The sequence below is a fragment of the Schistocerca piceifrons genome, chromosome X, assembly GCF_021461385.2.
Source record: "Schistocerca piceifrons isolate TAMUIC-IGC-003096 chromosome X, iqSchPice1.1, whole genome shotgun sequence".
Lineage (NCBI taxonomy): Eukaryota > Metazoa > Arthropoda > Insecta > Orthoptera > Acrididae > Schistocerca > Schistocerca piceifrons.
The window spans coordinates 720,097,621-720,241,799 of NC_060149.1; the positions used below are offsets into that span (position 1 = coordinate 720,097,621).

Here is a 144,179-nt window from a genome sequence, read left to right on the forward strand (position 1 = left end):
GATAGTGCAACCATATCAGCAGCGTGTTGGCGAATCATTCGTCTTCATGGACGACAATTCGCGCCCCCATCGTGCATATCTTGTGAATAACTTCCTTCAGGATAACGACATCGCTCGACTAGAGTGGCCAGCATGTTCTCCAGACATGAACCCTATTGAACATGCCTGGGATAGATTGAAAAGCGCTGTTTATGGAAGACGTGACCCACCAACCACTCTGAGGGATCTACGTCGAATCGCCGTTGAGGAGTAGGACAATCTGGACCAACAGTGCCTTGATGAACTTGTGGATTGTATACCACGACAAATACAAGCATGCATCATTGCAAGAGGACGTGCTACTGGGTATTAGAGGTACCGGTGTGTACAGGAATGTGGACCACCAGCTCTGAAGGTCTCTCTGTATGGTGGTACAACATGCAATGTGTAGTTTTCGTGAGCAATAAAAAGGGCGGAAATTATGTTTATGTTGATCTCGATTCAAGTTCTCTGTACAGGTGCCGGAAATCTCGGAACTGAAGTGCTCCAAAACTTTTTTTAGTATGTGTAGATAGTCGTTTTCCCCTTGTTCTATTTGCGAGTGGAACATGAAAGGAAATGACTAGCAGTGGTACAGGTTACCCTCTGCCATGCGTCGTGCAGTAGCCCCCCGCCTCCCCCACCCTCTAACATCCCTAGCTGAGTAGTCTACGCGTCTGACTGCCATGCAGCGGGCCCGCTTTCGATTCCCGGCTGGGTCGTGAATTTTCCCCACTTAGGGACTGGGTCTTGTACTGTCCTCATCATCATCGATATACAAGTCGCCCAATGTGGTGTCAACTGAAAAGACTTGTAACACCACGGGTGGAATCTCGCCTGTTAGTACTATATGATCATTTCATTTCATTAGAAGTGCTTCAAATTATGTCATTTTGTTCCCAATCCTTCGGCAGTTCATTTTATTTTGAAAGTCTTATCTGTGAGAGTCACTTCTTTGGATCTTACACCTAATACTTCGTGGTCTTCTGTATCACTGGTGGTCTCCTGCAGCTCTTGCACTGTGTGAAGAGTCGCCTAATAAACATGTTTTGAAAAATGCCCACCTCACATACAGTAAACTACCTGTTGGCAGCATTTTATATGTAGTGCGTCCTTGATTATTTAGTGAGACCCTACAGTTCTCAAGAGAAGACTAATTATAGCCGTGACAGAGGAATCGTAGCAGACATTCTTCCCGCGCTGCGCACAAGAATATAACGGGAAGAAAGTCCTAATATCTGGAATACTGGTAAGTACAATATGTCTTGTATTTCACAGTGTCTTGCAGAAAATGTATGAATAGTAGAGTAAAGGACGATCCACACGCTACGATTTGATATTTGCACAGATAAATCATAGGGTGTGAACCGGCCTTAAATGTCTAGTATTCCGACCAATGAATGTCTTTATTTTTGTTACGTTGGCGATTGTCTGATTTGTTTTCTACCTCCTTGGCGTAGATGTTGTAAACAAAGTACATCGCTGCCGAGTGGGAGGTTTCGTGTTGATGATATGTGTAGAGTTGTTTATTTTGATTTTGCAGTATGGCTGGATTGGTTTGAAATAATACATGAAACGTCATAACAATATTATTCGTGATTGCTGTTCCACTACTACTAACTATTATCTGCATTTTATCGTAGTACTATGTATAGAATCCGCGTTCTTGTTTTTTAGAAACTAGAAGAACATATTTTTTTGTTGTGGTACAACGCCATGTAGACAGCAGGTGATTATAGTCGGGTTTTGTAATGCAGATATAACGTACAACAACTTACTATGACAAGCAGTGCAGCTTGTGTTAGAGAATGGCTAGACCCATCGTTTGTGTGGGAAACTGTTGATTGATTTGAACTTTGAACAGACGGCACCAAGTATACTTGTCACACACAAGGAAGTGAACAACCCAAGCAAGTTTACGTCAGAAATGGCAACACGCATCGAAGATGAAGATTACTGGAATGATAGTGAAACCAGTGCCAGGGCAAAAGCTTTTAACTTCGAAGATGAAGATGTAAGTTAGCAGTACGTTCTGACAAGAAATCCAACTCTTTACATTAAAGCGAAAACATTTATTGTGGTTTTGATTTAGAATTTATCATGTAACCAAAGCAGATATATATTACTGTTACTACATATAAACCAAGTGCTGACACTGCATTCTAGCCAAATGAAAATTTCTTTGTACAGTTCTTTACCTAATTAACACAAGGCTGATGTTTCAGACTGTTATTTATTGTTTCAGACAGTTTGTCGGTGCTGTATTGTACATTTGTGATAATGAGAACATAGTATTTGTTGGTTAGTCCGTGAGGTACCTTGAAATACAATATCAAAATGTGCTACTAACATTGAGGTACAAAATTATTTCAGTAGATAAATGAGTTTAAACACGTGTTAGTGACTTGTAATGAGAGTCCTCCAGAAGCCAATTGCATGTGTCATTTTACCATATGAAGAACATAATTGCTGCTCATTATGCAATAGTAGGGCTTGGAGGACTAGTGGCAAGGACCGTACCTGGAAGCCAAGAGGTCACAGGATGAAATCCTGGTGTAACCACAGAATTTTTGAGTCTGACTTTAATCTAGCCTTTACCTGTATACGATGTGAGATGTTACCAGGAACAAAATGTGTTTCAGATTCCACATTAAACTGCATATCCCCTGTTCCCCATTTTGATAATTGTGGTACATTAGGACACACACATGTAACCAAAGTGGCAGCCAACTGAAAGACTTGCACTTGGCCATTGAGTTAATTGAAATAATAAGAATTATGCAATTGGATAACCGTGACCCCAGTGAGCTGTGGTATGTGTTACAACATTGCACTCACTATGATTATGGCAATTTTGCAGAGGGTAAACAGTAACATTTAAATCTGATCTCTTAGTTTTAGTAGCTACTTGGCATAAAGGTGATAGGGAAACCTCTGACATGCCCACCTTAGATGTGCAAAACAAAATACGTATGCATATAAGCAATCTGAGACACACATTAGAAGTAACAAATAATTTTTTTCATTAATGTTTTTGGTACCAATGCCCATAGCGCATAACATAGTACATTCTACTATATTCTTCATATCATCTTCGTGTAGTATTTTAGACATATTACTGTATTTTTGCCATGGAAAGCATCTTACAGATGCCATAAAGTACCATCTGGTTGTATTCTATTAGTAAGCATAACATCAGAATTGTTTTTTTCAGATGTGTGTCTTCTAATATTATTTTAGAATCACGATATTAAAATGTAAACTGATCACTGGAAGTTAATTCACATATCTGTTCATCCTAGTAATGCCATGGTGTCATGGCATGGCAGGATGATGTTTTCTATATAACAAAATGCTAAGTAAAATTAGCCTGTGTATTAAATGATCTGTGCTGAGAGACTCATTATGTATGATCTGCCAGAGTGGAAGTTTTTTTGATTGGTATCGATAGCTGCAGTTGAGCTATATAGGTCAAGGGAAATGCCAGAGTCCACTTTTTGGGGTTGTGGATGTTTGTGGTATTGGTAGCTGTGTTTGAGCTCTGTAGATTAAGGAAAATGTCCAATTCCTGTGGTTTTGTTGGCGTAGCAGAATGCTGCAATCTAAATTTTTTATGGTATTTATTTTTGTGACAGAGTGGTGTTTTTGTATTGTTGTATATTTAATTTGGGTCGACAGAAGCGTCCGATCCCACGCGTCGGCTTTGACCCGTGACGTAAGGGTGTTGTCGTGTGTGACGTCATGACGGCGCAGAGTTTGGTTTGAGTGTGGCTGTCTCCAGTTCTGTTTTATCCTATTTTATTTACTTTTCTGATCTGTTCATTCTATCTCGTGAGATTTTTTTTTAAATTTAAAAACACTTATTACTTATTTTAATTATCTGTTTCCTCCAATTTCTGTTTTAGTTTATTATATTTATCTTTCTGATATGTTCGTTCTATCCCGTGAGATTTTTTTTTTTTTAAAGACAAAAAACACTAATCAGCTACTGAAGCATCTTTATCTTCTATGGGTTGCAGGGGTTACGACCCCTGGGGAGGTGGGTGGGTATTCATGCATGGCTTTCTTCACTTACACGTTGTAGCTACGCAAGGCGTCTAAATGTGTTTATATTTAGTTTGCCCCCCACCCAAAACACCCCATTTCCCACGCTTGTCCCGTTAGTGTCATTAGGCTTCTTGTGGAAAGTGTGTGTGTGTGTTTTTGTTTCCGCCATATTTGTGACGTCATGGGTCAAAGCAGCCGGGCGGGATCGGACGCTTCCGTATTTCCTTTAATTTGTACCTGCCCTAAACCCCCAATTTTCTGCAGATGTCCCAATAGTTCCATTTCATTTTTGGAGTGAGATGTTACTGTGTCATTTTTATTTTTGTTTGCATTTGTTGACGTGTATGTAGTGGTACCATTGACATTTTGTATATGCTGGAAGTAGCCATTGCTGCCATATTGATGACATCATGGGTCAAAGCAGACAGATGGAATCGGACACTTCTGTAAGCCCACAGTGTGGAACTGTATAACACACCTACCAGAAGTCAAATTAGATGGTATGAATTTGGGGATGCCTACCTTACTGCTTAATGAATATTGTGAATGAACAGAGTGAGCCAAGTTTCACAAGACTGCTGTTCACAGAATCCATGTTGATTCCTACAGAGGAGCTTTGTGGTCTTGGCTGCTTAAGATGTGAGAATGAAATATGTTTCATATTTGTATAATAGACTGATGTTACTGGTATCGACACACAACTGTCCATGTCTGTCCAATGGCCCTTCTTGAAACTGGTAATGACCTGCACCTTTTTCCTGTCGCTTGAAATAAATCATTCATACAGCAACCTACAATAAATTGTAGTGAGAAGGAAAGCAAGTTCTTACACATAATATGTATGGAATAGCTAGGGTGTTTGACTGTTATGGGTACAAATGAAAGGCGCAAGTGAGGGACAATGACACAAGAAAATAGTCCTAATAAATGGAGGTCTGGAACCCAGTGGTTTCCTCATCACAGTGTATGCATAAGTGTAGTCATGGCATTTTTCAACATGTTAATCCCTAGGGCTATATTTATTTCGAAACACTGCAAGTGAGGTGTAAATTACAAAGTGGTAAACTGCCCTCATTCGTGTGTATCATCATTTAGGATACCGAAGTGTTGGTATATAGTATTTTGACAACAAATAAATCAGGCATGGCCCACCAATACCATGGTCTCCCAGGTCTCCAAACTTAATCCATTGGATTTATTTTTTATTTATTTTTTTATAAATGGGGATATTTAAAAGCTTTCATGTATTCCAGCCCTGTTTATAATGTCAGTGAATTCTGGGAACACATCATGGATGTTTGTCACTGCATTCGGAACACACCTGGGATTTTTGAACACGTACTGGCATTGATGGAGGGACACACTGAAGCCTGCCTTCACATGAATAATGACCATGTGGAACACTTGTTGAAATGTGTTTGTCCTCAAGTGCAGTTCTGTGGTTTGGATTTTAGGGGACTGTGCTATAATGTGTTCATGTACTCAGTTGTAATGTATCAAGGAAAGCACTGTTTTTCAGATCTGTGTTTATTGGCTTGTTTCTTTGTTTTCTAGTCATCCTTTCATTTGTACCTATAATGGTCAAACAACCTGTACATGTATGCCATCAGGTCGACTGTTCTTTCCTGTATTGAATGATTTTGTGGTCACTTATCTCATCTGTCATTTGGTGTTCATGTGCTGATTGAAAAGAGAAACCATGTTATAATCTTATGCAGTGAAACAATTTCAGTAGACAGAATTCAGAATTTTTATCTATCTGTGAAGCTCTGCTTAAGTACCAAAATGATCACTGAGTGACTGAATGGATGACTTTGATCCAATTAGTAAGCTCATATAAGACCAAAACATCTTAGGGTTTTACATCAGATTGTTAAACATGTTGCTTTCATATTCATTGAAATAACAAGATGAAAAATTTCTGCCAGCCTGCTGGGATTTAAATCACTTGTGAAGTAAGCACATTATGAATGGTTTAGTCGTCTTAAATTTTGTTGTTTCATGTTCTGCATGATTCTGTGATGCCATAGAGAATACTTTGTTTGTGAATTGGAAAACGCTTTATCTGTGAACAAAAAACAAATTTTAAACCATGTTACTGGATTCTTCCGTCACTGCTTATTAGAACTATTTGATATTTATCAGTGATAAAACATGAACTTTGGATTTGTACAACACTGATAAACTTTTAAAGCTTCCAGACATTTGTAGATAGTTACCAAAGGTGGTGTGAATCATGGTAGCTTAACAGCTTCATTACTTGCTGACATATACCAATATTTTTCTATTTCATTTACTGCAGAGATACCAGCATTTACTGTTTAAGCTGTGTAGTGGTCTCCAGGTTGAAAACTAGTTTAATGCAGCTCCCCATGATTTTTCATACATTAGAGCTGCATGTCCTCAGAAAATATAATGGTTGCAGGTTCCTCTTGCTTTCAACTGTTCAGTACAAATGTTACAAGGCCATGTCAACTGGCTAATTTTATAAGACCACACCAGTCAGACATGCTGACAGTTATCCCAAAAATTACACTATGTTGGTTATTCTTCCCACTTCATGTTTTACAATAGTGAGACATTAAAATTCCTTCTTACTCTTTCTTCTCATTAGAACCAATGATAAATGTATGTCTTGGAACTACACTGAGATAACGAAAGTCATGGGATAGTGATCTGCACATGTACAGATGGCTGTAGTATCATGTACACAAGGAAGTTCATCAGTGGTGCTATCATGTGTACTCAGATGATTCATGTGAAAAGGTATCTGACATGATTATGGCTGCATGACAGAAATTAGTAGACTTTGAATGTGGAATGGTAGTTGGAGGAAGGTACATGGGACATTCCATTCTGGATATTATTAGGGATTCAATATTCTGAGATCCACATTGTCAAGAGTGTGCCAAGAATACCAAATTTCAGGCAGTAACTCTCATCATGGACAACACAGTGACTGACAGCCTTCACTTAATGACCAAGAGCAGCAACATTTTCACAGACTTGTCAGTGCTAGCAGACAAGCAACATTGCATGAAATAACCACAGAAATTAGTGTGGAACCTAAGACAAACCTATCCATTAGGACAGCACGATGAAATTTGGTGTTAATGGGGTATGGCGGCATACAACGGATGCGAGTGTCTTTCCTAACAGCACGACACTGCATACAGTGCCTCTCTTGGGCTCGTGACCATATCAGTTGGACCCTAGGTGGCTGAAAAACCATGATCAGGTCAAATGAGTCTCAATTTCAGTTGGTGAGAGCTGATGGTAGGGTTCAAGTGTGACACAGGCCCCACAAAGTCATGGACTCACATTATCAATAAAGCTCTGTGCAAGTTGGTGGTGACTCCATAATGGTGTGAGCTGTGTTGTCATGAAATGGATTGACTCCTCTGGTCAACTGAACCGATCATTCACTGGAAATGGTAATGTTGAGCTACTTGGAGACAATTTGGACTGATTGGTGGGGTTCATGTTCCCAAACAATGATGGAATTTTTATGGGTGACAATGCACCATATCTCCGGGCCACAGTTGTTTGCAATTAGTTTGAAGAATGTACTGGACAGTTGAAGCGAATGATTTGGCCACCTAAATCATCTAACATGAATCCCATCGAACAGTTATGGGACATAATTGAGAGGTCAGTACATGCACAAAATCCTGCACTGGCAACACTTCAGCAATTATGGATGGCTATAGAGGCAGCTTTGCATAATATTTCTGCAAGGGACTTCCAATTACTTGTCGAGTCTATGTCATGTTAAGTTTTTGCACTATGCTGGGCAAAAGGATGTCTGATATGATGTCAGGAGGTATCCCAGGACTTTTATCATCTAAGTGTATAATAATAAAATTTACAAAGAGTCAAGTTATTGAAAGCAGCTGTATTTATCAGAATTCATCAACATTTTGCAAAGAGGGGAAAATATGTTTTACAGCATGGTACATTATTTGTTCTCTATTATTGTTTGTTTGAAGTTGTAAGTAGCCTATGATGGCAAGCTACTGTATTCGTATCCACAAGTCGCACTTCCCCAACTGAACTGCCTTTCCCAAGAGCAGGTCATGAAAGTTAAGACAATGTACTGAGTGTTCCCAACACTTGCCTAAGTACTATACAATAGATTGAATAAATTATAGCTCACACACAGTACCCACTCCTGCTGACAAATGCTTTATCATATATGCATCTGTTCCAAATTTTTCAAGCAACTGAAAAGAAATAGTACCCTATGGAACAGCAGAGTGTCCTTGGTATTGTAACTTTGTGTGTAATTAGGAAACGGCAGAGGAAGCTGTGCAGTAATATTTCAGACTAGTAATTAGGTGGAGATGAGGTTAACACCCTTGTTTGGACATTTGCCCAAAATCTTCCCTGTTGATTACCACACAGTTTTTTTGTATAAGACACAAAAAATTATTTTTGTTGAGCATCCAGCTCCATCTGGAATGGCCTTGCCCATGAACGCAGTGTAAATCTGGTGGTAAACAAGCGAAACTTGTAAACATTCAACATCACGCTTTACGATATCCCTGTAATTAATCAGGAATAATTTTCAAAAGTGTATAACATAGATTTTGCTTGCCATTTTGAATGACATCCATGTTGCAACAATTCCGCTGATGTAGTTCACAGAGTCTCTTATTTGTCTTTGTTTTTGTCAGATGACAAAGAAAATTCCTCACTGTATTTTCATTTTGAGAAATAGAAGTTTATTTTCATACAGAGTCATTGTATTACAGGAATCTTGCAGCAAGGAGGCTGTCATCACTTGTGGAGCTGAGTCAAACAAATGCAGTTCCTCCAGTAAACTTTCTTTAAAGAGGATGAGAAATGCTCCTTGACCTTAGAAAATTGTGCCACATATCTTTTATTTACATAGAATGATACAGTGTGACAATTATTGAACTATATGAAATAAAATCATTATAACTTCTGAACGGTTTGCATTAGAATGTTCAAACAGCACTTTGAGTGATAGGAATTAGTATGGCTTGGTTTAGCGATGAAGCCCACTTTCATTTGGATGGGTTCGTCAGTAAGCAAAATTTGCACATTTATGGGACTGAGAATCCACATTTAGTGATCGAGAAGTCTCTTCACCTTTGACGAGTGACTGTGTGGTGGGCAATGTCCAGTCATGGAATAATCAATGCGATATTCCTTGATGAAACAGTGACTACTGAATGGTACGTGAAGGTTTTGGAAGACAATTTCATCCCCATTATCCAGTGTGACACTGAATTCGACAAGATGTGGTTCATGCAAGACGGAGCTCAACACCATTGAATCAGGAGAGTGTTTGATGTCCTGGAGGAGCTCTTTGGGTACTGCATTCTGGCTCTGGGGTACCAAGAGGATACTGGCATGGGCCTCAATTGCCTGCCTTATTTCCCGGATCCGAACACATGTGACTCCTTTTTATGGGTCTGTATTAAAGACAAGGTGTACAGCAGTAACCCCAAAACCATTGCTGAGCTGAAAACAGCAATTCAGGAGGTCATTGATGGTATAGCCATTGTGACACTTCAGCAGGTCATGCAGAATTTCGCTATTTGTGTGCACCACATCATTGCCAATGATGGCAGGCATATCGAACATGTCATAACCTAAAACTGAATATCTGTAGTGACACTTACATGTTGAATAAAGAGAGTGCACACCTTAGTTTGTAACTAATTATGTTTTTTCCCCATATAATTCAATAATTGTCACCCTGTATATGCTATCTATCTGGAATAGGGAAAATTTCTGCAGACTCAGACTAATCTCAGTTTGTTGGGTAAATTTCACAAGGAACTGATGAAAAGTAGGGACATTCTAGAAAGTGAATGATCCCAGGACAATGCATCCTCAGTTGCCTTGGTCAGGGTTGTAATTCATGATAGGAACTCCTATTTCATCCACTACATTCTTCAAATTTCCGCTTTTGCAACTACACTCTCTTTGTATACTGAAAGAAAATTCATGTTCAGAGAAGAGATCTTAGGAAAAAAGCCCAACAAGCGAAAAGGAAATGTCATTGAGAAATAATTCAACATTAGTTACGTGTTTTCCTTTATTTGAAAGTCACTAACTCCTCAGTTGCCTCTATTATGTACCGTTCAATCTTTCCATACTCCATAAAGATAGTTATTATTGCATTAACTCTGTATGCTTATTAAAGTAATTTTGGGACTGATTGTCAAGTATTCCTTGTTAATATTATTTCAGTCTAGCAGCCAACTTTGTGGTGTATCCAGAAGTGGAACTGCAAGGTTATCACAGCAGGTTCGAGCTGAAATTGGACAAGATGGCAGTTGTTTTGATGCTGACTCCATTTCAGGTATTTTCATAATTTTTTATAGCAGTTTTTGTATAATCACTAATTGCTACTCATTAAGAGGAATTGTGTTATTGATAATGTTTAAGAAATTGATTGTGGGATTCTGATTCGATTTTCTGAAGTAAACGAGTAAGTAACACTTTTGTATATATCCAGTAATTAAACAGACTGGTAAGTTCTGAGGAAAAACATGGAAATAATTGTTTCATATGTCGCAATGCCACATAGCGGTCATATGTTTCCCTGAAGCATGGTGTACTCAGCAGAAAAATATGTTTGTTAGTTGATTCATTTCATGAAATTATTCACTTATAAATAAACCCTGTATTCAGTCACAAACTTTTGGTATAAAGTTGTCTGACATTTATCACACTTCAACCACTGCTGTAATGGATGAATTGCTATGTAAAACATAGTCATGTAAACACTTGCTAAGAACTAACTCAATGTAGTTTCAAATCTGTGCTTGTACAGAAGCTTTAAGTAATATGTGATATCACAATCTTTATTAGTAACTCAATGCTCATAAAGTGAAAAACAAAATTAATTTAAATAGCTTGATTAGTAATGGATTGCAAACTATTAATCTTTTATGGCCCAAGACAAATGGTTTCCCTCTCAGCCACAGTTGCTGTCCTATATGTGCGAAAAGTAACAATGTTTTACTGTTATGCCAATTCAGTCAATGACCAAGTCATTGCTGCTAATACAGAAGAACATTGCTTGACTAGGAAACAGTGGCAACTGTCACCACAAGCGTATTTTATTTTCCAATAGTTATAATGTTTACATAGGTGTTAAGTTAATCCACACACAGTTCAAGCAATATAACATAGTATACAGGGTGTTACAAAAAGGTACGGCCACACTTTCAGGAAACATTCCTCACACACAAATAAAGAACAGATGTTATGTGGACATGTGTCCGGAAATGCTTAATTTCCATGTTAGAACTTATTTTAGTTTCGTCGGTATGTACTGTACTTCCTCGATGCACCGCCAGTTGGCCCAATTGAAGGAAGGGATGTTGCAATTGTGCAATCACGTCATCAACACAGATTTTCTGTGAATGTTTGGGCAGGCATTGTTGGTGATGTCTTGATTGGGCCCCATTTTCTTCCACCTACGCTCAATGGAGCAAGTTATCATGATTTCATACGGGTACTCTACCTGTGCTACTAGAACATGTGCCTTTACAAGTACGACACAACATGTGGTTCATGCACGATGGTGCTCCTGCACATTTCAGTCGAAGTGTTCGTACGCTTCTCAACAACAGATTCGGTGACCGATGGATTGGTAGAGGCGGACCAATTCCATGGCCTCCACGCTCTCATGACCTCAACCCTCTCGACTTTCATTTATGGGGGCATTTGAAAGCTCTTGTCTACGCAACCCCGGTACCAAATGTAGAGACTCTCCGTGCTCGTATTGTGGACGGCTGTAATACAATACGCCATTCTCCAGGGCTGCATCAGCGCATTAGGGATTCCTTGCAACAGAGGGTGGATGCATGTATCCTCACTAACGGAGGACATTTTGAACATTTCCTGTAACAAAGTGTTTGAAGTCACGCTGTTACATTCTGTTGCTGTGTGTTTCCATTCCATGATTAATGTGATTTGAAGAGAAGTAATAAAATGAGCTCTAACATGGAAAGTAAGCGTTTCCGGACACGTGCCCACCTAACTTATTTTCTTTCTTTGTGTGTGAGGAATGTTTCCTGAAAGTTTGGCCGTACCTTTTTGTAACACCCTGTATATATAAATTTGGGTTGTTAGGAGAAACTACATGACATTTAAAAAATGAAAGAGGTCTTGTTTACTATGAGCCCATATTACAAAGCTAGTGATGAGGAGTCTGAACTGGGGTTAGAACAAATGCACCTTGAAAAAAATTAGCATTGGTGGCGACAGTGCTTATGCTTAACTATATTTATCAGTCTTTTTATTTTTATGGGGATAGGGGTACGCGGCAGGAAGGGGGTTGAACTAGTAAGGAAAATATGACAACAAAGAGCCATTGTACTTGGATATGTGTTGTACAGAGAGGTAGCATAAGTGAGAAGTGTGCTTTCTTATTGTCTAGAACAGGTATGACTGTTTAACATTGCATGAGGTGGTTAATGTTTTTAGTCTGTTACGAGAGACTAAATTTTACACTGGACATGTTTTAGTGCCGTAACTGATATTTACATAGGACAAGAATAGAGGTTAGTTACAGACGAATTTAGGCTTACGTATTTTAGGATGTAGGTAAAACGTAGAGCTGGACAAATCTTAAGATAAATCTATCGGTAATATAGGATATAAAGACTATTTTAGCTCCATTTTTCATTTCCATCTTCTCCATTCATATTTTATATTCAGGGTGTATACGACCCGAGACAACCGGGAGATCCGGGAAAAACCCGGGATTTTTTTTCATCCGAGAGAAAACTGGGGAAAACCCTGGGATTTTTTATAATTCCGAGAATTTTTTGTTTTGTTTTAGTTTTCAGTTAAATTTTTGTAATTTTGATTGTTAAGAAGCAATACTCTAACAAAGGATATTACTGTATCTCGCTACTGCAGAGTAATATTGCAGCAATAAAACACGAACGAGAGGGAAAAAAAACGAAAATAAAACTTAAGTTGCAAAGGAAATGCGCCATATACAACAACAAAACACAGTGCTCATACAAGCGTCTGCCAACAGCAAAATGTGTCAAAGGCTTTAGGAAAACTGTGCAATGCTTCATAACAATAAATTGTCTCCGATGAGCGTGACTGCGCATGCGCAGTTGAGTCGCGCTTGTGTAGTACTTTCTCCCGCCTCTGGCTACAGAACTAAGGCCGGTATTACACTATCAAATTTCTTTGTCAAAGATCTGATCAAAGATGTGATCCAATATTCCGTCCAATATATTTGACAAAGATCTTTGAAGTAGCGCTACGAGGGGTATTACACTGTCATCAAATTTTTCATCAAAGTTCAAGATGGCTGACAACAACTTGTTATTAACAGCAGCAGTTCTACGTACTCCAATTGCATTGTGTGCACATGCGGAAAAGAAGTGGGGGGAAAAAATGGAACCATACATACGAGGTTGACAGTCTTAAAAGTCCTGGGATTACAACTTGATAATAAATTCAGTTGGGAGGAGCACACCACAGAACTGCAGAAACGCCTTAACAAATCTGTATTTGCAATTCGAGTGTTAGCAGACATAGGCAACATAAAAATGAAAAAGCTTGCATACTTTCATTCCATAATGTCATATGGGATAATATTTTGGGGTAAATCTTGAAGTCAAACAAAAGTTTTCAAGGTCCAAAAGCGTGTAATACGTATTATTTGTGGAGTAAATTCACGGACCTCCTGCAGAAACCTCTTCAAAGAACTGGGTACTTCAGATTCTTGCATTGGTACTGGGGGAAAATAAGAAAGAAAATGAAACTGTTGGCGGGCCAGAAGTACAGTGAGACTGTCGTTTGGACGTACGAGATTTGCAGGTTAGCTTTTTTTGTTTTGTATTTCATGCCTAGATACTTCCGTAGAGTTATTGTTGCATGTGGATCATTATATGTAATGATTATTACAATACATGCAACGATATGTTTGTACAGTTATCTAGGCATGAGAAACAAACAAACAAAAAACTATAACTCTCGTAGGCCCAAATGACAGAGTCTCACTATACTTCCGGCTCGCAGGTTAACTACTGCCTCTCAGTATATTTACTTCTTAATAAAATTTGTCGTAAATAATATATCTCTTTTTCCAACAAACAACTCAGTTCATACATACAATACCAGGAACAAAAATGATCTGCACACGGACTTAAAAACACTTACTTTAGTTCAAAAAGGGGTCCACTACTCAGGAACACTCATCTTCAATAATTTGCCAGGAACATAAAAAATTTAGTTAGAAATAAAGACCAGCTTAAAAGGAGCCTGAAAGACTTACTACTGGCCAACTCCTTCCACTCCATTGGCGAAATTTTTAATAGAAACAAATAATGTATTGCATTTATTCATACTATTAGTATTTTTATTTCAGCTTAAAAAAAATCGACATGTTCCACATCCATGAGGATCTCCTCAGCACGGATCTATGGAACGAAAAACTAATCTAATCTGGGTGAAGCCGTGGGTTTTACGACGACACGATAAAAGCATTCAACAAAACTTGTTACGTGAGCTTACAGTGGAAGACGTCAAGTCGTACATCAATTACTTAAGAATGGATGAGCATACATTCCTGTATGTGCTCAATGAAGTGTATCCTCATATCACAAAGTACAATTTTCACTTAAGAACTGCTATATCTTCAGAAGACAGGCTCACTATAACACTCCGATTCCTTGCTACAGGAGAGGGTTATGTTATGTTATGTTATGTTAGGTTAGGTTAGGTTAGGTTAGGTTAGGTCAGGTCAGGTCTCCAATCTTCTTAATGTATTTTTGTATTCAGGGTGCCTCACGTTGTAAAGCGCCTCATAAGCTTCAGACATCTCTATTAATTCTGTAGTTGTCGGCACACATCAATTGTATTTACCGGCAATGGTTATAAAAACACTACAGACGACAGAACGCTGCAGCGATGCTAGCGCTCCGCGTGGTAACATATCGCATTGCAGTGAACAGAAGACAAGCGATTTCTTTGATCAAATATACGGCCTCGGCCTAGATTTGATCAAATATTGGACGACATTTGTCAAAGATCCCTATTACACTATCAAATATCTTTGACAAAGATATTGGACAAAGATATTGGACAAAGAAATTTGATAGTGTAATACCGGCCTAACAGAAGTGTGGCTGTTAGCTGTATAAGCAGTAGCAGCAAGCAGCAAGATACAACCTGGAAAAATTTTACTGGCACACGAGCTGCGAGATTCAATGAGGGCAAACCGGGGTATCTGCCCCGGGCGGCAAGAATTCATATTCTTGAGGGAAAAGCCTTGTTTCACAAAGGACCTAGTATCCAGCGCACATTGGTCTATCATATGATTTTGAAACGCATCCCTGTTGGTTTTTGAACATTTGTGAACATATTCTACGTTTGCTTCTGAATGGATCATAAGTTGATTTTTAAATTCGTGCATGTCTCTGCCAGGGGAATCCCCATTGCATCTTGAATTAAACTTTCCTGCAGACAGAAGCGGTAGGGCTATACGAGCAGAGCGGAATACAGCCAATCGGGTGAATGTCAATTGCTGTTTGTTATGTGATTGGGTTTGCGAATGATCAGCGTTGTTATCATTACCATCGAAATCAATAGATTCAGACTACGGTAGCGGAAATAAATTACTAACAGGTAAGAAAGATTACTATTATCTTCTCGATGTGCCCAAGGAAATGAAATTTTGATAGAAAATTTTGGCCAGACCGCAACACTAGTAACGGCCAATAGTACAGGCCCTGGTCGCATCCGCCTAAGTTCTGTTCTAGGAGTAGCGCGGAAAATGTGTTGTACGAACACGTAATAACGCCTAACTGGAGAATAAATGCAGGATAACTGAGCAATTGATTGTGGCAGGGCTAGTGAAATTAAGCGGATAATAAGTTTTGACACTGGCAGGAATAGTTACAGAATTAGTGATGGGGCCATTCCGTGCCAAGTGGTCTAATATCGAGAAATGTTTCCACATGACCATCATGGATTTTGATGAAATTTTGTATGAAGATTCACACATGTTCTCAATGAACACTGGTAAAGCTTCAGTTTCAGAAATTCAATACTTGCAGAGATATAGTCACTTGTTTGAAACCATAGCACAGCTTCCAATAGTGCATCCTTGAATTTTCAGCAACTTTGAGATGAGATATCTCTGTAAGTATTAGCATGAAAGAAACAAAACTTGGCCATCTTATACAACTTTTAGAGCTCTTTAAAGTAAAATATTAAGAAAAGGATTTCTGAGCAATTTTCATATATATAATTTGAAGCAAAGTTGGGCGAAAAAATAGCTGTTAAAAAAAATGCGAACTTTAGTTTTTTGTATCTCCAAAAGGTAATTGTGGGATGTACATGAAACTTTGCACACCATAACTCACCAACACAAGGTCTTATAATATAAAATTTCATTCTCCTATTGCTTTTCATTATTTCACAAATCTAGGGTGAAGTTGACGATTTTTCAAAAAGTGCTAAAAATGGGTCATTTTTGTCAAATTTTTCAAAAAGTGTTTTCTCCAAACTCTTCTAAACTATGATCATTAGAAAGATCATATTCTAAACCATCTAGAAAAGTGGATTTGGTTTTGCAATACAAGCATATAAGGCCCTAAAAAGTAGCATCATCAAAGAGGCGCATTGGAAGTTTGAACACATTTTTCTGGCACTCAGATTATACCTGAAACTTTTTATTATGCCTAATAAATGTTTATTAGTGCCTTGAATAATTGAAATAAAAAGATCTTTTAAATAGGCAATGAGACCATCAGAAAAACTTGAAAACTATGGGAAGTAGCCCTTCTGCTTTTATCGTAAGTGTTCATCTCCATAAAACTCTTCTCATTTGCAAAAAAAAGAAAAAGAGAGAGAGAGATATCATAAAGAATTCAATGAATAATAGCTTAATATTTTTTGTACTTCTCAAAATTGTAAATATTTACAAGTGTAAAATATGAAGACCTAATTTTTTGGATTCAATTGTATAAAACATTTTTCCAAAAAAGAATCGGTTTGCTTGAATCATTTTGTATTTAATCACACTCAAATGTAGCCTACTACCTTGGTAAATATGTAACCACTAGTTTCACAGAGAAAATTAACAATATTCACTGTTTATAGAAAATATAATGGCAACAATTACTTTAACAATCACATTGTTTCATTATTGTGAGCCTTGTTTGAACAATCAATATTTCAGTGGTGTGTTTGCAGCATAGTGAGTGGGTTCTCTTAACTGAGTGTGGCTTGTTAAGTGATTCGTAAGACCATCAAATTTTGTAATCTAATTTACAAAAAATTGTTTTGATTGTGTCTTTTATAGCATATATCTCTTATTAGATTTTTTCATTGGTGTTATACATTGTGTATAATTTCATTCAGTAGCAATTTGTCTGAAATTTAAGCAGATTATAATTTGCACTTAGAGGCCAAATACATTATTTAGTTACTGATTGAAGATGGATGCAGACGGGAACAGCATACCATCCTACTCAATTGGACAACGAAATAGTGGAACAAAGTGTCATGTCAATTTCTTTGCCAAAAAAGCTGCTTTAAAATGGTTTGCGGATTTTAGTGATGAGGAAAAAGAGTTGTTGGTCCGACGTTCTGAAGCAAAGCTGGACAATACCTCTCACGTTTGCCTACACCATGAAGCCCTGTTATTGACACAATATGAGAGGTTACCAAAAAAAAAAAAAAAAAATAAGGCTTCTGATATGTTGAAGAAGCAGCTTGTTAATGACATAAAGCCAGGTCAGAAAATTTGTCCGGCTTGCAGGACTACCTTGGACGAAGCTTTAGCACCTTCATCATCACATTCTGATGAGGACTTTACACCAAAAGAAGAATTAAATAATAGCTTATTGTCTATCAGTATTTCATCCCTGAAGAGAACAGTAAGCTACAGAGATAAGCCCCAGTATGTGAAGAAGAAAATTCAAAAGGCTCAAAATGTGATTAAAAACAGAATTGTAAATGCAATGGGAGTAAACCGACAAATTGAAGATGCTAGTGAAATTAAGGAATGTGGAAACTGTGCCGACTATGCACATTTGCTGACTGAACTGAAAGCCAAGATGCAGAAGGCAATTCATAAAGAACAGATGCAAATTTTAACCTTGGCACCTGTAAGTTGGACAGTCAGACAAACAGTAGCTCAGTTCGGCGTGTCCGAAAGAATGGTGAAGAATGCTCGGAAGCTTAAGGCAGAGAAGGGCATTCTGGCACTTCCCAAAAATAGGCAAAGCAGGAATTCACCAGCAGAAGTTGCTAGTAGAGTGCGAAATTTTTTTGAAGTTGATGAGTGTAGTAGGGTGTGTCCTGGAAAAAGAGGATCACCTTGTGATGGGATTGGAGGTACAACAAAGCGGTTAGCAGCAAGAGCAAGCTTGCAACGGCCACTTAATGGACAAATTCTTACTCACCTAGATCTGTTTCACTTCTGCTCTGAAAACAATAATGGAATTAAATTTGTTTTCGTAAGTAAAGATGAAATTGAAGAAAATATTGTGTCACAAGAACAGAGGTTTAAACTTGGACAAACTGTAGCAGGCACTAGAGAAAATCATCACTTTCTACCTATTGATGAAACAACAATTCAGGTCAGCAGAGTTTCAAATGATTGTTCATCTTTTCTAGCTAAAATGGGTCACAGTAATGAAGGAGGCATATTAATGCCTGCTCTCCAACCAGGACAATGTGTTGCATGCATCTGTGAAAACGTGTGGTGGACTGGGAATATCTGTGAGACCTCCACAGAGCAAAGGGATGCATTAATAAACTTTATGCACCCACATGGTCCAGCAAATTCATTTTATTGGCCACCAAGAAGTGTCAAGTGCTGGGTTCCGGAACACCACATTATTGCAGTTATTCCAGCTCCATCAGTAAATTCGTCTGGCCGGCAATACACCATTCCTCTTGATATTCATCAGAAAATTAGAGAGAGTGGGGGAGGTGACAATTAAGAAATAACATTGTTTCTATTTTTATTCTTTTGCTATTCGGACTGAAACTAGATCCTATTCATCAGGACTTCTTATTTCACTTATCCCAGACATTAATAAACATGTATAAGGCAAAATAAAAGATTTCAGGTATAAATTGAGTGCCAGAAAAATATGTTCAAACTTGCAGTGTGCCTCTTTGATGATGCTACTTTTTAGGGCCTTATATGCTTGCATTTCAAAACCAAATCCAATTTTCTAGATACTTTAGAATATGCTCTTTCTAATGATCATAGTTTAGAAGAGTTTGGAGAAAACACTTTTTTGAAAAATTTGACCAAAAATACCCATTTTTAGCACTTTTTGAAAAATCGTCAACCTTACCCAAGATTTGTGAAGTAATGGAAAGCAATAGGAGAATGAAATTTTATATTCTAAGACCTTGTGTTGGTGAGTTATGGTATGCAAAGTTTCATGTACATCCCACAATTACCTTTTGGAGATATAAAAAACTGAAGTTTGCATTTTTTTTTAAACAGCTATTTTTTTTCGCCCAACTTTGCTTCAAATTATATATATGAAAATTCCTCAGAAATCCTTTTCTTAATATTTTACTTTAAAGAGCTCTAAAAGTTGTATAAGATGGCCAAGTTTTGTTTGTTTCATGTCAATACTTACAGAGATATCTCATCTCAAAGTTGCTGAAAATTCAAGGATGCACTATAGAAAGCTGTGCTATGGTCTTAAACAAGTGACTGTATCTCCGAAAGTATTGAATTTCTGAAACTGAAACTTTACCAGTGTTCATTGAGAACCTGTGTGGATGTTCATACAAAATTTCATCAAAATCCATGAGGGTCATGTGGGAGCCTCTAGACCACTTGGCATGGAATGACCCGATGACAAGATTGATCGTTAGAACTAGGAAGGAGAAGAAACGGGGATATCACACAAATTACGGAAGAATATGACGATTCCAAATTTATATAAAAATTTTGTACTACTGCTTTCCAATCTCATGCTTGAGAAGCAGGAGCATACGAATGAAATGCGAAACTATTTCCTAACATAAAGCTTTTTGCTTGTAGTAGGCCTAATAGGCATTTGATATTGGTACTTAGTGAATTGTACTCTGTCGTGTTAAAAAATGTGACCATTTGTGCTAAAACATTCTGTTTATTTAGTGTGTGCCACAATTGCTGCAGTATTAGACGGGCCTATTTTGTTTTATGTAGCAGGCAGTGACAAAATACACACAGTCATATAGAGAAACCACATCAGTCTTGGGTACTGTTTGTATTAACAGCTTTTTCAGTATTAGACAGCGACATTTCGTTTTTTCATGTGGCAAAGTGTTTGATGAAGTTTGATGAGGTAATAGATCCTTTCGCAGAAAAGACACCATGTAAAGTTGTAGCAAGGTTAGAGAGAAAAAAATGCTAGGACTTCAGGATTGAAGAAATAAAGACGGACTGGATGTCAAACTGGCCGACTGGGAGCAGGAGAGAAACCACAGGATATTTTAATTTCCACTGTCCTGAATACAGTTTGATGTCATCCATTACAAAATATTATACGTTTGAATTCCACAGAGCAAAATGACATGCAATAGAAGAATGCTGTGTGAAGAGGCGTGGCACTGCACTTTGGCGCACATAAGACCAAATAACATGTCTTACATTTCCTCGAACACATTTTTTATATATCAGAGTCTTCAGAAAGGTGTGCACTACAGACTGAGCATATTTTTGAAAAGTCAATTTTTTTTTAAGTTTTTGGCATTCTACCTCAAACGCTCGAGGGAGTAAGGGGTGGGGGTCGGGGAACCACTATCTAGTATTGCCGCGGTTCGGAAATATCGTTGATCCGGTGCTGATGCAGAGAGCAGTCTGTGTTGTAGTGAGGAGGTGGATAGTCTCTATGTGACTCGTGTTTACATTTAGTGATTTTGCTGTTTCCTCTTCATTTATTGCTCTCATGTCAAATGAAAACAAAACGGATTTCTGTGGCCGGGAGCTGTCAAGTGTATTAAAATACATTCACATAATTACGGAAGGCTAAAATTGTTATTAGTTTCAGATTTTATTTCTACCTTTCTGACAGTGAAGCATTATTCGCCTTACAGAACAATGAAGTTATTTTTGTTGGTGTGCTAAAGAAATTTGGCTTTTATTAATCTTTTCCGCTGAGGCAGTCAATTTATTTGAAACAAAGTGTTTAATTCCACACTACTGCATTTCAAAGTGCATCTTTTCATCTTCTAGCACGTATGTCATTATGCCATAATAAAGAACCAAACTTGAGATAATACAGTACTGGTTCTGCAAGAAAATTTACATACGAATGTGCACTGTAAGCCAAATTATGCATTTTATTATGGTTCACAAAATTCCAATGCTCTTTGAGTACCCCTGATGTCTTGTTTCTTTTATAATGTAAGATCTTGTAATGTTTTACATGTACAGGTCGCAGGAAAATATTGCGAATGGTTGTTTGAAAAGCGTTACTTTCAAAGTAAATTTTCTTTTGTGCAAACTGAACTATGTGTGTGAATGTACAATTAATTTCTTAAATCACAGAGTGTTTGCCTCTCATTTAAAAATCAACTCTTTGAGGATGACCATTTAGAAAAATTTCAAGCGAAGATGATCAGACATTTATGTCATTATTAAAAATTTTACTGTCACATTTGTGTGATACATCTTAAAGTGTAACACGCGCAAAAAAGATCAATATTATACACTCCTGGAAATGGAAAAAAGAACACATTGACACCGGTGTGTCAGACCCACCATACTTGCTCCGGACACTGCGAGAGGGCTGTGCAAGCAATGATCACACGCACGGCACAGCGGACACACCAGGAACCGCGGTGTTGGCCGTCGAATGGTGCTAGCTGCGCAGCATTTGTGCACCGCCGCCGTCAGTGTCAGCCAGTTTGCCGTGGCATACGGAGCTCCATCGCAGTCTTTAACACTGGTAGCATGCCGCGACAGCGTGGACGTGAACCGTATGTGCAGTTGCCGGACTTTGAGCGAGGGCGTATTGTGGGCATGCGGGAGGCCGGGTGGACGTACCGCCGAATTGCTCAACACGTGGGGCGTGAGGTCTCCACAGTACATCGATGTTGTCGCCAGTGGTCGGCGGAAGGTGCACGTGCCCGTCGACCTGGGACCGGACCGCAGCGACGCACGGATGCACGCCAAGACCGTAGGATCCTACGCAGTGCCGTAGGGGACCGCACCGCCACTTCCCAGCAAATTAGGGACACTGTTGCTCCTGGGGTATCGGCGAGGACCATTCGCAAGCGTCTCCATGAAGCTGGGCTACGGTCCCGCACACCGTTAGGCCGTCTTCCGCTCACGCCCCAACATCGTGCAGCCCGCCTCCAGTGGTGTCGCGACAGGCGTGAATGGAGGGACGAATGGAGACGTGTCGTCTTCAGCGATGAGAGTCGCTTCTGCCTTGGTGCCAATGATGGTCGTATGCGTGTTTGGCGCCGTGCAGGTGAGCGCCACAATCAGGACTGCATACGACCGAGGCACACAGGGCCAACACCCGGCATCATGGTGTGGGGAGCGATCTCCTACACTGGCCGTACACCACTGGTGATCGTCGAGGGGACACTGAATAGTGCACGGTACATCCAAACCGTCATCGAACCCATCGTTCTACCATTCCTAGACCGGCAAGTGAACTTGCTGTTCCAACAGGACAATGCATGTCCGCATGTATCCCGTGCCACCCAACGTGCTCTAGAAGGTGTACGTCAACTACCCTGGCCAGCAAGATCTCCGGATCTGTCCCCCATTGAGCATGTTTGGGACTGGATGAAGCGTCGTCTCACGCGGTCTGCACGTCCAGCACGAACGCTGGTCCAACTGAGGCGCCAGGTGCAAATGGCATGGCAAGCCGTTCCACAGGACTACATCCAGCATCTCTACGATCGTCTCCATGGGAGAATAGCAGCCTGCATTGCTGCGAAAGGTGGATATACACTGTACTAGTGCCGACATTGTGCATGCTCTGTTGCCTGTGTCTATGTGCCTGTGGTTCTGTCAGTGTGATCATGTGATGTATCTGACCCCAGGAATGTGTCAATAAAGTTTCCCCTTCCTGGGACAATGAATTCACGGTGTTCTTATTTCAATTTCCAGGAGTGTATGTGAAAGCTTAGCTTCTCTCACAGCTTATTAATCTTTAAGACCAGTATTATATGCGAAAGCTTTTCTTTTCTTTTAGCATCACTATTTATATTAATTTAAACCATTAACTTTTCCAATTTGTGTATACGCGCTACTTAACAGTGATATTGCTATTGGCTGACTACATCACGGGTCCTATGCTCTGAATATCCACTGTCATTGGTTGGCGAGATCACGTGACATGAGCTGTAAGTAGCTTACAAAAGTGCATTGCAATCTCGATTTCAATGCTTTGGAAAGTAAAATGTCGTGTTTGGTGGAATTCAGATTTATACTTTCGTAATATGAAAATATGCAGTGTACATGTTGTTGTACATCAAAGATATTCCCAATGTTTTTTTAACTGAGTTTGGTTTTCTAAAAGACCGGGAAATTCTACGCCGGTGTATAAAACCATAACTATTCAATGTTCAAAGGACTGATAAGTTTTAATGTTCCGAGGAAAAGTATACTGTCACTTAACACGGAAGAAGTATATTTTCACACGGGAGAAAATGTATTTTTAACCGGGAAAATCTGGGACTTTCTTTTCTTGTCCGCGTGTGCACCCTGATATTGCAGCTGTCCCCTTCCGATGTTTATGTTTAAAGTCAGCTTTTTCTTGTTAAAAGGGCCACATAACAAATTTGAATGTAACTTGATATGTCATAATTTCAACACGCTTGAAGTTTTCACTCTGTTGGAGATGTATTGTTGTTGTGGTCTTCAGTCTGAAGACAGTTTTGATACTACTCTCCATGCTACTCTGTCTTGTGCACACCTTTTGATCTCCCAGTAACTACTGCAACTTACATCCTTCTGAATCGACTCACTGAATTCATCTCTTGGTCTCCCTCTACAATTTTTAGCCTCCACTCTTCCCTCCAACACTAAATTGGTGATCCCTTGATTTCTCAGACTGTGTCCTATCAACTGACACCTTCTTCTAGTCAGGTTGTGCTACAAATTTCTTTTCTCCCCAATTCTGTTCAGTAGCTACTCATTAGTTGTGTGATCCACCCATCTAATCTGTGGCATTCTTCCATCAGAAGCTTCTGTTCTCTTCTTGTCTAAACTGTCTATTGTCTGTGTTTCACTTCCATACATGGCTACACTCCATCCAAATACTATCAGAAAAGACTTCCTAACACTTAAATCTATATTCACTGATTACACTTCTTCAGAAATGCTCTTCTTGCCATTGCCAGTTTACATTTTTTATGTTTTCTGCTTCAGCCATACTTAGTTATTTTGCTGCCCAAGTAATAAAGCTCATCTACTACTTTAAGTGTCTCATTTCCCAATCTAATTATTTCAACATCATCTAATTTAATTCGACTACATTCCATTATCCTTGTTTTGCTTTTGTTGATGTTCATCTTATATATTCCTTTCAACATATTTTCCATTCTGTTCAACTGCTCTTCCATGTTCTTTGCTGTGTCTTACAAAATTGCAGTATCTTCACCAAACCTCAAAGTTTTTGTTTCTTCTCCCTGAACTTTATGTTGAGGATAGGTTACAACACTGTCCCACACCCGTCTCAACCATTGCTTTTGTCTCATGCCGCTGACTCTTCTAACTGCCTTCTGGTTTCTGTACAAGTTGTAAATAGCCTTTCACTTTCTGTATTTTACCCCAACTACCTTCAGAATTGCAAAGAAAGTATTCCAGTCAACATTGTCGAAAACTTTCTCTGAGTACACAACTGCTAGAAAAGTAGGTTTGCCTTCCTAGGGTTAGTGTTGCCCTACATTTCTGCAGAATCCAAACTGATCTTCCCACAAGTTGGCTTCTATTAGTTTTCCCATTCTTTTGCAAATAATTTGTGTTAGCATTTTGCAACCATGACTTATGAAACTGATAGTTTGGTAATATTCACACCTGTCAGCACCTGCTATGATTTCTTTTGAACTGTAATTATTACATTCTTCTTGAAGTTTTGTGGTATTTCACGCCTGCCTCTTACATCTTGCACACCAGATGGAAGAGTTTTCTCATGGCTAACTCTCCCAAGGCTATCAGCAGTTCTGATGGAATGTTGTGTACTCTGGGGCCTTGTTTCAACTAACATCTTCCAGTGCTTTGTCAAATTCACCATGCAGTAACATATCTCCCATCACATGTTCATCTGCATCCTCTTCCATTTCTGCAATATTGCCTTCAAGTTCACCTCCCTCCATATACTCCATCCATCTTTCATCTTTCCAGTCTTTGTTAGGACTGGTTTTCCATCTGAGCTCTTGATATTCATATAGCTGCATCTCTTTTCTCTGAAGACCTTTTTAATTTTCCTGTAGGTGGTATCTATCTTTCTCCTTGTGAAATATGCTTCTAAACCATTACATTTGTCCTCTAGCCATTGTGGTTTAGCCATTTTGCACTTACCGCCAGTCTCATTTTTTAGAAATTTGTAATCCCTTTCACCTGCTTCATTTGCTGTATTTTTATATTTTCTCCTTTCATTAGTTAAATTCAATATGTCCCATGTTATCCAAGGATTTCTGCTAGGCTTTGCCGTTTTACCTATTTGACCCCCTGCTGCCTTCACTATTTAATCTCTCCAAGCTGTATTCCTTTCCCCTGTTCCAGTCAATCATTGCCTAATGCTCTCTCTGAAACTCTCAACAACCCCTAGTTCTTTCAATGTATCCAGGTTCCATGTCCTTAATTTCCTACCTTTTTGCTATTTTTCTTAGTTTAGGGCAGTTCATAACCAATAAATTGTGTCCAGAGGCCACATTTACCCCTGGAAATGTCTTACAGTGTAAAATCTGGTTCCAAAATCTCTGTCTTACCATTATACAGGGTGATTCATGAAGATATGCAAATATTTTAATGTTATTCTACAAGTAAAACTAAAGACAAAAGTTCATATAGACATAGGTCCACAAATATTTAGTTATGGACTTACGGCTAATAAAAGATTTTGCCTGAAATTAAGCAACTTCGCTAATATAAAGCCATCGCAAAACTGTACGAGCTTAAAGTAAAGCACGATTTCCATTTATTTTATTGTTATTGATCTGGTGAATCTAACAAAACATGTCCCAAACATGTATCTGCAGTAGTTTTCCAGAACATCCAGAGAAGCAAAGAAGTAATTTCATAAAATTTTTGATTTATTAACTACTTGGCCCAGTTTGTTTTTTAAATTCCACACAATTGCACAAAGTTCTCAACAGAGGTTGTAGAGAATTTTAATGTTGGAAAAATGATGGTAATAATGTTAACTGAAATTGTATGAATGTGTCAGATAATCTGCTTTTATTAATACCATTGCATACGTGAATTCATGTTAAACCAGAAAAAACAAAGCTCAGTGTTAAGGAAGTTGTATAGTGTACATACAATTTCACAATACATTCACAATAAAAGTTTCACAGGGTTGTTCTTAATTTTGTCTATTGCATTCATAATGCGAGCAAGTAATGCCTCACGTGTATTGACTTTGTTCTCATAAATGGTGTTAAGTTGGGCAATCTGGGTGGCCACAGACATGTAGCACCATGACCAATCCATTTCTGGGGAAAATGTTCGTTTAAATGAGCAGCAATGGCATTGGTTGAATGTGGAGGTGTGCTGTCATGTTGAAAATACATTTGCAATCAAGTAGCAAGTGGACATCTTTGAGCAAGCGAGGCATTTCTTCCTTAAGGAATTGTAAGTATGTCTCACTAGTTAGACGTCCAGGGGAAGTGAATGGTCCAGTAAAGTGTGTGTTGATTATACCACATCACACATTTATGCTAAATCGCTGCTGGAAATTGTGTTGTGGATTTACTTCAGACCGCCGACCAGTGTGGCCACGCGGTTAAAGGCGCTTCAGTTTTGAACCGCGCGACCGCTACGGTCGCAGGTTCGAATCCTGCCTCGGGCATGGATGTGTGTGATGTCCTTAGGTTAGTTAGGTTTAAGTAGTTCTAAGTTCTAGGCGACTGATGACCTCAGATGTTATGTCCCATAGTGCTCAGAGCCCATTTACTTCAGACCGTTCATGCTCATTATGTAAACTGTTTATACCATCTCAAGTAAACTGTGCCTCATCAGTAAATAAAATGTGTTTGTGTAACTGTGGATTAGTATTTAACCAGTTGCACAACTCCAAGTGAAGGACAGGATCTCCCAGATGTAAATGATGCACTTTTTGTTTATTGTACTTCAGTGTACGCCATATCTTAGATTGTGAAATGCCTAATCATTGAGAGGTATGTCATGTACATGGTACCCGGGCTATGTTGAACAGCATCTATAATATCCTCATCATCGTCTTCACTTATCAAGTGCTCATACTGATTTTGAACGCTAGGTAGAGAACCTGTCTCCCATAACACTCAAAATACTTCACTAATGGTTCCTGCATTCGGAATCCTCTGAGTTGGATAATGTACACGACATTCGTTAACTGCAGCTATAGCATTACCATCACATTTGCCATAAATAAACACCATATCGGCATATTCGTCTGTTGTAAATTTGAAAGGCATATCTATTTCATAAATAATCTACAAACTACAACAGTTACTATGTGGTTTCATTTAAATACACTGTTTTTATTATGTCCTTTCAACTCATTTCAAGGTGAGGAAATGGCAGAAACAACTCAGTAATGGTTGCCAACAATGACATAAAAGTTTCTACATTCTTAATGGATAGTAAACAAATTTACTTGTATTATAATCTTTGCTTCTCTGGATGTTCAGGAAAACTATTGCAGATTCACGTCTGGGACATGTTTTATTTGATTCACCAGACCAATAATAACAAAATAAATGGAAATCATGCTTTACTTTAACCTCATACAGTTTTGCGATGGCTTCACATTAGCGAAGTTGCTAAATTTCGGGCAAAATCTTTTATTAACCGTAACTCCGTAACTAAACATTTGTGGACCTATGTTTATATGAACTTTTTTCCCTTTAGTTTTACTTGTAGAATAACATATTAAAATATTTGCATATCTTCATGAATCACCCTGTGTAATCAATCTCAAACCCCCTAGTGTCTCCTGATCTCTTTCTCATATACAACCTTCTGTCAAAATTCTTAAACCAAGTGTTAGCAATGATTAAATTATGCTCTGTGCAAAATTCTACCAGGCAGCTTCCCCAGTCCATATTCACCTACTATGTTTCCGTCTTGTCTTTTTCCCACTGTCAAATTCCAGTCCCCCACCACAATTAAATTTTCATCTCTCTTAACTATCTGAATAATTTCTTTCATATCATCATACATTGCTTCAATCTCATTATCATCTGCGGAGCTAGTTGACATATAAATGTGTACTGCTGGGGTAGGTGTTGGCTTCATGTGTATCTTGGCTACAATAATGCATTCACTATGCTGTTCATAGTAGCTTATCTGCATTCCTATTTTCTGATTCATTATTAAATGTACTCCTGCATTACCCGTATTTGATTTTGTGTTTATAACCCTGTATTCACCTGACCAAAAGCCCTGTTCATCCTGCCACTGGACTTCAGTAATGCGCACTATATTTAATTTCAATCTAATCATTTCCCTTTTTAAATTTTATAACCTACCTTCATGATTAAGGGATATAACACTCCACTCTCCGATTCTTAGAATGCCAATTTTATATCCCCTGCTGACGTCCTACTGAGTACTTCCCACCCAGAGGTTTGAATGGGGGACTGTTTTATTTGTGGAATATTTTACTAAACAGGATGTCATAATCGTTTATGCATACAGTAGAGCTGCCTGCCGTAGGGAAAATTTATGGCTGTAGTTTCCCATTGCTTTCAGCTGTTCACAGTGCCAGCACAGCAATGCCATTTTGGTTGATGTTACAAGACCAGTTCAGTCAATCATCCAGACTGTTGCCCTGGCAACTACTAAAAAGGCTGCTGTCCCTCTTCAGAAACCACACATTTGTCTGCCTTCTCAGCAGATACCCCTTCATTGTGGTTGCACTTGCATTATCACTGAGGCATGCAGCCCATCCCACCACCCATGGTTCTTGGGGAGGGGGGGGGGTTGAGATATTACTGTATTAATAATTCACATGTATGGACCACTATACTCAATAAATTTCTCTGAATTATCTACAGAGCCTATGTCTCTCCCTCCCTCCCCCTCCCCCCCCCCCCCACCCCCCACACACACTTAAATGTAGTTACTTTTAGTGTTTCTTAATGATATAATATAATACCCAAAAGAATTTCAATCAAATTGCCACTGCCAGTGGAAGCTTATGTTCTTATATAATCCCACTTGACTGCTACAGAAGTGTATCTTCCATATATCATATTCTTTACTATATATATAAATCATCATTTGACAGGAAAATACTGTTGACATTTATTTATTTAATTTTGACCTGGCTTTATCAAATGATGATGATGAATATGGTAGGCTGCCAGAATATCTGTGGAATGTGGCCATTAAGAGCATCCTCTGTAACCAGATTTTATTCCTTTAGCACCAGTTTTCTCATTATTATATTCATATGCTAATATAGTGTTTTGAAAGGTGGTTTCATATTATGTATGCTGCTTCCTATTTATGTTAAGTGTTTTTTCACAATTGCATCAATTCCTCTGCTCTCAAGGGTAGCTTCCAAAAATTAATTTCACATGTGGCTTGTTGTTAATTATTGTTGTTATATATTCTGCCATATTTTTCTGTACTGTGATGTTTTCCTCTAACATAGAGCTACAGATATTCCAGGATAAAAATAAATATCATTTGGAGAGTTTCTTTGTAGATCTACTCTTTCATGATGTCCCACGTGCTCAAAATTATTTACGGGCTTTGTTGATTTACATACTTGTTGTTGAGAATGTTACCACTCAAAATGCATTTCTCATTTCTGCTTGTAGCCTTTTACAAGCTTTATATTTATTTGTTCATTTATTTTCTAAGGAATGCTGTCAAAAATATCTGCAGTGGATCCCAAGAAATCTCAGGCAGCACCACTCCTGTCATTAATATCAGAACAGTCTCTGAATTGCAGTAAGTAAAAAAAACTGTCAAGCTTTATCTTTTCTGCTGTGTATGTGTGTTATTATCATTGGTTTTATATGACACACAAAAAAATTTACATAGAACACAAGCTCAGGTATGACAGGGATGGCAATACAGTTCATTATCTCATGTGAACATGAACCTTTACACTGTACAGAATTAACTTTATGGTTACATAAAAATGGTTTTGTTTTTTGATTTCTCAGAAAATATGCATTTGCTGTCCCGTCATGATGATGGTAGATTATATCAGTATAATATTCACAATATCATGAATCACTGCTCACTATGTAAAAGCAGTTCATTTTTCAAAGACTAGTCATGGTCATTGCTAATTAAAATATGGTAACACATATTAACAGTATTTAGAGTTACCTTACAAAATGCACTGGCCTTACTTATTTATTAAGAAAAACTGTGAAATCAACAACACTAATATATCACTGGAACTACACACTGAAACTGGTAACAATACTTATAATTACTTTATATAATGTGGACACCAGAAATTAAACTTGCTTTCAGGATAAACCAGAAAAACTCCTTTTGACGTACCTTTACTACAGTAAGAATCAGATTTCACATGGAGTTGCACAGCCACTTTGCTCCCATTTAAAAACTTGTGAATAGTAGTCCACATGTAGGCATTGGGGAAGGTGGGAGAGCTATGTCACAGAGGAGCACGATGGGTGCCAGGCCATAAGAGGCAGGTAGGGTGAATAGGAGAGTGCAGTGACAGGCATTAAGCTCAGTGCTGCATGCATACTCCTGGAGGAAGGGGAAAAGTAATGAGGAGGCAACAGCAAGAACTGGGCACAGCCGTCCTGCCAGCACAAGGATGGACCCTACTGCTCTGAAATGCAAAACACTGCATCCATCTTTCATCAATGCACTGGGTACTCTTAGCTTACTAATGGAAAGGTACCTTGGCTGTCGCAATTCCACACTGCAGTCCTATTGCAACTTGGCTGTATGGAAAACTTTTCCCAACTTATCCCACCCAAGGCATGAAAACTATTTGAGACTAATAGAAATAGAACTAGTTGTGAAGTAGACGAGAGCTTGCTAATATAGGGAATAAAAGCACACTATTAGAGGGGCTTTGTAGAACATGGTTTGAAGGGAGTGACCATCTGTTCATCTTGCCACAATTTTTGGGGAAAGCAAAAACATCATGGATTTGTTTCCAGCTCCCATGGCTCACTTCGAGCTGAGTGAGGACTTCACATAGGATGATATGGAGAATGTAATTCAAGGGTTATAGGTGGTAGTGGGGATGTTAATGTCTCCAGTTCCATATTCAGAGGTAATATTTGTGATGGCTGAATTAGCGAGCGGCCTTAGGGTATTTTGTGTCATATTCACAAATCGTCCAAGAATCAGATGGAAAGGAAAAGCTGAGTTATAGAAAACATGGTTCATGAAGTGAGCATTGGTATTTGGAGATGGTTTCACTAAGATACACAGTTTGGAGCACACAGATTTCAGTAAGAACAATTAGAGGGAAGTCACCTCTATCCCTTGACCACAGTGCATACAAGTGTTAAGAGTGTAATGCATACTGATGTGGCACCAGGAGTGGGGGCTTCTAACTTCTTTTAATGCCTTGCGAGTTACTGTGTTTGGCTCACAGTGGATCAGTGGAAAATACAAGTGGTGGCGGTACCAAATTATCATGATAGGGCTTTTGCCTGTTGAAATGCACAGTCACCATGTTGTCTTCTAATTGTAGGTCTGCATTCACAGGTGATACAAGCAACAATATCTGAATCATTCTGTTGCATCTTTCTCCAAATAGCTTTAAGTCTCCTGGCATACCCTCTAACTGTGCCTGAGTCTATACCTGCTGACAGCTTTTCTAATTCGAAAGGGGATCTTATATTTTGTCTACACTGTACTTCAAAATGAGGGTGTCCAGTCGATTCATGAATGCAAATGTTACAGGCAAACACAATGTACACTAAGTACTTCTCCCAGTCATTATTAATGTGCTAAGAAAGCATCTTTTTGATTGTTTTGGGAACACACTCTAGCCTGTAGCAATTTACAGACTTGTACGAATAGTGAAGACATAAAGCCCCTCCCATGGTCAGTAAGTATTGTGTCAGTGCTTCTGAAAGGTAGAACCACTCGGGTGGTGGGCTGGGGGTTTTCTTCACTCGGGGACTGGGTGTTTGTGTTGTCGTCATCACTTCATCATGATTCAGGAAATTAGCAACACCAGACTGTGAAAAGATTGGGAATTTGTATGGGAGCTAATAATTGCTTTGTTGAGCACCCCACAAACCGTAATCATCACCACCACCACATGGGTAATGAAAGTTTTTTCAACAGTTTCTACTTTCATATTAGCAATTACAACTGGAACTAGATAACATGAAAACTATTGATAATTGACAAAATGTATTTATCTTCTTGTGTTATTTGTAGAAACAGTCAAAGAATGTCTAAAAACATCTCAGAAGGTCTGGAGGCCTCAGGTAGAGTTACCAGTCAGATTCTATGTCTAGTCTGTTGTTCTCTCATGCACAAGGAACACAAGCACAAATGTTACCTGCAGTATCACGTGGTCAGCTCTTCCACCAACAATTCATTGTAGCTAATGCATTTGTGGCCCACTTTCCACTACGACAAGCTTGAATGCTGTCATGACACTGTGTGATAATGTGGTGTTGGAGCATTTTTAGCATCACTAACCAATTCTATCGTGGGATTTTACTGTTTACACTCACATCATCTGACATGAATTCTGGAAGAGCAGCAAATTGTAGACATTCTGCATTTGATTCCTGGAATGCCTGCAATTCAGAAATAAGTAACTCATCTGCTTGTAACACACAAACTTTTCAGCTTAGCGCATTGACATTGTGGTGTATTTTTCCAGGCTTGTGGTAGACCTCATAATTGTATTTGGTCACCTTTTAAACCCACCCTGTCAGTTGACTATTTGCGTCATTTAAATTTTAAAATGTGTACCGTAAAGGTAGTGCATGAAGTAACGCTGTGTGCCCGACCGAGACTCGAACTTGGGACCTTTGCCTTTCGCGGGCAAGTGCTCTACCAACTGAGCTACCGAAGCACGACTCACGCCCAGTACTCACAGCTTTACTTCTGCCAGTAACTCGTCTCCAACCTTCCAAACTTTACAGAAGCTCTCCTGCGAACCTTGCAGAACTAGCACTCCTGAAAGAAAGGATATAGCGGAGACATGGCTTAGCCACAGCCTGGGGATTGTTTCCAGAATGAGATTTTCACTCTGCAGCGGAGTGTGCGCTGATATGAAACTTCCTGGCAGATTAAAACTGTGTGCCCGACCGAGACTCGAACTCGGGACCTTTGCCTTTCGCGGGCAAGTGCTCTACCAACTGAGCTACCGAAGCACGACTCACGCCCGGTACTCACAGCTTTACTTCTGCCAGTATCTCGTCTCCAACCTTCCAAACTTTACAGAAGCTCTCCTGCGAACCTTGCAGAACTAGCACTCCTGAAAGAAAGGATATAGCGGAGACATGGCTTAGCCACAGCCTGGGGATTGTTTCCAGAATGAGATTTTCACTCTGCAGCAGAGTGTGCGCTGATATGAAACTTCCTGGCAGATTAAAACTGTGTGCCCAACCGAGACTCGAACTCGGGACCTTTGCCTTTCGCGGGCAAGTGCTTCTGTAAAGTTTGGAAGGTTGGAGACGAGATACTGGCAGAAGTAAAGCTGTGAGTACCGGGCGTGAGTCGTGCTTCGGTAGCTCAGTTGGTAGAGCACTTGCCCGCGAAAGGCAAAGGTCCCGAGTTCGAGTCTCGGTCAGGCACACAGTTTTAATCTGCCAGGAAGTTTCATATCAGCGCACACTCCGCTGCAGAGTGAAAATCTCATTCTGGAGTGCATGAAGTAGTTTGTGATTTCTGCTTTGTTGAGTTGATGGGATGCACAACCAATGGGTGTCTCCCATTTTGTGCCTAACTTAAAACACAACCAGCATTACAAGATAGAATAAATGGCTTTTCAAACTCTGGATAAATTATTTGGGGGAATTTTGCCAGAACATCTTTAATTTATTTCATCGTTATTTCACATTGTGCTGTCCAGTTTAAAAGTAACCCTTTTCTAAGTAATTTTGTTAAAGGTTTCATGACAGTCACATAATCTTTTATGAATCTGTGGTAATAATTAGTGAGACAAAGAAATAAGTGCAGTTTTTCACATTTTTTGGTGCTGGTAAATTGTCAGCAGCCTCTGTGAGACACGGATTTGGTTTTATCCTAGCAGAACTTGGTATATGGCCCAAGTATTGCATCTAAGACTCCACAGAAGGACACTTTTCGAACTTTAAGCTTAAGTTGGCACCTCGTAAATGTGATCATAAACTTCTTAGCCATTCAGCATTTTCCTTTATCACCTGCAAAAAGACAATGACATCATCAAGATATACAAACACATGGTGGCTTTTAGTCCATGTGGTAATAAATCTGCAAACCAATGAAAATTGGTGATGCATTTCCCAAACCAGAGGGCATTCTAAGAAACTTGTGTAGTTCAGAAGGCATGACAAAGGCCGTCGTAGGCACAGTTGGAATATGATGATAGCCTGACTTTATACTTAGGTTGGTAGAATATTTAGTTTCCTAACTGGTTTAGTGTTTCATCAGTATGATGCAGTAGATGTGTCACTACTCACATATGGATACAAACGTGGTAAGTTTTCTTGCCGTCTATGGCGTTTTTGGGCATGATAATGATAGGTGATGCCAAAGGGCTGGAGGAAAGTTAAATTAATTGTAGCATCTAACTGCTGTTGGATACTTCCTTCATAACCAATTGTAAAACATAGGGAATGTGTTAAAGCTTTTGAGCTATTGGTCATGCATTCTCTTTAGAGATTTTGTGCTGTGTTAAATCAGTTGTTAGTATATATTGTCTTTCCTTAAATAGCCACGCAAGTTACTTTAGTACTGGATAAACAGGTTTATGCCTGATTCTGATGCATGAATTTTTCTTTTAAGTGGATTCTAAAGAGCAGTATGATTGTACATGCCTACCAACTTTTGACTCTTTGCAGGACTCTTTCTGCATCACTTCTAAGTTTCCAGGAACTTGGAGACAGTTCAGTGTAAACTCTTTCTTGTACACTGTCCACTACTGTTCCACATGGAACTATAACATCTTGTATTTCGAAATTATCCGAACAAACTGGTATGCACATTTTGCCATTCACGTTTATGTGAATCTGGAACAGTTCTAGTATTCCATTCTGGTTAAGCAGACAAACCAGGAAATTAGTTTCATTAGATGCTCAGATTCTGATTGCCATTCTCTAACTCCTCCATTTCACCACATGTAGCTTCAGGTGTGCTGGCTTTCAACACTAAGATACATAGTTTCATGTAGTCTCATGGGATAGGCCTTTTTCTGTAACATACTTGTGTGTTTGTAGTGGTATCACCACCAAATTGGTACACTTCCAAACCAAAGGGGACAGTTTGTGACTGCATCAGTGACGCTCTGAAAGTGGTACAGGAAATCGTACCACAGAGTGACATAAAAAACCTGCCATTTTTCTGAGCACATCCTTATCAGAATCATATTTATATTTACTTCAACCAATCTCTTATTTTGACACAACAGGCACCCAGAGGATTGATGGTATCTGTTCCCAGTACACTGATGGGACAGCAGGGTTAACTTCAATGCCTGCTTATTGCGAGGAGGTAAAAGTAGTAAGTATGTATTCCCACTGAAATCTAAATTGATCTGCCTCTAATGTTGCTTTCTACAGTCACGTTTACCACCTCTGTTAACCCACTAAACCGACTGACTTTAATGGGTGTCTGCTGCAGTGACAACATTGGCCCCATCCCATTTCCCTGACCAGAACTTCCATTACCTATAAAATCTCAAAATCTACCTTGGCTTTGGTCTGGCCTGTTTTGTGATTGGTTGGAGTCAGCACTTACATGGTCAATCTTTCTATAGTAGGTTCAACGTGGAGCACAGCATCAGCAGTGTGATGTGACTGCTTACAAGGCCTACAATTTATCTCAGTTGTAAATACATGGCAGAGAATCATTGCTACAAGAAAAAAATGAAATGAAATGATTAGCTTCCTTTTGCACTAGTGCAAGACACACCACCACCTGTCAAGATGAGGTTATGACGTTGACACCACCTTTATCTCCCCCTTCCCCCCCCCCCCCCTCCCAAATTTGCAGGTTTATCTGCTTAATAAATATGTCTAATGCCCTCGCCTCTGCCTCCTCTCGTAGAACACCACTTCTTGCTTTCTCTGACCCCAGAGTATAGCTACAAGATGAAACTGTGTGTATTTGGTCAGCAAAAGCTTCAAAATCAATTCCTGAGGACTGACAAAGGGTGGACAGCTTGTCGCCATAGAAGCTTGTGCAGCTTTTGTTGAAATATGAAATTTATTCACTGACTCAACTGATTCGACATAAATTTGAGTGTATGATGAAAACTTCACATGCATAACATTTAATTGAAACTCATCATGCCAGAACCACATTTAGGCAACATTGCAAACATGTTGCAGAACTGTGGCCACATTCTCAGAGCACTGCCCAAAAAGGAAGTAATGAAAGCAACTGCCAGAAAACTGTTCGCTGCATTGGGCTGTGATCCATGAGGAGGACTGTCAACATGCCTTATATAATCATCCATTGTTGCCTGAACGTCTACTTTCTGATCAGATGGCTGCTCTTCCTTTGACTGCAGTTGCTCTTGTAATTCAGTATTTTTAAGAGTTAAGTTGCATAGAGCACAGCCAAGAGTCCAGAGTCATAACCAGGGTGAGGTCACCATCAGCAGCTGCAGTCAATGTCCTGCCTCCAGCAACACTCTTCCTCATGCCTGCTTTGGTGCTCACATTCCATGGGTCAATGGCTGGGTCTGTAACACTGACCAGCTTTCAGGAAACTTCTGCTGTTTAACCCACTCATGTGTGGCAACCGCCAGACCTCAGTTACTGGCCCCATTTGATACGCTTCTGTGTGACACAGAAATGTGGCATCTTCCATGTGGTCAACACCAGACAGCTGTATTTAAACTGGCAGAGCCAACCTGTCATCATCAGTACAGCTGGGTCATGTCATGCGACTCAGCCTGTGCTGGTCACCTCTGTATTCATGATGTAGCCACCACCACCACTGTTATTGGGATGCAAACCACTGACCGTTGCCTGACTGTACAGGAACCTGGCAGCTAGAAGTCTGTCACCATTCTCCAGCCTGCGATTCCATGTTCATCACCCTGTCAGCCCCGCTGGGTGAGCCTGCCTAGCCCAGGCTACTGGTGAACGCACTACTGCCTGCTGTCCTGACTTACCAGCAGCCAATTGATGCAGTGCAGAGGTAGTAAAGCTGTACTCTACTATGTGGATCACCTGCATAGGCGCATCTGACCTGAGCGCTCAAGTCTGAGGGCCATCATCTGCTGCCTGCCATCTGCCCGCTTCAGGCACACATCTCTGTTTATTTATGTTTTGAAGTAAAAGGTTTTAGCAAAAAATTGGCTAACATCATCTCCTGCACCTCTGCATACCTCAGCAGAGAGCTGCTTGCCTACACTTCCCTATCAACACCTGCTACAAGAGTAAGTGCCCCCATCGGGTCTCACAGAGCTCAGAATGGTTCGCTACTGCTTGCTTCCACACTACCCTCCATTTGTAAGCACACAATGGGCACTTTATCCATTCAAAATTGAAACAAAATTTTACTTGCGACTAAACAGAAGCATTACAATCAATCAAGGAAGGTACACCATGTACAGAATGGAGCACTTGAAAATAAAAGTAGAGTGCTATTCCCTGGTGACTGTCACATCCTCAGCAGCCTCCCATTTATCAACAGTTGAATGGTAGCACATTACAGGTGCCGTGTAGAGACCCCACTATGAACACAGGACTCATATGGCAGGCAGTGGTGGTGCAACAGCAGGCTCGGATGTAATGAGACAGACCCGCCAGTGACACTGTGCAGGAAAACAAGTGAGCTGCCTATTCAGTGGAAGGCCTTAGGTTTGCTGCTCTCATGAGCAAGTGGCATTGGAATGTGCTCAGTGATGACAGACACGAGGCAGTATGAGGCAGGCAGCACGCAGTGACCACTAGGCAAGGATCAAGACCCAGGACTGGTGGGCATGCTGTGTGTGGTGACGTGGATGCAAGCTCTGGATAGCTGGCAAAGAATTTGCTGAGCTAAGCAGCACAGCTTGGGCATGTGGCTCCGATGTGGTGTAGCTTGGCTTCCTGCCACATTAAACCAGCATAGCTTGATGACCTGGACCCAGTCTCAGCTAGATTTTGACATCTGGGCAGTGGCACATATTGCCACGACAATTATGTTCTCTCCTGCAGACCAAAACATGGGGAATCCTACTTCAGACACAAATTTGTACAAGTGCTCAGTTGCGTTTGGAATGTCTACCAGAGGAGTGGGCAGGGGACAGTAGTTATAATAGGCAAGATTCTGAATATACTTTCGTATGCAGAGTACAGTTGGGTGCACCCTGGAGTTGAACAGGCCACTAGTCAATCAGGATAGCAAAGACAGGTCTCATTTGGTTATAGAACACAGTCTGAAAATCATTAGAAGAGAGAGGAGAGGGAAAGATATCATGCTACATTGAGAGCTATGACCAGAGAGAGAATCTGTCTGGTGAGCACTGCTCCAGCCATGTTTCGCAGCCAACAAATGATTCTACTCCCATGCTCCCCATGTGTCATTCAGATGTAGCATAGGGGAACTGGCATTCAGTACCTCACTGAAACAAACAACTCTATGCCAATGTGATGCTTCTGCCTGGTACATAGGCCACAAGTGTTGGTGCAGAAGTACTAAAAGTGAAAATTTTGAGAAAAAAATTTAAATTGACAATAAAAAGTCCCAATATTTCCTATAATGGCATCAGCTTGCACATTTGTGATGGAAATACAGAGAGAATATCTTCAGGAATATCAAAAATTGCTTTCTCAACAATGACTGCTCTTTATATAATAGAGTTTTACGTGATCTTTTACACATTATGCAAATATGATTCACTTCTGACTTGTGAATGTTGATACAAGCATATTAACATTTATGAAACTGTATAAAAAGAATGTCCAACTCTATAGCCGAGTGGTCATTGTAGATGTCTGCTGCACAGAGGATCTGGGTTTGATTCCCAGTGCCCACCTCTATAGCCGAATGGTCAGTGCATATGTCTGCCATGCAGAGGACTCAGGTTTGATTCCCAGTACTGCCAACAATTTTTCCCAATGGGAAGACTGGAACAGGATCCTCTCAGCTTTGTCATGCCCATTGAGGAGCTATTTAATGGAGTAGTAGTGGCTTCATGTCTGCTAACTTACAGTGGCCAGGAGAGCAGTATGCTGATGGATGGTATGGTGTTCAATCGAGCACAAATGGTCTGTCTGCAGCCAGAACTTCAGAGTATATAAAAAGAGTTACCAAGATATGCCAATTGGCCATTGAGATGGTTATGAACATCCTGATGAAAATGTCGAAGTGCACTGCCATTCTATTGAAAAATGAAGTCAATAGTGTCGATGTCTACCTATAGGAAGAGCCATTGCTGCAGCATGTCATGTTAAGTAACCATTGTCGTGGTGTTTTTAACAGAGAAATGGAGAACCATATACCTTTTTTTGCGTAAAATGGTGCAAAGTAAATTACCTTTTAGTGTTTCTGTTTATGTTCTGCAAGGGAGAGAATGTTTTCTTATCCCCAAATCAATATATTACATATATTCATCTTTCCTGAACTCTGGACAGTTGCTTCATCACCAAACATTAACAGTTTCTGTAAAACACATTCTTCTAATAACCTGACCACAAAGGCTAGTGCAGTTCTTTGTCAGAGTTCCTCAGAACTTGCCTCAGTGGTCGATTGGAGGCCTGCATTACCAGACTTTTGCATTGCCAACAAAACTGGTCTCTGTGGTATACTTCTTGGCTAGCTTAGTTCATGGATTTGTGAGGGCTTTCTAATAAAAATGTGCCAATGTGCTCCATTACAGATTCAGTTAGTGACAGATGCCAACTCACTGTTTGCTTCTAAATATAGGTTTTCTTTAAACTGATTGCATGACTATCTAGAAAGGAAGCATTGTCTTCCTGGTTGGGGCATGGATTGTAGAACAAAAGATTGTGACAAGATAGACCTGAAGACATGAACTGGGAAGTGGTGCTGCAAACTCCATTGCCTAGTAGTAGCAAAGACTTGCAGAAGTGAGTATACAGAAGGGCTATGCAAGTAGAGTGAAGCTCCGCCCAGGTGTTATCAATGATGGGGCTTTGGGCATGGTGAGATCATGTGGGCTGTAGTGTTAGTGACCACTTTGAGTGCAAGTAGACCTGTAAATGAGATAACTTCAAAGATGAAGTAGCTACAGAGACATCTCAGAAAAAAATGGGTGAACAAGCTGCAACAAATGGCTCTGTGGCTGATGACCCCTGGAATCATATCCACATTTGTAGTTCTACTGTTAAAAAAGTATCGAGTTAAAAGGATTGATGACTGTGTGGTAGAAACTTCCATCTGTAATAGTTTCTGAGTGCCCTGTTCTTCACAAACTGTGTGGGATACCAGAGTGATTCCTGTTGCTACTGCCACCTAAGAAATATATATGCATCCATCAGTTGGATTGTCCATAAATGCATCACAGCAGATATTGTAAATTGTAGGGTTGTGATGGGTTTTATTGTCAGATCAATGTGTCCCATATGATGTGGTGGGCATAGTGTATGTCTGCAAATTTCTGTAGAAAAACCATCTTTTTATTTTCCCTTTCTGCTGATACCATTTTCATGGTAAGATATGTTCTACCTAAGTAATTACTGTCTGAAATTGAGAACATAATTTTGACTCAACCTGTATGTAAACTAGTGAGCAGTGACAGTTTTGTATGGGGCAGTATATATTTTTTTACTCAGATGAATCTACTTTTCAGAAGAGCAGATGGAAAAGTGAAAGTTTTTGAGGTGAGAAGCCTGAGAAATAACTTAACAATTGCCTTTCTGGTGAGTAGATTAAGAAACAAAGTAACTGAGTAATTATGTAGCTAAAATTAAATTTAGTAAGTAACCACTACAAATCATTACGGGTTGAAGTAGGTGAAATGAAAACATTATTGGAAATTGCACAGTCCAGTGAAAGGATGGTGGCATTTGTAAGTGAAATCAGTTCATAAAAGGAGAATAAACTAGTTCAGTGCATACTTCACCAATGGCTCATTGATCTAGATACTCTCTTATAGCTTCCAGCATGGTGCTGCTGCTGGTTACTAATTTACATTCTGCATCAGTTAATGTATAATCTCAGTGCATTCATGATGGCTCATATGTCTTTATGTTCATCTATTGTTCTCTTCCATGATAACAAAGGCAGCAGATATCTCAGTCTATTGATAATAGGTGTAATTGTTCTTTATTTCCAATATGGGTTTGATGATATTTTCAGATACTTGTCAGTCCTATTAACCAAAGTTTTTCTTTCCATTAAAATATGTAATTTGATCAGTTTTAGATGCTGGGAAACAACATTCATTTGTGGTTAAGGGTAGCAGAAGCCCTGAAGAAGAATTGCAAGTGTTGCGGAAAGAAGTTGAGGTATTACGAGTTTTATGTGGAAATGTACTAATTTGTCATATGTTATAGAAAGCCATTAAAATGTACCTTTCTTTGCTAGGATCACTGGACACCCCTTCCTGTACGTCATACAATTACAAAAATGCTGCTTGGACAGCGTTATTCTCTGGAGCTTTATCGTTCATTAGACAGTAAGAAGGAACTTCTAGATGAAGCCATTGCACTGGGTGATGGGAATGCGGTGCTTGCTGTAAGTATATATGCCCCCCCCCCTCCCCCCTCCACACACACACACAGAGAGAGAGAGAGAGAGAGAGAGAGAGAGAGAGAGGGATTATTTAAATGTGGCAGTCTGAATGTGCTAGATAATATACAGTATTTATATCTTAATGGACTTGAAGCAGAATGTTGATTAGTACCTGATATCCTATAATTTTTAAGACATGTTATGCCAAGAAAGGAAACTGTCATAAAAGAAGTAGTGGAGCAACTATTGTTAATACGGGGATTGCCCATAAAGTAAAGCACTGCATTGTTTTTCCTTCAACAATTCTTTATTGAACATAATGAGAATGACACACATGAAAGAATGGTATTTTATTTACACACCCTATTTTTCCACATAATCTCCATCTCATTCTATGGCCTTTCTCCAGCGCGAAACAAGGGTGTGTATGCCCCAGCACCAATCCTTGTCCTGGTGACGGAGCCAGTGCTTCACTCTGTTAATCATCTCCTCATCATCCTCGAAATGTCTTGCATGAATGGTATCCTTTAATGGCCCAAACAAGTGGAAGTTTGAGGAGGCTAGATCAGGCGTGACAGCTGTGGGCGGTCTCCCCAACTGTTGCAAATTGTGGAGCTCCACCGAACCGCCTTCTGATGATCACACCCTCCGTGCCCAGCAGCTAACTGTACTTTTGTCTACAGCAGATGCTCCATAGACTGTGCTCAAGCATTTGTGAATATTCTGTGCAGTTTCTTTCTCTGGAGTGAGAAATTCAATGACGGCACATTGCTTGTAATGTACATCACCTACAGATGCCATTTTGAAACTGTCCTGCAGCTACGCTATCTGTCGGAAGTGACGGAAACTTGGCGTGCTCACTCAGGAGACTTCGAATAACACATGCGTAATGTTTCACATTCGTTTTCGAATGAGAAAAAAAATGCGGTGTGCATTACTTTCTTGGCAACCCTCCTAAAACAGAGTGAATACTGCTGCACTAGCGTGGCCTATTTGATCATAAAGAAGTCTCAGTGAAGCAACATAGAAAGGAAATGCTCGTATTTGTGGAAGATGCAAAAAAAAAAAAAAAAAAGTAATTGAGTCAAGACTGTAGTCAGATGAATTACAAACTTTTTTGAAGTTAAAACACTGTTTTTCTATATTGTGGGGTGAATGAGATTAATGAGAGTCTCAACAAACATATGGTTTGAGATGGAAAGTCATCAGAACAATGCAGTATTATAATTTTTGCAGCATCCATATCAACATGTAATTTATACAGGATTTGTCAGGTGTTAGAAAAAAATTAAAGGAAAAATTGTATTCAGAGCAGCAATGGTGTTGAAAGCAGGATTTAGTATCTCCACCAGTGGACGTCACAATGGAGGCAGATGAGCTGGCGTGCATAGCGCAGTGGAATAGTGTAGAAACCTACCATGGAGGGCGCATATGACATGTAGTATGGGCAGACCCGCTGACAGAATTGTTCACATGCAGGTGGCAGTAAGCTGGGCATGTCAGTGCTAACACTGAGTGCGACCACCACAGAACATGTTGTACTGAGTGGTGTTACCGGCCACATGCTGTGCATGTCTCTGCAGGATTTCAGATTTTCTAGTTCACTGTAGATCGACTCGCATGATGAGTTTTCATTTCCTTATACAGGGTTCTGTTCCCAGTTATTGTCAAGCCTGTGAAGTACCCATACCAACATCGTAATGTGGCAGTGTTGTCACATCTGTGCATGTACTAAAAGGATTTATCAATTTATCCATACGTTTTGTGGGTGTTTAATATACATTGATCAGCCAGGAAATTATGACCATCTACCTAATAGCCTGTATGTCCACCTTTGGCATGGATGACAGCAGCAACATGTTGTGGCATGGAAGCAATGAGGCCTTGGTCGGTTGCTGGAGGGAGTTGGTATCATATACGCACACACAAGTCACTTAATTCCAATCAATTGCATGGAGGGGGGCAATAAGCTCTGACGGTATGTTCAATCACATCCCAGTTGTGTTTGACCTGGTTCATATCTGGCAAATTGGGGGCTAGCGCATCAATCGAAACTCACCACTGTGTTCCTCAAACCACTCCATCACACTTTGGGCTTTGCGACATGGCATATTATCTTGTTGAAAAAACCACTGCCTTCGAGAAACATGACAATCACGTAGGTATGTATGTGGTCTGCAACCAGTGTACGATACTCCTTGGCAGTCATGGTGCCTCACAGGATCTCCACCAGACCCCTGGCTGCCCTTGTGAATGTTCCCAGAGCATAATGGAGCCACCACTAGCTTGTTTCCATCGAGGTGTTAAGAAGCTGCTCCCCTGAAAGATGACGGATTCGCCTCCTACCATTGGCATGGTGAAGAAAGTATCAGGATTCATCAAACCATGCAACGCTCTGCTACTGTGCTAACGTCCAGTGCCGATGGTCAAGTGCCCATTTCAGTCATAGTTGCTGATGTCATTGTGTTAACATTGACACATGCATAGGTTGCCGGCTGTGGCGGCCCATTGTTAGAAGTGTTCGATGCATTGTGCATTCAGACAATATTGTGCTCTACCCAGTATTAAAGTCTCATGTTAGTTCCACCACAGTTCGCCACCTACCGGTCTACCCAGACTATGACATCTGATATCTGTAATGAAGGGTTACCACCCAACGCCATGACATCTGTACATGATTTCACATTGGTTTTGCCCTGTGTAGAAGACACTCACCATAGCATTCCTCAAACACCCTACAAGTCATGCAGTTTCCAAAATGCTCATGCCTACCCTCCGAGCCATCACGATCTGCCCTTGATCAAGCATCAGCATGCTCACTGATACTATGTGCATAACTAGCAGTTATTCCTCACCAGGTGATGTTGCTATCACCTGGACAAGTTTATATCAATAGTAGGTCATTAGTCATAATGTTCTGGTCTCATCTGCTTGTTTTTGTGTTGTTTATTAGACACTTTTAGAATCAAAACCTTTTTTCTGTGATTGCCCTATGATTGTTTTTCAGGTTTAGGTAATTTTCTTCCAGTTGTATGTGATAGTCACGTATTATACTGAATGCTTTGTATAGTGACTTACTACTTCCTTTTGCCCTCTGACACTTGGACTTCTTCATTTGTGTTTTCTCTTGTACTCTCTGCTTTTGTTGTCCTTCCAAATTATTTACAAGCATAGTATGCATGATCACACACCATCTCATCCCAAAAACAAACACACAGAATGGGAGGCAGCATGGAGTCATGCATATTTTACTGTAGGTGTTCATGGAAGCTTGTGTACTCAAGGACCATTGCAAGATCTTGCAGTAATTCGCGAAAGAATAAATTCTTATAGGTCATTGCTAAAATGATGAGCCTTCATTGTCAAATTCTAAGATCTGAGAAAACTGCCCCTCCTTCTGTACTTTTCCAACCCATACTTATTTCCTCCCTTAGGAAGTAACTAATGGTTCCACAAGCAAGGAATATTTATTAAACTTGTTCATGTGACTTTGGCAGAACTGGAATTTTGCCTCCTGAAGGTATTGGTCTCGCATTCCACCTCCTTGTAAGAAAGATAGTAACAGAGATAAAAGTATCAACACAGTGACATATATTGACTTTGTGGTGCCCCATTTTCAATAATCAGCTTTTATACACAAGGATCCATCTAAAAGGTGAAATTGGCAGTAAAAAGCCACCAGGGCGTAGTAACCTAGAGAGTAGTTGCTTCAGAACTTGCTGCAAAATGACCTAGTTAGGTTGGTCACAAAAAGTAGTTCCACTTTTGTCAGTCGAGTGTTTTTGTCTACATAAGAGTTTTTAATTAGGCTTTAGAGAAAGTAGCCACTCGTGGTTCACTGGACTGTGAAAGTACAACATGTGCTTCTGGCATCGATACGGTCTGTAGCTTGGCGACATGGACCTACGGTTTAGGCGCTATGTTAGTAGAAATATTTGTCTAGTGATGAATCCTCAGAAAAATAGGGAAAGCAGTTAATTTTAGAATAAATTATTCCATAAGTTTTGTCACTTGTAAGTTGCAATACCACATCAGCTAATTCGAAAATTGCTGTAGGAATGGATGGTTGCTGCCAAGTCTTGAGATCAACCACATTACCACTTAGATAATGAACAAAAATGTTATACTGATGAACCATCAGTAATAATGCTCTCTCTCACTTGCCTCATTATTGAAACATTTTGGTTACCAGTGAATTCCTGTCATTCAATTATCCAAGCAGTGTCTGCCGAATTTGTTCTTTTGTTCCTTTTTTATAACTTATACACTTTTTGTCATATTTTCATTCCTTCAACTGTCTGTACAACACTCCTTTGACTAGTGTATGTGATGTTACCTCTTGTCACATATACCGAGTGAGGTGGCGCAGTGGTTAGCACACTGGACTCGCATTCGGGAGGACGACGGTTCAATCCCGTCTCCGGCCATCCTGATTTAGGTTTTCCGTGATTTCCCTAAATCGCTTCAGGCAAATGCCAGGATGGTTCCTTTGAAAGGGCACTGCCGATTTCCTTCCCCATCCTTCCCTCACCCGAGCTTGCGCTCCGTCTCTAATGACCTCGTTGTCAATGGGACGTTAAACACTAATCTCCTCCTCCTTGTCATATAAAATTATAGGTCATCTGCAGTTGAGGAGAAAAACTAGATATAATTTCACTGTGCCACTAGAAAAAGAAATCTGATTCTTTGATATCACCATTCTGACCGGAAGTTTTCATGCCAGATCTCACTTAAATCTGATCTGGCTGACTTTGAGTATTTTAAATGGAATGTCACTAGAGCAGAGGGAGCAGTTTTTTACCATTTGTGGAATGTAAACAAAGTGCAGGAAGGAAAAAAGATTTGGAAGTTACTGAATTTATGGAACATTAATACCAGATGAGAAGGGTTTGAAACTTCTCTTCTGTGTAACAGTTGAGGGCAACTGCATAAAAATATCTCTTAGCTTTCTGTATAATTGCAAATGTGATGCAAGAATAATTTGATAAGACACTGTCAGAACTGATGAGGTGTGAGGCTGATGTGAGTGAAGGATAGGTTACATTAAACTACTAAATTCTTTTCTTTGTAAGTGATATATGTCCACTTCCACATAATCTTGGGTAAAGCAGTTTGAAGTACCTCTGGAGATGTGAATTCTAGGATGGCCAAGATGAGGACAAGTATAATGTGCCTAGCAGTGGCGATTTATGTCATATTTGGTGCCAGGTGCATTGAACAGCCAATGGCAACTTTTCTACAGTTTTGGAATGTATCTGAGGTGAAAGTAAAATGAAGATAATCTCTCTCTGATGCTAAACTGTATGCTTTCATTGGGAAAGGATGATGATTAAAATTTGTGAAGGGCTTACACTGATCAGCATGCTTTTGTATAAAATAACATGATATGCTACACACTCAGTACTTAGCTTTCAGGGTACAGTGGTGGAGTGACTACACTGTTGTGAACTAATTTATTGGCAGATTAAACCTATACTGTAATGTTTAGTGCTGCAATAATTTTAGTTAAAATATCACTAAATGTCAATAGTCACACCTAAAATTTCTTGGAATTTAATCTATGCCATTAACAGGATTATGAAACTAATATTTTAATATTGTTATTACAGGTTGTTCTTTTTCTTGTTCGCACCCTGAAGAAATCACTCTTCTACAGCATACTTGCAACTCGTCCAGCAGCCGTTTCCCAATACGTGCAATACCTTACAACTCGTATGGAGGTCCAGGAACTTACTGATTTACTAACGTAAGTGTTACAAGTATAATTTAGTACTGATTCCGCTCAACAGATTTGCTTGTTATACACCTTTTGCACTAGAGTGTAAATTTCCATTTTGACCTTGAGATAGGTATACATACTCTACATGGCAATTATTTACTTCTAACATTGTGGGTGTGAATTGCACAGGTCGTCCTAAATTCTCTCTTGTTGTTAGCCACAAACACCACTAGGAAAAAAACAAAAATGTATTGGCATGTAATAAGAATTTTTAGATCCCTGAAGGGCCAGTGAACATATTGAATTTTGGGTATTATGAAATATAAGGGACAGTCGAGTGAATATGAGACAGATGGAAAAAAAGTAAGTAAACTGTTCATTTTTTCAAAAGTAATGATCATAACTGTTAATACATTTATCCCACTGTGAGCAAGATGGTCAATGCCTCCATGGAAAAAAGTTTGTGGTTTCCTGCAGAACCATAATTGTGCTTAGGTGTGAACTCTTCATCCAGAGTAAATCTATGGCTACAAACGTCTTTCTTCAGAGCTGCAAAAATATGGAAATCGCATGCTCTAGATCAGGACTGTATGGATGTTGTGTAAGGGTTTCCCGGCAAAACTTCTGCAGCGAAGTCGAAACAACCTTGGCATCATGTGGGCCCAAACCAAAGTTCACTCCACATCATATTCAAACTTCTGCTGTGATAAACAGAATCCACTGTAGTATTATCTTAGCCAAAGCAGTAGCACATTTGCATGCACTACACAGATCACATCATGACTTATTCAGACCGACCCTGGGCCGACTTGTATGCTCGATTCTGGTGTGGTTCCATCTAAGGCTGCTCTTGATGTCTAGCACTATCTGATAGTGGCACCTCTGTGGTCAACAGTAATGTTGTGCCAGCTACTTGGTTTCTGCAGCAACATTGGATAGTGCCACTATGTGGACCACACAAAGTCATATTGAGACAATTGCTATCATATTGAGATAATTGCTGTCATCAATAGGAAGTTAAGTGGACTTCCCATCATAAACATACTGAATTTACAGTTATTACCAAATGTATGAGGTGTGTCCAGAAAGCATTGCAATTTTTTAACCAACAAATTAACTATAGGTATTGTCACAAACATTTGATATTCTTTGAAGTGGTTTCCTTGGTCATCTACACGCTTTTTCCAACAGCTCTGTCATGCATTGTACACATCCTGGAAGGTTTCAATGGGGATCCCACCAAGGGCCCTCATCATGGTATCTTGGACAACTTCAGTCAGCCCAAAATGGATGCCTTTCCGGGCGGTTCGATTCTCAGGAAAAGAAATATCCGAGTCAGCCTTGGATTTTGCTGTGTACCTGCATACATTTTAAAAATATCTTTGGGAAATATTTCAGTCACAATCACACATTATTTATTGTCCAATATCTCTGTGTATATCATTTAAAATGTAATGTATTCTTCTTTCTTTCAGAATGCTGGGGCAAAACAGAGAAGCAGCAGTAAGTGCAGATAAGTGTATGATTAACTATCTATCAATTTTTTTTTATCATTAGTTATGTACTACTAAATCATTAAAGATTACTTGTAATAAAATACAGTTTTGGATTAACGTAGTATAAGATGTGTTGTCTTTATTCATAATGTATTGGTTGAAAGATTTGTTTCGTAGTGCACAGTTCATTAAAATATAACAAAATGCATTGTGATGGATGCTTAAAAGTCAGTGAGCCCAATTATTGACACCAAAGCAAAATATTTAGATAATATTTTCAGTATTAAACTTACGTATAGTAGCTTATAAGCACTAGATTTTTCTTGCATGTCCGTTACAGAAGTTCTTTTAAAGGTGTTATGTGGCCTTTCTTAACTTCTGTATCCATCCATTCAGTTCCACAACAGTGCTGATTTGGGGATTCTTCCATCTAAGGCTGTGTATGCCACTTCTTCACAGTAGCCTACACCATCATTTGAAATGTGGTCATGGTAGCCGATCTTCAGAATTCACCTCAAGCATCATTGGTGAAAAACTTTGGGCTTGTGTGCCGATTTTACTGACATTTTTCAGGTCTCACATGTGTTTATAGCCATAGATAGGATGTTAGAGGAATGCAGCTGAAGCTTTGTGGACATACTTATAGAGTCTTAATTGCCATATGGAGTGCATTCATTGGAAGGCTGCAAAAGCTTTTCCAATTCTGCTGGTGTTGGCTGCATCTACATCCCTGATGTTACAGATAACACTGCCAAGATATTGAAATTGCTCAACTTCTTGTAGTATCTTCTGTTGCACTATGATTTGAATAGATACATTTCTACTTTCTGTGCACATTGTTTTTGTTTTATCACCATTTATTTTAAGCCCTACAGAACTGACCATTCCATCCAGCTTGGAAGTCATTAGTTGTAAACATTTTGATGTTTCTGCCAGAAAAACACTGTTATCAGCAAAGTTCAGATTAGTAAAGTAAGCCTAGACTGCTCACACACACACACACACACACACACACACACACACACAGGGTGTTACAAAAAGGTACGGCCGAACTTCCAGGAAACATTCCTCACACACAAAGAAAGAAAATATGTTATGTGGACATGTTTCCGGAAATGCTTACTTACCATGTTAGATCTCATTTTATTACTTCTCTTCAAATCACATTAATCATGGAATGGAAACACACAGCAACAGAACGTACCAGCGTGACTTCAAACACTTTGTTACAGGAAATGTTCAAAATGTCCTCCGTTAGTGAGGATACATGCATCCACCCTCCATCGCATGGAATTCCTGATGTGCTGATGCAGCCCTGGAGAATGGCGTATTGTATCACAGCCGTCCACAATATAAGCACGAAGAGTCTCTACATTTGGTACCGAGGTTGCGTAGACAAGAGCTTTCAAATGCCCTGTAAATGACAGTCAAGAGGGTTGAGGTCAGGAGCGCGTGGAGGTCATGGAATTGGTCCACCTCTACCAATCCATTGATCACCGAATCTGTTGTTGAGAAGCGTACCAACACTTCGACTGAAATGTTCAGGAGCTCCATCGTGCATGAACCACATGTTGTGTTGTACTTGTAAAGGCACATGTTCTAGCAGTACAGGTAGAGTATCCCGTATGAAATCATGATAACGTGCTCCATTGAGCGTAGGTGGAAGAACATAGGGCCCAATCAAGACATCACCAACAATGCCTGCTTAAACATTCACAGAAAATCTGTGTTGATGACGTGATTGCACAATTGCATGCGGATTCTCGTCAGCCCACACATGTTGATTGTGAAAATTTACAATTTGATCATGTTGGAATGAGCCTCATCCATAAAGAGAACATTTGCACTGAAATGAGGATTGACACATTGTTGGATGAACCATTCGCAGAAGTGTACCCGTGGAGGCCAATCAGCTGCTGATAGTGCCTGCACAGGCTGTACATGGTACGGAAACAACTGGTTCTCCCATAGCACTCTCCATACAGTGACGTGGTCAACGTTACCTTGTACAGCAGCAACTTCTCTGACGCTGACATTTGGGTTATCATCAACTGCACGAAGAATTGCCTCGTCCATTGCAGGTGTCCTCGTCGTTCTAGGTCTTCCCCAGTTGCGAGTCATAGTCTGGAATGTTCCGTGCTCCCTAAGATGCCGATCAATTGCTTCGAACGTCTTCCTGTCGGGACACCTTCGTTCTGGAAATCTGTCTCGATACAAACGTACCGCGCCACGGCTATTGCCCCGTGCTAATCCATATATCAAATGGGCATCTGCCAACTCAGCATTTGTAAACACTGCACTGACTGCAAAACCACGTTCGTGATGAACACTAACCTGTTGATGCTACGTACTGATGTGCTTGATGCTAGTACTGTAGAGCAATGAGTGGCATGTCAACACAAGCACCGAAGTCAACATTACCTTCCTTCAATTGGGCCAACTGGCGGTGAATCAGGGAAGTACAGTACATATGGATGATACTAAAATGAGCTCTAACATGGAAATTAAGCGTTTCTGGACACATGTCCACATAACATCTTTTCTTTATTTGTGTGTGAGGAATGTTTCCTGAAAGTTTGGCCATACCTTTTTGTAACACCCTGTATATTAAATCAACGAAGTTTCTGTGCATTGATCTATTATATTCTGCAGAACAAATATTTGTTAGGAGAAGGACCTTCAACTTCTAAAGCCAGCCTGTTCTTCTTGTAGCCAAGAATCTGCTGCTTTTCGGAGGAGCTTATGGTTGCTCAATGCTGAGGATAGCATGCTGTTGCTTTTCACATCCTTTTTAGAAGAACAAGGCAAATGACTTTGCCTGGCACCAAGAGAAGTTGATACCTCTCCAGGTTGTAGATTCAACTATACTTCCTTTTTTCCGTAGTTAAACAATGATGCCACACCTCCAGTCTTCTAAAACTTATCTTGTTTGCCAACATTGTATTGCACAGTTTACTTAGGTGGTGAAATTAATCTGGATCTTCATATTTCAGAATTTCAGCTGAGATTTCATTCAAACCAGCTGCTTTTTTTTTATTTTTGAGTGTTGTCGTTGTCATATACAGTTCTACTTCTGTGTTATCACATCATTTTTCATTAGCTCTTGCTTTTTTTGGCTCATTTTTTAAGTTTTAAGCATTAAGTGGGTTTGGTTGGTTTAAGGTCTCTTTGAAGTACTCAACCCATCAGGCAGCTTGTTCGTCTTTTGTGTTCAGGAGTTTGCCATTTTTTATCTTTTATAGGTTTGTTTGAAAAACTGTGGGCTCCAGTAAGTTATCAACCAATAAAGTATAATATCCTGGTGTCATTTTGTGCCTCTCTGGTTTCCATTCAAACCATTTGTTTTTGTTGGCTCTATGACTGCTTTTGACTCAGCAGTCTAATTTGCCATATTTTCATCTAACTATTTGAAGTTCTTCTTGAACTTTAGCTTGTTCACACAAGCCAAGTTTGGTCTTGGATCCATTGCTATTTTCGTGTTATTCTCAGTCATCCAACTGTCTGCTCAGAACATGTGCTCACAGAATCCTTGAATTTAAACCATTGCATTTCGACATTTTAAGATAGATCTTGAAGTGCCTGGAGTTAATTTTTAAGGCTGATTACAAATATGTTTTCTGCTTCCTTGTCTTTTGGCTGTGCTGCATCAAACATTCGCTTAGGTTGTTGGTGTTGCTGTAATTTGAACTTCAGTTTCAAGTCCTTTCAGACTGAGAAGTGGTCTGACCCAACATCCGCAGCATGAGGTTCATGTATCTTGTGAAGAAGATTTCCATCAGCTATTTGTACAAACAAAATCAATTTCATGTGAAGTATTTCTATCAGACAAATGTCAAGTCTTCTTATATATGTTGAAACAAACTATTGCCTGCACAGAGCCAATGAAGGATACAGAATAATCTGAAATGTTCACCAGTATCATGCCTTGAGCTATCACAAAGAGTCCAACAACATGCTGAAAGCCATTACAGTCATTATTGCTAAGTAATGCATTCACATCAACCATCAGATCATGACTCGGTATTTCATCAAATACATCGTACACCTGCCCATAAAAAGCATCCTTTTCTTAATAGTTTGAATCTTTCATTGGTGCACAGTCTTGCACAATAATTGTCTGGGTGTAAGTAGAATGAAAGCGTCCAGTGATGACTGTATCATTAACTGGTTTCCATCCAATCAGAACCTTAGCCAATTTATGGCTAAGTATTAGTCCAACACCATGCCCTGAGTAAAGGACTGTTTACCATAACTGACTGTTTGATCATTGCCTGTTTGATGAACTTCACAAAGGCCTATTATTCTAGTTTATACAGATCAAATTTGTGGAGTAATTGTGAAAACCAGCCTGTGTAAGGATAGCACATTCCAAGTTCCAATCCAGGTGATATTTTTTGCAGTAAACAGTGAATTCCATTTCATTGGTGGCTGGATACCTAGTCGCATCTTTCTTGGATTATTCAAGTAACTATCAGGTCCATGCCAATATTTAGATTCACGTGGAGGTTCATAACTGTCAGGTTTAGCAATAAAAATTTTTTCAGGCTCAGGTTGCTAACCCAATGCCCAACCCTCCTCTTTCCTCATCAGGGCTTAGGGTGGGCAATGGTGGGGCTAATTCATAAGTGGCAAGAATTTTTAATATATTTTTTAGATATAAGCAAGGAAACTAACTTAACCAGTTCAACAGAAACAGACAGGCACCAAGTTTAAAATAAGATTTCCATTAAAAAATGATAAACTGTGAATTTTATCCACAACTCTACTCCATAATTCTTGGGACAAAGAATAAAGTACTCAGTATGACAGTGAAAGATCTTTTTAGACTGTAAATTCACTTATTTCCTGATGTAATCCCCATATATGTCAACACAATCCATCCATTTTTTATAGTAATTAGAGTCCATTCCTAAAGTGGGACTCCAGAAAATCTGTCAAAGATCAATTTTCACTTGCTGTAGATATTTCAGTAGATTTAAAATGTTTTTCAGTCACATATTTTTTTTTATTTATTGATTTTTTTTTTAGACATGAAATCAGATAGAAGTAATTGGGTGACAAATTGTATTTCAAATCCAAATTTTTCCTTACCAAAACTCCTTTGTGGGTAGGTGCATTGTCTTTATGAAAGATGAACATCGTCCCCAGTAGCAGCTCAGGACTCTTATCCCTTATTTCTACATGAACTTGATCCAGGAAGTTTATGTGATATTCTCCTGTTATTATTGTTACTTTCACAAGTTAATCATATAACAAAGCAACAAATCCTTTATGCTAGAATCATTTCAGGGAATAACATCGATTTTGCCTTTTTTAGTCAAGGGCCTTTTTTTTTCTTGTGAAGTGATGGATCAATTTCTCATCTAGAGTTACAAATCCACACAGAAAGTTTTGAGGATCATTTTTAAAACATCCCAAAAATGGCTGCAAAATTGATTTTCACATTTGCTTTTGGTAAGTATTCAACAAATTTGCCACACATCCTACAAAAATCTTTGTATAGTTATTTTTTTGTGTAAAATGTACCACAGTATATCTGCTAGTGTCCATACAACTTTTCACACCAATCATTCAGTTCCATATTGTGCACTTCCCCAATGTTGTCATCTGTGGTCAGGTTTTGAGATACCCTCGATTTGATTTGATTTTTATTTGGTCCTGTTAAATTACATTCTGTAATGCAGGGCACATCAAAGATTACAGTATTACATGGTGAAAAAGAGGGGTAGGAAAAGAAGGGAAGCATATATGGTAAATTTTCCTTCTGGGTATTAGTTATCATTATCTACACTACAGTTGTTTGAATTGAGATTCTGCCTTACTTGTTGGCACATATATTACTCCAAACAATACACTTATGAGGGCACATGATTTCATTTGCAATGTTTCTGTCACTGCATCTACATACATAGGGTACAATATTACAATATAATTCATAATATGATTCATCTCTTACAAAATATATAGCTCTAGAAATTCATTTAAATTTTGAAAAGTATGGTTTACAAGGAATTGTTTCAGTTTCCTTTTGAATACATGAGGGTGTCTTTTTTATGTTCAGTGAGAGTTTATTGTAAACCTATATTCCTCACTGGATAAATCCTCATCGTTCTGGGTTGAGGGATTGAGTCTTTGTGAAGGTTTCACATGATTGCGAATGTCACAGGTAGTTTGGAATAGTTTATTGTTCTTGATGACAAATATCATGCATGAGAAAATATACTGGCTTGTGAGTGTCAGTATTCCAAGGGTCTTGAATAGATGCCTACAGGATGTCCGATTTGTTACTCCACAAATCAACCTTACAGCTTGTTTTTGTATTTGAAAAGCTTTTTCCGCTTTTGCAACATTTCCCCAGAGTATTATGCCATGAAAAACCAGAGAGTGGAAATATGCAATATTGTTATTAATATGGGAACATAAGAGCAACATAAGTCTTAGTGGTGAGTATGCTGACCTTAATTTCTCGAGCAGGTGATTAATATTTTCATTAATTAATTATCAATTTGTATGCCTAGAAATTTTGTATGTGGAGGTTCATTATTGTTCTGCCCATCAATATCTATTTCAAGAGCTTGTAACTAATTATTTCCTGTCTGAAACTGCAATTGATTTGTTTTTGAAAGGTTTAATGATAAGACTATTTGTTGCAAACAATTTGCATACTTTGTGGTTATTGTTTCATTTGTATTCTGCATTGGCGATTTCACCCACTTGATCCAGATAGTTGTATTATCAGCAAACATTACTATATTTGCCTTGTTATTTACTAACGCTGGTAGTGTATAAATGTACACTAAGAGGATCACTGGTCGAAGGATCAAGCCCTGGTGAACACAGTACTTAGCAGTTTTCCACTCTGATTTTGTTGTTTCGCCAGTGCCTGTTAGGGCAACTCTTTGTTTCCTCATAAGTAGGTAAAATTGCAGTCAAACTACTGGCTTGCCTTTGCCATAGTATAGGAGTTTTTGTATTAGTGCATTATATTATATACATCCAAAACCTTTACTGAAGTCACGGAAAATTCCCTCAGGATATCTTCTACAATTCAGTTCATCGAAAATTTCTTTTGCTGGACTGAATATTGTTGTCTATGCTGATAGCATTGTATAAAAGCCAAACTGTGGAGTTGTCAGCAAGCTGTTGTGTGTAAGGTGTACATATAGCCTGTTGTACACTAATCTCTCAAATATTTTTTGAAGGACTTGCAGCAGAGAGATAGTCCAATAGATATTGCCTGTCTGACACTGCTTTTGTGTATTGGCATCACCATAGCATGTTTTAATCCATAAGGAAATACTCCTGTTTTCATAGACTGGTTACTTAAATAGCACAATATGTTGGTGATTAAATAATCATCAGAGAAACTTCCTGGCAGATTAAAACTGTGTGCCCGACCGAGACTCGAACTCGGGACCTTTGCCTTTTGCGGGCAAGTGCTCTACCATCTGAGCTACCGAAGCACGACTCACACCCGGCCCTCACAGCTTTACTTCTGCCAGTATTTCGTCTCCTACCTCCCAAACTTTACAGAAGCTCTGTAAAGTTTGGAAGGTAGGAGGCGAGATACTGGCAGAAGTAAAGCTGTGAGGGCTGGGCGTGAGTCGTGCTTCAGTAGCTCAGATGGTAGAGCACTTGCCCGCGAAAGGCAAAGGTCCCGAGTTCGAGTCTCGGTCGGGCACACAGTTTTAATCTGCCAGGAAGTTTCATATCAGCGCACACTCCACTGCAGAGTGAAAATCTCATTCTGGAATCATCAGAGAGCTGGCACTTTTTAGGGATTTTATGATTTTTATAATTTTATTATGTGTTGTGGATTACAAGTGCAGTGTCATTATTGCTGTATGTTGAGTAAGACTGAGTACCTGTTTGTTTTAATTTTTTGTCCTAGTTCGTTCCAGATTTTATGATTTTCCTTATGGTTTTTATTTTACAGTTTTATCTGTAAATTTGTTGTGTAGAGTACTTGGTTTTTGTCTTGCTGATTACACAGTCTGATTACATCATCTCTTACAGTGTATTTTCACTGATTTGTTTGAACTATCACTCTGTTGTAGGTGAGGTTTCGTTTTTCTGGGTCTTGATGTTCTAATCTCTGCTGTTATCCTGTCTTTTGGCCTACTTACATTTGATTTAATTTTGATTTGTCTTTGGGTGAAGTTGACTTAAAAGTGTTTGAGGTTTCTAAACATACTGGTGAGTTCATTGTTTATTATTCGAACGGAGCTTATGTGGGTTTGTTCATTAACTGTTTTCATGTTTGTGAGTTTTAGCATTACCACCTGACCACCATGATATGCTAGGAAATTTATTAGGTTGGTACTTAAGGTTGTAGCATTTTTCCAGATGCAACAAACACACTTAACAGAGACTTTAAGTCATCAATAATATATCCTCCATCACTATTTACAACAGTTTGAGAAAGTGACTGAAGAAAAGAACACTGAATACCAAAAGACACTACAGGCGAACTGCACAAGAAGCTTGTTGGAAGATTATCGAGAGAAAAGGAGGATCAAAAAGGTGACACATCGCCAAAAGGAAAGGGAATGGACTAAGGCTGAAATAGAATGTATGAAATTATCCAAGAAGAAGAATGAAACAAGGAAGTTCTTTATAAAAGTAAACAATGCTAGAAGACAATTTGCTCCAATAACCAGCTTGCATAGAGATGAAGAAGGAAACATAATAAGTGAGAGTAAACAGACTCTGGAAAGATGGCGAAGATACTTTAATGACCTGCTGAATCGAGAAATAGAGGATATCTCTAATGATTGCAAGCAAGGATTGGATGATGAACAGCCACTGGATGGCCTAGGGTTAGAGGACATTAAAAAAGCTTTAAGGAAACTGAAGAATAACAAAGCCCACGGCACTGACAGCATTCCTGCAGAATTGCTAAAATGTGGAGGAGCAACATTAGAGTAGTCTCTGTTTGAACTTATCACTCTCATATGGGAACAGGAAAGGATATCAGATGAATGGAATGAAGGAATATTATGTCCCATAATCAAAAAGGGTGACCGAATGGAGTGTAGGAACTACTGTGGAATCACTCTCTTGAACCTGGGGTACAAGGTGCTATCTAATATTATTTTTGATCGGCTACTCCCACAGGTGGTAAAGAAATTGGAATATACCACAGCGAACTTCAACGCCAAATTTAGGAGAAAACTTTGAATATAGAATTGGGACACATCACCTCTTTATTGACTTTAAGGTTGTGTACGACAGCATCAATAAAAACCCGTTGTTTCGTGCCTTACAGGAGACAGGGATGCATGAAAAGCTCCTGAGAATGGTTAAAATGATTATGTCTGATGTAAGAAGGTGCATTTGAGTTCGAAGAAATTACTCAGACCCCCTAGAAATAAAAAATGGGCTATGTCAAGGAGATGCATTAGCATGATTATTATTTAATGTAGCACTCAAGAAGGTGATTAGGGAAGCAGGCCTACAGACCAGGAGCACCACTTCTACAAGTCAGTGCAGATTTTAGCATATGCAGATGACGTAGACATCATAGCACAGACAGTACCAGCACTGAAAAAAGTTTTTACAGCCTTAAGTCAAGCAAGTAACAAAAGGGGTCTTATGATAAGTGAAGATAAAACTAAATACATGGCCTGTGGGAAAGCATATCAACCCAATATGCTGTCAACTTTCAGTGTGAATGGATACACATTTGAAAGAGTTGATAGCTTCAAGTATCTTGGTTCCACTGTCACTTGCTTTAATGACATCTCAACTGAAATTAAGATTAGGCTGATATCAGCAAGTAAGACATATTTCACCTTAAGTAATTTATTCCGGTCAAGACTCAGTCACCCAACAAAATTCACTATTTATAAAACCCTTGTTAGACCAGTTCTCACATATGTTAGCGAAACATGGCCCTTGACGGAAATCGATACAAGACTGCTTGACGGATTTGAGAGGAAAGTTTTGAGGAGAATAATTGGTCCTGTGTATGACAGAGTACAATGGAGGAAAAGGTACAATACAGAATTGTACACTACGTATGCCAATGCTCCTATAACAAAAATCATACGAGCAAGAAGGATAAGATGGGCAACAGTGGGCCCTCTGGGCCACCAGAATACATCTGCCCCCTTGGTGATAGTGGGCAAATCTTCCTCCATTGCTCCCAAAGCACCTACTTCAGGAGCAAGGCCCCATCAAATGCAGGGAACATCGCTCGCCTCCACCATGCCGGAGAAGCAACAGCCTCCTCCGGCTCCTCTCATGCAGAAGGGGTCGCTTGGGACCCTCTCTCCCAAGGTCTTTACTAATGCCATGGCGGACACTCACCAGTGGCTAAGGGAGCCAAAAGCTAATGGACAGAGAGCCTCACGGTCTTCCTCCGTGCCTGAAGCCGCTTCGGAGAAGTCTCCTCAGCAAGCCCCTAAAGAAAAGCGAGAGAGCAAGCTAACAAAGAAGTGTGCTAAGGGGGACCCTCTGGTGGCCCCAACACCACCACTCCGTACCAATTCTGCATCTGAGGATAAGGTGGAGAGCTTAGCATCCCCTGAGGACCTGGATCTCACCGATGAATCATCCACTATAGGAATGGATACAAATACTCAATTGGTGGCAGCAGGTGACCCTGAGGCATAACCTGCCTCCTTCCACGCTTCATGCCTTCCCAGCCTCATGTAAACATCACCCTCCAGTGGAATTGCTGCGGTTTTTTCCATCACCTGGCTGAGCTACAGCAACTCTTAAGCTTTACACCTGCTTTCTGCATTGCGCTCCAGGGAACGTGGTTCCCGGTAATGCGGACCCCTGCCCTCCGTGGCTATAGGGGATATTACAAGAACCTTGGTGACTGTAATAGAGTGTCAAGTGGAGTTTGTGTCTATGTCCTGAGCTCAGTATGCAGTGAACCTGTGCCCCTTCAAACCTCTCTTGAAGCAGTGGCTGTCAGGATAAGAACGACGCAGGAAATAACTGTCTGTAACGTATATCTTCCTCCAGATGGTGCAGTACACCTTTGTGGGGTGCCACCGTGCTTACTGGCTGAGGCAGAGATGTCGAAACTTTACTGTCTCAGTTAGACCTCTGCCTCTTAAATACTGGTGCCACCATACGTTTCAGTATGGCTCACAGCACTTACTCAGCCATTGATTTATCCCTCTGCAGCCCAAGACTTCTCCCATCTGTCCACTGGAGAACACATGATGACCTGTGTGTTAGTGACCATTTCCCCATCTTCCTGTCACTCCCCCGGCATCGTGCTTATGGACGCCTTCCCAGATGGGCTTTCAACAAGGCAGACTGGGAAGCCTTCATCTCTGCTGTCACTGTTGAATCTCCCCCACATGGTGCCATTGATGTTGTGGTTGAGCAGGTCACTACAACGGTCATTTCTGCGGCGAAAAACACGATCCCTCGTTCTTTTGGATGCCCCCAGCGAAAGTCAGTACCTTGGTGATTGCCAGAAGTCGCTGAGGCAATTAAAGAGCATTGGCGAGCTCTACAGCAGCATAAGTGGCACGCTTCCCTAGAGCACCTAATAGCCTTTAAATGGCACCATGCCCGCGTTTGCCACCTTATAAAAAGACGGAAACAGGAGTGTTGAGATAGGTATGTATCAACCATTGGGTGCCATATGTCACCTTCCACAGTTTGGATGAAGATCAGATCGCAGAAGAGCTTCTGTGAAGTTTGGAAAGTAGGAGACGAAGTCCTGGCGGAAATAAAGCTGTGAGGACGGGGCGTGAGTCGTGCTTGGGTAGCTCAGATGGTAGAGCACTTGCCCGCGAAATGCAAAGGTCCCAAGTTCGAGTCTCATTCCGGCACACAGTTTTAATCTGCCAGGAAGTTTCATATCAGCGCACACTCCGCTGCAGAGTGAAAATCTCATTCTGAAGATCAGACGTGTTTTTGAGTACCAGACCCCAACAGGTGTCCCTGGCATTACCATTGATGGCGTATTATCTACCAACGCAAACGAGATTGCTGCATACTTTTCTGAGCACTATGCTTGAGCCTGTGCATCGGAGAATTACGCCCTGACCTTTCGCACTCTCAAACGGCGGATGGAAGGGAAAGTCGTCTCATTCACTACATGCCACAGTGAACCCTATAATGCCCCATTTACAGAGTGGGAGCTCCTCAATGTCCTTGGACATTGCCCCAATACAGCTTGTGGGCCAGATCAGATCCACAGTCAGATGATTAAACATCTCTTGTCTGACTACAAGCGACATCTTGTCATCTTCAACTGGATCTGGTGCGATGACATCTATTCATCGCAATGGCAAGAGAACACCATCATACCAGTGCTCAAACCTACTAAAAACCTGCTTGATGTGAATAGCTATCGGCCCATCAGCCTCACCAACGTTCTTTGTAAGCTGCTAGAGTGTATGGTGTGTTGGCAGTTGGGTTGGGTCCTGGAGTCATGTGGCCTCCTGGCTCCATGCCAGGGCGGTTTCAGCCAGGGTTTCTCTACCACTGATAATCTTGTGTCCCTTGAGTCTGCCATCTGAACAGCCTTTTCCCAGCGGCAACACCTCGTTGCTGTCTTTTTTTTTATTTACGGAAAGCTTACGACACAACCTGGCGACATCATATCCTTGCCACATTGTATGAGTGGGGTCTCTGGGGTCTGCTCCTGATTTTTATCCAAAATTTCATGTCTGTCACTCCGTACTTTCTGTGTTCAGATTGGTGCCTCCCGTAGTTCCCCCCATATCCAGGAGAATGGAGTCCCAGAGGGCTCTGTATTGAGTGTATCTCTAGTTGTAGTGGCCATTAACAGCCTAGCAGCAGCTGTAGGGCCATCTGTCTCACCTTCTCTGTTTGCAGATAGATGACTTCTGCATTTCATACTGCTGCTCCAGTACTGGTGTTGATGAGTCACACCTATAGGGAGCCATCCCCAAGGCGCAGTCATGGGCTCTAGCCCATGGCTTCCAGTTTTCAGCCACAAAGTCGTACCGTGTGTCCGGAACCAGAACTTTACCTTAATGATGATCCACTTACTGTAGTGGAGAAATATCGATTCTTAGGACTGGTTTTCGACGCCCGATTTACTTGGCTTCCTCACCTTCGTCAGCTTAAGCATAAATGCTGGAAGCACCTCAATGCCCTCTGCTGCCTGAGCAACACTAACTGGGGTGCAGATGACTCCACGCTGCTGCGGCTCTATAGAACCCTTGTTCAATCCCGCCTTGACTATGGGTTTACGGTTCAGCGGTGCCTGTAACGTTGCGTGTACACGACCCAGTGCACCACTGTGGTGTTTGACTAGCTACAGGAGCTTTTAGGACGAGTCCAGTGACCAGTGTCCTGGTAGAGGCTGGTGACCCTCCATTGAAGATTAAGTGTGCACAGCCACTTGCCATTATGTCGCACATGTTCGTAGTTCTCCTGTGCATCCGAATTACCGTCTCCTTTTCCCACCCACAGCGTTTCATCTCCCGCATCGGTGGCCCAGGTCAGGGCTTACAATTGCCATTCGCGTCGGATCCCTTCTATCCGAACTGGAGTCCTTGCCTTTACCACCTATAATAGAGGTCCATTTACATACACCTCCATGGTGTACACCTAGACCGTGGCTCCGCCTGGGCATTTCACATGGCCCTAAGGACTCAGTTAACCCCGTGGCTCTCCACTGTCACTTCCTCTTGATTCTTGACGTGTACCGAGGCCATGAAGTGGTTTACATCGACGGCTCAATGGCTGATGGTCACGTTGGCTTCGTGTATGCGGGGGGACCCAAAAGAAACAGGATTGTTGTCATAAAAATTTTATTGATGAACCTTTTTACAAAATTACTTCAGTCACCTTCAAAATACTCTCCATTACGTGCGATGCACTTGTCAAGTCTCTTTTACAACTGTTGGAACCACGTTTGCAACTCTTCAAGTTTGATATTGTCCAGTGCCCTTTGAGAAGCTGTTTTTACCACCTCCACATCGTCATAACACTCCCCTTTTAGCGTTTTTTTCATTCGTGGAAATAGGAAAAAGTCGCACGGGGCTAGGTCCTGCGAATACGGAGCGTGGGGAACGACAGACCACCTCTGAGATGCCAAATAGTGGGTCACTCATAAGGCTGTGTGTGCTGGAGCGTTGTCGTGATGCAGAAACCAGTCACCTGATCGCCAAAGTTCCGGGCGTTTCCTCCTCACATCCTCTCGCAGACACTTTGAAATATCCAAATAAAGTGCTGGTTAACAGAGTGGCCAGAGGGTACGAATTCCCGATGCACAATTCCACGAACATCAAAAAAGACAATTCACATTTGACCTCACTTGCCTTGCTTTTTTTGGTCTGGGAGAGTTGGGAGTCCTCCACTGGCTTGATGCTTGCTTAGTTTCTGGGTCATACCCGTAACACCAACTCTCATCCCCTGTAATGACTTTGTTCAAGAAGTTTGGATCATGTGCAATCTCTGTTTTCAAGTCCTGACACACATTCATACGGATGGTTTTTTGCTGCTGTGTGAGAAGGCACGGAACAAATTTAGCAGCAACACGTCTTATGTGCAAATCCTCACTCAAAATCCGCTGGCATGAGCTCCAACAGATTCCTCTCTGCTGAAATTTGGTCGATAGTTTGGCGACGATCCTTGTTGATCTTTTGGCAGACCTTTTCAATGTTCTCCTCATTTTGCGATGTTGAAGGGTGTCCAGAACGAGCTTGGTCTTCAACACACATCTCACCACGTATAAAGTGCCCAAACCACTCGTAAACCTGTGTGCGGCTCATAGCTTCCTGAAGCATTTGGTGTGTCTCCGTAGCAGTTTTTTTAAGCAGGAAACAAAATTTCACACACACTCTTCGTTCTTTTAAAGTTGCCATAACGACTTCGCAGAGGTAACCTGCCAACAGTCAGAGAAACACAATACCACACTTGCACGTTCAGCTCTACACTGACGCCGTCTGCACAGCTGTTTCATGAAGGTCTCTACTAACACCATCTAGCATCAGAACCCTGCACTATGTATATGAGTGGCAGCGTCCGGTTTCTTTTGGGTCCCCTCTCGTATGTCCATGGAGGACATACTGAACTGCATTCCTTGCTCGATGGCTGCAGTGTTTTCACTGCAGAGCTGGTGGTTATATCTTGTGCTCTTGAGCACATCTGTTCATGCTCTGGGGAGTTGTTTCTTCTGTGTACTGACTCCTTGAGCAGCCTACAAGCTATCGACCAGTGCTACCCTCATCGTCCTTTGGTAGCAACCATCCACGAGTCCATCTATGCCCTGGAACGGTCCAGTCATTCAGTGGTGAGATCGGCATCTCTGAAACTGACCCGAATTCAGTATTACTCCATAAGGTCTTCGGCTTTGGGAGACGGAATGGCATAACGTCAGTATGCATAACAAACTGCGTGCTACTAAGGAGACTACGAATGTGTGGAAGACCTCCTTGCGAGCATTTCGCAGGGCCTCTGTGGTTCTCTGTCGGCTCCGCATTGGCCATGCTTGGGTGACACATGGCTACCTCCTGCACTGTGAAGACCTGCCTCAGTATCAGTGTGGTGCCCGGTTGACAGTGGCCCATATTCTGGTGCACTGCCCCACTTTGACTGTCCTGTGACGAAATCTTCGGTTGCCGGACTTGTTGCTGCTAATTTTATCTGACAACACCTCATCGGCTGATTTAGTTTTACATTTTATTCGTGAGGGTGGGTTTTATCATTTGATCTAAGTTTTAGCGCCTGTCCATTGTCTCTCGATGTCCACCACCCTAGTGCTTTCAGGGTGGAGGTTTTAATGTGTTGCAGAGTGGCCGGCTTCTGCTTTTTATTCTCATGGCCAGGAAGCCATGGTAATCTGCTTTGTTGTTTTAATCTCTTCTACTGTGTTTCATGCATTTTTGGCATTTTATTGTCCCCTTTTGTCCATTTAATTGTTTGTTGCCCTTCCGTCGTTCTTGTGTTTTTCCTTTCTTTCTGTTTTGTATTCTCATCCTTGTGGGTGGCATTGTTTTATTCGGAACAAGGGACCGATGACCTAGCAGTTTGGTCCCTTTCCCCCTCTTTTAAACCAACCAACCACTGTTGCATCTCCGTTGCATGGCAACATCGATGAGGTCACCCAGACCAACACTACTACCATTGTTGTCACAGCTGAATCAGAAGTCCCTTGTTCTTTAGGTTGCCCTGGTGGAAGACAGTGTCTTGGTGGTTCGCCAGAAATTGCTGTGGCCATTAGAGACTGTAGGCAGGCCCTCCAACATCATAAGCGGCACCCATCCCTGGAGTACCTCATTGCCTTTAAACGTCTCCATGCCTGGGTCCATTAAATCATCAAACAATGGAAGCAGGAATGTTGGGAGCGATATATCTCCATCATTGGGACACAAACCTCTCCTTCACAGATGTGGACCAAGCTCAGACACCTTTTCAGATATCAGAGCCCTGTAGGTATATCTGCAATTTTCACAAATGGAGCTGTATATACTGACCCAGATGTAATCGCAGAACATCTTGCTGAGCATTATGCTGGTACCTCTGCACCTTAGAATTACCGCCCCATCTTTCATGTCTTAAAACAGCGGGTGGAATGACAACACCTATCTTTTGCTCCATGGCACCCTGAGTCATTTAATGCTCCATTCAGTAAGTGGGAATTCCTCAGTGCCCATGCCGATTGTCCTGACACATCCCCTGGGCCAGACCACATCCATCACCAAATGATTAATCATCTGTCAGCAGATTACCAGCACCACCTCCTTGCATTCTTTAACTGCATTTGGAGCGATGGAGAATTCCCATCACATTGGCGAGAAAGTATCATTGTTCCACTGCTGAAACCTGATAAGAACCTGCTAGATGTGGATAGCTATTGTCCTACCACCCTCACCAATGTTCTGCGCAAGCTGCTCGAACATATGATGAGCTGATGGTTGTGTTGGCTCCTCGAGTCTCAGGGCCTTCTGGCCAGTTTTCGCCAAGGTTGCTCCACCACTGACAATTTGGTGTACATGGAGTCTGCCATCTAAACAGCCTTTTCCTGCTGTCAATACTTTATTGCCGTCTTTTGTGATGTGACAAAATCCTACGATACCATTTGGCAACACCACATCCTTGCTACTCTGCATGAGTGGGGTCTCTGCGTCCTGCTCCAGATTTTGATATGGAACATTTTGTTACTCCGCACTTTCAGAGTTCGAGTTGCTGCTTCACACAGTTTGCCCCATATCAAAGATAATGGGGTCCCGCAGGGCTCTGTACTGAGTGTCCCACTCTTTTTAGTGGCCATTAATGCCCTCAAAGCAGCAGTGGGGTCCTCTTATCCCCCTTCTTATATGCTGATAATTTTTGTATTTCTTTCTGCTCCTCTTATTGGAGTGGCTGAACGTCGACTGCAGGGAGCTATATAAAAGGTGGAGTCATGGTCCCCCCCCCCCCCCCCGCGACTTTCAGTTTTCAGCAGCCAAGACTTGCATCGTGCACTTCTGTCAACATCGTACTGTCCACCTGCATCCAGAACTTTACATCGATGGCCAACTGCTTAATGTAGTGGAGACTTATCACTTTTAGGACTGTTCTTTGACACCCTTTTAACTTGGCTCTCTCATCTTCATTAGCTTAAGGAAAAGTACTGGTGACATCTTAACATTCTTTCATGCCTGAGTCGCACTGACTGGGGTGCAGATCTCCCTACATTGTTGCAGCTGTACAGAGCCCTTATACAGTCTTGTTTTGACTATTGGAATGTGGCATATGTTCAGCATTGCCCTCAGCATTGGGGGTGCTGGACCCTGTACATCACTGCAGAGTTTGACTTGCAGCGGGGGCTTTCCAAATGAGCCTAGTGAACAGCCTCCTCATGGAAGCTGGGGTTACTCCAATTGCGGATCAGGTGACAACAATTGCTTGTGAATTATACCACCCACATTTGTAGTTTGCCTCACCATCCAAATTACCATCTCCTTTCCCCTAACATGGTGATCCATCTCTTGCAGCTGCGGCCCACATTGGGGATTCCGATTGCAGCCTTTGTCTGGTCCCTTCTCACTGAACTCAAGTCTTTCCCTCTACTACCTTTCCCCCAGGTCCACTAATATACACCTCTGTGGTCGATGTGTCAGCCACAGTTTCATCTGGACCTATCTCATGCCCCGAAAGTCGCGGCTCCCCAGAGGTCCTCCACTGCCAATTTTTCTCTATTCTCAGCGAGTTTCAGGGCTCAGAAATAATCTACACCAATGGCTCGATGATCACATTGGCTTCCCTTATGCTCACGCTGGACATGCTGAACAGTGCTCTTTGCTGGATGGCTGCAGTATTTTTGCTGCAGAGTTGGTATCCATCTGTCATTCTCCTGAGCGTATCCACTCCTTCACAGGTGAGTCATTCCTTATCTGTAGTGAGTCCTTAAGCAGCCTGCAAGCTCTTGACCAGTGCTTCCCTCTCCATCCTTTAGTAATGGCAATTCATGCAAGCTGCCTGCAGGGACTCCATTGTTCTCTGTACTGGCCATACTTGCGAGGACCCACCTCAGTATCACTATGGTTCCCACTTGACTGTCATCCACATCTTGTTGGACTGCCGAATTTCTGCTGCACTGAGGTGGACTTTTAACATTCCCACCATACTGCCTATGGTGTTAGGCAACAATGCCTCATCAGCTGATCTAGTTTTTATCACACAATCTAAGGATGGGCATCTGACCGCCTCTCCCAGGCCTTCACCCTCCCTCCGTTTCCAGTCTTCCTCGCTGTTTCTTTGCCTTGGTGTTTGTCTTTTCCCTGTCTGTGTTTCTCTAGCCTTGTCTTTTAGGCTGGAGATTTTAGTGCATTGAAAAGTGGTTGGCTCATCATTTTTCTTATGCTTGCAATCAGCCGGCACAGGCCATCTGCAATACTATTTTAATACCTTCTCCCGCTTTTTTTCCTTTTATTGCATGGTTTCCCTTTTGTCAGGCTTCTTTTGTTTTCTCTTTCAGTGTGGTTCCCAGTTAGTTTTCTGCATTTTTTGCTTCCCCAGACTATTTTGAGGAATGGTTTTACTTCGTGACCTGTTTTAATGTGGTAGAAAAGGACTCATGACAATGTAGTTCGGCTCCTTTCTCTCCAAAGCAACCAACCAATCAATCAACAATTGTCTCTTAATGTTTTCACTTGTTACAGTAGTTGAGATAGGTGTTGCAAACAGCCTGTGTCATAAGCATAAAGAGGCAAGCTGAGCTTGATGTTGCTGACACGGTGGATGTTGAGTTGGCAGTGGCGGCCACGGCCATTGGCTTGCAGTGGCATCCATTGGCAATGTAGGCTTCATACATTGTTGCCTGATTGTGTCCTAGTCATGTGACATCAGGTAGTGCCACCCAGGGAGATGAACCATGGACTGTAGTCTGCCGTGGTTCCCCAGTAGTATGGAGCTGGGTGTAATCTGTTCATATCTCAGACCAGGAGACACTGTCAAATGTGACTGCAAGCAGTCTTATGGGGACTGCAGCAGAATGTTGGCTGCCAAGGGCCTGGAAAATTAGGTAGAGATTGGCAATTTGTGGCCTGGTGAGGGTGGTAGCTGCTACGTCATAGTTACAGTGTAGACTTCAAAGCTGCATCCGACTGGGCACAGAAACATTGCCCAGTTGTCCAGAAAGTTGACAATGATGAACTGGTCCAAAGGGTTACAATACCCCTGTAAGGCACTGACTGCGCAGAAGAAGCCACATTTCTGTGTCACGTGGAAGCACCTCAGACACAGGCCAGTGACCGAGTTGCAGCTTTTGTCAGGAGGTAGTAGGTCAAACTGCTGAAACTACCTGAAGGTTGGTCAGTGTCCCAGGCCGTTGACTTGCAGTAGGCTGACAGCACTGAAGTGGCTCCCTCATGCTGCATTGGCAGATCAAAGACTGCAGATGGCAGAGACAGTTGTGAATGTCCTAGATTTGATACTTGATCATAGATTTGATACTTGGCTGTGTCTGCAGCTTGTACTGTTACACACGTTATTTCACACACACTGGAAGGCTCAATGATTTATTGTATGCATTGACTGTTTTAATTGATCAGTTGACTAATAATCACTGAATTTCAGGGCACACAACAGCAAGCAAAAAAGTGATAAATTCCATGCAGTTTATCTGCAGACTTCCTACGCCCCATAGTGGCTTCTTGTCCTGTAGCCGTAAAATTGATTTGTTTTGCTTTTTATGCATTGAGTCATGCCATAATAAAAAATAAAAAAATCCTAAACTAATCCAACTTCTTACTGGCATGAGGTCTGCATATTCTTGGAAACTAACTATCTTGTGAGACAGTTAGTTTTCTTCTGATCTATCATCTTAGAAGTGTGTGCATATTTTGCTGCTGTTGCTGCTGGTGGTGGGGGCAGGGGCAGTAATATGGGAATTGTACCATCATCTTAACAGAAGAGTGTTTTTATCAGTACAAGCAAGAAATAGTGTTGTTTATAATGAAGTAAAGTAATGATATTTGTCTGTGTTGCAAAACATGAAGAGTGGACAAGATATTTCAGAATGAATGCATTCCTGATCACTGACACTTTAATCTGGCAAATAAATTATTATATAATTTTTCTATAGTGTTACATATAATTTTGAAAGCATTGGAGCAGAGTAGATTAAATCAGACGGTGAAATTACCCACCCAGTCCAACTTCCTGTGTGGACAGGGAGCTATCCAAAATCTGTGCACCAGAGAAATAGGTCCATGCTATCCAACTCACTTCTCCACGTATAATTACAGAAGAAGGAATTTTCATTCTGATGCATATCAGGACATGTTGGTATTTAGGGCAAGGAAGAAAATGCATATTATTGTTTCATAACTCATTAGAGTTAGAACCCATGTGCAAAAGTACAAGAAGAGTGGGAGAATATCTGCCTTAATCATGTTGAAGCAATTGTCTGATAGTACTTAGGAAAATCAAGTACAACATAACTCAGAATAGGTAAAGAATAATTTAGGAAAATTGGACTTAAAGTGAAGCAGATGAGAATACTTATATGTAGAGGCACCTGTTTGTGGTGAAAATTTTTGCCCGATTTCGTCATTTTTAAAAATTTATTTCGGTATATTTTTTGCTAGTTTTTTTTCCATTTCATCAATAATTTTTCTAAATTTTATTTACACTTTTCAGCAGTAAAAGGTAAAGGAAATACATTTATGGCACATTTGCAGTGAAAAATCTTTTATTTTACATAAATTGAAAAAGCATAAAATTATGAATCTTATTAAAAGACAAATACCAAATCATGAAAGTTTGGAAAACATTTATCCTGTCCTAGTCTATGTACACAACACACAAGTCAGTCTGAGAAAGGCAAGGATACCATGACTTCCATATTGCTGGGAGTCAGAGCTGTTCTCCTGTCAGACATTATATTGCAATATCTAGAAAATGATCTCTCACTGTCAACATTACTGACTGGGATACACAAAGCCTTCACTGCAGCTTTCACAAAAAGTCCATACTCTACTTTCAGGGAAAGAAGAATACCAATCACATCAACATCTTTACCTTCTTTACAAGAACTAGCTACTAAATCCCTAAACAATGTGTATGGTACAAGAAATTCTGACGTTGGAAGTTCTTGTAAAATGGGAATTTTCTTTATCAGCTGAGAGATTTCAGCACTGTCTAAATTGCCTTTTATTATGTTTCTCGGATCATACAATTTACCTATAGAAGAAATGAAAATTTTTCCTGTATCACACACTATCAAGTGGTTCAGTTTTGTAAGACTTGCTCTACCTACAGACTGGAAGAGTGATGTTAACTGTACTTTCATATGCTCTGGCAGTTTCAGAAGTTTTTCTGAGGTTGTCTCGAAAAAATATATATCCTGTAGTAACTTAAAGCTCTTTGCAAGGTCACCAAGCTTAGACTGCAGAAGATGAATTAACGGTATCTTGGAGCCCTCTAATGTCAGCAGCAAATTGCAACATTTTGAGCAGTGCTCAACCAGAAAAATAGCTAGACATTGAATTTTTTTTTTTTTTGCTTCAGCAGAAGTCAAAGCTTTAAAATAATTGACAGCTACACTCTCATCTTCAACAGTTTCAACAAATTCTACTATATCACAGAGATATTCTCCAAGGTACTCGACACTTTCAAACCACAAGTTCCATCTGGTGATGACAGGAACCGGGAAAAGTTTAGCTTTTGTGGGTACACCTAGGCCCTACATATTTCTGAGCTGAGAACTGAATGTATGCATTCTTTCTCTTTCAGGTATTAAGGAAGATGTGTTTTGTCTGCAAAACACAATGGTTCAGATTAGAAAGTTCCACAGCCCACACATTGCCAACCAAATTTAATTTATGAGCCCAGCATTGTGTGTATACTAACCCTTCTGAAACTAAAACCCTAACTGCATTTATACACTTGCCCATATAATGGGCTGAATCTGAAGTTATAGAAACTACATTTCTGTACTGAATTTCAAGTTTCTGTATGACACTCATAATTGCTTGTGCACATTGTGTAGCATTTGCATTTGCAATAACTTTCACTCCCCCGACAAATAATTTCTGAACTGCACCATCGCCACAACTAAGTACTTTTATCAGAACCACGAACAGACACTGCCCTTTTCTGTCTGTCGTTTCATCACAAAGAATTGAAACTCTTTCGACTTTCACGGCTCCTTTTAATCTTCCCTCTTCTTCTTTGATGATTCGAGGTATGTAACCTTTCCGTAGTCTTCCAGGTGAGAGTAAGTCTCCAGCGCCATGAAAATGTCAATAGAACTGCTATTAGAATACTATGTAATGAATTAAATTACCACATTACCAATTATAAGACTTTTTTAAGAGGGTGCTCGAGGGAAAATTATTTTCAATATAGGCCTATTCTGACCAACAAAAATTATTGGCTATCGAGATTACCTAATCTTTGCTGCGATTAGCAGACGGTAAATTAATTATTACACAAACCTGGTATGTATTTTGTTCATCCATTCTCTCAGCTTCAGATGATCAACTTTTCCCATCAGAGTATTTGCGTCAATGAAAGCTTGAGTAGTCATTAAAATGAATTCTTCTTTGTCATTTTTCACTCGTTTTGCCACTGCAGTGACTTTCGTGAGCGTAGCTTGTCTTTTTATACCAGTAGTTGTTAGCGCCTTCTTTTTGTTCTTCTTATGGGAAGAACTGTTATTAATGTGTTTCAGGCACGTGTCCTTCCTCTGCCATTCAGTCCGCACATTGCAGTATTTGCACATAAGTATCTTCCTACTTTTGTCAAAAACATAAAATCCTTTTGACGAAAATTCCTTTTCTCGGTCGAAAACTGTCACTACCAGATTAATCATCTGTAGCACGAAAACAAAACACAAAATACCGCACTCAATGCACCGGCGATGCACAACAGTTTCCAACACGCAATACTGAATACACTGCCAGAAAATTGTAGAATGTCTTTGGAATACTCGATATATTATATATATCGAAATGGTGTACAATTGATATCCGGATTGTATTACCGTAACTCCAATCGAATTTCTGCAGTTAAGTTCAAATGATGAGATTTTGCAAAGTTTCGTCAATTATTTCATGATTTGAGCAAAATGTGTAAAATTTCGTGAAAATTTCACGATTTCGCGCTTTGCGAAAAACAGGTGCCATGTACACACAGTGACAAAATAAATTGGCTCGTCACATGGTGTCACCTCACTGTTAAGACACATAGTCGTGCATCAATGGGAATAAAAGTAGGTTGAAATGGTATACAAGCTCTAATATGTGAAACCAATGATTCAGTAGTGGTGCTCCTACTTTCAACCACTGAGATGAGACAATCTAATTTTAACATACCTCTAAATAGGATATTGCTTTTTACATTACTTGTTCATTAAGATTTTACACTGTTTTATGATCCTTCATACAACATTTTAGAGCAATATGTTTTGTATTGTGATAGTAGGGCACCACCAGTTTAGTGCACCTCAGATTTATATAATGGCAATGAGTCGCAGACAGGCACAGTGAAAAAGACTGCTAAAATATTTAAGCTTTCAGACATAGTCCTTCTTCCAAAATAGAAATCTCACACCACACACACACACACACACACACACACACACACCTGGCCACTGCCTCTGCGCCCTGGGCCATGACTGAGTATGACTGGAGAAACAGTTCTCTGGTGGTGGGTGATGGGGTAAGTAGGTGGCACAGGGAAGAAAGGGGTATGGGTGGGGGAAGATGGTGTCCTGTCTGAGGGAGCGTGTAGGTATGTGGTGGGGACAGGATAGGGCTGCTAGGTGCAGTATCAGAAGGATGTACTGATGGGAGTGTGGGAGGGGAAGGGGAATAGGAGAGAAGGGGGAACGAGTAGTAAGGCATGTGTAGTGCTGGAGTGAGAGCAGGGAAGGGGATAGATAGGTGGACAGGGACTAGCAAAAGTTGGGGCCGGGGGGAGGGGGGGGGGGGTTATGGGAATGAAGGATATGTTGTAGGAAGAGCTCCCACTTGTTCAGAAAAGCTTGTGTTGGTAGGAAGGAATGAGCTGAGGCAAACTGTGAAGCAGCCATTGAAGTTACGCACGTCATGTTGGGCAGCATGTTTATCAACTGGGTGGTCCAGCTGTTCCTTGGCCACACAGATAACTCTGCCTTCGTTGGATAGGAGATGCTTGTGGCAGGACTGGTGTAGATGGTAGGGGGTAGATGTATGGGACAGGTCTTGCATTTAGGTCTAGTTCAGTGATAAGAGCTTCGAGGGAAGGGGATGGGAGCAGGGGTGAAGTATATATAGGTGACAAGGATATAAGGTTCAGTGGATGTCAGATGACCACTGTGGGAAGGTTGGAGAGGATAATGGGGAGAATATTCTGAATTTCGGGGCACAACAAATAATAGTCATAACCTTGGTGGAGAATGTGATTCATTTTCTCCAGTCCTGGGTGGCACTGAGACACAAGACAAGTGCTTGTCTGTGGTCAGGCAGTGGGCATGTGGGAGGTGGTAGATAACTGGAGAGACAAGGCACTGGAGATCTTATATGAGTTAATAATTAGGTGAGTTTAGTGTGTATTTCTAGTGGCTGCCATACCCTCATCACCCTTTTCTCCCATCCTCCTCATCTGCTTTGTCAAGAGTATGTGGGAGAGAAAAAGTGTAATTTTAACTAAGATGTTATCCTATGAATGTTTTCATTTTTTTGTATTGTTACTTCATTTTTTCAGAATGTTATAAAGAGGGGGCTAACAGCTACATTCATCACCATATGTTGTCATTTAATGGGTGGATTAAGCAACTTATTTATTTCTGGTTATAGTGTTGTCTTGCAATTGTTATTCATATTGAAGATCTGTATAATTAATGGTGTTATTGGCATAAAATTTTCCTTTCATTGCAGATGAAACAATTCCATCTCGCTGTTAGATATACTTCCAATGTTGAAAGGAAAATTCAGAAGCTTCGATTCTGTGCAAAAAATTACTTTATCACTGACGGAATTGACCGAAGAACAGTTTTGAACTATGTTCAGCTACTTGGTAAGTGTAAGGTGCACATGTTTGTGTTTCTTGTTATAAGGTATCACTAGTGTCACTCCATTGTAATTGTCATATACAGGGTCTTACAAAAAGGTACGGCCAAACTTTCAGGAAACATTCCTCACACACAAATAAAGAAAAGATGTTATGTGGACATGTGTCCGGAAACGCTTAATTTCCATGTTAGAGCTCATTTTAGTTTCGTCAGTATGTACTGTACTTCTTCGATTCACCAAGGAAGGTAACGTTGACTTCGGTGCTTGTGTTGACGTGCGACTCATTGCTCTACAGTACTAGCATCAAGCACATCAGTACGTAGCATCAACAGGTTAGTGTTCATCACAAACGTGGTTTTGCAGTCAGTGCGATGTTTGCAAATGCAGAGTTGGCAGATGCCCATTTGATGTATGGACTAACACGGGGCACTAGCCGTAGCACGGTACGTTTGTATCGAGACAGATTTCCAGAACGAAGGTGTCCCGACAGGAAGACGTTCGAAGCAATTGATCAGCGTCTTAGGGAGCATGGAACATTCCAGCCTATGACTCGCAACTGGGGAAGACCTAGAATGACGAGGACACCTGCAATGGACGAGGCAATTCTTCGTGCAGTTGATGATAACCCTAATGTCAGCGTCAGAGAAGTTGCTGCTGTACAAGGTAACGTTGACCACGTCACTGTATGGAGAGTGCTATGGGAGAACCAGTTGTTTCCGTACCATGTACAGCCTGTGCAGGCACTATCAGCAGCTGATTGGCCTCCACGGGTACACTTCTACGAATGGTTCATCCAACAATGTGTCAATCCTCATTTCAATGCAAATGTTCTCTTTACAGATGAGGCTTCATTCCAACATGATCAAATTGTAAATTTTCACAATCAACATGTGTGGACTGACAAGAATCTGCGTGCAGTTGTGCAATCACATCATCAACACAGATTTTCTGTGAACGTTTGGGCAGGCATTGTTGGTGATGTCTTGATTGGACCCCATGTTCTTCCACGTTATCATGATTTCATACGGGATACTCCGCCTGTGCTGCTAGAACATGTGCCTTTAAAAGTACGACACAACATGTGGTTCATGCACGATGGAGCTCCTGCACATTTCAGTCGAAGTGTTGGTACGCTTCTCAACAACAGATTCGGTGACCGATGGATTGGTAGAGGCGGACCAATTCCATGGCCTCCACGCTCTCCTGTCCTCAACCCTCTTGACTTTCATTTATGGGGGCATTTGAAAGCTCTTGTCTACGCAACCCCGGTACCAAATGTAGAGACTCTTCGTGCTCGTATTGTGGACAGCTGTGATACAATACGCCATTCTGCAGGGCTGCATCAGCGCATCAGGGATTCCATGCGACGGAGGGTGGATGCACGTATCCTTGCTAACGGAGGACATTTTGAACATTTCCTGTAACAAAGTGTTTGAAGTCACGCTGGTATGTTCTGTTGCTGTGTGTTTCCATTCCGTGATTAATGTGATTTGAAGAGAAGTAATAAAATGAGCTCTAACATGGAAAGTAAGTGTTTCCAGACACATGTCCACATAACATATTTTCTTTCTTTGTGCGTGAGGAATGTTTCCTGAAAGTTTGGCCGTACCTTTTTGTAACACCCTGTATGTTTTGCATTAAATAATTACATTTTCTAATTATAATGGCTGTGGAAACTTGAGATTTGTTTCTTGTTTAACTGAGTAGGTTTAGCATCCAAATACTTTTAAAAATTATAAATGAAATATACTAAATTGTGAATGAAATTCAAACTTTCAGTGCTTGAAAGTCACAGTTACTGAAGTTCTCTGAGCTATAATGATGTGTTCACATGAATTTCTTCCCCATCTCCAGAGGACGTCTTCAGGAGGAGCAGTCTTCAGTGTAGGTTCAATTCACACTCTGGCCTGCTGAAGTAAAATTTAATTTCCACCTGTTCACATCTAGAGGTGTAATGTCACACTTTCAAACCTTGAGTGTAATAGACTAGTGTCGGTTGCTGTCATCCACTATTGCTATCGTCCCACCGTGAAAGACTGGTACGTGTATTTTCAGCAGTGGATTCAAGATATCATTCTGTTAAACACACTCCTGCTTCAGATTACAATTACTGTTGTGTTTAATGATCTCTGTCACCTCAGTATGTATTTGCTTGTGGCAACAAGGACTTGAGTCATATCAAATTGAATCTGATAATCTCCTGGCTGCAAAGCAGATCCATCTTATGAGCATTCTCAGATAACCTTAGGTTTCTCTGTATCTTTTAGATCAGTTTGCAAACTATAGCATTATTCCACTTCTTCAAGATCTTCGCTATGTGGTCAGTAGTGTTGCCAGTGAATGCGAGAAAAACATTGGACTTCACAAACGGCTGTACATCACTATAATCTTTATGTGACAGTCTGAATACCCTGTCACTTTAGGGTATGAACCCAGCCAAAAGGTACAGGAAGATCTAACATTGGGCAGTGGTGCTTGCAAACCATTGGAAAAAGCAGGAATTTACAGACACTTGCTCTCAAGTTTTGAAAACGTAATGTCTCACCTCTGTGTGGGAGCATGTGGCAACAAGATTCAACTTCATTTAGTAGTAAGCCATTGTCTGAATAGACCTTCATAATGCTACAAACTCCATTGATAATGTCATCCATTGATGGGGATGGAATTTGGGTTTCTCCAACAAATTCATTTGACTGCAGCATAATAGGTAGAAATACTTGAACAAGTGCGTCTTTATGAAGTGGTAAACATTAGAATTTGAGATGGTAAATTTGTAATTAACATAGTCTATTTAGTGTCACCTGAACATTGGCAGATGGTCTAATGTGGAGAAGAATTAGGCATGTGAGATATTGATAGTACAAATTAAGGTGATGTTTGTCTTTAAAAAGTCTGCATTATTTTGAATTGAAGTGTATGTCACTCTGTTTTCTTTTACAGCTCAATAAGCAAAACATTTTTAATGTACATATGATCTAGACGGAGTGTAATCTCATGTTGTGGTTAATAGTATTGTAGACTGTTAATAATTTGGCAAATTTATTAAGTAAAGTGTACAGTAATTTTTGTCATCCCATGAAAACAACATCTGTAGAAGACACCTAGAGAATGCTTCAAATACAGACTTAGCTCTGGCTTCTAAAGCTGCAGGCCCATGCCAGATGCTTTTTGTGTGTGTGTGTGTGTGTGTGTGTGTGTGTGTGTGTGTGTGAGAGAGAGAGAGAGAGAGAGAGAGAGAGAGAGAGAGAGAGAGGGAGAGAGAGAGAATGTTTTTGTGTAAAGAAACATTTAGTGAAATTTCTGTGGCATCTGGGAAGTATATATGGTAAATGTAGTTCGACCACATACCACTCTCAAACATTAGTCAAAGCTGTGGTAACAGAAGCACAGGTATAATTTTTCAAGCAAGTTAATTCAAAGTAAGTGTTCCTGTAGATGCGTCAGAATAATATTTGTTGATATTTTAGCAAATCATACAGTAACTGCGTGTTACTTTGGGGACAATCTGTAATGCCATAGTCCTTTCATGTTATTTCTTTGCTTCTGCTCTGAAAATGTTTTGCAGTTGCCATATTTCATCCTTTGGTTTTCATTACTGCAGCTGCGTCTGCATCGCAGATTTGCCAAAACATATTTAAGCAAGAAAAGTAATATAAGAAGATTCTTTTCTTTAATTTATGTTTTGTCTAACCTTTTCTTGCCATTACGTTTTGTAATTGCAGTGCAACCCTGCTTTTATACTTTAAATGGGACTTGAAAAAAATGGTGTCAAATGTGAGAAAATGTAAAATGTGGGAAATAATGTTTCAAGCAGTAAAAGTTACATATAGGATCCCCCTCCCATTTCCACATTTTATATATGATATATGTACATAATAGGTATCAAACAACTTGTCATGGACTAGTTTATTATCTGGTTCAAATGGCTCTGAGCACTATGAGACTTTACTGCTGTGGTCATCAGTCCCCTAGAACTTAAAACTACTTAAACCTAACTAACCTAAGGACATCACACACATCCATGCCCGAGGCAGGATTCGAACCTGCGACCGTAGCGATTGTGCAGTATTATCTGGTAAAAACTGCTGATGTAATGGGAACTGCAAACTGTCTGGGAAGTAGAAATTTTTGACTAATTTCGTAAGTCATAATCAGTGTTTTTGGAAATCCAGCACCTGTCATTCACTATGGAAGGAATGAAACACTGCACCAGTTACATATTTTTCATGATTAGCACAATACATTTCGATAATTTGTTATTGTTGTCAAATGCAAATATTTACATAAGTATTTTGTGCAGTGTTTGTGCATTTGATGTTCTGCGCCTCCTGCACTGTAATTGTCTTCTTAAGGTTATTTGGTACTATGCCTCCTCAGTTATGTAGAAAGCCACACACATGCAAACTATTACTCACATTGTTCTTTTGGGAAACATCACAATGTAAATATTTGCACTTGATGACAAGACTAAATTCTCAAAACACATCTCGCTAAGCATGAAAAAATATGTAACAGGTGCTGACTGCTGTGTTTAAACCAACAACACAAAGTGAGCAAAGCTGTTAACTACAGTGTTGCCAACAAGGCTGAACCAAATGTCCCTAGACTGACCAAAGGTGAAAAGTCAATAAAATAAATTTCATGGGAATGACGAATTGAAACAGGAATATATTCCTATATACTTTCATTATTTCAGAACTTTTTGTTTGTATATTTAAGAATTAGGAATGTCTTTTAAAGTAAACAAAGAAAAGAACATGAAAACAATTTTTTCATCATCATCGTCGGAATTATCAATTAAGACAGTTAAAGGGTGTTGAAGTTGCCCCAAGATTGAAGTTGATGGCTGTGTGCCACTATCATCTTTATTCCTAAGTGGGTATGATTTGTTGGTTCCAGTAAGTCTTAGTACATATGTTGGTAATTCATTGTCACAACATTTTTTTTCAATCTTTTTAAGGTGCTTCTGACCATCAAAATAGAATTCAGTGAAGAAAGTCTAAGGCGATTGCAAAGTTTTGTTTTGACCATATTCATGGCACTAAAAATTCATTCTGTCTCTGCAATTGAATGTGGCAATGACAATAAAGTAAACGCAAGAATACACAGTTCTTTGAATGGATTTAGATTTCCAGCGTCTTCGTATGCTCAAACAGCAATCAAAAAATGGACCGTAGTCTCTAAGTTTTGCCATCAAATGAAATTGATGTTATTCCATTGTTGTGAAGTCTTTTTCGAATACGTCGATATCAGTTCTTTTGCTAAGTCAATGACATCGTGAGTACTTGTTTTAGCTCACAAAACTTTTCTTACAACCAATTTGTTCATCTTGGTTAAAATTTCGATACTGGGTGGAAGTCTATTTTGTAATTCTTTTATAAGTTTCACTGTAAATTCAATGCATCATTTTGTTACCAATTTGATGCTGTCCTCAGATAAATTCAACTTGCTAGCACAGGTTTCAAAAGCATAGCCAAGTGTAGTATATGGATTAAGATGACTTTTCTGAAGAGATGTAGTTAGGACTTTCATGGTAATAGCAGGCTCATAAGTCGCTCTTTTACATTGTCCAGCAGTTTTGTGGGATAGGAGTTTTCACTCTCTAATGTTTTCGTGGCTGTTTGGACTTTACATAAAACACTTTGTAAATAAGTTATGTGCGGCAAATTGTGTGGATCTTTGAACATACAATAGAGCAGTTCTTCAGTGTAACAATTTTCTCTAGTTTTACACATAGAGAAATGCAATTTCAGTTAATCCCATTGTTGTTAAATATGATAGATTGCTGGATGTATGGAAAGCCATGATGTCTCACTTACTTTTTAAGTATTTTCAGTGGCACTTTGCCACAATTTATTGCTTCAGATATTTTTCTTGGAGGTAGACAAAACGTATTAAAAAACTAAAAACCCGCCTCGATTGCGAAAAAAGCACCTAGTGTTAAGTGTTAACCCAGGTTTCAGAGTAGATAACTACACCTTCTTCAGAACAACAATAAAACCCACAAGTGCCTAAGAAGACCTTTGTCAATGATTAAAAGAACACCATAGCTATACATTTATAAATGAAAAAGAAAAGGAAAACACAAACAGTACATATGTACAAAGTCAAAACCACTACTTAACTTAATGGTGTATGCTCCACCTCACACTATTAAGTTAAGTAGTGGTTTTGACTTTGTACATATGTACTGTTTTTGTTTTCCTTTTCTTTTTCATTTATAAATCTATAGCTGTGGTGTTCTTTTAATCATTGACAAAGGTCTTCTTAGGCACTTGTGGGTTTTATTGTTGATCTGAAGAAGGTGTAGCTATCTACACCGAAAACTTGGTTAACATTTAACACTAGGTGCTTTTTTCGCAATCGAGGTGGGTTTTTAGTTTTTTAATATATTAACCAACGATTGCTGACGTGCTGCGATGTTGAAGGTTCTTATAGACAAAACCTGTTGTAGGTTCCTCTCATCATATATCTGTGGTTTTGAATGTAGCATTTTCTGAAGCGTGACTAATTACCAGTTGTAAAGAATGACTTTTGTGATGCACAAGTACAACATCTGGCAGTCCACAATCTTTTTTAAATTTTGTTTAGACCATTATTCACTCCTGTCATAATTGATGCATTATCTGTGCCTATCCCAATCCAATTTTCAATTTGCATGTTGTGATCTTTTAAAGTTACTATGATTGCATTGGCCAGACATTTTGCATGGCCGTTTTCGGCAGGAATAAGTGACACAATTTTTTTTTTTTTTTTTTTTTTTTTTTGATTCACTACAATATGTTGTTGCAATTCCCAGATGTTTTAAAATACTTGTGTCAGTACAGTCGTCTACCAGCAGACTAAATTTTTCATTACTGATATCAGCTTGCAGTACTTTCTTGAAAAGTGGACCCAACACTTCACTTATTATGTTTGAACACTTCAGTTGATGTAATTGTAAGTCTGTGGTGAATTTAAAGTCAGGAACATAAAAGTGGGGTTATACTGTATCTTACATTTGTATGATAGTCTCAGTTCTTGTATTCACATGAGAACTACTGTGTCATTACACACACGCATGTTTGTAGATAACTTGTCTGTGAAAGCTGCTACTTGTTATTTGTTACAGTCAGCTACTGAGAAGGTTTGTGTGTTTATAAAGTGTATAATAAGAGGAAAGATATTCAGCCCATCGTGAGGTGCCATCAGTTAATCTTTTAACTGCGTGAAGAAAATTATTTTTCAAAAGTGCATATTTATTTCATGAAATTACAATTAAATCAATACCATTAGCTGCTGACAGGTGTTGATATACATCAATGGGGACAGCTGAAAATGCGTGCCCTGACCAGGACTCAAACCTGGGATCTCCTGCTTACATGGCAGACACACTATCCATCTGAGCCACCGAGGGCAGTAGGTCAGATAACTAATAGAGAGGTACAGAATCAAATCAGGGAGAAAGGAACATAGTGGTACAACTTGATTAAAAGAAGGGATAGGTTGACGGGAAGGATCAAAGAATAGTTAATTTGGGGTGAAGTAATTGTATAGGGTGACCAAGGCATAACTGCAGTAGATATGAACCTTGCAAAGGGTAAAGTAGCATGCATCAGATCATTCTTTGGACTGAATACCATAACAGCAACACAATTGTTACTCTGATGCTTCAAAAGTTAATAGCAAGTCTTACAGAATCTGCAGAAGAAGCATGGGTAAAAAATTCTTACAGCACGTGAACAAGTGGGTTGTTCTTGTTTTCTTCCCAATGGATTATTATAGTAGCCGGCACAAAAATAGGGCTTCCAGGTCATCTCACCATCTTACATCATTGCCAGTTTTTTTTTATTGTGATAATTTCAAAAAAAAAGAAAAAAAGGCAACTCTGTTTTTAGTCTAGAATATGAAAGAGGACTTTCCGAAATAAAATTGTCACTAGCTGCTAGGAAAAAAATGAAAATTAATGTTACAAGAAAGTTTTGAAGAAAATAATTTTTTACTTCAACCTGTGGTAGTAACAGAATCACTAATGTAATTGGACTGGGAAAAAAAATCCTCAAAATTGAAAAGCATATGCTGCATCCTTTAATTTCAGAGACATAAAAGTATTCTGAGATAAAAAATAAAATATTATAAGAGGTGTAAAACTGTGCCGAAAAATGTAATTGCTGATGAATTTTTGTTCTGTAGGACTGTGAAGAAACTTCCCCGTGAGAAAGTTGTTAAGAAAACTACAAAATTATTTTTGGTAACAGTTCAGACATCATTATTGTATCGTATCATGTACGGAGGCAAATTACTTCTCCGATATTCCATGCGCAGCAGTGCGCGAGTCATTGTAGGCCATCATCAAGAGTTTTGTCCGGACGGCTCGCTTTAATATGACTGAGAATATTCCATACTTCCCAAAAATATTTTACTCGCTGCTAATACATATCCTTCGTCATTGCATCCGTCACTCAAAATGCCAATATATGCTACGCAAAAGTAATTATAGTTATTTTGAAGCCAATATTTTCACTAAAGTCGAGCAAAATATTTGTTCGAAAGGTTTTGTGAAACCCAAGTTTTATCTAAATTTGCTGTAAGCCTATTATTCTCAGCATGCAATACGTGCTTGGTACACAAAAACCTCGTTCTTACTACTACAGTGTCCCTGTCTTGTGTTACAAATTTTGTCCATCATTACAGTTTCTGAATTAAAAACCAAGTGGGCGGAGAAGACAGTGCATTGAAGTGACTCGCCAGAATAATCAATTTTATCACGGACATTACCCTGTATTTCTCTAGCCATCGGATACTATCCTCTGTCATACTAAAGTAATACAATTCTATGTACTAGCTTTTCGTAAAAGTCATCAAATATCATAGATTTATATGCTCTTCTTTGAGAATCAGAATAGGTGCTGGGACTGTTCCGATATTACTGCACTGTTTGTATACACAGTTGATACAGAAGCACCACAACATTTTGTCATTTTATGAACTGCATTACTCTTACTATGAAACAGCCAGTAAATCCTTCTGTGAAAAAAAAGTCAAATTTTGAATGGACTAGTAAACCAATTGCAGTAAGAGTATATCCAAATGTAAAGACATTCGATACAGATTTTTAGGAAAAACTGTTGTTAATTAATGCAGAATTGACAATCTTATTTTAATTGACAGTTGCCGGCCGGTGTGGCCGAGCAGTTCTAGGCGCTTCAGTCTGGAACCGCGCCACCGCTACGGTCGCAGGTTCGAATCCTGCCTTGGGCATGGATGTGTGTGATGTCCTTAGGTTAGTTAGGTTTAAGTAGTTCTAAGTTCTAGGGGACTGATGACCTCAGATGTTAAGACCAATTCTGCTCAGAGCCATTTGAACCACTTGACAGATACTATTGAGTAAACTATTGGTCACCATTTGTGATAAATTTATTGGACGTCTACTGTAAGTGAAAACATTCGCAGTATGTCCTCTATAACTGAAATGAATAGACAAACATTTAAATCAATTCAGCTTTTTACATAGACAACACTTACCTAAACTGGAGGATCTTCTGGCTCCGTGTCGTCACATTCACTATCACATGTTTCAACCAAGTCTATCATCACAGATCCCACTAGGGTGTCTCTTAAACCCTGGTTCAAGAAATCAGTTTCTTGCAAGGCTTCTGCTTGTTTTATGCACCCCTCCCAGTCCTGGTGAGTAACATTGAAAAGAGTTTTGTGTGTTAGCTTCTCGACATCAGCAAGTATGAAAGTAGTATTTCTTTTCGCTACTTCTCGCTTTACTTGGGCCCATATCAGTTCAATAGGATTATAATGGCAGTTATACGGTGGTAGACGTACCACTTGGTGTCCCATTTCGTTTGCCAGTTGATCTAATTGGTAAGTCTTCTTGGTACCTATGATTTCTTCTTTAAACAGGAGTTCAGCCTTAGTTTCATTGACTGAAAATGAAACATACTTTCTCTTTAACCACTCCATAATATCTGCCTAGCGTCAATTTGAATGTGGCAGCTTTTCTATCTGAATGGAGTGGTAGCTGGCACTATCCGTCACAATAATTGACCATTCTTCAGCACAGACAACAGTCGAATAAACCAATTCTTAAGAACTTCTCCATTCATTTCTGAATGGTAATCGGATTGGCAAGAACTTTTCCCACCATGGTAAACAAGTTTGGCCTCTGGTATGAAGACTGTGGTTAATGAACCAGCTTGGGCGATGATTACTCGGCCACCTCTACAAGTATTCACTTTCAAACCACCATTTCCTTTGGAGCCGTGCCATATATACTTATTGGTGTGGTTCTGTGAAACCCAAGTTTCATCCAAGTTCACTACAGGCCTGGTGTCTTCAGCACACAAGAAATGCATTGTACGCAAAAGTTTCACTCTTGATGCTGCAATGTCTCTGCGTTCCATTAAGAATTTCTGTCCATCATTACACTTCTTGAATCGGAAACCAAGGGGATGGAGAAGATGAAGAGCCCGAGTAATTAATTTTTTCATGGAGGTCAGCCTGTATGTTTTTAGCCATTGGATACTCTCCTCTGTCATAATATCCAAGTACAGTTCTACGCCTGAGCTCTTTGTTAAAATCCTCAAAGTCGGTTGATTTCTGTTCACATTTGTATCCCTTTCTTGGAGATTCGAAACACTCATTCATGTCTGGAGATTCTGCCAATGACACAGATTTGCTAATACAGCCTATGGTTGATTTGGAGACACCACACGCTTTAGCAGTAAGGTTATGAATTTGGGCAAAATGTAAGTTAATACTCGCTTCTTCATTGTCGGCCAGATCAGTAAAGAACTTGAGTACATTCAATATGATAATTTTCAATTGTTTACGAATGTCTTTCCACCCTTTACGCACACCAACCAGAGGAGTACTACCGGTAGGCCATTGCTCCTGCATTGTTGTTCACCACCGAACACATGTCAAAGCACCATTCTAAAGACAATAAGAGACTGAGATGAAACATGAACACTCAATATAGCTCAGTAACACTGAGCTTTCAGCTGCTCTGACTGCACCACTAACGGTACCTACATGGCAACAAAGCCGAGAGGCAGGTAAATCACAGCTCGCAGCCCCTGCTGGCGGCAGGCAGTGACCGTGACCTTGAGGACTCTACTTGTGTGCCAGCCAGTCTAGTATTACATTTACAGACATCAAAAAAAGTTTTGCATCACCTTGGTTCCAAGAGTTCTGGAACATGTACAGAAAATTGGAATAGAGATCAACATAAACATCATTTCCGCCCTTTTTGTTGCTCATGAAAACCACACGTTGCATGTTTTACCACCATTCAGCAAGACCTTAAGAGGTGGTGTCCCGATTGCTGTACACACCAGTACTTTTAATGCCCAGTACCACATCCTCTTGCATTGATGCATGCCTTTATTCGTCGTGGCATACTATCCACAAGTTCATCAAGGCCCTATTGGTTCAGCTTGTCCCACTCCTCAATGGTGATTCGGCATAGATTCCTCAGAGTGGTTGGTGGGTCACATCGTCCATAAACACCCTTTTCAATCTATCCCAGGCATGTTCGATATGGTTCATGACTGGAGAACATGCTGGCCACTCTAGTTGAGCAATGTCATTATCCTGAAGGAAGTCATTCACAAGATATTAATGATGGGTGTGCTAATTGCCGTCCATGAAGACAAATGCCTCACCAATATGCTGTCAATATGGTTGCATCATTCTGTCGGAGGATGGCATTCACGTATCATACAGCCATTACTGCGCCTTCCATGAGCACCAACGTCGTACGTCAGCCCAACATAATGCCACCCCAAAACAGCAGGGAACATCCACCGTGCGGCACTCGCTGGACAGTGTGTCTAAGGCATTCAGCCTGACCGGGTTGCCTCCAAACACATCTCCGACGACTGTCTGGTTGAAGGCATATGCGACACTCAGCAGTGAAGAGAACGTGATGCCAGTTCTGTGCAGTCCTTTCGGCGTGTTGTTGGGCCCATCTGTACTATGCTGCAGGGTGTTGTGGTTGCAGCATGTCATCAACAATTTATGTCTCTCTGTATCTCCCCCATCTCCGAACAACATCGCTTCGGTTCACTCCGAGATGCCTGGACACTTCTCTTGTTGAGAGTCCTTCCTGGCACAAAGTAAATGTGCGGGCACAATCAAACCACGGTATTGACTGTCTAGGCATGGTTGAACTACAAACAAAATGAGCTGTGTACCTCCTTCCTGGTGGAATGACTGGAAGTGATCAGCTGTCAGACCCCCTTCATCTAATAGGCGCTGCTCATGCATGGTTGTTTACATCTTTGGGCGGGCTTAGTGACATCTCTGAACAGTCAAAGGGACTGTGTCTGTGATACAATATCCACAATCAACATCTATCTTCAGGAGTTCTGGGAACTGGGGTGTTGCAAAACTTTTTCATGTGTGTATTTAAAATAGTGTTCTCATAGTATCCATTTCTATTGAAAAAAGTGTTATCTTTAGTTACATCATCAGGATTAAAATAAATTTTAGTACTTAACATTGGGACTTTTATGATATCGTGGTAACTTGCCAGCTGTGCTGCATTTGATCTGATTAGTTGTTCTGATATGCAGTGCTTGTAACTAAATGATACTGTTTATTACAGAATGGCAACAAGCTGTTTCTTCGAATGAGAATAACATCATAAATAATTCAGTTCTTGATTCACTGGCTTACGTTTGTAAACATTACTGGGATGAACCAAAGGGAAACTTATTTTCACCGTTAACTTTATGCCAGCAACATGGAATAAGCGAAAAGCAGTTCCAGTGGACAGCATTAACCGTGCGTGCTTCATTGCATGCATGGGATGACATTGAAGCCCTCTTATTTACAAAGGCAAGATATATTTTTTGCAATGAGAAGCTAATTGTGAGATGCTCTTTAAATATATGTTGTACCTGTAGTAAGATTACAGATGTATTGAGAAATCTTTACAAAACTGCAACACATTAAGGTACATTTGAAGTAGAAGATAGCCTGCTATCTACTGAATATTAGAAATTGCCCAATGACTGTGCAAGTGTGAAACTGTCATTTGACGGCTTTTGTGATGTACTCTGAATGTGGAAGGACTAATATAATGTGTGTGTGACTGTTAACAATCATTTTTCACCTGTGTATAGATGTTGGTAACTACATAACATAACTAATGAAATCATAATTGTGCTACTGTGATATGAAAAATGAAGGTAATAATAATTGTCATTTGAGAAATAATACCATGTAACCATGTAGATTTTTTGCATAAAAGCAAAATGCATGGAACCACAGCACGTTGTTATTTAATAAGTAATATCTCTACGTGTTGGAAAGCCGTTCTCAAGGCAAAATTTCAGTTAATGGGAAAGGACAGTTTTTCACAAGACTATCTTTTCACTGGAACAGAAACGCTCTTATGAGATTAGTGCATGAAAATGAAGATTTATTTTTGAAAGTCATTGACAGCTGCAAGCCACTGCACCAATCATTGATACTATGCAGATTTTCCTGCATTTTGGCATTGCAACCTCCCCAAAGGTAAGTGTATTGTCCAAGTACAGACTCACAGATTTTCTAATGCTCCAATTACATGGTATTGTTGTAAAGAATTGAAAATTTATCATCCACATGGTAACAGCAGGTGAGATGGATCAAGTATACCAACTGACCTAAACCCCCTATGCAGTATAGTTTCTTCAGTGCTGTAATAACAAGAAGTTAATTTGTGAAGGAAATCAGAGCCTGAATCTCAGTGATAGACTGAAACTGCGTCCCAGATTTCTGCTTTCCATGGACAAGACTTTACCATAGAGCTCAGATGCTAGTTCACTGAAATCTCGTGATGGATAGTAACTGCACATTGATCAAATTACTTTAATATTTGATAGCATTACTATAATCTGTAATTTTCATTTGTGACCCAACAAATACTAACATGTCTTTACAGAGTTGCATTTAGACACTATGTTTACTTTTCCTTACATTGAGAGACTAGGCACTTTTTTAATAAAAGAATGCCAAGCCAGTTTCAAATAAAAAATGCACTGGTCATTGGGGGACAGAGAGGTAGGTGTCTAAAAGTGCAACAGAGTTGGTGGTTGGCTTTTGATATTTTAATTTAGTCAATTTAAAAATCCAGTTGTTAATCAACAATAAATTTATCTATAGCAATGTGTGTATCTATGAGGACAGGATTTCAGCATGCTGTGTTCCAATGTGGGAGATGAAGAAACTGTTTGGATATCAGCACAGTAGGAACATAAAGCATTCAAAATTATTGTCTTTTCAGAGAAGAAAAATATTAGGGAACAAGGTGAAAAATCCTACTTTGTTACTAATTGAGGAGTGCCCCCATTGATGTTAGCTTGCAAAAAACTAGTGGTTACAAAATGTATAACAGGAAATTAACATCACCTTTTATACATTGTGTGTCCCTTTGGAATCAAATCTGGAAGCTGGAGAGATTGAATAAGAGTCCTTGACTGCTCTTTCCATCAACCTGTCATCTTATAAAGTTGTGTCCCCAGCACAGAAGACAACTTGTTGGTCATATGACCTCCTTCAGCAGAGGCTGTTACACTGTCAATTTGAACCTATAATTGTGCTTTTTGCAGGATGCCCCTTGCCCAGATCAGTCTCTATACCTACAGACGGCAAGATCTGTAGTACTGACAGTGAAACAACACTTCTCATTAATGTATCCTGTTTGGTTATTACTCAAATATTCACACATTTACACTGTCTTTTAGAACACTCGGCATAGCTTTCTTAATTGTATGGTAACTTTTCTGACAACTTTCGAAATATGATACACATGTCCAACTCTCTGGTACGCACTAGACAAGAGTGAATATGACATATTCACAATTAAGTTACACCCGATATAGAGTACAACATGTCCGGCTCTAGAGAACACCCGAATCAGTGTGTCTATTACGTATTCACATCTAAGTAATGCACGATACTGAGATATGTGTCTGACCCTCCAGAATGCCCAAAAGAGAGATACATGTCCAGAAGGTGTTCAAAGCACTTCAGTTGCAATATTTTTGCTCTTTTGGTTCTCAAAACTAGTGAAATTTAATAAACAACAACAATAGACTTGTAGGGTTACCATGAGAGATTGTTATACTAAAAACTGGTTTAAACACAATGAAAAGTATATAAAGTAGTTTAGGTAGTAAGTAGTAAAGTAGTTTAGGTAGTAAGAGAAGTTAGGTATTTTGGTGCCTAGCACCTGAACGTGCTGACCAATCAGGAGCAAGTTCAGTACAATTGATGGACTCTCCCATGCAGCTGGTACGTATTGTACCATCTGTTGCTTGTACCTCACTCCACTTTTGTAGCATATACTATTTCACGTGTATCAAGCTACATCAAGGCGAGATTCTAGCAAAATAAAATACTGGCAGCCACAGCCAGGAATATCACACATCTCCCTCCTTCTTAGATTTCCAAAATTGGCCTGTCCTCAAAGACATCTAACAAATTTGGAAATGAGAAAATTTTTCCCCAAATTTGGAATAAAATTGAATTTTCCCATCTCTAAGGAGCTCCCCCACAAAAAAAAGAAAAAAACCTAGGAAATTCCTGTTCCTAAAATATCACCCCAATTAACCAAAACCATTGACTTACTAATGCTACACATATACTTTCTCATCTCAATTCTATCAATAAACCTTCACAAAACACACACTACATCATGAACTTTTTCTTGCTACAAAATATCATTTATGATTTTCAGCTTATAGCTATTTTCTATAGTCTTGTTATTCAACAATAAACATCAGCACCTGAACCATTAAATCTCCTCATAAACACTCACTACACTTATTGATGTTTATATATGATAGGGACTAAACAATATATGTCATTGGCGCAATGCTGTCCAGATTTACATAACACGTTTTCCATCTAAGATCAGCACAATGCCGTCCACTTTTACCTAATAACACCCCTTCTTTTCTGGCGCGATGCTGTTGCTCACCACATTGTTTTTGTCGTGTTGGGTGCCTTTGGCTGCTGAAGTCAACCACAGACACCTATCTCTGCCGTTTGCCACTTGCCAACATTGGCCTGCAGCAGGTGGAGCTGACAGGTGTTGCTTCCATGTCATCCACCTCACCTGCTGTACACTGCTCTGCTAACTGCTCCCTGAGGCATTGTTTCTCATAGCAATGAAATAAAACATAGTCCCTTTGGACCGCGCGCACACTTACAACTTTACACTTCGATTTTGCGTTTTCGCATTTTCACTTTCAGCTTCATGATGTGATGTGGATTAATTAGTGGCATTTATAAATTTTGTTGCCTAACGGTTCAAAGAAACTTACAGAAGTTCAAACAGGGTATAATTTCACAGTTCACACAGTGTCACTTTTTATCTTTTTCACTGTTCGTACACTGCTGATTCGGGCATTTTATGATAATCATTACAGTCCACTGTTCTCACTATGACTTTCACGTCTCACTCAGTTCACAGTTCTCGTTAATGGATAGTAGCCTCTTCTTTAAATACACATTCCCCAGTAAGGAGATGCTATGCATAAATTTTGTGTCCCTTTGGAAGTCAGATCTGGAAGCTGGAGAGATCTGGAGTGATTGAGTAAGTGTCTCTGACCATTTTTTTCCACCAACCTGTTGTGTTGTAAAGTTGTGTCCCCAGTGCAGAAGACAGCCTGTCGAGCGTGAGATCTTCTTCAGCGGAAGCTGCTATGCTGTCAGTTCTAGCCTTTGATTGTGCTTTTTGCAGGATGCCACTTGCCCAGGTTAGTCTCTGTATCTATAGAGGGCAAGCTCTGTAGTACTGACAATGATGGTAGGTGACAGTTCTCATTAATATATCCTATTTGGTTATTATTCAGATATTCACACATATACACTGCCTTATACAACACCTGACATAGCTTTCTTAATTTTGTGGTAACTATTCTGACAACTTCCAAAATATGATGCACATGTCCATCTCTCCGGTACGCACTAGACAGTGTGAATATTACATGTTCACAACTCAGTTACATCTGATATAGAGTACAACATATCTGGCTCTTCAGAACACCCGAATCAGAGTGACTATTACATGTTCACATCTAAGTAATGCACAATACTGAGATAAGTGTCCGACCCTCCAGAACTCCCAAAACAGATATATGTGTCCGGCCCTTCAGAACGCCCAAAACAGCGACTAGTGCAGCCAAAGTACTTTGTCTCCCAGTTGCGCCAGAGTGACCCGAAGGTGTTCGAACAACTTCGTTTGCAATATTGTTACTCTTATGTTTCTCAAAACTAGTGAAATTTAATAAACAAACACAATAAACTCATAGAGTAACCACTAAAAACTGGATTAAATACAATGAAAATTATATAAATAATTATTATGAGAAGTTAGGCATTTTGGTGCCTAGCATCCAAACATGCCAACCAATCAAAAGCAAGTTTAGTACAATCGGCGGACTCTCGCACGGAACTGGTACATACTGTATCATCTGTTGCTTGTACCTCACTCCACTTTTTTACCATATGCTACTTCATGTGTATCAAGCTGCATCAATTCAAGCTTCTAGTAAAATAAAATACTTGCAACCGCAGCCAGGAATATCACACTTTTCAGCATTTCCAACTAATTACAACTTTGCGGTATAGGCTCCAAGTAACTCCCAGGAGCTGGGACTAGGGACAATTGTGATCTACAATAGTGGCCATGTGGTTTCTCTGCCAGTGAGGATCTGTCCTGAGGAGATGCACAGGACTAAAACAGAAATAACGTCAAGGCCTCCTTCAGTGGAGTGCTGTTGAGGTTTTTTTTCCTATTTGGAAGTTGTAGGTGTGTACCAAATATTTGGACATGCCATTCAAGGCAGTGTGGAGCAGTGCTGTGTCGATTAACATGATTCCATTAGAGGTGCAGAATTTCTAGAACTCCACCAACATAAATCAAAGACCAAGGTGTCTGGGGATCTTCAAGGGCAAACAAATGTACTAGCACCTGATTGTTTTCGCCAAGGTTGTGGACTGCACACAAAACACAAAGGGGCATCTGCTGCGTCCCTCCACAACCAGGAGCTACATAGATCTGCAGAAATGACCTGAAAAAATCCAAATTTAGACAAGATCAAGGAGACATCATGGTGGGCCATGGTAAATACTGACCTGGGGAGAGGGTGGGGGGTGGTTGCTGTTGCTTACTCTGGCATATCCAACACTCCCTTACCATCCGGGCAATATCCGCACCTGTACCACCAAAGTAAACATGTTGCTGGGTGAGATGAATTAACAAGTTGCCGGATGAAGTTCTTCATCATTTCAACTTTCCAGTGGCCTTCATGGGGAAGGTGAAAGGGCTAATGTCAGAGGGTGCTGGGAATCAGCACCCGAGCTCAGCCCGTGGTACCTTGTAGCAACTCAATGCCAAGTGAGGATGGAAACTTGTGCCATCTGTTCCATTATGCTTGGAGGTCCAGGTGTGTCTGCTGTTTCTTACCCATGGGCCACCCCTGTGTTGTATATTGCAAAATCTTGGAGGACAGGGTCATTTGCCATGTGTTGTGCCATGAGGCATGTGACAATGGGGAGGTTGGATATGATGTCTGTGGCCTCACCTTCCAAATGAAAAAACGTACTTCTGGATCTTTGTCAACTCCAGGCAGTCACAAAAGGATGTCTGCATTGGCATGGGCAGCAATAAGGCGATACTGGATATCGTAGGCATATCCTGAGAGAAGAAGGGCCCACCATTGCAGCCTTTGTGCCATTTGGATTGATATTTCTGCTGATGACTTGAAAAGCGTCTTTAGAGATTTATGATCCATCATGAGCGTGAAGCGATGGCTATAGACCTAATCATGGAAGTGTTTGATTCCAAAGATGAACACCAAAGCCTCCTTTTCCACCTGACTGTAATTCCTCTGCACTGCCGTGAGGGCATTTGATGCAAATGCAATGTGTCGCTCCACATTGTTACTCATGTGGGACAAAAGTGCGCCGATCCTGCTGTCTGAAGCACTGACCACCAGAACTAAGTCATTTTGCTGCCATCGTGTGCCATTAAGGAAGTAGGCCGAAGGAGGGCCAGCTTCTGGTCATGGAACCCCATATTACATTGGGAGGACTACTTCCAGTACATGTTCTTACTGATGAAGTGGGGCAGCAGCTCCACAGTTGTGGCATATGGAATGCACTGCCAGTGGCATTTCAGCTGGCCCAAGACAGACTTTAGCTGGGACACGTCTCTGGGAACCTGTAATTGTTGGATAATGGACACATGCTGTGGCATAGGCCAGATACCCAACGCACTGAATATGTCCCCTAAATACTCAGCCTGGTGGATGAATAAATAGCATTGGCAAGATTACAGTGAAAATTTGTCATCATGAATGTGGAGAAGAGTGTCTCTAGGTTATGGGCAAGATCGGCCTATCCTTTCTACTGACCAGAATACCACCAGGGTAGTTTCACCATCACTCAATATCTTTAAAGTGTTTCTCCAAGTACCTCTGGAGCTTGTTTGGGCACTGACAGTGTCAAATGGGAGCATGGTATATTAGTACAATACAACTGGAGTATTGATAACAGCAATCTTTCAGGAGTCATCATCCAATGCGAATTCGAGTTATGCATCCCAAAGGTCAATTTTGATTAACACTTTTCCTCCAGTGAGACAAGAAACAATGTCCTCGATCTTGAGAATAGGATACATGGCTACCACAAATTGGGTGTTGATGGTGACCTTGAAGTTGTGCAGATGCAGATGGTGCCCAGTGACTTCTCCACCATCATGATGTGTAAGGCCCGTTGGCTAAACAACTAAACATAACTAGGGTGAGGGTGCCAACTTCCTGGGTGTGTTGCAATTCCAGTCGAAGCTTATCCTGTAGTGTAAACTCGACGCAGCGGATCTTAAAAATTTTGAGACTGCAATGGATAACAGCAAGATATGTGCCCAGAATCCGGAAACACCTATTGAAGACTTCTGTAACATTGACATGAGTTTCGCCAAGAGTTCGGTGGTGTAGGGGCATAGGCCCAGTATGTGGACTACTTCATAAGTGTCATGAATGTTGAAGGCTTTAAGGAAGTCTAGACCAAGCATCTTGGATGCCCCTGGGGCTGCCACCACCAAAATCGGAGCCGGTGTTACTGTGGTGCCATGGAAGAATCTGGGTTGGAAGCATCCCATACAGTAATGAGATCGTTACTAAAACTAGATAACGTGGTCTCGAGAGTGTGCAGTGGAGGAGACCCAATGGCTTGGTATGTGGTCCAGTAGATGGCAGTAGCCAACAACCCAATATTGATGACTGGTTTGTTTCCTTTTTGATCTGTATGGACATCAGTTTAATGGACATGGGAGGACAGTCCATACCAATGCCACATCTTGAAAGCTGGGCTGTGTAAGATCCTCCTCGGAGTCACTTCATGCTCAGTCCACAGACATTGGAGCGGAAGAGTGACTGTCTTCAGCCTCATGTCCAGACTCTCTGCAGGTGGTACACGTCAGCATGTGGAAACGACACTGGTGTCACGGGTGGCTAACAGGACACTGCTTGCAGGATGGTAACAGTCTGAAATGATGTGTCCTGGGAGGGTCTTTGTCTGACAAAATGGTGTTAATAGGCTTCCAACTCCGGATGGGAGGTAAATACGAGGGCTATGTCTTGTATAGAAGCTTCTGCCCAGATTGTTTGTTTGAAAGCTTTGATGATCCTCCTAGAGGCCTTCATCAGGTTTATGACCTAAAATCATATGTTTGACTACAGTCGATTCATAAGAGAGCTTGCATTGGTCATTGGAACATTGAAACCTGAATTCCCGGAAGAGACCCTGGAGCTAAGCTATTCGTTCCCTCTGGTTCTGGAATGTAACTTTGGCAGCTAAAATTTTTGTGCTGCACTGCTCCAAAGTCTATCTGAGTGTAGAAATAGTCAGCTAAGCTTTTCTTTTAGGAAGCGTATGGTACAGCTCCACTTTGAGAGGTAACTATTGTAAAAGCTGGTAGATTGCAGGTTCTGCATTCACGTATAGGAAGGCTTGCTGCTGCTCATCACCACGTATGTTGTACACTGTAAAGTGCTAATCTAATTGGTGTATGAATTAGGCCCAAGACTCAATTTTCCTGTCAAAGGATTGGTAGGGAAGTGATACTGATGTACCTGAACATACACGGGTGACAGGATGGGAACCTAACCCCGCTGTTACTGGAGTGGGTGTTTTGAAGGTGATAATTTGTTCCATTAGGACCTCGTTTGCCTGTTGCACCCTGTGGAGTAAGAGCAGCACCAGATGTATAATGTCTGCATTTTGCAGTACTGGTGCTGCTTGTTCGTGTTGTACCTGGGACATGGCACATGTGTTCTAACAGTTCAAAAATTCTCATCACCAGTGAAAAATCCAACTTTGTTACTAATTAAGGAGAACACTGGTAGATGTTACAAACAGCTGCTTCATTAGCTTGCAAAGAACTAGTGGTTACTGGGGGAAACAAGAAATTGCCCACATGTCTTTAGCAATTCCAATTAAATACAGTTCTGGGAGCCAGAACTAAAACAGGAAAAAACTACCACTCGAACTATTGCCTACTACAAAACCTAACTTCTTGGTGTGACACAGTCTTCTCTGATGGCACACTGACAAGTGCTTAAGTGATGGTCTCCAAGCAGTTGGCACATGACTTGACTTGCTCTCACTGATGGGAAGTGTCCTCAGTGGTCCCTGGATTAGATTAAATAGTTATCTTCAGGAAAAGACATGCTGCCCCCATTCTCTCATGACTGGATGGAAGCGTGGTTTTGCTGATGCCTGGTGAGGTACCCCGTGGTCTGAGCTCCTCGTGTGTCACCTGATTATCTGGGTTTATAGTTGACATTTCCCCGTGGCTGCTACAGAATGCACTAGTGTCGCCTACTTTGACCCGCACATGATAACTGTTATGAATGTTGTGGCTGGTGCCCCTGTTCACCATAGGAAAAGACATCTTAGCATTACTGAAAACAGTCAACAAAATAACATATTAAAAAAAATTGCATTTTGATGTGTTGTGGCCACACAGTGCAATTCACTGTACTGGCTGCATGGCTCACTGTAAGAACACTTAGTCCTAAATAGTCGCATAGTTGCTTCAGTCACATGCTTTATTTCATCAACTTATATATGCTTTTTTTTATCCTTATCACTAGTTTTTATTCATAGCATTCAGATTGCACTAATTATAGCACTCACTGAAATTTTTACTTGTGATTATATGCATTTTTTTCATTCCAACAAAGACATTATTGTTCCCCTTGAAATGCCCAGTATGAGATAGCATTTATTTGTCCATTTCAGTAAGTCATATTATTATGCCATATGTGAGTAGTATGTACAGTTGACGGAATGATTGAAAAACAGAAATATTTTTGAAACTAACTTTAGTGTACATGTGACAGTTTGCTGAGGTACTGTTTATAATACAGTGGGAAGAGTAAAGGACTTTTTTTTATTTTTAGAGTTGGCTTGGTGGGAAGAAATTGAAGACTGCTGTTCCTGTGGAGCCGCTTATGTTGAAGCTTCACGAACTTGGTGCACCAAATGATGTACTGTGTAAATATTTGGCTTTCATAGACAATACTGGGAAACGACTAAACATTGCTCGTAAACTACAATGCCACAGAACTGTTATTGATGTGAGTAGACACTGAAATTCTATGAAACTACTGTACTTCTAATGCAGTCCTTATTGCACAGATTTTTTTCCTTCATTCAATAATGTGTCTTTGTAATTGCATTCTAAGAGTACATGCAATACATTAATGATCCCAAACTGAAGAATATTTATGCCAAAGATGTACATGATACACTGATAATCTCAAAGTGAGGAACATAGTATGTATTGTCAAATTATGATGTAACAGACAGAGATAGGTTTAACTTTAGTAAAGGCTGTCCTTAGTTATCTGGTGAGCAAGATGTATGAGACAGGCGAAATACCCTCAGACTTCAAGAAGAACATAATAATTCCAATCCCAAAGAAAGCAGGTGTCAACAGATGTGAAAATTACCGAACTATCAGTTTAATAAGTCACAGCTGCAAAATACTAACGCGAATTCTTTACAGACGAATGAAAAACTGGTAGAAGCGGACCTCGAGGAAGATCAGTTTGGATTCCGTAGAAATGTTGGAACACGTGAGGCAATACTAACCTTATGACTTATCTTAGAAGAAAGATTAAGAAAAGGCAAACCTACGTTTCTAGCATTTGTAGACTTAGAGAAAGCTTTTGACAATGTTAACTGGAATACTCTCTTTCAAATTCTGAAGGTGGCAGGGGTAAAATACAGGGAGCAAAAGGCTATTTACAATTTGTACAGCAACCGGATGGCAGTTATACGAGTCGAGGGGCATGAAAGGGAAGCAGTGGTTGGGAAAGGAGTGAGACAGGGTTGTAGCCTCTCCCCAATGTTATTCAATCTGTATATTGAGCAAGCAGTAAAGGAAACAAAAGAAAAATTCGGAGTAGGTATTAAAATTCATGGAGAAGAAGTAAAAACTTTGAGGTTCGCCGATGACATTGTAATTCTGTCAGAGACAGCAAAGGACTTGGAAGAGCTGTTGAACGGAATGGACAGTGTCTTGATAGGAGGATATAAGATGAACATCAACAAAAGCAAAACGAGGATAATGGAATGTAGTCAAATTAAATCGGGTGATGCTGAGGGAATTAGATTAGGAAATGAGACACTTAAAGTAGTAAAGGAGTTTTGCTATTTAGGGAGTAAAATAACTGATGATGGTCGAAGTAGAGAGGATATAAAATGTAGACTGGCAATGGCAAGGAAATCGTTTCTGAAGAAGAGAAATTTGTTAACATCGAGTATAGATTTAAGTGTCAGGAAGTCGTTTCTGAAAGTATTTGTATGGAGTGTAGCCATGTATGGAAGTGAAACATGGACGATAAATAGTTTGGACAAGAAGAGAATAGAAGCTTTCGAAATGTGGTGCTACAGAAGAATGCTGAAGATAAGGTGGGTAGATCATGTAACTAATGAGGAGGTATTGAATAGGATTGGGGAGAAGAGAAGTTTGTGGCACAACTTGACTAGAAGAAGGGATCGGTTGGTAGGCCATGTTTTGAGGCACCAAGGAATCACAAATTTAGCATTGGAGGGCAGCGCGGAGGGTAAAAATCGTAGAGGGAGACCAAGAGATGAATACACTAAGCAGATTCAGAAGGATGTAGGTTGCAGTAAGTACTGGGAGATGAAGAAGCTTGCACAGGATAGAGTAGCATGGAGAGCTGCATCAAACCAGTCTCAGGACTGGAGACCAAAACAACAACATAGTTATTTTAGATTTATTTCTGGTTTTATGTATTTACAGTTTTCCATGATGTGGACAACTACATACAGTTATACAGGTTCTCCCTCTACAAACACTTATTAATGAAAGTATAATTGTGTTGGGTATCAAATAAAATTTGTGACTGGATTTTGGAGTTCTTGGAAGAGAGGGGGCAGCATCTTATCACGGATGGAGAATCAGTGACAAATGTAGAAGTAACTTAATTGAAGTGTGTTGGGATCCTTGCTATTCATGTTGTGTATTAATTACCTAACGGACATTGTTAAAAGTAAACTCAGGTTTTTTGCAGATGATACAGTTAACAGTAATTATGTGCTGTGTGAAAAAAAAAATCTGCACAAATATTCAGTCAAATCTTGGTAAGATTTCCAACTGGTACAAAGATTGGCAACTTCTTGTAAATGTTTAGAAATTTAAAACTTTACTCCTTGCAAAACATAAAATTGTGGCATCCTACAACTGCGATATCAATGAGTCACATATTGGAATCAGTTAACTCATACAGAACCTGAGTGTAACAATGTGCAGTGATATAAAATGAAATGATCACATAGCCTTAGTCATAGGTAAAGCAGGTGGTTGGCTTAGGTCTATTGCTAGGACACTGGAGAAATGCAATCCACCTGCAAAGGAGACTGCTTATGAATCAGTCATGTGACCCATCTTAGAGTATTGCTGGAATTTGTGGTATGTATACCAAATAAGGCTAACCAGACATGTTGGGCATACACAAAAAAATGGCAGCACGAATGGTCACAGATTTGTTTGGAGAGGAGGGAAAAAATAGCAATCATGAATTGGCAGACACTTGACGATAGATACCTTTCATCTCATGAAGCCTACGTATAAAGTTTCAGGAAACTGTATTAATGCTTTGAGTGCTGCAGACGTGAAATCCCACCATGCTTCACCTTTCCACAGGGGCTGTAGAGATTGTTAGCCGCTGCAGTGGTATTTCCCATTAGTGCTGCATTCACTGTCACAGCCTGGTTGGCCCCCCAGTGATGGCTTTAACCGTCAGTTAGTTCTGCTACCTGTGGTCCTGTAGACGTCTGTAGCCACTCAGCAGTATTTCTGTCAGATTTCACAGTTGCTGTTTGACATTCATGCTAGCTGGTTCCCCATAATCATTTGCATTGTGCTTCCGTGTTGTTGTTTAGTTTTCAGCAGTATTTCCGTCGGATTTCACAGTTGCTGTTTGACATCCATGCTAGTTGGTTCATGTGATCATCTGCATTCTGCTTTTTTGGTGTCGTGTAGCTTTCTGCTTATTCGTCAGGATTTTTAGACTGCTATCACTTTTGAGTTCCCCAATAAATGGCATGTCACCGTGGTTGCACTAACAAAGAGATCACCAGGGGTGACAGTGACAGTGATAGTTAGTGTGTCATCTTGAATGACTTTAGTGATGATAATGATGAAGATGATGATGATGATGATGATGATGATGATGATGATGATGATTCAGAAGAATCTCATAGTAATACACATCTACGTATTTCACCTAGTAGAGCTCATCAGGATAGTTCTTCTTCAGTTTCTGAAAGTGAAGACGAATCAATCCGTAAAAGGCCACACCTTAATGACAAATTTGATTGACAAAAGCACGATTTCAGTCCAACACTACATGCATTTGATGACTCATCTTCAGGACATAATTGCCAACTAGCACCTGATTCAAGCTTTCTATCCTTTTTCATGCTATTTCAGTCAGAAAACCTGATGAAATTTATAGCACTTGAAACAAACTGATTTTACACTTTTATCGTGGCAAATACATCAGAATGAGTTCATTTTTGACTGCCCACCTGGAAAGATACTGGTTTTGAGGAACTGTATTGCTTCCTTGGTATTTTGCTTCTCATGTGCCATGTTAAAAAGTTGAGATGTACTTCTGAGTGCTCCAGTTTTCGGTGAAATTATGTCCCATGACAGTTTCATGTTACTTTTGAGAATGTTGCATTTTAGTGACAACTCCCAACTGTGAAGATAACAGTTGGTTTAAAATTAGGAGAATAATTGAAACAGTTTGTATTGCATTACACAGTGTGTTTAATCCATAAAAAAAGGTCTGTGTCGATGAACGCCTATTATTGTTCAAAGGTCGCTTATCTTTTAAACAATTCATTCCTTTGAAACAAAGAAGATTCAGAATCAAGGCAATTGTGTTGAGTGACTGTAAAACTGGATACATCTTGGATTTCATTGTATACACAGGCACACCACCAGAAATTGAGGTCCATAATTTAAAGAAATCCGGTGACATAGTGGCAACAGTAATGAAACCATATTGTGAACATGGACATATCCTGGTGTTTTTTTTTCCATGTTGTAGACCTTTGTGTTTTGAATGATCACACTCTTCACAGATTGGTAACAGGGAGAAAAATACCATTAGCAGATTTTCATTTGTCTGGTATGAGAACTTGTGTAAAAATTTGCTACAGCTTGGAGAAGAGATTGGAAATGAAGACACTCTGATGACGGGAATCCTCTGCGCTTTGCTGGAAGGCACTTTTCAGATGTCATTCCAAGTGACCAGTCCAAGAAACACGGACAATGGTGTAGATATGCAGTCTGCGCAGAACAGAATTTGTGCCAAGAAATGAAATATGAATGCAAAACATGCAATGTACCCTTGTGTGTTATACCACATTTCGAAACATACCACACAAAGAAAAACTTTCAGCCACGTTAATACATCTGAAAGATGAAATCAGGCCCTTACTTCTGAAAAAAAATATTTAAAAGTAAAAAAGTTAAAAAAAACAAAGAAATGAAAAAATAAGCACAAAAATAAAAAAAATTAACTTCAATGAAATGAGCACCCTTAGCTGCTTACAGGCGTTGACATACGTCAATGGGGACAGATGAAAATGTGTGCCCCGACTGGGGGACTCAAACCCGGGATCTCCTGCTTACATGACAGATGCTCAATCCATCTGAGCCACCGAGGACACAGAGGATAGCGCGACTGTAGGGATTTATCTCTGGCACACCTCTGCGAAACCCACATTCTCAACGTATTGTCCCGCACTACATTTGTAGTGCCCCCGCCAATTATACTCATTACTCGTGGCACGTTGCCGATTCCTGTAAGAGTTCGGGCACTGTTTGTGCGTTCGCACAGAAGAAGAAGATGGTCAAGTGACCAGTGAGCCTTAACTATATATTTATTAAGATGTATCTGTTCTTTCGGACATGTCCGGCAGAATAGATACCATCTTAGTAAATAAATTTTAACTTTGCCAGTATCGGTCCAAATCCCGGATGAGAAAGAAGGATGGGAAATATAACATCGCATAAAAATAAATAAATAAAAACCCAGAATTAGCTGAGCTTGAAGAGCCTCTCCAAGTGAATTACTGTACTGACAAACATATTATGTACAAACATTTGAATCATCCAGTCCATGCTGACAAACACAGACTGGTTGCTTCAAGTCCAAGGCCATAATCAACAAAACAAAAAAAGAATTATTCATATTGATTGTTTTAGTCATGAATAACGAAAATCATGAAAATCCCATAGAAAAAAGCTCTTTCAGTATTTCCAGAATTTTCCAATTTTTAGGCAACTTTTCCAAACTTTTCTTTAATTCAAACCTTGCCTGTGTGTGTGTGTGTGTGTGTGTGTGTGTGTGTGTGTGTGTTGCGTACAAAAATCTGATAATTCTCAGTGGGCCAAATGAAACTTAGATGTATACAGAGACCTTATGATGATTCACAAGAACTAATTGCAAATGAAAGAAAGCCTTTGGTGAGGAGTTACATGTTAGCAGCATAAGCAGTTTCAGTGTACATTATGTCTCTCGAGCAATTCATATCCCGATTCAAAGCTATGGAATAAATATCCAGATAAACTGTGTTTGTTTGTAACATTGGTGATCACACTCAGACTGCCAGACAGTCACAACTGCCATGGCTCCAGAAATACTCAGCACAGGGTGAAGTCTGCCAAGCGAAGAGGTCAGGTACAGACAGCAACCTGTGGAGATGGCCATTAGCACAGGTAAACGGATTAGGCAACCTCAAGGGCGTGCTCGACATGACGAGCCGGTCGTGCAGCTGCAGCAACCAAAGGGCTAACTGAGGAATCTCAGAATATACTACAATCCCATACATATCACTCCCATAGGGACAGTGAAGACAAGATTTGACTAATTACAGTATGCACATAGGCATTTAAGCAATCATTCTTGCTGCACTCCTTATGTGAATGGAACAAGAAAAATCATTACTCTGTGGTACAACGGGAAATACCATCTGCCATATACTTCACAGTGGTTTGCAGAGTAGAGATGTAGTGTTCCATTTTCTAAATTGAAGAATTGTTTGTTCACCATACCTCGCCTCTGAGTTCTTGTAACCTTATTATTTCATCTCACTTGCATGACTTAAAAGTGAACTATGTGAGACTTTTATATTCAGTCTTCTTTACAGTTTCATTCTTACTGAATTCCTCTCCCCACCCCAAATCACCCAACTTCTACCAATTGTCAAGAGGTGACATCAACTCTACAGTCAGTCTGTAAATGAGTAAAATGTGAGCATATTTATTTACACTATACACAAGGTGATTTAAACTATACATAACTTAGTCTCTTGCTTCTCTGTTCCACTTTAGCACTCTTACAATAACTGAATTGTTTATAGAATAACGTTGATCACTGAATATGAGAGTCCATCACTGTATATCAATAGCAACATGCTACTAATTAGTTTTTGTATTGGTCTCACTGCAAATTTTGTGGGATCTTTTCGGTCCATAGTGTGCAGCATCTTAAAAGTATGCATGGAGGGTTACATTTGCATTTGCATGCTGCGAGTTGAAGTGAAGACGGCATCCATTGGTGATGTCCTTAATGTCACACATAGGAGGACAGTGATTCCCAGAGAGTGAGGCTTACAGTGGCCCACTGGCAACTTGTTTAAATGAATCTTCTTCAGAGACGTGAGTGGCGCATGGTGTGCCACGTGCAGCCAACAAAGACACTGTCAATGCTGCACTCCACATTCCTCCCCCCTCCTACCCTCCCCCCTCCCCAAAATTGCGCACTATGGTGGAAACCACCGGGAACATCTGCGAGAAACTGGAGGTCGGGCAGCCATCCAGAGGCACAGGTGGGTGCAGCAGTGATGCTGCTGAGGTTGCCGAAGACTATGAGATTCATCCAGGTTCAATGTCCGTGACTGACATCACTGTGAATGGAAATGGATGTGACTACTGCAGCACCAGTTGTGTAGGTGAGCAAGGGCTGAACTCCATGATGGAGTCATCTGTCAAGCAATGAGCCCTAACATTAGGAACTGTCAAAGGCTACTTAGGGGCTGCAGTCAAGTTTGCAGGCAGTATTTCTGAAAAATGAAAGTCTACAGTAGGATCACAAGAATCACAAATACGAAGTTAGTTGTGGTTCCATTGATGGGTGTGCGGCCACTGTGGTCGAGCTGTTCTAGGCGCTTCAGTCTGGAACCACGCGGCTGCTACGGTCGCCGGTTCAAATCCTGCCTCGGGCATGGATGTGTGTGATGTCCTTAGTGTGATGTCCTTAGGTTAGTTAGGTTTAAGTAGCTCTAAATATAGGGGACTGATGGCCTCAGATGTTAAGTCCCATAGTGCTTAGAGCCATTTGAGCCATTGATGAGTGCCTTTTTTTGACCTGATTAGTACAATGAGCTTGGCCAGTCATCTGAGTGACGATGCCAAGTTCCTAGTTATCAGGCTTGTTTTATTCATGATAGAAAACATTGTCCTTTGTGTGGAACTTTGGAACTTTATAGCGAAGTTGGCATCCAAAGCAGGGTGTTGAGGATGAAAGAAATGCAGTAAAGTGCACTGATGATGAACATGTAATAATTCTGCCAACATGTTGTGAAAAGGCAGAGTAAGATAGATGATAAGAAACAACAAAAAAGCACTTTCCCTCCACTGCAAAACACAAAGTTTGGACATCTGCCCCTCTAAAGTGTAAATGTAGTGTTCAGTTTCACTATTTGTCTGATTAGAGAACAGAGCAATTTGGACATGCTGAGTCCATTTTGTTGGCAAAACTGTTGAAATTGCAATGAGGGGAATTGTTAATCATTGTCCAAAATGGTAGTTTGTGGCAATCCTTCTAAACAAAGGAAAGAACCGAGTGCTTTGGTAGTGCAAGTGCTAGTTGTCAAATTCATTAGAATGACAAATGCTATCTACTGTATGCATTAACCATAATTAGCTAGCTTGTGTTCTGGAAAGGACCAGCAAAATCAATGTGGATTCAGTGCCAAGGACCCTCAGGTTGAGGCCAGTTGAAAAATCATTTGCACTGCGCTGCTTGGTTGCCCATGCAAGCTTGGAAATGGGCAGTCATTGATTCAATCTGCTTACGAAAATCAAGCCATATAAAATGCTCACATTCTCCAGTCCATTGGAAAGGAACATTTTTATACCAGAGGCAATGCAAATGAGCAGCAGTTTGCACTGCATTTGGAGTGTATTTAATGTAATAAGTAAGTTTTCCAAGAACTGCTTGTAGTTCCCATAAATTTTTAGGGGAAGATATCAAACCATCTGAAATCAAAGGTACTCCACACAATGGTGAGGGCAGTTGCATTACATACTACCTGAGCACTCACTATATGTCATTTAAATGCAGTTACTGAGAAGATCATTAGGATTTCTCTGGTTGAGCACATCAACAATACAATGATCCGACAACTGGCTGGAGTGGCTCCAGTCAATGAAAATATGCAAGAATGGAGACTTCAGTGGTATGGACACATCATACTGGCACCACCTACCTTGGTCATCGGCTTAGCCTATCATCTCAGTGTTGAAGGCCAGAGCCAATGTGGAAGACCTAAATTACCTTGGCTGCATGTAATAGCAATAATAATAATAATAATAATGATGATGATGATGACGATGATAATAATAATATACTGACCAGCAGGTATCAGAAGGTATCTTTTTCATTTCCCCATCCAGGGGAAGTAGAAGGTATGCATCAGCCAAATCAATTTTAGGAAAGGCTTGTCCGCCTGCAAGGTGATCTATAAGCTCCTCAAAATGGGAAAGAATCAATAACTGTTTGAGTGTTGGCTGTAGCTTTAAAGCTTTCTCGAAGTCTGATTTTACCATTTGATTTTCTTGTAATAACTAAAAGAGATGTCCATTCACTTGCAGAAATGGGTTTCAAAACATCATTGTCTTCCAATTTGTTAAGCTGAGAACAATTTCATCAAGAATAGTTTCAGATGCCAAATGTGTGCAGTAAAACTTTGGTTGTGCATTGTTCTTGAGCATCATGTGCACTTGAAAATCCTTTGCATATCCCAATGTATCATTTAACAAATGTCCATATTTTTCATGCAATTGGTGAATGCTGGCATGAGGCACTTAAGTATCGATAGCATGAACATCATCTTCAGTATCTGGACCAAACAAATCAAATGCATCCAGGCCAAAAATATTGGTACTAAAGCATGACTGAGCTACTGTGAAAGCCACTAATGTAGTCACATTTTTATATTTTGCTTGCAAAGTACATGTCCTGAAAACAGAGGTACTTTCGCCTTTGTAGACTGTGAGGTGCAGACATGATTTCTGTAGCTTAGAATGCCACAGATACTCATATCTGTTCCATTTAATTAAAGTGACTGAAGCACCAGAGACTAACTGAAACAGTGTACTTTGATTGCAAATCTATAAAGAGAAGGACATTTGTGCCTGCTTAGTACTATACTCAATTAGGATAGGGTCTAGCTCCACAAAGTCTTGCACTTCCTGAGATTCAATCATTTTGAGTACATCAAGTGAGACCAGGCTTGTGATGCTTGAAACTCTCAGCCCATATTATGCTGTCAGTAAAGTTCTGAATAATTGCATCACAAAGCATTTCATCATGAAATGAAACTTCACATGCACATTTAAATTTACAATTCCTAATCATGTCCTTGAGCTCAGTGATCCATCCCTTATGAGATTGATTGCTATGATAATGCCTACGATAATATTTGGAACAAGCAGCAGCTACATGAGTCTGTGACTCAAAAAATTTATCAGTTTTGCTAATGACTTCCTCATAGAGTAGGGTTTGGGCTCTGCTTGAGGAAACAGCTTCTTACACAATGTAAATATGTTCACTTTTGCCCTGGAAAAAAGAAAGGATGTTGTGGGCCACATGAGATTTTGTGGGCTGCAAAATGTTGCTCCAACTGCAACTGGTTTTCCACCCAGTCCTCTTGTTTTGCTCTGAAAGAACAGAAGGAAGGACGCAGCACTTGAACACAGGAATTCTGTGCTTCAGCCGTACTTTGCTGCTGGGCTTGTTGTGCATCCAGCAGTCTGGTAATGCTCAACAATTATGTTTGTATTTGTTGGCTCTGAAACTAAATAAGTGCAGTGTGTGATGTCTCTCCTGTGGTTGCCATTTTATACAAAAAATATTCCACACACTTCAATACAATATGAAAATAGTAGAAAAATAAACAGTAAATTTCAATAATTTTGAAACTGCTGGGAAAAAGTTGATTGATTTGATTATAGGTGACACACAATCCTGTTCCATGGATCCACAGTGGACATGGCCTGAGTCCCAGAAATGTCTGTTGTGTTGATAGTTCGAAAGAGGTGGTGTAGACTCTACAGACATTCAGTAAATGAGTAAAACATGAGTGTATTTTTTACACTTTATACAAGGTAATTGAATTATACATAACTTAGAATCTCTTCCTTCTCTGTCCCATACTAGTGCTCATACAATAACGGAATTGCCTATTTCTGGATGTCAGTAGTGTCTTGGTAGTTCATAGTTGCTGTAGTTGTCTCATCCGAAGCCTTCAGAAATCTGGCGGAGCTCCATGTTCAGCATCTTAAGACACATGGAGACTTAAATCTGCATGCACAGAGTTGAAGGGAGGACGGCATGCTCTGGTGGCCTTTTAGCACCACTCATAGAAAGACGATGTGCTCTAGAGTGTATGTGGGTGGCACACTTGAGTCCCATTTACATGAATCCTCTTCCACAGAGTTGTGAAAGGCATGTGGCACACCATGTGTGGTCGACAGTGACATGATCAGTATCACAGTCGGTCCCTTTAGGCCTTATTTATTTCCATCCTCTCAATTTTCAGATCCTTTTATGGTAACAATTTGCCAGATACAGAATATTGTTTAAGTTATTAGGGTAATTTCAGGCTCGTATATTAACATAAAGTATTGAAAATGTTCTCAGTATAGATTCTGTGGAAATATGGGTTTCACATTCTATGCTTAGCAGCAAAAGAAGATTCTCAACAATTATGAGAGGTGGCTCCAGAGAGAAACTTTGTGAATCCTCTGACACATGTAATTATGGTTGTCACACTTTCAGGCAGCTAGCAGATAAGTTTTAGATTTTTAGACTGCAAGGTGATCTTGATACATTATAACCTTTCCACTTCCAAAGAACACACAACACGTAAAATATAAGAACTCTGAAGAGTGTTTCCAATAACCAAAAAATAGACAGACAAAATTTGTGACATCATAGGAACTTTGTAATATGGCTGACCAACATTACAGAGTTAGAAATAGAAAGATTCAGCTCCTATCAGTTAATAGTGCAATGTATATTCCACTAAAATCTCATCAGAAGAATTTTCATCTACTGCACTTCATTATTCTGCAGCTTTACGAAATGTAAAGATAACATATGACACTTCAACATAAGAAGAGTAAAAGAAAATTAATAAGACTGGATTTTAACCAGTTACCAATCATAGATATTACATATTTCTGAACTTTGTATGGACATGTGAAAACTGAATACCGAAACTAACACTCATCATCAGCCACCCTGAAATGACTGTTGTATTAGACAGGAGTAATAGCTTCAATGTGTGTAATTATAATCCTAATCCTTATCAGCACCAACATTGAGTGGCCCAGGTGAGGAGAAATTGATGGTAATTTAATTAGTTGCCCTCCCAATTGCTAATCTAGTCTATTATCCCTATTTCATGTTGCTGACTACTGAACATTACCCAAGTCATGTGCACCTACAGGATGGAAAGATATGTGATCAGAGGCTAGATATGAAAAAGAACACGTTTCACCATGTGACTTCCTGGTGTCAGTTCCACCAAGAATGTACCTTGCTGACAGATCATTTAACACCACAGGTTATTGAAGACATAGCTGGGGAGCACAGTCGATGAAAATTGTCTTTCAGATTTGTGTTTATTAAGTTCTCACATCAGAATAATGAAAGATATGAATTCAGAAGATTTTGTGAAAGTACCAGGAATCTTGGTATAATTATAATTTGTAGATGTATTTTTATGTTTGTCTTATATTTAATATTAGATTTCAATTACAGTTTTTATTATTGCCTACAGCATCATTTCTTTGTGATATGTTATCACAATAAATGTGTCAAATAGAACAAATTTTGGGTTTTTGTTGCAACTTGCACATTATAGGGTATGTTACTTCATTACTAGTTGTCAAGTAGTACATATTTATTTTTGTAAATTTCCATATTTTTTACATTGCAGCCTTGAATGGAGTTAATGATTTGTATTTAAATAGCCATAGAGTGTACAGGGATTGTGGCACCCCAAAACCATCCCTTTTTTTTCTCCAGTTGTACCACTAACGTCTATTCCATGGAGACATTCAAACAATTTTGGGGTGATGTGTGTTGGCAAGAAGATAGTAAGCCATTTTTTCTTGTACCAGCAACCTGGTTTTGGTACATTGCAGTTATACCATAAAAGACATTTGAATCAACTGAATCTATCATCCAAGTTACAATTGTCTTCTCTCTTTTCCCTTCCATTGAAGTTTCATCATTGTGTAGTTTATAGGATATAACTCCCATTCTACATGTTATAATTGATGCATTCCATTATGGTGAACCTTCTGACATGGCACAATGGTGGAACACTGTAGTCATATTTGGAATGATTACAGTTCAACACCCTTTCTAGCCATCCAGATTTAGGTTTTTCATGATTTCCCTATATCTCTTCAGGTGAATCCTGGCATATTACCTTTGGAAAGGCATGGCTAGTTTCGATTCACATCCTTCCCCACTCTGAGTTTCTGTGCTGTCCCTACTGACATCATCAACAGGATGTTAAACACTAATCTTCTTTCCCTCATTGTGAAAAGAGGGCAGCACTTGGGTTATTTTCAGGCATGATCTTTTTTAGTGTTTAACACAAGTATCACACTTCTTGTTAAAACTTGTTGGTATCAAATCTCCCATTATGTTGGAGAGTTATTCTTCTGTTTGATCATTATACTTCCTTTTAGTTTTTGGGAAGATACCACACATTTGCGAATTACTTGTGTATATCAGTAGATACTGAAAAAGTTACCTTACAGTTCAGTGCCTCTATAGATTATGGATGACTTGAAGTGTTAAAAGTAGTTGACCCATTTGACAGCTACATGATGACCTGGCATCCTCATTCATAAAAAATGTATAGCACAGAAACTGCAGTGATCCCCCATGATATTTGTACCATTTGAGGCTGCATCCAATATAGTTGTCCTTTCAGCACACCCTCAAGATATCCATGCAGGGACAGATTTAGTGAATAAGGAAGCTATGATACCAAGTGAAAAAACGCTGTCCTTGATAGAAGACGCTATCTGTGCTAATACGTATGCACGGTAATACATGTTGCTCAATGGTATATTGTATCATATTGTTCATTCACCATTTCACATTTACACACACAGGGACAGGTCATATGGTCAACACAGTCTTGCAATCTGTCTACAATAATCATCCAAGGATGTAGGCATATTGGGGCATATTATTTTATTTTTATAGCTTCATTCTATGTGAAATATCCATGATAACTCAAACTCCACACAATAAAAATCTCCTGTATTTTACTTGCACTTAAGTCTATATCATTTAATGTGATTTTACTCTATTTAAGAAACTAATGGTCCTACTGCCAATATAGTGTAGAATGGAGGATATATTAGTAGGCAAGTTGTTTTGTGTGCTAATAAATCCAAGCATCCACAGTAAAGTGAGAAATTAAAATTTCACAATTGATCAACAGTTACTAGGTCAGAGTTCAGAGTAACATAAGTAGACCAGTTGATATTTTTTAGTTATACATTTAAAAATAAAGCAGTTGCTTAACACAATTTTGTTGTAATGCATTTAAAAGCAAAGCAGTTGTGTAACATACAGTAAACTATATATTTTTTTGTTCTTTTTCCAGATCTTTACTGAACAACGAGACAGGCAATCACTAATTAGTTACAAAGCCATATTAGATCCTCAGTCAGATGACTACTCTTACGCTGAGGGTGCCCTTCAGTCTTCAGTAAGTAGCCATCGTGGTATATTGTTTCTGTTTCAAAATATGAGCCATAGCTAATTTATTTCAGTTAGTAACATGTTCCATGTGTCCTCCACAAATAATAATATAGAATAGTATATCAACAAAAATAATCAACTGTAGAAAATGTAATATAATTGCATAGATAGAAAATCTACTCACCAAGCAGTGGCAGTAGAACACACATGTAAATGTACCGGTATAGAAATCTGAAAGCTTTCGGAGGCAGTGTCTCCTTCATCCGACAGAAGGTTTGAAGGACCCAGAACCCCAGGTCAGGGGAGACTTACCAGACAGGATGAGAAGGAAATACTTGATAGTTGGGGACTGTATGGGATGAGAGTTGAAAACCTGAGAGCTTAAAGGTGGAAGCTAGAACAATATGCAATACAGATATTACTGACAAAATGTTGTGAATAAGTTAATAAGAGTGGGGATTCAGAGAAAATATATATCTGAGAAAATAAGAGATATAGAAATCTAAAAGGGAGTGAAGAAAGAAATACAGGTACCGAATAAATTAATGTAAATTAAGACCAGGTAGGTGGCAAGAATCAAGGACCTGTTGTAATGCCAGTACTCACGTGCTGTGTTCTGAGAAACTGGTGTCTGGGTGAAGGATCCATGGAAACAGACACCAAGGTCATTACTGCCATGTTGCAGAGCATGCTCTGCAGTAGGATATTGTGTGTTGCCAGTATACACTCTCTCCCTATGGCCATTCTTCCTATCTAATGACTTGGTGGTAGTCATGACAATGCAAAAAGCCAAAAAGTGTTTACATAACAGCTGGTACATGACATGTCATTTCACAGGTGAATCTCCCTTTGGTCGTATATGTTTTGCCAGTTACAGGACCGGTATAGGTGGTGGTAGGAGGTACATAAGACAAATCTTATAGTGAGGATGATTGCAGGGGTAGGAACCATAGGTTAGGGAAATGAGTGTAGAAGGAGCGTAGGGTCTGAAAATGATATTGCAGAGATTGGGAGGGTGACAAGAAGCTATTCTTGGTGTGGTGGGCAAAATGTTAGACACAGTGGATCTCATTTCAGGGCATGATTTTAGGAAGTCGTAGCCTCATCAAAATAGTTGATTAACACACCCAAGACCAGGATAATACTGAGTGACAAGAGGTGTACTTGTAAGCTATTTTTTTGGAGGGATTGGCAGTACCAGGATTTGATGTGATGGCTCGGAAAATCTGCTTTTGAACTAGGCTGGTGGGGTAGTTACATCTAATGAAATCAGAGAAGGGAATGGTGGCGTATTACCATAAAGAGTCTCCTGAGTCTGTAAAGAATAGCTGACCCTCAGTGAGAATGAGGTCAACATCAAGGAAAGTGGCATAGGGTTTGGAATAAGACCATGTGAAATTGAACTGGGAGAATGTATTTAAAGATTGCAAGAATTTTAACAGTTCAGCCTCACCGTGACTCCACATGGTAAAGATGTCATCAGTGTATCACCAAACTGTGGGCTGAAGGCTTCGGATCGCAGGAAAGCTACCTCCAAGCAACTCTTGAAAAGGTTGGCACAGGGGGGGAACCATCTTGGTTCCCAAGGCTGCGTCTCTGATTTGTTTGTAGATCTTCAAAGTTAAAGTAGTTGTTGATTAGTATATGTTGATTAAGATGAGAAGGAAGGGCATCATAGCTTTGGAATCAGGTGGGTGCTAATTGAGGAAATGTTCAGCAGCAGACAGACCATGTATGTGGACAACAGTTCAATCCCACATCCGGCCATTGTGATTTAGGTTGTCCGTGATTTTCCTAAATTACTTCAGGCAAATGCTGGGATGGTTCCTTTGAAAGGGCACAGCCACATTCCTTTCCCATCCTTCTCTAATCCGATGAGACCAATGACCTCGCCGTTCAGTCCCTTCCACCAAGTCAACTCAACTCAATCATGTATGTAGGGGATGTTAATATAGACAGAGGTTGCATCAATGGTGACAAGCAAGATGTGTGGTGGGAGTGGGATGGTTATAGATGTCAAATGATCAAGGAAATGATTGGTGCCTTTAATACAGCAAGGAAGTCTTTGTGCTATAGGTTGCAGGTGTTGTTCAGCTAAGGCAGATATATGTTCAGTGGGTGTTTTGAAGCCAGCAACTATGGGACGGTCAGGGTTATTGGGTTTCTGGATCTTGAGAAAAAGATAAAAGATGGTGGAGCATGGTTTGGATGGGGTGAGAAGTGATATAGATTTATCACTTGACTGGGAGTATGTAAGCAAGGGTTAATGCCAACTGTCTGACACCTCCACGTACAGCATTCCCCCTTAAAACCTCAGGCCCCTCACCAGGACTAACACCTCGTTCTATGTTGTTTAAACTGTATACACTGTCCAGTCACATTAATGTGACCACATGTGAAAAGCCTTTACAACCACCTTTTGCAGCGTGGACTTCTGCAAGATGTGCAGGAAGGGAGTCAGTAAGGTTCTGGAAGGTACAGACAGGGATGTGGAGTGATGACGACTCTAGTGCTGTGGCCAGATGCGCTACGTTTCTCAGTTGAAGATCCATGGCGTGAACGGTCTGATCAAGTTGATCCCCAGATTCTTGATTCCTTTTAAATCTAGGCAGTTTTATGGTGAGGGGAGTATGGTAAACTCATCGTGGTGCTCTTCAAACCATGCATGTACACTGCAATCTACATGACTTGTTGCATTGTCCTGCTGGCAGATGCTATCATCACAGGGGAAACAAATTGCATGTGTGGGTAGACATTGTCCCCAAGGATAGATACATACTTGTGTTGATCCATTGTGCCTTCCAGAATGAAAAGATCACATTCACGCCGTACACATCAATGGCCATCTGTCCGATGGAGCATAAAACGTGATTAATCTGAAGGGGCCACTTGTCCACACCCAGTGGACATCCAATTGCAGCATTGGTGTACTAATTCCAGCCTTTGTTGCCACTGAACAGCAGTCAGCATGGGTGTGTAAACCAGGCTCACACAACATTTGCTGAACAGGCATTGAGGAGACACTGTTGGTAGCACCTTGCTTCATCTGGGCGGTCAGTTGCTTAACAGTTGCATGTCTATTCGCCTGTAAACATCTCCAAAACCACTGTTTACCCCTGTCATGTATGGCCCATGGTGCCCCACAATCGTCTTAACATGGGTTTTGGGTAGCACTATTTTGTCATGCACGGTTTGCTTACAAAGCTGTTTCAGAATTGCTCCCACCCTTTGACTGAAAGCCAATGAGCATGCCCTTTTGGACATCAGATAAATCACTCCATTTCCACACTCTACAACAACTGCACTGTCTTCCGCATACACATCCCCACACTTTATATACTCTCCATTGCTAGTGCAGCCACCTGCCGTCTGAGTGTGGTTATTGCACATTGATGTTGAATGTAGGTGGTGGTCACATAATGTGTCTGGACCATGTAGTTTACATTTAAATTTATTCCTACAGGCTGACTATATATGGATGTGTGCGTATAGGACTAATAATATTTAGTTTAATGATAGAGATAAGTCCGCAGTTCTTTACTACTACTTAAATTTGAGGTTTCTAAATAAATATTTTCCTTTTGCTTCAAGGGTATTTACCTATTTGAGTTTCCTTTTATTTATTTCTCAAGCATTTTATATCATTAGGTACCTGATAAAAGCTTTCAGTATCAACATTACTCGCCCTTTTCATGTTATGATACTGAGTGAGGTGGCATAGCGGCCATATATGGAGAGAATGTGGCTCAAATTTCCATCTAGCAATCCAAATTTAGGTTTTCTGTGGCTTCGCCAAATCATTAAGATGAGTGCCACGACGTTCCCTTTGAAAATAACACGGCCAGTCTCATTCAGATTCTTGCCCAGTCTGAACTTGTGCACCAACTCCAACATGTTAAACCCTAGTCTTTCTTCATTCCATGTGCTGAATTCTGTGAAATCTACTTGTTTCATTTTTTGTAGTCTTTTGACCAACACTTCATTTTTGTGGCAAATTAACCTCCCTAATGACTTATACTTTAGTTATATAGACTGATATTCATCACATTGCATGCTTGAGTTTGTGGCTAACATTCTCTTTTATTAAGAAAACCAAGTTTCACAAATGAGTCTTGCATTGCATGCATCCTCTTTGTTTCACTTTGACAGGAAGTGAGAAACTGGGTGAACTGAGCTGAAACTCCACAATGTGTCTGTTCCAGGAATTTCATCTGTTTCTGTGTGTCCACTACGAATTGAACCATTGGTTAACTACACCATTAATATCCCACTTTGCCGTAGAAAATGTGATTTACACAGGGAAACAACAAATAGATAACAAAACATTGCATAGTAACTGTGTCCTTAATGATCTTGGAACCCTCCCGTATCTCTCCATCTGTCTTATTGTTTCTTATAATGAACATAAAACCACTATATTAATCACATTTTTCAGTATACTTAAATATAACTATAAGTGGGAAAATTATTTTATTGATTCCTCGTGGTTGATTATTTGTATTGAACCCAGATTTGCATCAGGTGTTATAAACAGATCTCTTCATTATGTCTGATATGCTGGATAACTAGTTTAAATTCGCATTAAATGGTCCTCAAGATTTGGTGTACCTGTATATTAGTTCAATATTTTGCTATAACCTATTACAAAATTTGATAAAACCTTTGTTATAATGTCAAAAGAATTGATCCACCAGCAAATATGTAGTTTCTTATTGGAAATTACCCTTGCTTACATCTGTGAAACACAAATGAACAGCAAATTTTTGGTTGCAAAAATTTAAACTACTCTTAATATAGAATATGTTACTGTAATGTGTGCGAGCAAGCGAGCATGCATGTGTACACCTGTGTGTGTGTGTGTGTGTGTGCAAGCGAGCATGCATGTGTACACACGTGTGTGTGTGTGTGTGTGTGTGTGTGTGTGTGTGTGTGTGTGTGTGTGTGATTTAAGTCCTGTTAACTGCCATCTTGTATTATTTTACAATGTCAGTTTCTTATTTTTCAGACTATAAAATGGAAAAACTGAAGGAATGATGAAAATTATTCCTTTGACAATTTTGTGCAGTATGTTCACCAGCTGGTTGAGAGTAAGAAGCACATTACTCACTTCTAATTAGAGCCCACTCATCATCTGCCTGGTGATTTGTGTACTGAATCGACGTCCCATACAACTCTGCTGTGGAATGACGTTCACCACCTCATCTCCTAGCTGCTGACATGCAGAGCTGACTACCCAGTGTATGGTGCAGTTAACAGATCCTTTGTGCAAGGCATGCATAGTTGTAAACTTTCTGCAGATTTCAGCTTGCCTCAGATCAGGATCAGGTAGTTGTGTCCATGTTACACAGCTTGATAACTGGCTCCTAGCTTGCCTCAGTGTCAGAGTATTCCTTAGGCCATAGCTGGACTGCCCATCTGTAAATGCATCCAGGGTTGAATCACATTACAATAGCAATATTCATAAATCTTTGTTCTGTAAATTAATAATTTCATTCAGTTACTAGCCATGTAAGTAATCAATTTATTTTATGATGAAAATGAGTTGAAAGTAATTTTTTGTGGTGGATTGCAAATCTTAAATTGTTGGATTATCAAACAACATATTTTATATCTAATGCTTCTAAGCTGCCAGCTACAAAATTATACAGAAGACCTGAAATAAAAATTGAAGAGATACTAGACACTGATGAAGTAACATGCAAAAGAGTCAAAATACTGAGAGAAATAATTCAGGCATTAAGGAAGAGGGATTAAAATATACTTGGATAGTGTTTATGATGCTATAGAAGCTGTTAAACATTGTCATACGATATGACTGTAAAAAAATCTATACAAAATAAGAATGTTATACAGAGACAGGCAAGGAAACTACATTCTGGAAACTTTAATTTTCTTTTACTTAAGTAGTGGTTAATAACATTACAACCAAAGCAGTTAATGCAACAGTATAGAATATATAAAAGCAGTTAATGGTGCACAACTTGGAAACTAATCACTCTCTCTCTCTCTCTCTCTCTCTCTCTCTCACACACACACACACACACACACACACACACACACATATGTCTGAATGCCACGAACTTGCCTAGAACAAGCCTGATAACTTGAGAATAATTATTAGGAGCTGAGTGTTGTTTGGTATTATCAATCATTGTTAAATACATATTTCTGGAATAGAGTCAGAGTAAGGACTTTGTTATTTATATGTTATTTTTTGTACTGTTATGCACAGCATATGTGTGTGAAGAAATATTTGTATTCCTATTACATACTGAATCTCATAATGTGCCACCAGAATAGATATTGAAACATTTTTAAAAGTTTTATGTTATTTTTTTATAAATCATTACAAGTGGTGCAACTCATGCGTTATAAGTAACTTTCACATTAAAGTTTTTCAGAAAGAAACTCATGGTAATCAATTATTCTTTGTGTGTGTCATGTGTATCTGTATGTGTGTGTGTGTGTGTGTGGTGGGGGGGGGGGGGGGGGGGTTGCATGTACGTCCTAGACACATCTGTCCACAGGAAACAGAATATTTGTCATAATGAAAACATGTTTGGGGGAAATTGAGGTATTAAAGAACTTAACTAATGTGGTTGACACACTGAGAGTGTATAGATCATATAATAAAATTAAAGTTTGACTACAAAAAAGACATAAAATGCACAGAGCACTAATCATCTAAATCCTATGATGATAAAAACTGAGCACACAATAACGCAGGATTGAAAATACACCTCTGCATCAGGTAACAGCTGAAATATATCAAGTAGAATGCCAGAGCTTTGAGGGCCACCAAATAGAGTGAACTTAGAAGCCAGGATTTAAAATTTTTGAGGCCCATTATAAAGAAAGTTCACACACATCTCTAAATGTATAAAATTACATTAAAATAATCACAAAAACAACCACAACAGAAATCTGTTAATGCTAAATGAAAAATAGCACCTGCAGAAGGAAATGGTAGCAAACAACAATGACAAACAATAGTGGTGAACAATTTTTCAATTTGCTAAACAGAATTTTATCACATATACAGAGCTTGTCTGATTTGATATTCTCGGTATAAAAGTGCACCTTACGTTGGATACCACATTATATGAGAATACAGAGCTAAGCTGTTATGATAGAAGAACAGAAAGTTTTGCAGTTGTGTAAATGTAGCCATTTGTAAAAAAATTGATAGTGTCAGTAAAATTATCATGTACATTAACTAGCAAGATGTTGCTGGATGCAACTGTCGCAGATTAGCAGAGAAGCCACTAACATCGTTCTCTAGCAGATCACGTACCTGCAGGTCTCCTGTCCCAATCCTCAGACTTTGTTTCTTACAGTAGATGTTCCATAACTCTAAACACATGAGTGGTTTGCAGATGAATAACCTAGGCTGTTCCAAAGGTAATAGGAAATGGTGGTAACTGCCGTACACTGAAACTCACAATGTTGGCACCTTAAGAAACACAAAAAGGTCCTTGTAGCCGACCTAACAGGGGGAGAGATGTAACCATTACTGCTGTCCTGGCCGCCTGGAGTGGCCTAGTTCCGGGCCTTAAGTTGGGTGATCTGAACTGGCAAAAATTCTCAGAAAGCAGGAAAACTGTGTGTGCTGCAACTATTGCATGGCTTCAATGACAGTTCAAAATAACAGCCAGAAAACCAAGCTAGATTTCACTATCTTGGATGTTTTCTGTATTAATTAAATGAGTAAAGTTAAATTTGTCCTGCCCCTCCAACTGATAGTCCTCAATGTTGAGAATACCTCAATAGTGTCTGTGGACTTGGGAAAATTAATTCAGTAGCATCAATTCAGTAATTAAGTTTGATTAATTGTTAATTAACTGATTGACTGGGCTGAGCTACATATCACTTACTCAGAGTTTTATTTATAATTTGAATTTGTGATAAGAATGAAAGGATTAATTTTATTACTCTCTCTTCCTTTTATCTTGGAACTCTTCCATTTGGTCTGTGTTTGCATAGAAAAACAACAATATCAGAAATTGAGTCTGCCTTGATGCAAAACACCTTGTTATTCATTTATTTCTTTATTGTCCTAAACTAGTTTCGGCGACAAATATCACCATCATCAGTGGGTTTTTTATGGTTATACAAACACAGTGGCACACTATTACATTTTTACTATTTGTTTTTTGAAATATAGTTTTCATACTACCTTATTGATTGTATGTTACAGCATGTTTTTGAGAATTATTGTCGCAGTTTGCGACATATTTTCTGTGAATTTTTTTCTGTTGCTGTTTTTACTCAGCGAACATCATGTCATCTGCAATTGTGTGAGCGGCTGTTAGTAAACTAAATACTAAAAGGTGAACTTCGTATGTCAGGTGACAGTAGTGGCTCTCTTTGTGAAAGCTATAGATCTAGTGTAACTTGAACATACTGCCCCAGAAGCCATTCCTACCGGTGCAGTTGCAGGTGCTGACCAAAGTGTGCCTATCCCCTTGGAGGTTAACAAAGGGGTGGCAACTGAGCCTCATCCTTGTGACAGTCTGCCATTCTCTTTGATGTGCACACTCAGAGCAGCTAATTGTAATGTTCCCTCCTCTGCACTTCATGAGACAACAACTGTCCTGTCCTAGACCAGTAATTTGCTGGAAAGGCACCGCACTGACAACCTTATCAGCTCTTTCAGGTTCTATTATTAAATCAGACTCCACATATCATGCATATTGCATCATTTGTGTGGTTTACTTGGTGGTCGCCATGCCTTGTAGTTCTTCTCAGGTTGGGCCGTTCACCTTGGTTGCGTCACTCATTCATTTTGCATGGTCTCACGGGCGATTTCCATCATCTAGGTGGCACAATAGGCTACCATCTTGGGTCAGGTCTTCGGTATGGATGTTTAGATTGCCTATGATTTTAATTGGCACACTGGGTAGTCTGTCATTTGCATGGAAGCCGTTGCGCTGGAATGCTCGCTGGTCGGTGTAGCTCTCGCCTTCCTTTTTGCCCAGCAACAAAAGGTCTCCTGCAGCAGGAGGCAGGTGGCTTCCATTCTGGGATGCAGCACCATGCTGAACTAGGTTTCAGCTTCCTGCAAGGCGTTGTCAAAGCCAGTGCTCCATACATCTTGCTGGCAGTTGGTTGTTGTGCCACCTTCTGCAATTGTGGCTTGGTCTTCACAGCGGCGGTGCGATTCTGACTGCCTCCATTCCGCTGAGCACAACCAGCTTCCTCATTCACGTCTCTCACTGGTGGGTCAGCCTTCCACACAGTAATGGGGGCCACTTCTGCTACACCTCTGTTCTGCTGAGAGGGCAAAGTTGTTTCCTTGCTGCGTTTTCGCCTCCTTCAACGTCTCCTTTTGGCTTGACCGGACTCGGCAGAGCTCACCCAGGACATCATCTTCCTCTGATGCAGCTTGCTGATGTTTTTGCAGCCAGCAGACTCGACAGCTGTGCCAGCCTGCAACATGCACCCTTCCCCCCCCCTTCCCCCAGTAGTGAGTGCACATTGGTTCGTTGTCTTTCTTCTGTGGGTAAGCTTGGCTGGTGTGCTTGCCCGTGCGCTTGACACACACTGTCTGGTTGAGGCAATCTTTTGCCACATGTCCCTTTTGTTGACACTTACAGCACTGTGACTTAGTGCTGAGTCCCACCGGGAGAGGCTCCAGTTGCATGTTGAAGGCCATGAGCTTGTTGAGCTCATAGACTCATTCAGCTTCCATTCTTCTTTTCTGATTCTCGGCTATGTCTGCAGTTAAGATGAAGAGTGGCAACTATTTTGTGTTGGTTTTGTTATGTAACCTAATGGCCACATCTCCGTTCCCAGCACGCTGGAGCCCTCTGCAGCTGTGTCTTCATTACACAGCCATGGCAGCCCCCCTGGGGAGCACCTCGAGTGCTGCCATTTTTGTCTTTTGTTGCGTCTTCTCCAGTGCCAAAACAATGTATTGGCCAAGAAGAGGCTTTGAGAGCCTCATAGTCAGCCCAGAGTTACGTACAAATCTCTAGTTGAGCGTCATTGTCCTGGCACTTGACACTGATTCCTCCCTTCATGTCTTCTCTGAGTGTACTGAGGAATTCCAAGTCTTCCCTCTGGTACTGGATAAAGATAGATGGTGTCGGAACATCTCAGTTGCCGATGGTCTTCCCTGTGATTATGTGGTCACAGGTTGTTTGTCCTTCCTCTTCGTAGCTGGCGGAGGTGTCGACTATGAGCCAATGGCTATCGAGTCTGCCTGGTTCATCTTCCGAGATTTTACTCTCAGTCAACTCCTCAGGTTGAGGCAGTGACATGTGTCTAATCCTGATTACCCTCTTATGTTTTGCAGTGTCTTCCTTTGCTCATTGTGCACACACACAGACATGATAATTTGCTTTCACTGTGATAACAGCAAACACGAAAAGTGTGCCAGGTGCACGCGCCCCATGAGCTCGTCTTCACACAGTGGTAGTGGTCCTCAGCAGCAGCAATGCACTCGCTCTGTCTGCCCAAGCAGAGCTATGGTGCACCTCCATGGTACACAAAAATATCCTTGTAGCTATCCTCACAGGGGTGACAGGTGGAGCTGTTACTGTTGTTCTGGCTGTCTGGAGTGGCAGAGTCCCAGCCCTCAAGTTGGGTGATCTCAACTAACACGAATCCTCAGTACACAGGTAAACTGCGTGTGCCTCTTCCACTTTGTGTCTTTAACAACGATTCGGAATAATGGCTAGAAAACCAAGCTATTTTTCGCCATCTTGGGCATTTTCTTTAGTAATTAAATGGGGAATGTTAAATTTTTCCTGCCCCCCCCAACTGATGATCCTCTAGGTGGACAACACTTTGGTTGTGCCTGTGGACTTGGGAAATTAATTTAGTAGTTTCAATTAAGTTTGATGAACTGATAATTAATTAATCAACTGGTCTGAGTTGTTATCAGTTTACTGGGAATTTTATTTGAAGTTGAAATCTGTGATTGTAATTGAAGGATTAATTTTATTTCTCTTACTTTGTGGTGAGGACAAGTCTGGACAGATGCTGTGGCCTTGCCATGTGCGTTTTGCACTTCACAAAGTCACTTCATTACAAGATGAACAATACATACCTAGAAGAAGTCAGAGGTATGAACAGAGGGTGCAAAATGACTACAGAAAATAACAAACACTAATATGTTAGCCCATTTTACAAACTGTTTGGAAATAAGAATCATAATGTGTAATGTAAATGAGTGTTGTACACTTCAATAGCTTGACAGATAATACTATATACATAATGCATTATTAACAAGCGAGGATGAAACAGTTCAAAAATTCAGAAGTGATATGAGGAAGATTTTAAAAAATCACAAATAATACATATCTATATTAGTGATATCACTGGAAAGGAAATACTCATGAATAAAATTGCACTCATTATTAGCCCATAAGCCTCCGTCTGCCGTGATGACAGTGCTGACCATTCAAGATATGGACTAAACAAAAGATTAAACATACTGGATAGCCATCTTGTTCTGCTCCATGAATTGTCATTATCTCCACACAACTCTCAGAGATTGCTGGAAACAGGTCTAAAGCATGTGATTCCTGTTAACAGAACCACAGATTCAGTAATGAGGATTCAGATCAGGTGATTTCAGGATCCAGATGAATACCGTCATGTGTGCACTGTGCAGAATTGTATTCAAACCACTATGCTGTAATCTGGGAGCCATGGCCAGGTGCATTTTCTTTATATGTATAAGGGGCAGTCAAATGAAAATGAGACAAATGAAAAAAGTGCTATGTTAATTATTTTCAAAAGTAATCACCATAACTGTTAATATATTTCTCCCTTTGTGAGACAAGACCATGAATGCCTCCATGGAACAATGTTTGTGGTTGCTACAGAACCATGATTGTACCCAGGCATGCATCTCTTCATCTGAAGCAAATCAACGGCCATCAATGTCTTTCTTCAGGGCTCCAAAAATACGGAAGTCACATGGGGAGAGAGTGAGACTATGACAAGTCTGTGCAAGAGCTTCCCAGTGAAACTTCTGCAGTGTAGTCCAAAAAGTCGTGGCAACACATGAGTGGCCATTATCTTGCAACAGAATGATGCCATCTGCCAACATTCCTTGGCATTTAGACTACACTGCAGAAGTTTCGCTGGTAAGCTCAGACACATCCTTCATACTGTCCCAATCTCTCCCCATGCTGTTTCCATATTTTAGGAGCCGAGAAGGAAAATGTTCATGTCTCTCTATTTGCTTTGGACAAAGAGGTGCATGCCTGGGTACAATCAACATTTCGAAGGCAACCACAGACCATCATGTCTCACAGTGGGGAAAATATATTGACAGTTATATCAGTTACTTTTGAAATAATAAAGAATCTAATAACTTTTTCCATCTGTCTCGTTTTCATTTGATTGCCCTCTTATATACTACATAAATCTTCAGTGAAATGCTGTAAATGAGCAAAGTGTGAAAGAAGTCTGCCCACAGCACCTACAAGTAATAATGCAGATACACCAGTGGTTCAAGACCATCCCATGGAAACATTCCACTTGAAAGTGTACTGTCACAAGCCTGATTTGCATCCTGTTGGTTAACATTTTTCAACACATTAATCCTCTGACATTTGCATATGTCAACACAGTGTCTCAGTGTATTCCCTTGCACCCAACATTAACGAGAATGAATAGCAAATGAAAGACCCATTTCAATATTGGTAAAAACCCAATTACCCATACAGAACTTCATAAAACCTAATAGCATGCCACTTGATATCAATATGACAATTCAACCTACAGTCGTACGTCATCACCCTTTTGTCATTAGTTCCATCGAATTCCACTCTCAATAACACTGAACCCATTGCATTCCCCCTCGCATTCAAAAACTGTCACGTTTTGCAGGCCATACAATGGTAGGAGTGAGCCTGACAGAGTGAATCAAATATGGAGGGTCTTTGACAATCCTCATAAAGACAGGTGGAAAGAAAATTTAGAAGTCTCGATTTTACTGTTTTGAGCAGAAACGGGATAGCCTACACATCTCAGAGTTAACACCTTATTGTAACAGGCATACTCACAGACTGTCACTATTGGGGGAGTCTCCAGACACATCATCGGCCTGGAATCTCGTTCACTAGTGTTGAATTATCTTCAGTGATGAATCCCACTTTGAATTGAGCTCTTATGCCTAGTGAAGATATGTCTGGAGATGCCCTGGATAGCGGTGGGATACCAACCTGACTGTCGCCCACCGTACAGCCTGACAACCAAGAGTGATGATCTGGGGTGCCATTTCTTTTCATACCAGTAACCCTTTGGTTGTTATCCATGGAACCTTTACAGCACAATGGTTTATTGACGATATTTTACGCCCCTTTTTGTTGCCCTTCATGGCAAGCTATCCTGGGCTTAATTTTCAGGAAGATAATGCCCGTCGCACATGGCGAGAATTTCTGCTGCTCGTCTTTGTGCTTGCCAAACCCTACCTTGGCCAGCAAGGTCGCTGGATTCTCTTCAGCTGAGAATGTTTGGAGCATTAAGGGCAGGGCCCTCCAACCATCTCGGGATTTTGACGAGCTAACATGCTAATTGTACAGAATTTGGCACAATATCCCTCAGGAGGACATCCAACAACTCTATCAAGCGATGCCAAACCGAAGAACTGCTTCCATAAGGGTCGGAGCTGGACCAACTTGGTATGTTTGGGAAGCTCTTTTTCTTGAATAAATCATCAATTTTTTTCTGAAATTGTAATCATTTATTTGTCTGTATATGTTCTTCACATCTACCAATTTCCATCCTGTTCAAATAATTCCTCCGTGGTGTGTCTTTTCTTTGTCTTAGAGTTTATAAACAGTGAATATTCCCAATCCACAAATTTATACACATAGAATATACCAAATCATACACTGAAGCACCAAATAAACTGTTATAGACATGTGTATTCAAATACAGAGATATGTAAACAGGTAGAATATGGCACTGCAGTCGCCAACACGTATATAAGAGACCAACTGTCGGGCACAGTTGTCAGATTGGTCACTGCTGCTGCAATGGCAGGTTATCAAGATTTAAGGGAGTTTGAACGTGGTGTTGTGGTCAGCGCACGAGCAATGGGGCACAAAATCTCCGAGGTAGTGCCGAAGTGGGGATTTCCCTGCACAACCATTTCACGAGTGTACTGTGAATATGAGGAATTTGGTGAAACGTCAAATCTCCAGCATCCCTGTGAATGGAAAAAGATCCTGCAAAAACAGGACCCATGACGACTGAAGAGAATCATTCAGTGCGATAGAAGTGCAACCCTTCCACAAATTGCTGCATATTTCAATGCTGGGCCATCAACAAGTGTCAGAGTGTGAACCATTCACCAAAACTTCATTTATATGGGCTTTCGGAGCTGAAGCCCCACTCATGTACACTTGATGACTGCATGGCACAAAGCTTTATGCCTTGCCTGGGCCAGTCAACACCACATTGGACTGTTGATGACTGGAAACATGTTGTCTGGTCAGACGAGTCTTGTTTCAAATTGTATCGAGTGGATGGACGTGTACTGGTATGGAGACAACCTCATGAATCCATGGACTCTGCATATCAGAAGGGAACAGTTCAAGCTGGTAGAAGCTTTGTAATGATGTGGGGCGTGTGCAGTTGGAGTGATACGGGACTGCTAAAACATCTAGATACCACTCTGACAGGTGACATGTACGTAAGCATCCTTTCTGATCACCTGCATCCATTCATGACCATTGTGCATTGGGCAATTCCAGCAGGACAATGCAACACCCCACACGTCCAGAATTGCTACAGAATGGCTCCAGGAACACTTGTCTGAGTTTAAACATTTCCGCTGGCCACCAAACTTCCCAGACATGAACATTATTAAGCGTATCTTGGATGCCTTGCAATGTGCTGTTCAGAAGAGATCTCCACTCCGTCATACTCTTACGAATTTATGGCCAGCACTGCAGGATTCATGGTACCAATTCCCTCCAGCACTACTTCAGACATTAATCGAGGCCATGCTACAATGCGTTGTGGCACTTATGTGTGCTCACGGATGCCGTACACGATACTGGGCAGGTATACTGTTTCTTTGGCTCTTCAGTGTGCAAACACTATTTCAAGAATCTTCCAGAAATGATACACACTAAACACCTAATAACTGCTGATGGCTGGTTTGGAAATGGCGACCCACAGCACACCAGCCAGCAATGCTAACTGTTACAACAGTCTGTATACATCATAGCTCGCGGCATTGCTCCCTTCCTTGTAGAAACAGCAACCTGCTGTTCCACTATTTCTCATTTTAGACAACTACAGCACCCTGGATCCAGATCTTTTCAGTAGTCGTCTGTCTGGTGACACTGGCAGAATCTCCCGTTCTTGTCATGTTGTTACATCCTCTTCAATGTGATGAGCATCAAAGATAGCCTCTCCCATCGATACTTTGCGATCATCAAGTGGGTCTTCAGTTTCCTTGAACCTCCCACCGCTAATCTTCTCCTGTGGGCTCTAGTAGGGCTTCATGCAGAGGACGTTGACGACGCCGTTGCACTTTTTTTTTCTTGATGAAGGATCATGATACTTGGCATCATAGATGACATCCGACAAGTGACAAAGGATATGATAAAACTCAAACTAGTGCTCTAGTAACTTTTCTGATAGTACATCTTACCGTGTAGGTGTAAAAATACATACCAAGTCTCCCAGCTGTATTTCACTGGCCAGCGTTTGACATTATACTGCTCGCGGTCTTTCTCCTGGGTGTCCAGGTTTTGCAGGCGAGCCAGCTGCCTTGTCTTTGGTCTTTGTGATGATGTAGTCATCGTGTGAGTATCTTACAGTTGAAATAAGAACAGTGCATCCATTGTCGTTTCAATCTCATGACTATGCACCAGAAATAATTATGTGCAGCCATTGGTATCTTGCTTCTCGGTGTTGTATGCGAATGTCACGTGGGGCATTGCTGTTTCCCAAACGATCTGTTTGGCATCAACGTACATAGAAAGCATATCTGTTCCGCCAACGTCCTATTCAAGCGTCCTTTGAAGCCATTTATCCATGGATGGTAGGCAGTTATGATTCTGTGGGTGATGAGACAACTTGAAGTTATGTCTGATACTAGTTTCGACTGGAAAACTTATCCACGTTCAGAGGTCATCAGAAGGGTGCTTCATGTTTCAAAATCATGTCTCGTAGAAGGAAATTTGCAATTTGCAGAGCTTCATTAGTCGATATATCTTTTGTAACAGCTTAGCAGGTGACGTGATCATTGTAGATTATTATTCATCGAATCCCATTTGTTGACTTTGGGTATCTTCCCAAGAGGTTGATTGACAAGTGTTCAAATGGTTCAAATGGCTCTGAGCACTACAGGACTTAACATCTGAGATCATCAGTGTCCTAGAACTTAGAACTACTTAAACCCAACTAACCTAAGGACATCACACACATCCATGCCTGAGGCAGGATGTGAACCTGCGACTGTAGTTGTCGCGCGGCTCCAGACTGTTAGGTCATGGTATTTATAGCCAATTTCGCCTCAGTGCGGCATCTCCACTTTCTCCTGGGTTATCCATTGTTCAACCAGTGACACTGTATGACTGCTGGCTAATTGGCAGAGGACCTCACCGCCCCCAAAGTTCATGTGATGTCTTGTCATTGGTCACTATGTCTTTCTTTGCTCCACTCTGCATCTGAAAGCTTCTGAATTGTTTATCCTCTTCTGTGAAGGTAAAACACTGTTTCTGATCAGTCACACTGGCTGTAGTGCAGAGAACGGTGGAACCACAGTTGGTTCTTGAGGTTGATTATGGCAGAGTTCACGAACCAATGGGTAACCAAAAAACGTGTAGAATGTAGCAAAGTCTTTGTAAGCATATATAACAGTCCTGGAAGTAATCCTAATCACAAAGGTTGTAAGGCAATGTCAAAACTCTGCTTTTCAATGGCGCATAACGAAATGCTTGAAAAACTAGCAAGAGATTGACTGACAAGTGTCAGGCCACGGTATTGACAGGCAGTCTCGCCTTAGTGGATGGCTCCATGTGACATACTTGTCGCGGCTCTACCTCACATGGGGCAAACTGCAGCTGACATATGTAACCCACTTATGTCTGACCTGTTCTCAACGTGGATACTTAGGCCGGGCAGGGAATCGATAATCACTGATACTAAATCCTTCCCCCTTCAACTGGCACATAGGGCCTGGCATGACCTGGTCTGTGCTGACTTTATCGAGGAAGGGGAGAGATAGATGCCAGAATCCCCCCCAAATGCTTCCACAGAAGGTCAGCAATGTGATCAGCTGCGTCGGATGCTGGAATGTGATCAGTTGCGTCGGATGCTGGTATAGGCAATGAAACCAGTAACTAACCAACGGGTTCTGGGGCGCAACTTGGTCCTGCCAGCAAAGGAGTTGGTGCCAGCCATGTGGGAAATGGGTACAAAGATTCGGCTTTTATGGGGCCCTGAGTCTGAAAACACTGAAAGTGGCCAAGAGGTGTGGGAGGAGGAGACTGGGTCCACCTCCATTGGCCCCATCATTGGCAACTGTCAACCCTGTGTCGACGCCAAACACAAGGGCAGAGGTGGTAGTGCTAGCAGGCCAGCTTTTGGGCAGGCTTGCACCAAGTGCTGTGGCATAAATCTCGTCCAGTCGGCAGCTGAGGGGTAGGGGGGAGGGAGTGACGTTACTCATTGCAGACAGAAGTGGTTTCAATACCTGACTGGATACTCCTGGCTCGCTGCAAAATCAGACATCTGCCGCCCCCTATTACTGAGGATGACACTTGGGGTTCTAGCCAAAATTATGAACCGATACATGAGAGACTTTATGGTAGTAAGGTTGTGTGCACAAGCAGTCTACTCACTGAGATGGGCACAGCAGGTCGAAGAGTGTGTGGGATGTGGGCATGTGTACAATTTTGGCTGACCTATGTCATTTTACAGGGATGGTGAGGAAGCTGATGAGTGTTTTCTTGGAGTTGACTGTCATCGTCATCCTTCACGTCTGTGTGTTGAAGATCTTGACCATCTGTTTTGCTTCCAAACTGCATGGAAAGGGGTAGTGGCCAGGTGCTTAGTGTCATTGTGTTTACAAATATCCTGAAATGCAGATGCTGTGAATTGAGAATCATTGTCGAAAAACAGGGTGGAAGGCACTTCCTGTATTTGAAATATGATTGACAGGGCATGAATAGTAGCGCTGTTGTAGTGGTAGTCATGCGTACCACGTAAGGAAAGTTACAGAGAGCATTGACAAGTAGCAACCACATTGCTCCATAGAATGGTCTGGCGATATCAATATTCACTCTTCACCAAGGGTGGTCCGGACATGGTCAAGGGTTGAAAAATGTCCTGAGGGTGACTGTTACAGACACAGGTCTAGTAGTTCTGGTTGGTGTGTTTTTCGGCGGCGTCAACATCAGGCCAACATACATGACGCCGCACTGTTGCTTTCATTCTGCACATCCCCAATATGCAGTGCGGAGGAACTTCTGTGTGTAGGGATGGAACATGGGAGGAACTACCACCAGGCATTCAGAATTGTCCATAGTTAACAAAATGATGTCCTCAGTGACGTTAAGCCTGTGCTGTAAGGAAAAATGGTGCACCATTCCGGATCAGCGTCACAAGGCAAGTGCTCCAATCATTTTGTCACTATTCATATCATTTCATCAGACTGATTTCACCCCGTTGATTCCAGTCATTTCATTTTAGCGAATTTAAATTCAGTTAGCCATACAGTTCTCAATAAACATTTGTCCCTTATGGGAACTAGCCTGCAGTTGGTGTACTAGTTGTAAATTGTAGCCGGCCGGAGTGGCCGAGCGGTTCTAGGTGCTTCAGTCTGGAATCGCGCTACCGCTACGGTCGCAGGTTCGAATCCTGCCTCGGGCATGGATGTGTGTGATGTCCTTAGGTTAGTTAGGTTTAAGTAGTTCTAAGTTCTACGGGACTGATGACCTCAGAAGTTAAGTCCCATAGTCGTCAGAGCCATAGGCTCTTCTTCGCTATTGATGTTGGTAAGAAAAGATAGCTCTGATTTCTACAGGCCCCTCTGGAAACTTTCAAACACATTTTCTTCAGTTACATTTGACCGACAAAGTCAGGCGCATCCTCTGTCGCGGAATTGTTCGTGCCTGCCATCCGAATGACGTCCCAGGAGGAGGACGTCATCTAAATTGCAGTTTAAACAATCTCTGAATAACAGCTCCACCATCTTTCCATGCACATTTATGCACCAAGGATCTATAAAACCTTACGAAAATGCTGAGAAATTCTCAAAAAACAGTACAAGCTTTCCATTAACTGGCTACGAAATCAAATGTCAACGATGAAATTTGAAACTTTCTCTTGTGATGTGATTGTAAGCTCATTTATTTATATTCATTGTTAGTGAAACCATATCCTCATTAATTCTTTCAGTAATTTGTAATCGCCCGATGCTATGGTAACTCCAAAATGAGGACAGTTTCAATATTGACGATAACAATTGCCCTCACTAGTAGCAATCGCCCAATTGCATTTCGAACCGTCAACAATTCATCTCTGGTCAAAAGTACCCGGACACCCTATCTGATGCGGAATTTAAAGCTAGAAGCCACGAGAGGTGGACACGCCAGAATAAAAGGAGGCAGGCAATATTCTGTCGTAAGTGGGAAAGTATTAATACCAGAACCGGTCGATCAGGAGAGCTCACTGATTTCGAACGTGGACTAGTCATTGAATAGTACCTGAATACAGGGACATTTCGATCCTTCTAAGCTCCCCCAGTCGACTGTTGATGACATGAGTGTAAAGCGGAAACACGAAGGAACAACCATAGCTATTCAAGAACAAGCAGATCTCATGTACTGGCGAACAGGGACCGTCGAGCATTGTGGAGAGTAGCTGTAAAAAAATCTCATGAAATCAGCGTAAGGAAGCATTCATGCGTTCCAAATTGTTATGAGCAGTTGGGCCAGCTCAATGACTAAGCGAATAGAGTTAAAAAATGTGGTACATGTTCAAGAAACTCCTCATAGGCCACGCTTGAGGTAGTGTAAAGTGTGACATTACTTGACAGTGGATGTCTGGAAACGACTGATTTAGAGTGACGAATCAGCCTATATCCTGTGGCAGTCCGATGGAAGGTTTTGGGTTTGGCGAATGTCTGGAGAACGTTACGTGTGATCAGGTATAGCGCCAATAGTGAAGTATGGAGGAGCTGATATTACGGTTGTTTTCATGGTTGAGGTATTGTCCCCTTATTGCGCTAAAGGAAACACTAAATTCGAAAGGATATCGACACATTTTAGAGCAATGTGTACTGTGTACAGTAGAGAAACAGTTCAGAGACGATGATTATTTGTATCAACACGACTATGCATTCTGTCGCAAAGCAGCATCTGTGAGGCAATAATCTGTGGACAATGACTTTCCTGAAATGGACTAACCTGCCGAGAGTGGTGACCTAAACCAATGGATCACCATTGGGATGAATTATAACGTCGAATTCGCTCCAGTCCCCACCATCAAACATCACTACATTCTCTGGCTTCGGCTTTTGACTAATAATTGGCTGCCATTCCTCCACAGACATTAAGATACGTCATTGGAAGGGTTCCCAGCAGAGTTCAAGCCGTCGTGACTGTGAAGGGCGGACGCAGGACATACCCTTTATTAATGTCCACAAATAGGTGTCGAGATCTTTTGAGCAGATGGTGTATGTGCTTCACTACTGAATACAAATACTGTGCCCGTGGTTCTGCAGTGGTGGTGGTGGTGGTTGTTAGTGTTTAACGTCCCGTCGACAACGAGGTCATTAGAGACGGAGCGCAAGCTCGGGTTAGGGAAGGATTGGGAAGGAAATCGGCCGTGCCCTTTCACAGGAACCATCTCGGCATGTGCCTGAAACGATTTAGGGAAATCACGGAAAACCTAAATCAGGATGGCCGGAGACGGGATTGAACCGTCGTCCTCCCGAATGCGAGTCCAGTGTTCTAACCACTGTGCCACCTCGCTCGGTCTGCAGTGGTATAGTGGGGATAGTAGTGTTGCGTGTCCATTGTAGCTTTTAGGTGTGGTATTGTCTAGCTCTTGTGTAAGCTGAACCGGCCAGAGTGGCCGAGCGGTTCTAGGCGCTACAGTCTGGAATCGCGCGACCGCTACGGTCGCAGGTTCGAATCCTGCCTCGGGCATGGATGTGTGTGATGTCCTTAGGTTAGTTAGGTTTAAGTAGTTCTAAGTGACTGATGACCTCAGAAGTTAAGTCCCATAGTGCTCAGAGCCATTTGAACCTTTTTTTTTGTGTGTAAGCTGAGTGTAGTAAGAATGCTTGCTATTGCAGGAAGAGCGTTTTTAGTGGAAGAGATTTTCCGTAGAGGAGGAAACTTCACGGAGCATGTGAGGTAGCAATTTATATTGTGTTTTACTGCTTCGAAGTGTCCACATCGTGACACCGTACGTAATTTAATTCGCAAATTCCAGACAACAGGTTCAATTCATGATGCACCACGAATTGGTAGATCTACAATTTTATCCGAACGGAGTCCACCCCCGGTAGCTGAGTGGTCAGCGCGAAAGACTGTCAATTTTAAGGATCCGGGTTCGATTCCCGTCTGGGTCGGAGATTTTCTCCGCTCGGGGACTGGGTGTTGCGTTGTCCGCATCATCATCATTTCATCCCCATCGACGCGCAAGTCGCAGAAGTGGCGTCAAATCGAAATACTTGCACCAGGCGAACGGTCTACCCGACGGTAGGCCCTAGTCACGCGACATTTACATCTTTACCGAACGGAAACTTGACGACATTTCGGCCATCATGTTGCGGAGTCCAATAAAATCAGTGAGGAGATTATTGCAAGAGACTAAAGTGTTTCGTGCGACAGCACATACTGCCGTAACCAAAGAACTGGGGATGTATCCTTATAAAATTACTGTTGTGCAACAGTTACATTGTATTGACCATGCGAAACGAATAACGAATTGTGAATGGTTTCAGGGATTTGTTAACCGACATGGAGCTGGTGTTTTAGATCGAAACTCTTTAACTGATGAAGCTTGGTTTCGCCTGTCTGGCTACATTAATTCCCAAAATTCACGAATCTGGTCATCTCTTCATGCATAGAAAATTTGAATGTGGATGCCATAACGCGAGCCCGAATTATAGGGCGGATCAGTTACTAATGTCACTTCCAATCTGTTTCCCGATACTTAATCCATTTATTGCCCTGCTGAATGAAAATGAAACCATTAATTTTTCCAAGAAGACGATACTACTGCTCATGTGGCACACCATCCCCTACGACTTGTAGATGAAATCGTTGGAGACAAGAGTAATTACGAAAGGTCTCTGGCTCCTGCGCTCACCGGATCTGCCTCCTCCCGACCATTTTCTTCGGGGTGCAGCTAAAACATTTGTGCATCAAACTAACCCAGAGACAATAGATGAACTGAAGACATCGATAATTGACTATCTGCATTCGATTACGCGTGAAACATTGGTAAAGGTGTTCGCAAATAAAAGTAAACGTGTTGAACTATGCCTTCAAGAAAAAGGAAAACATTTCCAGCAGCTGCTGTGATATTGGTGAGTACAGTGTATATGATTAATCAATTTCATTGTTTTAATTGTACTAATGTTGAACTCGATCTTCCAACATAACTGCAGACACTAGCAGTGAATCCAGGCTCGTAGCTTATGCAGCGACGTGAATGTGATGCCAACCTTACGCCCCCCGCAAGGCGAGACACGCAGAGCTCGCCACTGCGGAGAGACATTGCGTACGCACTGTTTAGGCAACGAGGTATTCAAGTTAACTGCAGATATACAGATTAAGAGGTAACTTGCAGCAAGCATAGTGAAAATGTATTAGAAAAATAATTTATGACAACTGCAGCGTAACGTGTCTTCCATACATGACATAGTGAGACAACAGGAATACTCCTTAAGTTTTAGCATATTATACAGTGTAGGTAGGTAATATGCCGAATAAAAAACTTAACAACGAACAAGTTGTTCAACTAAATAAGTACCTGAGAGTAACAAAAACTCTAAGTAGTACTGGTCCCCATGATTCTCGTTCATGCTGTTGCATCAATGTGTACACTAACGACCTCACAGCAACTATACTGTTGGACAATCTGCAGTTGTTTGCTCATGATGGTGTGGTGTACGATAAGGTGTCGAAGTTGAGTGACTGTAGTAAGATACAAGACGACTTAGACAAAATTTCCAGTCGGTGTTCAAATGGTTCAAATGGCTCTGAGCACTATGGGACTTAACATCTGAGGTCATCAGTCCCCTAGAACTTAGAACTACTTAAACCTAACTAACCTAAGGACATCACACACATCCATGCCCGAGGCAGGATTCGAACCTGCGATCATAGTGGTCGCGTGGTTCCAGACTGAAGCGCCCAGAACCGCTCGTCCAGTCGGTGTGATGAACGGCAGCTAGCCATAAGTGATTGGCATGCTAAGACGCATTCCAGTATTTGTCCTACACGTTTACGAACATTAAGACAGACTGATGTGGGATCCAAACCAGCATCTTCCGGTTAAAGTAGGTACCGTAGACTTGTGTGCAAGTACATACATTCCAGGTAGTCAGGACCAATACTTGGTTACAAAACTATGCTCTGTATGTCTATAGTTTTAATTATTTAACCATAAAATCGATTACAGTGATGTCGACAGATCTACTGTAGACTATGTCTTCGTCATAGTCTATGTTGCACATACGGATGACTCTCCGTTCGTTGTAAGTAAATCACATTTCAAGATCAGTATGGGATACAATACCTTCCCAGAGGTATTCTTTTGCTTGTACTAAGGATATGGTAAATACTAGTTACAGTAAACAGTGAATGTAAAGAACACCTATATATCTCTAGAACCTGACTTTCTTGCTGGCAAACATATACAACAAATTATACCTCCCTGATACGTGGAGGAGGCAGTGTATCAAGAAGACTTAGACTATTATCTATTAAAGTTTTTGTATATGTAGTTATAATGGTGTTCTGAAAATTGTCTACCGGGAAGCAAAACGAGCTTATATGTTGATTTCATGCTCATAACGTCCTTTCTGGTTATGACTCTAAAATTAGAATACATAAGTGTTATGTTTTAGCTGGATTCGCACATGCTGTGGAAGACTGTAGTTTTAATGGAGTATTCAGTAACGGCAGGATGCAGTAGCATACCTCAATACTTTACTTAGACAAAGGAAACCAGGAATGATAACACTAGTCAACAGCCATTTTGCATCTGGGATGTGATACATCAACTAGTATTTATTTTGGTGTATAGAATCCGAATATACCTTTCAAAATGTTCTAGCACGTATAATTTTTGAGTTTTTAAGGGTTTTTTATTTTTCGTATTCAGTATTTCGCTTTTTGCTGTTCTTCTATTTTGATGTTAAATAGTTTGTTTTTGATTTGCAGAGGAGAGCTAGAAAATTTACAGATCGTCAGTAAATGGCTGGTGTGGTAATCCAGTGGTGTGAAAGATATCCTCAGTGGGTGTTTTCTGTGAAAGATAGTGCAAACTTTTTGTGCTTAAAACTTACATTAAGAAAAATGGCAACTAGTAAATCTCGTTGTTGTCTAAACCACCCCGACAACTTTCGTGATGTGTGTGGGAAATTCACTCCAAAAGCTCAAAGAAAACCTATCACTGATTTGGTTAAGAAGATATATAAATTGTATTTTGATTGTCCTGTTGGTGATCAACATAACAATTTTGCACCTCATATTGCCTTCATAACCTGTACTACAACCTTAACCGAGTGGTTAAAAGAAAACACCGAGCCATGCCATTCGCTGTTGCGATCGTGTGGTGTGTGCGCAATGAGCATTATTCAGACTGTTACTTCTGTCTTACAAATATTTCGGGACATTCAAGTAAAATTAGACATAAAATAAAGTATCGAATGTATCTTCAGTGCATTTACCTGTGCCCCATGGAGAGGGGTTGCCTGTTCCTGTATGTAACTTGAAAACTACGGAACAGACACCACGTCAAGTGAATCAGAAAGTATTGAACATATAGAAGAGTACTGTCCTCAATATCATGACACTTCGCCTCAGCTCTTTAATCAAAAGGAATTGGACCATTTGGTTCGCGATCTAAGACTTTCGAAACTGAACTCTTGGGGTCGAGACTGCAACAAAGAAACCTTCTAGCTCCAGGGACAAAAATTACCTGTTTCAGATCAAGAGGTACTTCCCTCGCTCAATATTTGGATATGCAGAATTCAATGTGTAGAGATGTCAATGGTCTGATGATGCAGCTAGGTGTACAACATAATCCAGAGGAGTGGCGACTATTTATTGACTCCAGTGAAACCAGTACTACTGCATAATAGCAATGCATTTCCATCGGTACCTTTGGCTTACGCAGTAGACATGAAAGAAACTTATGAAACCATGACTTTGCTGCTAGAGGCAATCAAGTATAAGGATCATGAATGGCAGCTTTGCTGTGATTTAGAAGTTATGCACTCCTTACAGGTTTCAGGCTGGATTCACGAAATACTGCTGCTTTTTGTGCCTTAGGGACAGCCATGAATCCACTAACCACATACTGTCAAGGAATGGCCTATAAGAAAGTCATTTGTTCCTGGAAACGTAAATGTGAACAATACCCCATTGGTTGAGCCCGATAAACTCATTTTGCCACCCCTTCATGTCAAGTTGGACCTTATCAAGAACTCTGTAAAAGCTCTGGATAAAGAAGGTGAGGCCTTCAATCACTTAAAAGGAAAATTTCCCAAATTAAGTGAGGCAAAGTTCAAAGAGGGTTTATTTGTTGGACCACAAATAAGAAAATTGCTGAAAGATCCAACCTTTGATACCAAACTCACAGATATCGAATTAGCTGCTTGGTCTTCTTTTAAAGAAATTGTGATGGGCTTTTTGGGTAACAGAAAAGACAAAAACTGTGTTACGATTGTGAATGATCTGTTGGACAACTGTAAGAACATTGGGTGTAGAATGTCGCTTAAAATTCACTTTTTACACTCTCACCTGGAATTCTTCCCGGAAAATTTGGGAGCCGTAAGCGATGAGCATGGTGAAAGCTTTCACCAAGACATTCTTACCATGGAACAACGTTACCAATGCCATTGGAACCCTTCGATGATGGGTGACTACTGCTCTGGTCTTGTTGGGGACAGTGATGAAACGGCAAACAAAAGAAGGGCTCCGTCGTCTCACTTTTCAAAAACAAAAAACGATTAAAGGTGAAAATATCTTCTGAACTAATTTGGACCTTTTTTGTTATCATGCCCATATGTACATACAAAATAGTACTGATTTCAAACGTTCTGGATGTGGATTTTTGTTTGACGTAATTGTGTGAATTTTCGCTATTACTATTTTTTATTCTGCTGTGTATCTAGGAAATGTGACGTCATACAGAAAAACTGATTTTACCAGTGTATTCAGCACCCCAAAATTAGGTAAATCCACCCATTTAAAAACCAGATGCAGAAAAAGAGTAAATTTGTTAACTGGTGTAATTGGTTATAAAACAATGCACTGTGTGCAAATAAATAACGCAAGCAGCGATAGTGAAATTTCTTTTGTGGGTTACTGTTGGTGAAATCTATGTTACGTTGCTGGATGAGTGAAATCATTTTGTCAGGCACGTTACTGGTATCTGTTTACATCCTATAGAACCAAGAGTGGGAAACGTGCTTTCAAAAACGGTTCAAATGGCTCTGAGCACTATTGAACTTAACATCTGAGGTCATCAGTCCCCTAGAACTTAAAACTACTCAAACCTAACTAACCGAAGGACTTCACACACATCCATGCCCGAAGCAGGATTCGAACCTGCGACCGTAGCGGTTCCAGACTGAAGCGCCTAGAACCGCTCGTCCACAGCAGCCGGCAAACGTGCTTTATTATTCACTCACAGCTATGACTGGCAGAATCATCACCTTCTCAGATATGTTGGAAACCTTATGCTCTAACGCTACAATAGATAGCTGCATATGTGAAAATGTGTTACGCTCCCACTATACAGTCATAATGTCAGTATGGTGCTGTAACTAAATGCCTACGATTAATCATCGAATCTATAATTATTCATCATATACGTAATATGTTTCGGATATTCGTGGTGTGTTATGGCAACATACGAGATTTGGGCAGTCTGAGACACATACCAGTTTGGATTAATAGAGGTAGGATTATCGCGAAAACTGTATTGCATCTCTTGCATAGAAGCCTATTTTATTGCCAGACAACTGTTCACATATGTATATTTCCAAACAAATATCAGATAAACTCTTGCTCACAGATGCATCGTGTTTTTAATGCATGGCCGGCCCGAGTGGCCGTGCGGTTCTAGGCGCTACAGTCTGGAGCCGAGCGACCGCTACAGTCGCAGGTTCGAATCCTGCCTCGGGCATGGATGTGTGTGATGTCCTTAGGTTAGTTAGGTTTAATTAGTTCTAAGTTCTAGGCGACTGATGACCTCAGAAGTTAAGTCGCATACTGCTCAGAGCCATTTGAACCATTTTTTTAACAGGTACGCATGATCATGACTTTTCTTCCTAATTTTTATTTTATTTTTTTTTATTTTGAATTCACACATACTTCGTGTGGTACCTTGTGCCACTAACAAAAACGGAGACGGATTGGAAAACGTCTAACTGTACGAGTCCTAATTTCTTTTAGTTTACTCGAAATTTAGGCTCTCTATGAATGTCAGTTGTCAATGGCCTTTTCGCGAAAAGAACATTGTGTAATTAGGGTTCACAAATACTGGCGTGTTGATCGAATCTACCCGTGACAAATCCAGCATATACATTGTTGATTTGTGGGTTAAGTTTTCCACTAAGTTAATAAGGAGGTGTTATAGCACTTTCGCAAGGAACAAAAAACTCACTGCTATCAAGTATGAGCAGCAACCTTATAAATCATACGAGTTGATCATGACTATTTTTTAATTTCGATCACCGTTTTTCTTCTTCTTCGTAAGAAGCAGTGTATGGACCTGCCCTGTGAAACAGTGATCGTTGTTTACCACTGCATACGTAACCAAACCGTATACGTAATGACCATATCACACTGGTCAACATGACGGAAGTTACTGCTTAATTGCCTAAGAACGTATTTACTTACAAGGGAACCTCCCCATCGCACCCCCGTCAGATTTAGTTATAAGTTGGCACAGTGGATAGGCCTTGAAAAACTGAACACAAATCAATCGAGAAAACAGGAAGAAGTTGTGTGGAACTATGAAAAAATAAGCAAAATATACAAACTGAGTAGTCCATGTGCAAGATAGGCAACATCAAGGATATCGTGGGCTCAGTAGCACCGTGGTCCCGTGGTTAGCGTGAGCAGCTGTGGAACGAAAGGTCCTTACGTCAAATCTTCCCTCGAGTAAAAAGTTTAATTTTTTATTTTGAGACAATTATCAAAGTTCAGGTACTCACACATAATCAACTTCGCTCTCCAAAATTCCAGGACATGTTCAGATTTGCTTGGACATATGCAGGATTTGACAGTCTACACACAGAAAAATTTGAAAACGTTAAAAACATATGTTTTGACAGAGCACAGGGAAAACTGTGCGACTGTGAAACTGTTGCATTTATTTGTTGCAGTTTATGTGACAAACTCTTATGTTTTCATCACTTTTTTGGGAGTGATTATCACATTCACAAGAAAACCTAAATCGGGCAAGGTAGAAGAATCTTTTCACCCATTCTCCAAGTGTAGAAGTTAGGTGGGTCGACAACATATTTCTGTCATGTGACGCACATGCCGTCACCAGTGTCGTATAGAATATACCAGAGGTCTTTTCCTGTGGAGGAATCAGTTGACATATGACCTTGCGATCAAATGTTTTCGGTTCCCATTGGAGAGGCACGTCCTTGCGTCTACTAATCGCACGGTTTTGCGGTGCGGTCGCAAAACACGGACACCAAACTTATTACAGTGAACAGAGACGTCAATGAACGAACGGACAGATCATAACTTTGCGAAAATTAAGAAAGTAAAAATTTTCACCCGAGAGAAGACTTGAACCAAGGACCTTTCGTTCTACAGCTGCTCACGCTAACCACGGGACCACGGCGCTACTGAGCCTACAATTTCCTTGATGTTGCCTACCTTGCACATGGACTACTCAGTTTGTATATTTTGCTTATTTTTTCATAGTTCCACACAACTTCTTCCTATTTTATCGATTCATCTGTGTTCAGTTTCTCAAGGCCTATCCACTGTGCCTACTTATAACTAAATCTGAGGGGGGTGCGTGGGGAGGTTCCCTTGTTAGTACAATCCTGCTACACGGGAAAGCTCTGCTACCTTTAGCAACATGTCGTTACTGGTATTATTCTCGGTATTTAGAGAGATGTATAATCGGAAATTTCTTTATAACTTTTATGGCTGCCTGCGTTCAGCGTCCACTGGCTGTCACATGTCTTCAGCAGGTGACGCACTTCCGGCCTTATCAAGCACGGGGTTCCTGCGTTTCCGCCAGTGTGCGAGGGGCTGCAGAACTCCTGTCTCCTTACCGATCGCTGAGCAGCATCTCTATTCTCGGCGCGATCGTGGGCGGATAGGGAATTTCTTGCCCATTGCCACTAGCAACAAACACAGGCCAGTGATTCCTCGCTTTTATCGGTTTTGTGTAGGATGTTTTCTGGAGGTTACTGGCAACCAGTGTCCACACACTGAGGCTGTGGCGTTTCTTCCCCAGAGCTAGACGTCTCATTTATGCGAGGAGCACGTCGGCCTGCGCATTATTTCCAGGGCTGGTCCTAGGCTCTCAGTAGCGGAGTCGGCGCCCGCAGCCCCCGGGTATCGGGTGCTGCGGTGGCTACGGCTGCAGTGTCAACAGAGGTGCGCAGCGCACCGTCCGAAATTTTTTCGGACAGTTATCAATAGCTGGCACATGAATACAACAATTCTCAACGGCCGCATTTTACTGCACAGTGATAGAGGTGTTGTGACCTGTGTGAGTCGAAAACTTGGTAAGCAGAAACAGTTCTTCTTTTCTGCACTGGAGTCATTGCTCAGTCTCATTTGGACGACGGGGACGTGTATACATATTCCGAATCTATTTACAAGTCCTCTAGTGATGTCACACACTGATATTTCAAGGATTTATTTTGTGTTACATGTGTGTTTGTGTGTGTGTGTGTGTGTGTGTGTGTGTGTGTGAAACCTTATGGGACTTAACTGCTAAGGTCATCAGTCCCTAAGCTTACACACTACTTAACCTGAATTATCCTAAGGACCAACACACACACCCATGCCCGAGGGAGGACTCGAACCTTCGCCAGGACCAGCCGCACTGTGTTACATGTCTTTTAATTCTGCCTGGGAGCACTGGCAGATCTCATCCACCAACAGCATACTCGCAGGATTGTATTTGTCGCCCCGATATCCCCAGTATGATCCTTGTGTACGAGGGGCCACTCCTTCCCACGTTTAAAGGAAACTACAGACTAACCTGAGCAATGTGATGGACGCAGAAGGATTGGTAGCTTTCGTAGTCAATTTTTGTGCATATTTTCAAGCAATGTTACACATCTTCTAATGATAATGCAGCTGCTTATATCATGTAATATGGCTTTGTATTCTGCGCGGGAGCTCTGGCTGACCAAGACTGGTGTTTCCCACGCAGAAGAGTTAGTTCTGAAAGCTTCGTTTTGATTGGTCCAGAGAGAGAAACGGGAGGGGATGGCGCTTATCCACAATGCAGTCTTCATACTTCCAGCGATATGTTGGGACCTGTTTTGCCATCGGGAGGATGCTCCTTACTGAGTGGATGCTTTTATAACAGTGTTTTTTTCCCACCAGAAACCCTCTCAGAGAGTATTACACCAAAAAATATTGCAAATTTCTCGGCCATTGCCATCACAGTGTTCATAGTCAAAGCTATATTCCACATGCTTACTATAAAGGCGTCACGCGTTTCATTGGAGATACTGGTCACCTCTCTTCTATTCCGTGACGTTGTGCTATTTCTTATGCGCATAGTATCTTCGGTTGGAGGCACCAGAATTTCGTTTTGACGCCACTATTCCCAACAATGCTTTCATTTTGAAACATAGATTATGACATCACACAATCTAGTAATGAAGTGGTGACTCAGTAGGGGTTCATCTGCCGCATGTGGTATTTCTTTCTTTGGCCGCAAATCAGTAAAACTGTAGTGCTTATACAATTTGTATGACATCATTAACATGTTGTGATGCCATTATTTCTAACATGTTTGTTTCTAACTCATACTGTATGTGCCACACACACACACACACACACACACACACACACACACACACATATATATATATATATATATATATATATAAGATAGTAATGTAGCAGTAGCTTAGCAATGATAAATAATTAGGTACTTTCTTACACATACTGCATTGTGACTGGCTGCTAGCATGATGATTTCGATGTGACATGACACGACATTGATGGGACATCGCAACGCAACCGGATGTTTATATGATGTCGAGAACGGTGGGACAGAACTCGCATAATTGAATAAAATTCTTACAATTTCGGAAAAATACAAAAAAATTGTGGAGAAATACGTAAAATTATGGAAAATATGAAAGAATGTTGAAAAATACGAATAAGGTGGAAAAATATGAACAAATGTGGAAAACTGAGTCCACTTATATATCTGCACTTGTGTGGTCTCTGCTGGTCGCTCAAATGACGGAAATCCCGTAATATTAAATTTTTATGAACAAATGGACCTCTAGTGATGTGACTTAACATAATTACAGTATTTTGTCATTAACAAATAGACACAGTCTGATCCTTTCCCTATACTGCACAGGTCTAACGTGAAGCCACCGACTCAGGGACCCAATTATAAAAGATGAAAATGGGCTTTGGGTGCTTGCATCTCACCGATCGAGGGAGGAGGGGGGGGGGCAGGAGGGTGGTGAGCGAGGGAAGGGCGAAACGAGGGTTACGGTGCTCGTCTGGATGACCTTGGTCAGATGCTGGTGGGTCCCCAGGGGGGAGGAGAATGGGGCGATCTTGATTATAAGTCGCCCAAATGTGTAACCTGACACCGAAAGTCCTGGTCAGTGATCTTGAGATATGATCGTTATACCACCTAGAACCGACCCTTGATAACTACTTGCACTCAACTTCATTGCATAAAGTTCATATCAGCGCACACTCCGCTGCAGAGTGAAAATCTCATTCTGGAGGTAAATGATAAGTTTGGACTGTCGCTGGCCGCTGTATGCCCGATGGGGCAGCTACTTAATCACTTTGGGTCATTTTTTCATTTACTTTTCGACGCTGCCGTAGCTCTCGCATTCGCTGGGTGCTTGACTTTAGCATATTTGCGAGTCATATGAGAGGACATTTGTCATTATTTTGTAATTTTTTAATTTTATACCGATTTTCACTTACATTCCGTCGAATATTTTTATTGTCTCACTGTGGATCCTACTAATGTTCCGGAAGCTCTCACAATGACACTTGAATCAATGTTCCAGCTAAACGCGTTTCACACGCTACACCAGTTTATAACTTGACACAAAGCTAATTCGTAACAGTTACGCGCACGCACCTATATTGCTACGATGACGTCATAGGCAAAACAAATACTACGTGAGAAATACGTACAGACATTATCTATCCCTTGCGGGCCTCAGCTACCGTTTACGTATTATGAATCTCATAGTTCAAATGGCTCCGAGCACTATGGGACTTCACATGTGAGGTCATCAGTCCCCTAGAACTTAGAACTACTTAAACCTAAATAACCTAAGTACATCACACACATCCATGCCCGAGGCAGGATTCGAACCTGCGACCGTAGCAGTCGCGCGGTTCCGGACTGAAGCGCCTAGAATTGCTCGGCCACCACGGCCGGTATCTCGTAGTTACTAACAATTCAGCTATGACGGTATTTCCTCAGACAAGAAAGTTGGAG

The 144,179-nt window shown here is 40.6% G+C and overlaps 1 protein-coding gene across 2 annotated transcripts; it reads left to right on the plus strand.

Moving 5' to 3' along the window:
* The first annotated feature begins 1,488 nt into the window (after positions 1 to 1,488).
* LOC124721508 (spermatogenesis-defective protein 39 homolog) lies at positions 1,489 to 117,661 on the plus strand. 2 transcript variants are annotated; one of them, XM_047246524.1, is made up of 12 exons: positions 1,489 to 2,032; positions 10,291 to 10,402; positions 30,083 to 30,172; positions 41,711 to 41,799; positions 41,879 to 42,028; positions 47,635 to 47,771; positions 49,220 to 49,247; positions 74,539 to 74,677; positions 87,272 to 87,504; positions 97,128 to 97,304; positions 111,199 to 111,303; positions 116,302 to 117,661. In XM_047246524.1, exons 1-12 carry the CDS (start codon positions 1,946 to 1,948, stop codon positions 116,320 to 116,322), a joined length of 1,368 nt encoding a protein of 455 aa, XP_047102480.1. In that variant the 5' UTR covers positions 1,489 to 1,945; the 3' UTR covers positions 116,323 to 117,661. The 2 variants fall into 2 exon arrangements, with proteins under 2 accessions (XP_047102480.1, XP_047102481.1); XM_047246525.1 differs by lacking the exons at positions 1,489 to 2,032; positions 10,291 to 10,402 and adding an exon at positions 15,531 to 15,705.
* Positions 117,662 to 144,179: the final 26,518 nt, after the last annotated feature.

Bases quoted from the DNA above. Each gene is read 5' to 3' on its own strand.
- LOC124721508 (XM_047246524.1), top strand. From the start codon at position 1,946: ATGGCAACACGCATCGAAGATGAAGATTACTGGAATGATAGTGAAACC. The intron at 30,173-41,710 runs GTAAGTAAAAAA...TAATTTGATCAG, and splicing joins AGAACAGTCTCTGAATTGCA to TTTTAGATGCTGGGAAACAA. The intron at 47,772-49,219 runs GTAAGTGTTACA...TCTTTCTTTCAG, and splicing joins GAACTTACTGATTTACTAAC to AATGCTGGGGCAAAACAGAG.